General features: G+C 33.5%; 1 non-coding gene across 1 annotated transcript; it reads left to right on the forward strand.

Annotated features, from left to right (window-relative positions):
• Window positions 1–83: 83 nt before the first annotated feature.
• Window positions 84–144, forward strand: LOC126014590 (U7 small nuclear RNA). The gene has a single exon (XR_007497612.1). It is a non-coding gene; the product is annotated as a U7 small nuclear RNA (small nuclear RNA).
• Window positions 145–144,179: the final 144,035 nt, after the last annotated feature.

A 144,179-nucleotide genomic window follows, 5' to 3' on the forward strand; every position in this document is an offset into this window, starting at 1 on the left:
CAGTATCACCAGGAGTAATTCTTGAGGATAGAGCCAAGATCACAATTTCTAGTTGCTGTTATTGTTTTAAGAATGGCTCATATTAGTGTTACAGCTCTTTTAGAATTTGTCCAGCAGACCTTCTGGTCTTCACTGGAAGGCACCCCTACAAAAAAAAACAAAAACCAATGGCTCATAATTAAATGCTTTTTAATAAAACTTGTTTGCAGGAATGTTTATTATGTTTCAGGGAGATAATATAAACATCTTCAATAAGAAACAACATCCTTCAACATTGTTCACTGGTCTAAGAATTCATTTTTTAGTTTATTTTAGACATTTGGATTATACTGTTGTTAATATTAGGGTTTCATACTTAACAAAATTCAGTACCATATCTCCTGAGAATGTTCATTTCCCTTCTCATAATCCACTCTTTCAACAGTATTTTCTTCTAATTTTTGGAATAGTTGTTCTGTAGTTACTATCCAAGCGTTAGTAGAATTTTTTTTGACATTTGCTGAAAAGAATAGTCAAGCTTTATATCCAACATGTGAAAACTTTTTTTCTCTATCTTGCTTATTTCATTTTGTAGAAATGATGTAGTTCCATCTGTATCATCACAAAATCCAAGATTTTAACTGCTTATTTGAGCAAAATACCATTAACCTTTGATCTATTTCTTGACTACTGGAAATATGTTTTAATGAACATATTTGCATATATCTTTGAGATTTAAGACTGTATTAGATCAATGGCAGACAAATTTTTCTTATTTTAAAATATATTTTCATAATTTATTTTACTATGTGTCAATGATTTGGTTGTAAAAAATGTTTACATTTATGAATGGGCTAACAGAATTATTATATCCCATCAGGAACAACAGCTCATGATGCTTTATTATCCACTACACCTTCTCCCATTGCTTGATTCTTATAGAAGACTGTGGATCTGCATTGTTCAATCTTGTCTACTCCCTCTTTTATTCAACTGTACATCATCAAATTGAATTGGTTCCAGATCTTACTATACATACATAAATACTATTAACAAATTATCCTAGATGAATCACAATATTTTCTAATTTTAATGTTGTTTATTGCATTGTGGCTGAGAGACATTCTTATGAGCTTCTATAACTGATATAAACATCCATTTTAATTATGAATATGAAACCATGTCAGGTATAGTTTTATTCAGTCATGGATTTTTTATAATTTTTAGTAAGACACATGTACAAAGTGTTTTAAAATTAAGTTCTTTGTCATTAAATATACTTTTAGTTCTGATGGACCCATGTTTAGTTTAGGCACAATGTTTATATGTTATCTAACATTTGTGATTTCAGACATATTGGCCTGGTGTCTCTTGCTCTTTTGTAATCAATGGATATTTTCTAAGTTAGAAGCAGTTAGAAATTATGTACATTAGGTACAGTTTGGATGTTAGTCACTTAATAAATCAAAGAACACACTTTAATTTAATATAACACTAGGAAATATAAATAGCATCACAGTGAAAATAGATTAAGTTTTTGAATAATTTAGCATTTCATTCCATACTCAATTCAGCACAGATTCAGAAAACTGTATTTACGTAAAACTGAAAATTATTTAATACTCCCTGAGTGTAATCATCTATAAAAATTACTATAACAGTTTTAATTGCTTGCATAGAGAAATAACCAGAAAACTTAAGGATGTCTTGACAATTAAATGCTAGTTTATTCTTGATTAAAAATTCATATATAAATAAAAGTCATACCAAAAATTAAAGAGTGATACAATTTACTGTGGCACATATGATTTAAAAATAAATTTTAATAATTGGTATTTTGTATACAATGTATATTTTCTGACAGAAATTATACACCAATAAAAAATTTCTACATTACAGAATATATATTTTAAAAGGTTGCACTTTGCATTTGATTCATAATAAAAATTGAATGCAAATAAAAATACATATGTCAATCTCTTATTTCTTTTCTATATTTATATGTTTTATAGGTTGATCAAGTTTTAAAAGTAAGACAACTCTTTCAACAGTAGTATTTTGGGGCAACATTCTTTCATTGAATATATTACATCTTTAAAATGTTAGCTCTTAGCATTTTAGTGATATAATTATTTACGGAAGATGTTTGAAACTAAGTACTTCAACTGCTTTTTTTTTTTTTTTTTTTTTGATTTAGTGTTAAGAACACTGCGAAATTTGACAGATATTGGAGCATCACTCTTTTATTTTAAATTAAAGGAGACTGGGAAATTTTCTCAGAATTGTAGTTCTTAGGAAATTAACAGTGATAAAGGGGTTGTTTAGAATAGTCTTGGTCCCAGTGTATAATTAGGAGGAAAGGAACAGAGTGAAGGAGGAGAAAGATAAGAAATAAAGGGTCCAAATAAATTAAATAACCAAGACTTAAATATATTTGCTGATAGGGAGATTGTTTCTTATAAATATAAATAATAGTACAAAACAAAGCAATTATAGAATGAACCTGAGGAACAATGAGTTTGTTCTAAAATATTATGTGTTTCACAATTCATATTCTCTTATTCAAATCATTATTAACTCTATTTTAAAATTTATCTGCCTTACTTTGGGTTATTTTATAATCAAAGGACATATAAGCCTAGACTTTGGGATTTTTCTCTAAGATCACATTTTCTCTAATCTGGTTGCAAGAGAGGGATTGCCATAAATTAACTATGAAATCATACAAATGTCCTTTTGTATTTATACCTAATTATATCTACTTTATTTTACACAAATAGAATCTGTTGTTTTCCACAACAGTTGCTTCGTACCAAATATACTATTTTAGTCTGTTACTTTTATCTCAAAAACAGGGAACTTTCTTTTTTTGTTGTTGTTGTTTTGTTTTGTTTTGTTTTGGGGCCACACCTGATGACTCCTAGCAATGCACTCAGAAATCGCTACTGGCTTGGGGGACCATATAGGACACCAGGGTGTACAACTGCGGTCTGTCCTAGGTCAGCACGTGCAAGGCAAACGCCCAACTGGTTGAACAACCATCTGGCCTGGGTACTTTCGTTTTTTAAGTTAAGATCATTTGTGTTTATTATCACATGTTCTTAATGCCATATATATATATATATGTAATATATATATACATATATATATATGTAATACATTCCATTACATATATATATATATATATATATATGTAATACATTCCATTACAGGTATGCCATTCCATTATATATATATATATGCCATTACATTGAATGTATACATACCTATAATGGAATGTATGCTATAATAATTCTCAGTCATGCAACGTATACAAAAGGGGTGTTATTTGAAAATATTTTTAGTTTAGTCTCTTGAAAATTGCAGAAATTTTAGGATCAAGAAGATAGCACAGCGTACTTTGTATGCAGCTGACCTGAGTAAAACCCAGTTACTACTTAAGGTGCCTTATACACTATGAAGAGAGATCCCTAGCACAGAGCTAGGAGTTAGGCCTGAGCACCCATAGTTTTGTCCCAAAACACCCCCTACACTGGCTCACTGAAATGAGTCTATTATTTGTATTTGGGGGAACTGGTTATTACCGTTCTGCTTGGTGTCCTTAACCACCACCAGGATGAATCATTGAAAACAGTAATAAGTATCCTTAAATCACAGCCAGAAATGTGCTTCAATCAAACAAACAAGCTGCAATAAAAGTAACTTGCCAATGGGGAAGGGAAATCTGTGGCTTTAAGAAGTACTCAAAATAAATATTATAATTTCTAATTTTATGAATGCATTGTAAGAATAGAAACAAAAAATATAATAAAAGCTGTACAAACGCAGCTCATTAAAGAAAGCCTAATTGATAAAGATGCAAGTACAGTTGTAGAGGTATTAGTTTAATCATTTCTTAAAATGTGTTCTACTATTTATATCTGATAGTTAAATAATCTCTAATAAATTTAGGTGATAAAATTAGGGGAACTGTCTTTTTCATTATCCTCATTTCAATAAGTTTTTCAAGTCTGTAACATATTATTGGTACCATCTGAAATCATTTGTAATCATTGCCAAGTTGTAAAAAATGTTTAGAATTTTGTACTAATACAGGATTACTATAGCACACTTTCAATCACATATGTTTAAGCACATTTGAATGTTTGCACAATGTGTGTATAAAAAGGCTTTTTTGAGTTATGCCCTATCTTCTTTAACAGCATCCAGCTTTTTAATGGGAGAAATAGGTCATTAATAAAAGGAAAGGCAGAGCTTCTAAAATTTAAGGGATGTCTGGAGCCCGAGCAGTGGAACAGCAGTAGGGCATTTGCCTTGCATGTGGCTGACCTAGGACAAACGGTGGTTTGTCCTCTGGTGTGATCCTCAGGTGTCTCATATGTTCCTCAAGCCCAGAAATGAAAGAAAAAAAAAAAAGAATAAAAAACAATCAAACAAAAAAAAAGTAAGGGATGTGATGATTTTAAAATGTAGCAAAGAAATTTGGTCCATGTGATTTCTATACATGTTACGTAGTAGGGCTTATCAAAATCAAAATCCTACATCCTCACTGTGGCTTAAAGATGAGGGAGAAACTTTCAGTTTTGGCCTGGAACAAAGTGTGTGTTTATATTCATGGTAGCCTTGAGTATATTCAGTCACTTTCTCAGGGTCTTTTGTATCTCTTGGAGTGTTCCTGTTCCTGTTCAGGCACCATTATATTGAATAAAGTCCTCAGAATCAAGCATCAGAGCACTGGAGAGATGTGGATCTGGAATCAGATGGTAGTCTGGAAAATAAATTACACACATGCACACACACACACACACACACACACACTGAGAGAGAAAAAGATTTTGAGGAGTTTCCCTCTTTTTACCCTTAGCTCATAGAAAGCCACAACTCCAAGCTGCTAGCTCTCAGGAGATCTAGCGATTAAAGAGAGATATTTCCTCTGTTACTGAGTATTTAATATGAGGGAAATCATCACACCTGGAAGATAGGACCAGGTGATCTCAACACCAATCCAAGATGGTACATTCAAAGCTGATTCCTACCAGTAAGTAACAAGGCATACACTGAGTTACTGAGTGAGGTACTAACAGAATCAATCTCGTAAACCCATAGAAAACCATGTTAATGCCATTTGGGGGGGAGGGTTGGTTGATTGGTTTGTTGGTTGGTTTACATCTGACATGACACAGGATTTATTTCTGATTCTGCAGTAATGGATCACACAAGGCGATTCTCAGAGAACATGCTGTGGTTACAGGGATTAAGTCTAAATCAGCCTTGCAAAACAAAGGAAATAATTTCAGTAACATTAGTGTTTTTCCAAATCTATAAACTGAGATTTCTTTTTTGGGGAGGTTTGGGTCACACCAGGCAGCGCTCAGGGGTTACTCCTGGTTCTATGCTCAGAAATTGCTCCTGGCATGCTCAGGGGAACATATGGGATGCCGGATTCAAACCACTGTTCTTCTGATGCAAAACCAATGCCTACCTCCATGCTATCTCTCTGGCCCCATAAGCTGAAATATCAAAAAAGAGTACTAACAGGAGCTTCCATTTCTATATCCAAAACGCCTCTATGCACTTTATCCCTCCCTCAACATTTGGTAATATTTTTTTTATAACCAGGGTCAGAGTAATAGCATGGTTTTAGGGCATTTGCCTTGCACGCAGATTGCCTGGGACAGACTCAGATACAATTTCTGGTATCCCATATGGTACTCAGAGCCTGCCAGGAGTGACTTCTGAGTACATAGCAAGGAGTAACCTCTAGGCATCATCTTCCAAAGTGCAAAATCAGAGTCCGAGAAATAGTATAGCAGGTTAGGTCCTTGCCTTGCATAGATAGATCCAACATGTTTACATATTATTGACTTAATATTAAGTAAATATATTAACAGTAATAAGTTTACATATTAATGACTTCTCTAAGCATCTTCAATAATGATTTAGGACAGAGTCACAAACCCCAGAAATAGATAAATGTGGCCCCCAAACAATAAAAAACAAGCAAAACAAAATAATTTGTTAATATACATATACATAGTCCTATATTTATTGCAAATCTGAGTACATTAGACATAATTTGGAAATAATCTTAATGTATAATGACAGATAATAGATTAAAATTTTATGTTTAGTCCTATAGATAGTACAGAGAGAAAGGCACTTGCCTTGCATGTGATCAACCTGATTTTCATCTGCAGCACGACACATGGTGTCCTCAGCAACTCTAGGACAGATTCTTGAGTGCAAAGCCAAGGAATGCAATGTTGTTATTTGTACACTTTAAAATATTATTTGGGTAGAAGAAAGTAATTAAATAATGATGTTTACTGCAAAGTGGGTATAATTGTAGAGTATTATGTTAGACAAAATATCCACAAGTATAGACTGGAGAGAATAGAGGGGGGGGGGTAGGTTGGCCTTGCAGGTAGTTATGGTCCCCTGAGAAGTAATTTCTGAGCAATGAGGCAGAGATTGAGTCTAGGGCCTAGAGCATTGCTTACTGCAGAACAAAATCTTAAAAGAAAAAGGCACAGATAGGACAAATAGCTGATAATCTTATCAATCTAAGCTATATAAATATGCAAGAAAGGGAATCTTCATTACTGATGAAACTGAACAGATTATACCAGATGGTTGCTTTAATACAACTACATAATAATTTTTAATACAGAACTGAGAATGCCAAGTAAAACGGAGTTTGTGTATTGATGTAAATAATGATAATAGCCAGGTGTTTGTAATTGGAGTGACAATGTACATCTAACCATGTACACTGAAATAATAAACATTAGCGCTATTGCAAATGTGTAATTTAAAATATAATAATTAAAATTAACAACGATTAGTCTGCAAAAATGATGGAATGTGAGATTAGGCATTGGCGAAGGATGGCATCGTGATGGATACACAGTTGTAGCTTTTGCAGCATTGTCTGAATGAAATTTTATCACATAAATTATAACAAACATGATTCCTAAATAAAAATTAATATTAAATGTATACATTTTGTTCATGTTTTGTGTAATATTATTTTAAAATATATAATAATAAAATCATGTTTCTGATTTTTATAATACATTTTAAAACTTTTAGTTTAATTTACTATGACAATACATTGGTTCTTATATATATACTTGTACATATTGTACATTTGAATATGGAAACATGCATATTCCGACTAGAGTGTAACTTCTAAAAAGGCACAGAATCTCAACCTTTCTTGGAAAATACCATTCAAATACTTTATTTTACAGATGAAAGCTAAATAAAATAAAAATAAAGCCTATGGAATTTCATTTGGGTTGTAGAATAATTGCATAAAGATTTATTGCTGCAAACAGGTTATCTTTGCTAAGCAGAACCTTCGTGGGTTTCAGGAACCTTTTTACGGAAGAGAGAATCGTGAGCACGAGTGGACGAATATGAAATATGAAATAAATGAGACCACACAAAATACATTGTATGGGGACCCTCGCCCAAGGCACGAGAGACAAATTTACTTTTCAGGTGACTTTTTATAAGCACAAACTCTGATATGCAAGGTGTTCTCAAAGAGCAGGAGAGCAGTATAATGGAGAAACAAGCCTTAAATTAACATATTAAAAGACCATTCTTCAGGTGAGAAAGAACTCTGCTGGAAGGCAGGGAAACCAGAGCCAGAGATGTTTTTGGTTTAGCAAAAAGCAGGTTTTTCAAAAAACCAGGAGGAGAGAGACAGAGATATTTTTGATGTCTATGTAGTAGCCGCAAAATAGATTTTAGGGGGGACGGAAATAATTGTTGACCATCATAGAGCTAGACTTAGAAAAACAAGCTGTTGGCGCCAGGTTATATGAACTAGCCAGCAGGGAACTTTTGGCGGGCTTTGACATTTCTTTGTCTATAGAAGACATTTCTTTGTCTATAGAAGAGCTGAGGCTGAATTTCTATAGTAGCCAAATAAAGAGAAAAATGTAATGTTACAGCCATGTTGGAATTACCGCCAATGATCCATGCAAAGGGTCAAACAATTGACTTCGCTAAGCGGGCCTTTAAGCAAATTATTTTTTTTGGAGGAAGGCACTGCACCAGGGAAGGAAAAAAAAACACATCTGGTGCGTGCTTTCCTTAAATGGGAAGTAATTTATAACTTTATATAATTTATTAGAATAATATTAATTAGAAACATGTCTTAGAGAGATCAGCATGCAAATGATTACTGCTATTTATATTGATTGATATTTTATATTTTTATAAGCTATACGGATTCTATTTCTATAAATATATTTATTTTTAATAGAAGTTTTGAAAAACATCAGTCTACTTAAAAAAATTGATTTTACAGTTAGGATAGTGTAGCAATTGAAATAGCAAAAAATGAAAGAAAACTTTACTCAACCACTTCAAAAGTAAGTCAAGAATAATCCTTAAAACATTTAGTCAATCTTCAAAAACTTTTATTTAGAATCTGGGGAAAAAAAAAGTAAATGGGGATAAATAACTAATGGTGAATGTTGCTAATCCTGGTTTGATCCCAGGGACCAGACATGGTCCCTTGAACACTTTCAGGAATTATGCCTAAACACAGACCAGGAGTAAGCCCTGAGCACTGAGTGTAGTCTAAATAGAAAGCAGATGAGTGAGAGAGAATGTCCATTCTATAATAATAATGAACTTCTTTATTGGCACTTTATTGGCATCTTATCTATATTTAAAAATATAAAAATATATTACTTTCAATATTATATAATAGAATATATAATTCTATATTATTTTCAATTATTTAAAATAATGTACTAACTTATCAACTACTACAACACTTCTTATTTTTCACCATATAAGATTTTTTAAGATGAGCTATTTAAGAAAGACATTTTTTGACAAAATGTTTGATGTAAGAATAAGTATGTATGTGAAAGCATTTTAGATCTATTATTATTGAATGGTGAAGTTACTTTAAAAATACTTCGGGTCTCGGTCAGTTACTAATTTTAAAGCTCACAGTGTCCAGCCAAGAAAATGTTTCTTACTTATTTATAGACTGTTCCCAAAACATTTTATTTTACTGTATTTCTTCTGCATACACATAAATTAAAGTTCACAAAGTAACTGTTAATCACAAAGAACCATACTCACCTCAGTGACTTAAACTACCTTAACTTAAAAAAATGTTTAGCCAATTAACTTAGGGTTCCCTGTCATTTATAGTATCTAGTATATCTTCATTTATTTACACAGGGTCACTATATTTTCCATCCCTCTGTAGACAGATAAAATTTTCTCTAGGATTAAATTAATAAAATTATAGTGATGAGCTGGAGCGATGTTGCAGAGGTAGGGCATTTGTCTTGCATACATCTGACTCAGGATGGACTGTGGTTTGATCCCAGGTGTTCCATATGGTCCCCCAAGACAGGAGCAATTTCTGAGTGCAGAGTTAGGAATAACCTCTGAGCATCACTGGATATGGCCGCAAATAAAAACTAAACAATCAAAGAAACAAAATAAGTATAGAGATAAGGGATAATTATGTACAATTGATAACAGATAAACCTCTGCAATATATATATATACATATATATATGTATATATATATATATATATATAAAAGAATGTTTTCTTTTAAAAATATGCTCTCAGTTATTCTCTCACTCACCCCCCTGCTCTATGTTAAATGTTTTTCTCTCTGAGTGTGTCTCTTTATCTCTTTATCTCTCCATCTCGCTTTCCCTCTCTCATTGCATCTTAGTGGCATTTCAATTTACCTTTTTTCGACACCCTGGTCTTGGCTAGAGTGATGATTTCCAAGTATAATTGTCACAAGGGACCCTTCTACTCCTAAGTGCACTTCCCAAATCTTTGTGGCAAAGTTCTTACCATGGATCATGGATAATCTTCCTGGCCCACAGCTCTGTTGTCTTTTGGTATTATTGCCATATTATCTTTTTTTTCCTCATATTCCATTAATGAATGTGATCATTCTATTTCTATCTCTCTCCATTAGACTCATTTCACTCAGCATAATAATAATTCCTCCATAATAATCAAATTTCACGACAATTTCTTATAAGCACCTCATATTTTCATAACAGTCTTACATTTTGTAGATGGAAATAAATGGAAGAGAGGATGTTAGTATACAGCAGCTGATCATCTCAAAAAAAGCGAAATATACATTCTTCAATTCACATGGGACATTGTTCAAAGATAGACCTCATGCTGGGCCACAATTTTCCATTAAAGGTATGAAAGAGGACATATTTTGTATCAACTAAATTCTCTGACCAGGATGCAGTGAAAATTGAAATGAGCTATGAGAAAATATAATGAGAAATGTTAACACCTATACATTAAAATATTAAATTATCATCTACGAATTAAAAATATTACCACAGAAAGGAATCAAAAAAGAAATAAGAAGTTTTCCTAAAACACGAGGAGGAATATTTAGTTAAAAGCCTTAACTCATTCACATAACCTAAATAATAAGTAAATAAATAGTAAGTCCCTTTCAATTCTTTGCTTCCATTTTTCTCTTATTACCCAAATCAATTTCTTCTTCTCTGTCCTTCTCCTCCAAATATATATTTTTAACATCATATAGTTTACTCTCATATAAGTTTTTTTGGTGTAGCGCACACAAATTCGTACAATTTCCTGACTATGGTCCATTATATTTTGAGTTTCTGAAATAATTTCACTATAGTTTCATTAATATAATTTTAGTAGGAAATTGACAAATCCTGGTTGATTAAACCAATTGTTGGATTTTTTTCTATAAATCTTCCCTATTGTATTTTCAATGTCCCTGCTGTGCTGTTGGTAAATTTTGTAATTATCCTCCCTGGAGTCAATGAAGGATTCGCCCTTGGGTTGTTCTTTTATTTCTTTCCCCATTTTTAACTCAGCAATATGATGTATAACTGTGAGCAGTGTAAAATTTGATTAATATAGATGTACTATGGTCACAGATGCAGCCACTCACCTTAGAAAACATGAGGTTGGGCGATCTGATATGGCATCAGATGTTAATATGGAGGCCATGAATATATCAGTTAGAAGATTGACCACATTTCAGTTGGGAATCAAACTTAAGAATATCTCTAAAGTAATCTTATTATATAATTCTTAGAACTACAAAACATTTTGTTCAATTGTATTATTTAAGATTATCACTAAGCTTGATAAAAATACCATAAAAAGATACAAATAATCAAATATGCCAATCATTCTATTACGCGTGATCCTGGATATCTGCGTGTTTATTTTATTTGCTAAGCCTATAAAAATTCAAATGTAACCAAGTTCACCTCTATCATACAGAAAATAAGTGCTTAAACTTTTCTACTCTGACATAAGTAGATGGAGAGTTACACAATTTAAAATCTAATTAGTGTTTAATAAGCCATTTGAAAGAATGTCATTCAACTCTTACAAATTAATCCTGCAATTTCAACACCTGCTGGTATTTTTTCAGCACTAATACTTTCCTGACAAAAAGAATCTTGAATCAGTCCATATTAACATAAGCATCTCTTGACTACTCAAAGTATTTCACTTTAATTAGCATATAAGCTAATATGCTTATATGGGTTTAAGAGGAAAGACATTGTTACAATATTATATAAATTGCTGTTAGTAAAACACCTTTTGCTATTCTAATACAAATCCAAAGGTCAAGGTTGAATGGTATTAGTCACCAATTTATTAAAATAATCAATAGTTTTCTCAACAAAGCATTTACTATCAGAACTAAAAGCACAATGACAGGAAATTTTAATAAAGAATTAAAAGTTTATGAAGAGAACTGTAAATAAAGTGAAATATCTTCTTTAACATAATTAAACCCTGATATAACTAAAGAAATATTTACAATGACAACCAAATTGTAGTTGGCTTATATAAGCAAATGAGAGGACTAACTCCACATGTGAGCAAAATATTGAGTGATATTACAGGAATAACTTTTTGTCAAGTACTGTATCCAAAACATATCTTGTTCTCTATATTTGGTTAACAATAATGACAACATAGGTAAATTTCTCTTAATCTGTGGATTGTATTACATAAATTATTTTCAGTAAGATTAAGCAGTCAAGTAAGAATTAATTTAATATTAAAAACCCAATAGGCACTTCCTCATTATTTTCACTACTCTTTGTTAATCTAGTACAGATTATTAGAGAACTTTTATCTTAAAAACATAAAATATATGTTAAAATAAAGTCCAAACTCTATAACAGACTTATTGGCAAATAAAGAATTTTAGGGCATTGATACATCTTAAATTTCCTTATATATCAGGCCTATTAGTCTCTCAAATTACCAACACATCTGCTTCTATTTCTTGTCTAGTCATAAAATAAAACTAATATTTTTTAAAGCTACTCGGAGTAGTAATCCAAACACTAGAACTACATGTAATCAGGTGACACAATGACTTATAGAAGCACTCTCCGATATCTATATAACAGGTTAATTAATAACTATATAGCCAATTATTAAAGTCCAAAATATATACTGAAGCCCAGAAATACGTACAGAAATGTAAAGCTGTAGTTCAATGTCTTTCTTCAAGAAAAGATAAAATGGAGAGTAAAAGAGGATAGCAATGTTATTTCAATGAGACCATGAATTCTAGAAATCAACAAATTGAGAGAGCTCATGCTAAAATTGAAAAATTTAAAGTTTTTTTTCATTATAAAAACTGATCATAGAAACTTTTAAAAGATAAATGATATTAGATATAATTTATTATAACTATTATATATATTAGATATTAGATATAATTTTATTGTTAAATACCATAGACCAGACATGAGATATAAATGACACAAAACTATCTTGATTAAAAATAAAATATTTCTAATGTATTATGCATGAAAGTGACTATTTTCCATGTCAATAATTTATCTGTCTCTAGGATTTAATTAACATTTGGATTATACTATCCTCTATCTTTTTGTTATTATTATTTATTTATTAGTATCATAATCTTTCTAATATCAGTCCAGTACAGAAACATAACTATACTATTAATTACTTACTTGTAGAAATTAATTAATTTCTACATTCTTTCTGCATACTTGTGTGGCAAACCTTTCGATGACATTACTCTCAATATTATGAATATAGTTGGATACTTACACTAGTGTTTGAATATTAGCTTTGATCTATTAAATCAGTTTACAATTTGTGTGTATCAAACTTTACTCTGCTTTTGTTAAATGACATAATTTTTCACAAAATCAAAGAACCATGTGTTTCTATTATGATATCAATCATCCTAAAATAATCCTCTAGTGCTTGCTTTATTCAACTGTTATACCTTCATTTTGGAAAACACTAATATTAAATCAATGTGTAAATATAACCAAAATATTTGCACTATTATAATTATAGGTGGAATATGGCTTATTTCTTGGCATTATTATCATATTAGCTATGGGAATTAAAAAGATATATGTCATAATAACAACAAGGTGCTGAAGGAAACACAACAGATTCACTTGTTGGGGTCAAGGGGAAAAAGAGAAAGAAATTGGGTCCGATGGGGAAGGAAGGTGAGCACACTGGTGATAGGTGTGATGTTGTAAATATGTTCATGGCTAACCATAAATAGTTTTGTAAATAAAATAAATTCAAAAATAGAATTAAAAATATATATTATATTTTTGTAAGCTTCTGTCAGTTGTTAAAGGCAATATATGTCCCTTGTGCAGCTGAGAATTTTCTAATATGTTAATTTGTCAGGTATCAAGTGATTTTTCTGCTTTAAATAATTTTATATTTAATCAGTCTGTTTAAACTGTTGATATCAATAGAGTCATTTCAAACTACTGAAGCTACAAATTTGTATATTCTATTTGAGTGTGAAAAAATACTGTTTTAAATATTTTGTTGGATTTCAATTAAAAAGTTATGAATAAGTAGCTATCCTGAATTTGATTCTCCTACCACCAAACCAGAATCATCCAAAGAACTAATATGGTACAAAGCAGCATAATATTTTGGTGGTTTTGATATGGATTTGCTATTATGACAAAATATGTAAGAATAAAACCTATGGATACAGAGTTAGATATTGATGATTATAGATATTGTCATTTTAAATATTTTATTCTAACTCCTTTGCAGAGTTTCTGATGATGAGTCTACAATTCTTAACTATTTTTGCTTTTCTAGAAGCAAAATGTTTTTTTTTTCTCTGATTCTTGTTTCTTTCAAAACACTATCTGACTACATTTTTATGAAAAACAAGCATGTATATATAAATGCACAGTATTTATTATAATAAGTATTTCCTTATATTACAGAACAGGAACAAAATTTGACATTAACTTCACCTACCTAAACTTCAAATATAAATATATATATATATATATATATATGTATAACATATATATGTTACATATTTAAATGGCAATACAATTGTTATTATGAGTTAAATAATAAAATTGAAATATTGGATACATAAGTAATAAGTTATATATCATTTTGTAGAGTTATGCATATATTTGGTGTCATAATTAGTATAAAATAAACTGAACCAAGCCTCAGAATAGTTTTAAAAAAAAGAATCTGTGTAGGGCTAGAGTGATGGCCACATATAGGCCCTTTGCCTTGCACACAGCAGATCCAGAAGGGACCATGGCTGATCCTCCAGCATCCCATAGAGTCCCCCAAGCTAGGAATGATTTCTGAGCGCAGAACCAGGAGTAACCCCTGAGCCTCACTGGGTGTGGCCCAAAATCGAAAAAAAAAAAAAAAAGAGAAAGAGAAAGAAAAAAGAAGCTGTGATAGTAGATACACTTGGCATTCATTGTTATTGAGGAAGTAAAAAAATATACAATGAAACTATATTTTACATCTAAAAATATTACTTGCTTTTAGATATTTAGTTGTAGCATCAACTTTCTTCAATATAAAACGTATGATGTTATTATGCTATACTTTATATTTTAAAAAGAAATGGAAAATTAATAAATTGCATTACAATACCTGATTGGGAAATAAAAGGTTCACTGTGCAGATATTCAGGGACTAGAAGCTGTGGTACTTTGCCACTCAGTCAATTCTTGCAAATAAAGGGATCTCCGTGAGAAATAGTGTATGAGAACACATTATGCCCTCCAAGCTATGGGGAGAGCAGCAGGATTTGAAATCTGATTTCATAACACCAGGTTGAACAAAATCATCTCCTCCAAATACATATCTGATTGATTGAAAATAGTGAGTTAGAATAAAACCTGGAGTCCAAAAGTTCGTATTGAGTAAACACACACACACACACACACACACACACACACACACACACACACACACACACACACACACACACGAGCGCGCACACACCTCCCATCAATTCTGAACTTTTATTTAGCCTATTTTTGAACAACCTTATTCCTAGTCCTGCTTGCTGCCACAGGCTTGCCAAAAAGCACATCTTCACTTTACAAGATAATTGCCAGGTCTAGCTTGGGTCTTGCAATATATTTTCTGCCAGACACCAATAAATGTAAATAACCTGGTGAGGTTGCCAGGTTGTTTAGAGCTACAGTTTGCAAAAGTTAAGTAAAATTTGCCTTCCCACACGAGGAGTTGACTTCTATGAGGTCAGAAAACAGTAAATTATTAAGTTGATGGTCTAAAGAGAATTGACATCTGCAAACTCCTGGTCTTGCTTGTGTCTTACAGAAGTCTAGAAAGACAACTGGTATATAAAGAAATCTAAGATACAGAAGCAGAGATGCACCATAGGCTTCCAGAAATTTTCATTTGAGACTAATTTGTGATGGAGGGGGGGGGGGGTTCGGGGCATGTGGCAGAAAGCTGAATTAGAAGCTATAAAAGCAGATATATTTTCCTATTCTTCTGGAAAACAAACAAACAAACAAACAAAAACAGGTTTTGTAAAAATTTTCTATTAAAACTGGGCTCTTCAGTTTGCAAGTGAGAATTTTCTATCCAGGTCTGCTGAATTTTAACAAGTAACAATGTCAGGCACCAGGAAATGTGAACCGTGGAAAGCAGTGTGAAGCTGGGATTTGTTAAATCTGTTTTTTGTTTGTTTGTTTGTTTGTTTTTGGTTTTTGGTTTTTGAGCCACACCCGGCGGTGCTCAGGGGTGACTCCTGGCTGTCTGCTCAGAAATCGCTCCTGGCAGGCACGGGGGACCATATGGGACACCGGGATTCGAACCAACCACCTTTGGTCCTGGATCGGTTGCTTGCAAGGCAAACACCGCTGTGCTATCTCTCCGGGCCCGGATTTGTTAAATCTGGGACTGAAGACTGTTCTGAGCTGCTTGGGATATGTCCTCATGTTTGTTCCTTATCAATGAAGTTGAATTTCTCTGCTTTTTGATGCAATTTATGTTATCAGAGCTAGATGTGAGATTGTGCTTTCTGTACGCCAGTGACAAACAATTTAGGGTTTCTTCTCACTAACTCCAGGCAGAGACAGATTCCAAATTTGCATCTCTCTGGGCACTGACCGGCAACTTCTGGACAGAATTGTATAGCAGTAACTTCAGTCCCGGATTTGTTTGTCACTGGCGTACAGAAAGCACAATCTCACATCTAACTCTGATAACATAAATTGCATCAAAAAGCAGAGAAATTCAACTTCATTGATAAGGAACAAACATGAGGACATATCCCACGCAGCTCAGAACAGTCTTATATATCTTCAACGAAAACTTAAAAACAGCCATTACAGGGAGCCAGTCATAGTACAGCAGGTAGGCTTTTGACTTGTATGCAGCCGAACCCCAGTTAGATCCCTGACATCCTGTTTGGTCCCAGCAGAGAGCCAGAAATAACCCTTTAGTACCATGAGTGTGGCTCAAAACAAAAACAAACAAACAAAAATATCAATGATAAAGATGCCCACAGAACTCTTGAACATAGAAGTCAAGTTCTTTTATTCAGAGAAAGGATAAGAAAAACCAACCAAATAACATGAAGATAAAAGCACATTATCTGAGAAAGCAAATGAAACACTTGAATAGATTAGTAGCATAATATCAGAAGCTGACTAAGAAATAAGAGTGTTACTTCAATTTCCCCGAAAGTCATAGGTCTGTTCAGATAGTTTCGATCATCTTGGTTTAACTTTGAGACATAATAGTAATCCAATAATTTATTCATTTCTCTTTTTTCTGCCATAGAGATTCTCAGAGCTACCTCTGATTACTCTCACAATTTTATAGTGTCTATAATGACTTCATCTTTTTCATTCCCGTTCCAGATAACTAATTATAAGAGGGATACAAATCAAAACAACAAGGAGCCAACAAGAAAAATGAAGTCATGAAATATGTTTATGCATGGATGTACATGGTGATTATTACACAAACTCAATAAGTAAGAGAGAGGCATAGAATAAACTCACTACTTTATAAGAAAAGTATTACATTGCATGGTAATAATACCCAAAGATCAAAGAGATTAGGATCAGGAGAACTAGTTCATGATTGGAAGGAAGTTTGCCAAAAGAGATGTGAATAGAGTTAGAGTAGTCAACTCTGGACAAGAAATAAGTATTGAAAGGGAATAAAAATATGCATGACAGCTGTTAATTAGCAATAAAGCAATCCACAGAGTAAGAAGAGAGAGAGAGAGAGAGAGAGAGAGAGAGAGAGAGAGAGAGTTAGAGAGAGAGAGTTAAAATGCCTTCCCAAGAAGTAGGTGGGGGAGGAAAACTTGAGACATTTGTGGCAGGAAATGTCCAATGTAATGCAAACCAAAGTGTCTAGAAAGTTTTAAAAAAAGAAAGAAGGGGAAGAATAGCAAGAGAATAAAAATAAATGTCACAGAACAGGCAAGGGAAAGGTCATCATGGAAGGTGAGAGGTTAACTGGGGACATTACTGGTAAAAAAAAGTACACCGATATAGTGTGGTGTACATTGTATGATTAAAGCTCAAACATGAACAACTTTATTTATTGGGAAAAATAAACCAATGGGATTATAATAAACAACCTTGTATCCAAGACATTTAAGTTAAAATTTTTTTAATAAAGAGCTTAAAAATATTATAAAAGAAATAAGAGTACATGCAATAAGGTAGGAGAAACAAAATAATTATTTACAAATGAATACAGATTAATTTTCAATATAAAGACGCCATGTTCTTTCTTAAGCATATATCTCACTCTATCTCTGATCCTTATCTCTCTACATCTCTCTCATCTCTAAATCTATTTCAATATGACTCCTTTCTTCGCTAAGAAAAAGAAAATAAAATTATTAAAATTCAGAAACGTTATGCTTTCCATTGTATAGTATCAAGAATTAGCTTTTATATCATTGGGGTACAGAAAAAGATATGAAAGATAAAAAGGAGAACTATTACTGATAAAAATGAGCTGAGAATTTCTATAATCAGATAAAAGAGTCATCGACACAAATGCAGGAGACATAAGCAGTTCTAAACAGAAATTCAAAGTAAATGAAAATACGTATTTATTTAAAATTAAAAATTGAAAGTTAGACATGTAATCTTGAATACAACAAGATCAATGGCCTCATAATTTTCACAACAGATGTATTGCATTTGACACACCAAAAGTGAGTGGCTAATAAAGAAAGTGGCTAAAATGGAAAGGTAAATGGCTTCCAAACAGGAATACTCTCTGAAAAAGCAGTACAAGATCTGGGGAACTTCTTTGCACATGTTGACTCTGATTAGATTTATGGCACCATGTATGATTCCCCTAGCATATTAAAGACAGATAAGTGAGCATGGAGCCAGGAGCAATACTTATGAACCATCTACGACCAATTAAAAATGATCCATGACACTTAACTGCAAGTGATCTTTTCCAGCCTCAAAAAAATCCAAATTATATCAACACATTAAATGCATAGGGAAAGTACTGATACAACACAGTTTGGGGAATAGCAAAGGAATATCTTATGATAGACTTGAGGAATACTTGCTTTAAACTTAATTGAGGTAGAGCCTTGAGACTCTGATTACTGTTTTTTACCACACATTTCCACATCTTTCTATAAAAGTAAGAAGAAAGGAATAAAGATAGGCTGAGCAACAGATGCCAAGTGGCCTCGGATACATTGTCAGGGAAATAAAGACAGAACTAAATATCCAAGCCGAAGTCAATGGCAAAAAAGTCAGGGGACCTCAACTTTAACAATCTAAACTCAAAGAAATCTGATACACGGTTAGGCCAGGGGGCAAAGAGTGGTTGGTGATAGAGGATGCACACTAGGGCCCTTGGTAGAGGGAGATCGACACTGGTGGTGGGAAGGGCCCTGAATCACTATGTATCTAAAATTCAACTATGAAGGACTCTGTAGAGTCCTTATTTTATTTCAATAAAATAAAGTAAAAAAATAAAAAACCTTTAGTGAGTGTTGGATGCCCTCTACGATGCTGTTCCTGCACTGCAGAGATAGGGATGGATAAAACAATAAAGGTTGCCATGTCATCATAATTATTGATTCTTATTTATCTTGACCTTGGGTCATCCCTCCTCCCTCACAGGGATCTCTAGTTATAATACATATCAATACTGCCTTGCCCAATACACTCCTTAACTCCTTTGTTCATGCTGAGGCCCTCCTTCCTGCCTCACCTATTCACTGAATTATGTATGTCCTATTCCCTATCAGATAATCCTTCTTTCTTTAGTCATGATTTCCAGTAGGTAGGAATTTATCTCTTATATGCCTTTCTTCCCAAGTTGATTGTTCTTGAAAATTAAATAAAATATGTAGAGGAAAATTAGGGGTCTCAGTTGACCACTCAGTGAGCTCTATGACACCATGCTTTTTGTTTCATGACTGTCTTGTTTCCTTAGTTCACAATACATTTGTTTGGGTCCATTCCCCTGGGGCAGAATTCGGGCAAGTGGTACCCAAACAGACCTGGAACAGTAGGAAACGTTTCACTTCAAATGAAATCAGTGAAGATAAAAAACTTCAAGGGCCCAGAAGTGATGGAGGGGATCTTCAACCAGTGGGCAAAGCTCAAAGGATGACTATTGTGGAAGTTTATTAATTAGGTTAATTGTCAGGCAAAGTACTTCTAAAGAAGAGGAATACATTCACATCCTAAGATTGCTATTGAGCAAAATCAGGACTGAAAATGTAAAAGAAAGCCTTTAACAACTATTCCAGGCTATTAGGCAGCTTTATTATTTGCTGCTTTTGGAACAAAAGTTAGATTTGAAGCAATTAAAGAAAGTTATTTTAGAAGTAAGAAAAGCCCCCAGACAAGGGATATTTGTATCATTTACCATTGGTTTCTTTGTCATTTGATGTATTTAATTTTAGATAAATCACAGTCAGAAGAAAGAGTACCACAATAAAGGAAAGAAGGGGGAAGAGTCAATCTCTCTCTTGATTGCTCTACTAATCAGTATTCTCACAGAGGTCAGAGATATAAATAAATTAAGAATATTCTTCCTAAAGTATAGTTAAAGGAATAATAGTCAGTGATTTAAGGATTCTAGAATTAGTATGTTTTTACCATCAGAATAATGCTGGCTTTAGGCTTGGCCAACTCAACCCCTCTCAGTAATTTTATCTGGCCTAGGAGCAACACACAAGACAAGGCCTAGCCTGTAAATCCTTAAATGTGAAAAGCTAAAGTGAACAATTAGCTCCTTGGAATTATATGGTTGAAAAGCTATTCCTTTATAGGTGCAAGATTTGTTACAACAGTTAAGAGTGTCTATAAAATCCCCGGGTTCATTTCTATTAAAGCATGCTTAAGAAAATGAATACCTCTTAAGGCAAGATCCTAACTTCTAAAATTTCTAACTGGTCATTCTGGCTATCCCTCTTAAAACCATATACTTGGTATAAAACCCTCTCAGGGCATTGGCCCCTGATTTACCGGGTGATTTAAATGAGCTTACAAAAGATTTTAACCTATGGGACTCTTCCAGCCAAGTCACACTGAAAGTGATCACTCTAAACTGAAAATTTCAATAACTGATTTAAAGATTACTCACTATTCTTTTAACAAAGGCCACTAGTGTAATCTCTCCCTGTGCCCAAGAGAATATTTATTCCCTCTCTCAGGGAAGGAGGTAACATCTCACTGTCTTAGACTGACATACTACTCCATACTTGCCACCTTTATACCAATGAATTGCTTTGACCCATTTCCTTATAAAACAGCCTGGGATCAGAGTCTGGTATGTGAGTTTGGAAAACATGTGGAAAAGTTCCAATCAGCTGACAGGACTAATTTTTTGGGGAGATAGGGTCACACCTGGCGGTTCTCAGGGGTTAGTCCTGGTTCTGTCCTCAGAAATCGCTCCTGGCGGGCACATGAAACCACATGGGATGCTGGGATTCGAAACTACAGTCTGTCTTGGATGGGCTGCATGCAAGGCGAATGCCCTTCCACTGTGCTATCTCTCTGACCCGACATGACTAATTTTATGCTAGGAACTGTTCTTTTCTTTCTCAGCCCAATATCAATTTCATTCCTTCCACTGTAAATGGGTCAAAATAACAGCTGGGCAAATTGATTGATCAAATGTGTTCGCATGTGTGTATGTTTGGTGCCACCTTTATGTTTGTAGTCAATTCATACGCCTGCCTGTGTTATGATGAAATATTAAATCCAAGTTGGAATTAGAAATAGAAATTAGCAAGTACATATTTGGGCAAGCCTTAAAGTGAAAATAATTTTTTTAATTTTATCAAAAATTTATAGTTCAATCAATGTAAAGTAAAGTATACAATGTGTAAATGTGTGTTATGTTTTAAGGGAAAGAAAATATGGTTCACCTTAATTCTTATAAGACCTTTAAATTGTATTATAGTGGCAGAATTGCTTTAATATTCACATTATTATTAATTATTATTATTATTATTATTATTATTATTATTTGGTTTTTGAGCCACACCTAGTGACATTCAGGGGTTACTCCTGGCTCTGTGCTCAGAAATCACTCCTGGCTTGGCAGATCATATAGGACAGACTGTGGTCCATCCTGGGTCATGTATGCAAAGCAAACCCCCTATCATTTGCACCACTGCTCTGGACCCTTAATATTCTTTTTTTTTTTTTTTTTTGGTTTTTGGTTTTTGGGCCACACCCAGTGGTGCTCAGGGGTTACTCCTGGCTGTCTGCTCAGAAATAGCTCCTGGCAGGCACGGGGGACCATATGGGACACCGGATTCGAACCAACTACCTTTGGTCCTGGATCGGCTGCTTGCAAGGCAAACGCCACTGTGCTATCTCTCCGGGCCCTTAATATTCGTATTTTGATAAAAATTATAAAAAATCTTCAAAGAAACAACACAAAAAAAAGAAAAAAGAGAGAAAAAAGATAATAAAAGGAGAGCTGGAGTGACAAGGCTTTGTGGATTTTTTAATTGCTTTGTCTTTCTTTTTGTTTTTCTTTTTTCCCTTTCTTCTTTTAAATTGATATTTATAGCCTCTAGGTGGACTACTTCTTTTTTGTTTCTTTTCTTTTTCCAACAGAACCACGGGACTTGAATCATCTTGTTCTCCTTCAAGAATTGAGGGAATAAAATGGATGGTACCAGGAGCAACCAGTTGTCTGAACGTTGAGTGGAAATAAATAATGATCAAACTTAAACACCAAACACAAAGGTAATGACAGAATTGATACTCAATCTAAAACAAGCTATGCACAAAGGAGACCTGTTACACTTGCATTCCAGGGGGCAAATTGGAAGATATGGGATTCATGCTGGGAATGGGGTGGGGGAAGATAACACTGTATGACCCTAATCCATTGTCACTATATATCTTAATTATTACTTTGATAGATTTGTAATTAACTATGATAACAATAAAATATTTAAATAAAGAATATTAGATATTAGAATATTAGATATTTTAGAATCAGACTTTCTATGAAATTAAGAACAAAACCATAGCATTCTTAGAAAAAATGGTCAGGAAAATCATTACAAAATATCAAGGTCTTCCACATAGGAATAAGAGTATCATGAGGTTAGGAGACACCCCATTCCGGAGGCTTATTCCCTAGCTTGGGGGTTGCTGAGAGGCCCCCAGACGTTCCCCTATTTATCCCCTGGACTCTAGGTCTGGCCTGAGTGCTACCTCGAGTGGCCTGCTGTGGGTTCCAGGTGGGCTCTATTAGGGGTCCCCAGACCTACTCTAGAGGGGAGGGGCAGAAGGAGGGGCCGGGTAGATAGCTGGCTTCTGGTGGCTTGATCCTGGAGGCCAGCTCTTCCCAGGTATGGGGTTAGGGTCACCCCATTCTGGAGGAATTCTCCCTAGCTTGGGGGGTACTGGGAGGCTTAGCAGGCCCCCAGCCATTCCCCTATTTCACCCCTACTCCAGGCCTTCCCTGATTGCCTGCCCAGGTGGACTCTATCAAGGTCCTCAGGCTTTCCCCCCTTTCTCTCCTGATACTAAGGGGGGGTGGAGGGCGGGCCGATGCAGCACTGGTGTATGTTGGGACATTATGTCATGACATTCACTGGTATTTTATTTCTCATTGGTCTCCATTTCAAAAACCACACGGGAGTACCATATATATTTAATATAAAAATGGGAGGATGGACTCTCAGGTTGGGAAGAGACCAGTTCAGGTGGAAGTACTATATATTTTCAAAATAAAAATGAGAGGATGGACTCTCAGACTGGGAAGGGGCCAGTACTCTTTACCTACTTGTTTACTCTCAGCGGCCTCTTGGCCTCTTCCTTCTTTCATTGTGTAACTGTGGTTGCTACCATACTAGGTTTCTGATTAGTTCCCATGAACAGTGACAATTGAGTCCACTGTCTTAAGTTAGATTGTTTATTTTCCCCACTTTTTATCTTTTCTCCTCTTTGTGAACTTTTCAATAAAGTATTTTGGTGAAAGAGTCCCTCTATCTTTCCTTCCCTATGTTATTTGTTAAATAAGGAAGTGTATAGAAATGTCCTTCCATTTAACATTTATATAAGAACCAAATCAATTGGATTGTTGGACTTGTTCTAGCATTCCCATAGGCACCAATCTTGCCATGTGATACTGTTCTTCCTTTGCATAGGCACATTAAAATGGGAAATTATATACAAACACGTTCTTATCTTATAGAGATGGGAACACACAAATTTTCTTCAATGGTGACAATAATGTCCACTGTCTTAAGTTAGATTATTTTCCCCACTTTTTATCTCTTTTTCTCTTTGTGAACTGTTCAATAAGGAATTTTGGTGAAAGAGTCCCTCAGTTTAATGCTTATGTTGGAACCAGGTCACAGGGATTGTTGGACTTGTTCCTGCGGCCCCCTTATGCGCTGATAACGCCAGGTGGCATTATTCCTTGTTTGCATGGGCACATTAAAATGGAAAATACTATACATACAAATAAGTTCTTATCTAATAGAGATAGGAACACGCAAATCTTGTGGTGCAATGGAATCTTACACCCTGAACATTGACATGATGACCTGGCATAGGCCTCAGAAGTTTGGGCATTCTCCATTCACCCCTGATCCAGGGAAGCCATCTATGAAACATCTAAAGTTGTCTATGACATCACCTGGAAGCAATTCTGTACCAGGGAAGACCCTACTGCTGCTCTGACATCGATTTACTCAAAAGAGTCTTCTCTTAACACTGAGAAGATTTAAACAACAACAATGGCCTGCATACTGGACAGGACTTTCTGCATTGCCCTTTAATTGTGAGTTGAAATTAGACACCACTTCACACCATCCTGACTTCAATGTAGGATATACAGATTCCAGGATCTTCAATACAGAAACATGATACCAACAACAGAGACTGTGTGAAAAATAAAACTGTATGGGCACTACAGACAATGACCTGGATTGGAGAAACTAGTTTGCCTGGAGCCTAGAATTGGTCTTATGTCAGGAAACTTCAGGTGTAGGGTCTCCTTGTATTTAGGCCTTGTATTTAGTTTTTCCTTTCCATGTCCCCCAGACTTTGGTGGGCCCATGCAAATGGTAATTGCCACTCTAACATTGTTTGTACAGTGCTCCTTTGACTCTAAACCTTTAAGAAACCACTAGTAAAAAATATTTGGATTGGCAAAAAAATGGTTAACATTGGTGTTAACATATATGCTTCTAGTTACACTAACATTCTGGGTGATAAAGGAGGGAGATAAGGAATATATGCTTGGGAACAGGGATGAAGGGAGGACAACACTGCTGGTGGAAAGGCCCTCATTTATTGTCACTGTGTACCTTAAATATCACTGAGTAAGATTTGTAATTCACTTTGGCCACAATAAAAATAATAAAAAAAAAGTATCAAGCAACCATGATGTAGTTTAAAATGTATGATGACCTCCATATGTGTCAACTGTGCTCTCTCTGTGAGGGAGGCGGGATGGCACAAGCCCAAGCCCAATTAGGAATAATTAATTATGGGGAGTAACAGTCTGCTTTTTGATATCTTCCCCAATCTATGGTCAGGCAGAGGACATCTAACATATTTTCATTTTCTGATTGCAAATCGCAAGAAATTAAATAGGTTGTGCTCGTCAAGAGGACTACTTTTCTCTCAGGAGACATGGTCCAAAAGTCAGTAAAACAAACCTGTTAAGTTGGACAGTACCAGTGCTGCTGCCAACAGCATGCATGAAATGTTCAGACCAAGATCTTGGGTCGCGGCCATGCAATACATTTACATTCTCCTGAACTAAATTCTCCAACAATTTCATTCTTTACAGAAATGTAAATGAATGTCTAGAGAAATATTTTTTTCAAATCTTGCAGGTAGGAACTGATCATTCTCGGGTATGAGCAGACTCATTATATGTCACACCCCACTCAGGAGGGGCACACATCAGAAGCGCTTTTTCAGCCTTCTTAGGTGTAGTGCTCTCCTGAAAAGGAATTATTTGCCAAAAAGGCCCGCTTAGAGCAGTCAAAATCACTTGACCCTTCGCGTGGATTGTTTGTTTATAATTCCAAACATGACTGTAACTATCTCTCTCTTTATTTTTGACCATTATTGAAAATCAGGCCTCAATATTTCTTTTTTTTTTGTTTTGTTTTGTTTATTTTTTTTTATTTAAACACCTTGATTACATACATGATTGTGTTTGGGTTTCAGTCATAAAAGGAACACCACCCATCACCAGTGCAACATTCCCATCACCCAAGTCCCAAATCTCCCTCCAATATTTCTTTTTAACAAAGAAGCACAGTATCAAATCCCGCCAAAAATCTCCCACTGACCAGCTCCCTGTGATCTTTGCAACTTTGGCGCCAAGATCATGTTTTTTCCAAAAACTTAGCTCATGAGTAAAGCAATTTTTAGTTTTCTCCAAAACTCTAAAACATTTCTCTCTCTTCCCACTTCCCTGAAAATTACCTGGTTCCCCCTGCTTACCCAAAACAAAGCTAACCCATAACAGAAACTGCCTTTTCACCTTCAGTATCGGTTCTTTAATATGCAAATTTTAGCCATGGTCTTTCATTCTGTTTCCCTGACCATCTCCCACTCTCTTTGATGTGAAAAATTACACCCCGCATTCCAAACCTCAACCCTTAAAAGCTACCCAGCTCAAAAAAATATTTTTCTTCGTCTTTCTAGACGCAAGTCGCCATGCATTGTGTGTGGTAATTCATTTCTACAATATTGTTCCATCTTTTCACCATTCCGTGTACCCACTCTCTTTTCACCATTCCGTGTACCCACTCTCTCCCCGTGAAGGTTTCCCGGACTCCACGAAGAACCTGCTTAGAGGCGCTGGCATCTGCAGCAATTATACCTCTGAGTGAAGGAAAAACATGAAAGGTGGAACTATGCCAGTTACAAAACAGTTCCTTATTTTTTTCTAAGATACTGACCTGCTTCCATACTCAGAGCAGAGTTAAATGCAAAGTGTCCAATGATTGTTCAATATCTTGAATAATCATATCTAGAATTGCCCACAGATGGTGTGAGTCAAGAGCCATAATCTTACAATGTGTGATGTAAATTCCATGGCAATATCAAAACAAATATACATATATTTATGTATATAAATACATAAAAATATGTATTGAGGGTTGGAGTCACATCCAGTGGTATTCAGGGATTACTCCTGTCTGCTGAGGAATGAGTCTTGATGGAACTTATTGTGTATAGATTGGTTATATATAAGGCAAATGATCTACCTTCTGTACTAACCCTCTAACCTTAAGACAGACAGAAGATACAAACAGGAAGAGGGGATTGGGACCTAACCTTTTCAGAATAGCAAATGCATGTAAAAGAATAGATAAGGAAAGAAGGCTAAAGAAATATATACAGATTTCACAACATAAAAACTATGTACCAGTGATGTTTATTATTTAAAAGAAAAATCTGTGTGTTGATGGTCTTATTGTCACATTGAAAGAACATGCCATCAATGTTGTTTACAGTATAATACTCAACCTGTTTCTGTGTATGAGACATAGTTGAACTATCATGATAAACATGCACAAAAAAGTAAAAGAGGGAGGATATCAAGTAGATATTCAATTAGCTTAAGAAACTAGGAGGCTCATAGTGACAAAAACAAAGTAAATTCGCAATTAAATTATACTTATAAATTGCAGAGTGGGGATTCTATCATGATTAAAGGACTGATGCATCCAGAGGCTATAACATTTATTAATATACATACCACGACTGAGACTATTGAAATGAAAAAAACCAACAGATTTGAGTACAGAAATCAATAGTTGAACAAAATTAATTGATTCCTTTTTTATACTCCTCTCAACCTTAATTATATACAGCAGTCAAAAAAATAAATAAGTAAATACTAGCTTTAAATGAGTGTTGAAGGAACTGGGTTAAATGAGCCTTTTACAAAAGACTGTGCTCCTCACAGAAAGATGAATACAAAGTCTTGTCTGTAACACCTGGTCTATTGACAGGACAGACCACAGGTGCTTAATGTCATGACCATATAAGTCATACTAATAATTTTTATAGAACACATAAACATGAAGTAATTAGTCATAAAAAGAAAGAGGGTAAGCCTTAAATATCTAAGAGTTTTACAACCTTTGAAAAACTATTGTACCAAACAAGAAGCAACATAATTCCTGTAAACAAATAGTAAAGACAGGAATAAATATAAAATATGGAGCACACAAAGAGCTAAACTAAGAGATGCTTTATTTTGAGATAATAAAAATGTTGACAAGTATTAACATGACTCATGAATTAAAAATGACAATCTAGGAAATTAAAGGAAGTACAGATGGTAGAAACATAAAAGATCATGATATGAATTAATATATGCACTAAATTAGAGAGAATAGAAGAAACAAATGATTTTTTTCTAACACAATACTTTCCCAAGACTGAATTAGGAAGGTATAAAAAAACCTGAATCCATTGATTATTGTTTAAGATTAAAAGAGGAAACAATATATTTTCCCAAAATTAAAGCTTATTTCCTAATATTTTCAACTAACTTCCAAATAAGCAAAGAAGGCAAATTAACATCTTCAAAGTTTTTTCAAAATATCAGTAGCAGAATATTATTTATGAAATATTAACCAATATTAACATAATACCAACATCATATGTATTTCTAAAATTAAAATATATTTAAATCAACATTAATTCCCCCTCTCTCTTTTCCCACTTTGATGTTTCCCACAAGAGGTTATTGACACATGTATCATTCTACACACCAATTCTTCAAATTTACATTATCATAGTGAAATTCAGTTTTCAATAGTACCACTCAAATGTAACTTCAGCTGGGTTGATAAACAAATTCTGCAACAGATCATAGTATAAGCCCTTGCTCTACCTAGGCATAACCCGAACTGACCTATTTCCTCACTCACTAAAAATACTTTTTAGAATTTTATGTTTATACTCTCCAAAAATATTTTATTTTGGGAACCAAAGAGATATGGCGCTTTCTTTGCATGTTATTGACCTGAATTTGATGCCTGATATCTTATATGATTTCTCAGGACTGATAGATAAACGTACTTCCTGATTGCAAAGTCAGGAGTAACCTCTGAGTAGTATTGGCATGGCCCAAACAAACCAAGAAATTCATTATTACAATATAGTGCTTTAGCTATAATAATCAGATGTTATATATGAAATTCTTATTATATATTTAATTCATTATTGATAATTTTAGTTTTACGAATCTTTACTTTTTTTTACAAAAGCCCTCATCCAACCATAGTGTTCTGGATCCATAAAGTATCCATTAATATTCTATATAGTTATCAATATAATTAAACTATGAATTATATATAAAGAAAATTTAATAACCAAAAACATCCATAATCTTGAAATTTACATATCTTTTACTTTTTAAGTTTATTTAAAGAGAATGTATTATTTAATTAACATAATTGATCTTAAGTTATTTGTTTCCAGGTATATTGGAGAGAAGTTATTAAAAAAAAAAAAAACAGAGAAAAAGAAGAAAAGGAAAAATAGAGTACTACAAAGCATTCGTGAAAATTATTTTGTCTCAAGTGATGTTATTAAATACTTTTCATAAGGTTTAGTATGCTAGTTGACTATTTATTACTTCATTTCTTTCTGAAAATTAGATGGCTTAGGATACTCACTGGCATGAATATTATTGTGTTTTAGTGGAGATAAAATTATAATGGAGTTGTATTAAATTTTTGTTGGTCCCTCTTGGGCACATATATGTTTATGAATATGATTTTTTCATGATGCACTTATTCTTTGATTCTCAAGTGTCCATCTATGACCCTTAGAGACCTTTTAAGTGTAAAGTCTCTGCCATAGATATACGTATGGCCACACTAGCCTTTTAAAGGGAGTTTGCTTGAATGATTGCTCTCCTACCTTTGATTTTGACTCTATTTTTACTCTGACTATTCAAATTTGTTTCTTGGAGGTAGCAATGTGCTGAATTCAACACTTTTATTCATTTTGCCACTATTTATTTCTTAACCGGTGTATTTATTTTATTAACATTAAGAAAGAAGATTCTCAGAGGGTTTAGTGTCAGGGGTTACGGCTGACTATGTGCTCAGAAATACCTCGTGGCCCGGGAGACCATATGGGACACCTGGAAATCAAACCATGGTCTGTCCTAGGCTAGCTCAGGCAAGGCAGACACCATATCACTCTATGCTACCACTCCTGTTTCTGACTTTGATTTTTCATAAATATTTTCTTCCTAGACCTCTGGGACTCAAAAGATTCTTACATTGTTTCTATTTTTTTCAGACTTCTTTTTATATCTGGTCACTTTCTTTAAGGATTTTTTCCCCATCTGCTTGATAGCTTGATATCAAGCTTGATAGCTTGATAGCTGGAGCTCTTTTCCAGCTTCTACTGTTTATGGAGCTGTTATTCATCTCATCTTCCTGCTCACTGATTCTGGGTTCAGCTGCTGTTACTCTGTTGCTGAGGCTTTCCCCTGAGGTTTTCATTTAGGTTATCAAGTTTTTTAGCCATGATATTTCAAGCCCTGATATTTCAATTTGGAGGGTTTTTTTTATTTCTACTTTATTGTCTGCTTGGTTCTTATATGTAGTTCAGTTCATTCCATAGACTCTTTGCCTTCCTTGAACATCCTCCAAATTTCCTCTCTAAAGTCTTTCTGAATAAGGCTATGTAGGTGGCTGGTACCTTTTAGGTCTTCAGATGCATCATCTTCCTCCTCTAACCTGGTGGTGTTCTGCAATGCTTTCCTGTAGTTTCCTTTGCAATGTGTATTTTTTCTACTTGCTGATGAACATTGGTTAGCTGAGAAGCCTCTATTTCCTCAGTGCAGGAGGTGCTTTGCCTCTTAGCTTAAATTTGTCCTTCAGGGAAGGATCACTCACCCCCTTTGTTTCTCAGGGCTTCTGCCAGCCTCAGCATGAGCTGGGATTCCTGTTGCTTTTGTGCTGCTGCTTCGCTGTGCAGAAGAAACCTGTAGTTTCTTAGCTTCATTTTAAACTTTTTTTTTGTTTGTTTGTTTTTGGGCCACACCCTGTGACGCTCAGGGGTTACTCCTGGCTATGCGCTCAGAAGTTGCTCCTGGCTTCTGGGGGACCATATGGGACGCCGGGGGATCGAACCGCGGTCCGTCCTAGGCTAGCGCAGGCAAGGCACCTTACCTCCAGCGCCACCGCCCGGCCCCCATTTTAAACTTTTGAATATATTTCTTAAACTCTACATTTGCATAAATTATTTTATTTATTATCATATTCTATTTTATTTATTTTTATATTTTATTGTTAAATCTCTCAAAAAACTGAAGATTAAATATTACTTTGGCCTTTGGTTTATATGTTCTTATGATTTATTATCGGTTGTGATAATTTATGTGCTTTAATTTCCAGAAGCATTTTTATTTGATTATATCTCACAATTCTTATTTATTGTATTTTCATTTGTTATAAAAATTAAAATTATTGATTTAGTGCCAAGAAATAATATCAAAACTCTTTCAGTCTTATAAGATTTGAAGTGTTAAAAATCAAAATAATTGTATTATTAGTTATTAGTTGAAATCTTTTTTTTTTTATTTAAACACCTTGAATACATACATGATTGTGTTTGGGTTTCAGTCATAAAAGGAACACCACCCATCACCAGTGCAACATCCCCATCACCCAAGTCCCAAATCTTCCTCCTCCCCACCCAACCCCCGCCTGTACCCTAAACAAGCTCTACATTTCCCTCATACATTCTCAATATTAGGACAGTTCAAAATGTAGTTATTTCTCTAACTAAACTCATCACTCTTTGTGGTGAGCTTCCTGAGGTGAGCTGGAACTTCCAGCTCTTTTCTCTTTTGTGTCTGAAATTTATTATTGCAAGAATGTCTTTCATTTTTCTTAAAACCCATAGATGAGTGAGACCATTCTGCGTTTTTCTCTCTCTCTCTGACTTATTTCACTCAGCATAATAGATTTTGTGTACATCCATGTATAGGAAAATTTCATGACTTCATCCCTCCTGACAGCTGCATAATATTCCATTGTGTATATGTACCACAGTTTCTTTAGCCATTCGTCTGTTGAAGGGCATCTTGGTTGTTTACAGAGTCTTGCTATGGTAAATAGTGCTGCAATGAATATAGGTGTAAGGAAGGGATTTTTGTAATGTATTTTTGTGTTCTTAGGGTATATTCCTAGGAGTGGTATAGCTGGATAGTATGGGAGCTCGATTTCCAGTTTTTGGAGGAATCTCCATATTGCTTTCCATAAAGGTTGAACTAGATGGCATTCCCACCAGCAGTGGATAAGGGTTCCTTTCTCTCCACATCCCCGCCAGCACTGTTTGTTCTCATTCTTTGTGATGTGTGCCATTCTCTGTGGTGTTATTGCTTTAGCTATTCTAGGGTGTTTATTGTTCCAAACAAATTTCAAAAGTGCCTGATCTACCTCTTTGAAGAATGTCATAGGTATCTTTAGAGGGATAGCGTTGAATCTGTATAACGCCTTGGGGAGTATTGCCATTTTGATGATGTTAATCCTGCCAATCCATGAGCAGGGTATGTGTTTCCATTTCCGCGTGTCCTCTCTTATTTCTTGGAGCAGAGTTTTATTGTTTTCTTTGTATAGGTCTTTCACATTTTTAGTCAAGTTGATTCCAAGATATTTGAGTTTGTGTGACACTATTGTGAATGGGGTTGTTTTTTAATGTCTATTTCTTCCTTATTACTATTGGTGTATAGAAAGGCCATTGATTTTTGTGTGTTAATTTTGTAGCCTGCCACCTTGCTATATGAGTCTATTGTTTCTAGAAGCTTTTTGGTAGAGTCTTTAGGGTTTTCTAAGTAGAGCATCATGTCATCTGCAAACAGTGAGAGCTTGACTTCTTCCTTTCCTATCTGGATTCCCTTGATATCTTTTTCTTGCCTAATCGCTATAGCAAGTACTTCCAGTGCTATGTTGAATAGGAGTGGTGAGAGAGGACAGCCTTGTCTTGTGGCAGAATTTAGAGGGACGGCTTTTAGTTTTCCTCCATTGAGGATAATATTTGCCACTGGCTTGTGGTAGATGGCCTTAACTATATTGAGAAAGGTTCCTTCCATTCCCATCTTGCTGAGAGTTTTGATCAAGAATGGGTGTTGGACCTTGTCAAATGCTTTCTCTGCATCTATTGATATAATCATGTGGTTTTTATTTTTCTTGTTGTTGATGTTGTGTATTATGTTGATAGACTTACGGATGTTAAATCATCCTTGCATTCCTGGGATGAAACCTACTTGATCGTAGTGGATGGTCTTCTTAATGAGGTATTGAATCCTATTTGCCAGGGTTTTGTTGAGGATCTTTGCATCTGCATTCATCAGCGATATTGGTCTGTAATTTTCTTTTTTCGTAGCATCTCTGTCTGGTTTAGGTATCAAGGTGATGTTGGCTTTATAAAAGCTATTTGGAAGTGTTTCTGTTTGTTCAATTTCATGAAAGAGTCTTGCCAGGATTGGTAGTAGTTCCTCTTGGAAAGTTTGATAGAATTCATTAGTGAATCCATCTGGGCCTGGGCTTTTGTTTTTGGGCAGACTTTTGATTACCATTTTTATTTCATCAATGGTGATGGGGGTGTTTAGATATGCTACATCCTCTTCTTTCAACCGTGGAAGATTATAAGAGTCCAAGAATTTATCCATTTCTTCCAGGTTCTCATTTTTAGTGGCATAGAGTTTTTCAAAGTAGTTTCTGATTACCCTTTGAATCTCTGTAATATCAGTAGTGATCTCTCCTTTTTCATTCCTAATACGAGTTATCAAGTATCTCTCTCTCTCTCTTTCTTTGTTAGGTTTGCCAGTGGTCTATCAATCTTGTTTATTTTTTCGAAGAACCAACTTCTGCTTTCGTTGATCTTTCGGATTGTTTTTTGGGTTTCCACTTCGTTGATTTCTGCTCTCAGCTTTGTTATTTCCTTCTGTCTTCCTATTTTTGGGTCCTTTTGTTGAGTACTTTCTAGTTCTATTAGCTGTGTCATTAAGCTACTCAGGTAAGCTCCTTCTTCCTTCCTGATGTGTGCTTGCAAAGCTATAAATTTTCCTCTCAGTACTGCTTTTGCTGTGTCCCATAAGTTCTGAGAGTTTGTGTCTTTATTGTCATTTGTTTCCAGGAACCTTTTGATTTCCTTCTTGATTTCATCTCGGACCCACTGGTTATTGAGTATGAGGCTGTTTAACTTCCAGGTGTTAAAGTTTTTCTTCTGAGTCCCTTTGGAATTCACAAATAATTTCAGAGCCTTGTGGTCAGCAAAGGTAGTCTGCAAAATTTTTATCCTCTTGATATTATGGAGGTATGTTTTATGTGCCAGCATGTAGTCTATCCTGGAGAATGTCCCATGTACATTGGAGAAGAATGTGTATCCAGGTTTCTGGGGATGGAGTGTCCTATATATATCCACTAGGCCTCTTTCTTCCATTTCTCTCCTCAGGTCTAGTATATTCTTGTTGGGTTTCAGTCTGGTTGACCTATCCAGTGTTGACAAAGCAGTGTTGAGGTCCCCCACAATTATTGTGTTGTTATTGATATTGTTTTTCAGATTTGTCAACAGTTGTTTTAAATATTTTGCTGGCCCCTCATTTGGTGCATATATGTTTAGGAGAGTTATTTCTTCCTGCTCTACATACCCCTTGATTAATATAAAATATCCGTCTTTGTCGCTTACAACCTTCCTGAGTATAAAGTTTGCATTATCTGATATTAGTATGGCCACTCCAGCTTTTTTATGGGTGTTGTTTGCTTGGATAATTTTTCTCCAGCCTTTTATTTTGAGTCTATGTTTGTTCTGACTATTCAGGTGCGTTTCTTGTAGGCAGCAGAAGGTTGGATTGAGTTTTTTGATCCATTTAGCCACTCTGTGTCTCTTAACTGGTGCATTTAGTCCATTGACATTGAGAGAAAGAATTGTCCTGGGATTTAATGCCATCTTTATATCGAAATTTGGTGTGTCTTTTGGTCAGTCTTGTCTTAGATTAGGTCTTTCAGTTTTTCTCTTAAGACTGGTTTTGAGTCTGTAAAGTTTCTGAGCTGTTTTTTGTCTGTGAAACCATGTATTCTTCCGTCAAACCGGAAAGTGAGTTTTGCTGGGTACAGTATTCTAGGTGAAGCATTCATTTCATTCAGTCTTGTCACAATATCCCACCACTGCTTTCTGGCATTTAATGTTTCTGGTTACAGGTCTGCTGTAAATCTCAAGGATGCTTGCTTGAATGTAATTTCCCCTTTTGATCTTGCTGTTTTCAGAATTCTGTCTCTATCTGTGGGATTTGTCATTGTGACTAGGATGTGTCTTGGGGTGGTTTTTCTGGGGTCTCTTTTGGTTGGTACTCTTCGAGCATGCAGGATTTGATCACATATATTCTTTAGCTCTGGGAGTTTCTCTTTAATGATGTTCTTGACCGTTGATTCTTCCTGGAAATTTTCTTCCTGGGTCTCTGGGACTCCAATGATTCTTAAGTTGTTTCTGTTGATCTTATCATAGACCTCTATTTTCATCTGTTCCCATTCTTTGACTAATTTTTCCATTGTCTGTTCATTTGTTTTAAGTTTTTTTTCCAATCTCTCCTGTTGTATGGAATTGTTATGTATCTCATCTTCCACAGCACCAAGTCTATTCTCAGCTTCTGATACCCTGTCCCAGAGCTTATCCATTTTGTCATTCACTTCGTTTACTGATTTTTTCAGGCCTGTTATTTGACATGTTATTTCAGTTTGGAGTTCTGTGATTTCTGTCTTCATATTTTCTTGATTCTTATTAGTGTTCTGTTCTATTCTATTCATGGTTTCTTTGAGTTCTTTGAGTATATTCCATATTGCTACTCTAAAGTCCTTATCTGAGAGATTGATTAGTTGGTTGGTCATTAACTGGTCATCAGAATTGTCATCTTCATTCTCTATGTCTGATGCTGGCCTGCGTTGTTTTCCCATTGTCACACTTGTATTGTGGGTTTTTCTATGTGTTGTGGTGGTATTCATTGGTTATATTATGCAGGCAACACACTTCTCTGGCTCCGCCCTTTCTGGATGAGCCGACTTGCCTCCAAGGTAGGGGAGTCCTCCGTGGATGAAGCCTCACACAGGATCAAATCTTAGGCCCAAGCACGCAGCAGAGAAGACAGTCTGGAGAGAAATTCTTGCTTCTGTGATCCAGCACAGTTCTTAGTGTGGTTTTTTTCTTCTTGTGATGGTGTTCTTTTTTTAGAAAGAGCGCACGGCTGCGTAGCGAAGTGGAGCTAAGTGCCTTCTGGAGCCTCTTTTCAGCCCACTCTCAGGAGGTTCACGCAACAGGATAGCAGAGAGACACACACAGGCAGCACTCACAGTTTTTCACAGTCGGGCCCCACTGGTCAGGCGTAGTTTTCACTCGCTCGCTGGGCAGCTTCAGAATGCTGTATTTTTGGGGTTCACTTCCCAGGACTCTGAGGAGAGTCACTGGCTCGCTGGGTAGCTTCCGAATGTAGTTTCTTTGGGGTTCGCTTCCCAGGGCTCTGAGGAGAGCTTCCAGAGTTCAGGAAAGACAGAGAAGGGTAGGACAGGGCTCCCTTCTGGTGCTCAGTTTCCTCAGAAGAAGCACAGCCCAGTGGAGACTCTGCAGGTAGAGCAATCAGCACTCTGCCTGGAAACCCCCACATCCAGCCATTTCTTACTCACTCACTGGCTCGCTGGGTAGCTCCCGAATGTAGTTTCTTTGGGGTTCGCTTCCCAGGGCTCTGAGGAGAGCTTCCAGAGTTCAGGAAAGACAGAGAAGAGTAGGACAGGGCTCCCTTCTGGTGCTCAGTTTCTGGTTCGCTGGGTAGCTTCCAAATGTAGTTTCTTTGGGGTTCGCTTCCCAGGGCTCTGAGGAGAGCTTCCAGAGTTCAGGAAAGACAGAGAAGGGTAGGACAGGGCTCCCTTCCGGTGCTCAGTTCCTCAGAAGAAGCACAGCCCAGTGGAGACTCTGCAGGTAGAGCAATCAGCACTCTGCCTGGAAACCCCCACCTTCAGCCATTTCTCACTCACTCACTCACTCTATTAGTTGAAATCTTAAAAATCCAATTGGAATTTATTTTTGGTAGGTAATACAATAAAAATATGATTAATTTTACTTTGTACTTGTCAACATGTTTAATATCCCAAACTGAAAATTTTAGCCAAATTGGGTCTATGTCTGAAAATAATATCCTGTATATTTTTATAGAAATTTCATTAAATCGGCATAGTGCTCTTTACAAAATTTTCAAGTAACTAGAGGAGGATTTTGATTTTGACAATATTAATTTTCACAATCCAGAATTTTATATATTAAATATATTTTAATTAACTGTTTTTAATGCAATGAAAGAATGTGTAAAGTTATTGTTAATTTTTTGCAGGTCACAAACCAGTTTTACTATCATCATTTTCTTCCTTTTTCTACATCAGAAACATATATCCTTGTTATGAGATTACCTGCCTAAGGATTATATTTCTTTGATTGAGAGTTTGTTATTGCTTCACAATACCTAGCATTATTTATCATAGTTTTATACTGTTATCTAGAGTTTTGTTAACAAAACGTGCTCGAACATCTTTCTTTCCCTCCAGGTTTCCTTTGGCTACTCAGAGAGTTTTATTTCTCTATACAGATTTTAACAATGTATTGACCATGTCTGTGAAAAATACCATAATGAATTTTATGGGACTGAATTTAATCTGTACATCTATTTTAGCAGGATGTCATTTTGGCAATGTTAATCTTTCCTTTATACTTTATTTAAGGAAAATGCATCACATAGTTGATTTAGTTGATCATGATAAATTTGTTTTCAGATAAGTAAAGGCAAAGTTATTTAAAAGTGAATAGAAAGAAAAAAGTTAAAAGGAAGAGAAGTAAGAATATTTTAATAAAGTACAATAAAAAGCAAACATGTGAAATTATTTCATCTCCAATGATACCATCAAGAAATAATTCTTGTTTCTATACAAAAAGCAAAGATATTTTTAAAAGCATAGAAGGACAAAAGAAAAACAAGGAAGAGAAAGAAAAATTTTATAAAATACTGCTCCATGCATATATGTGAAAATTATTGTATCTCCAATAAAGACATTAAGACAAAGGGCAGACCATTTAGTACACTCTTTTGAAGCTGTTCGTTCTCTTTATTCATTTTTTTCTGACGAATAAGTGACCTAAGCTACACTTTGCAGCTAAATTGGTGTGTTCTCTCGGAATGATAGCATCAAGCAAACGAAGTGTTTTAGAAATTCAAAACACTATTGCTGATATTTTGGATTTTGTGGGGCATGTCCTCAGCTGCCATCTTTATTCAGGAAGGATGTGTGTGGGGGAGTGGGTGGGTATCAGCACTCCCTCTGAAAAAGCTCTGGTGATATCATCCCAAATACATACATACCTGAAGTTTGGTCAGATTGGTGTCTCTGAAGAAAATCATAGAGGTAGTGAGGCAGGGTCATACAAAAATGGTGATTATAGGTCAACAATGTTAATATTTGTAATCTATGAATATACATGGTGGACTTCTATTTCCTTTGGTATACATTCTTTCTTACGTTATTTTAAATTTCGGAGCACCCTCAAGCAATAATCAGGAGATATATGGGTCTCAACTGTGATGGTCAGTCAGATAAATAAAGGCTCCATAATGAATTCATGGTTTCTCTTGCTGCTTCGGCCAAAGATAGCAGCAACCTACCCAGCAATACTAGGTAGCCTCCACAGCTGTGCCTGTTTGAGCTCAGAGGATCTTGTGGAACCAGAAATCTGACTTAAATTGTACCCTAAGAATGCTTCACAGTTGCTATAATACTATTTGTTTTTAGGATGCCTATGTCTTTTTTAGTTTTCAATGTACTATATATGGCCTCATATTAAAGTATTTAGAAGAATTCATATCTTTCAAATTTCTGAAAGTGGTTAAAAAGGATTGGAAGTAGATCTTATTTGAATGATTTGAAGAAATCATCAATAGACTCATCTGGATCGCTGCAATTTTTCAATTCATTTTAAAAGAACAGAAGTCACATATCAGACATAGTTGATTACAATGCTTTTTTTTTGTCAGAAAAGTGAGAAGAACTTTATTTAAAAAATGAAAAGAGAAAAAAGAAATAAAAATACATCAAATAATTTTATTTCTAGATAAGTGAGACCACAATTACTAAAAAAAGTAAAAATTAATTTTAAAGCAGAAGGAATATAAGAGAGAAAAAAAGACATAAACTACATAAACTCAAAATTGTGAAAATTATTATATATACAGTGAGGTCCTTAAGCAAGTCATTGTCAGAAGGTTCAATAAATTCTTGTTGATAGCTTACCATTCATTTACTTCCTTTGTTTTTGAACATTAAATAAATTCCTATATAGATTGGCATCAAAATTCATGTGTCCATATAGGGATAATATTATTAAACAAAAATAAAGTTGTTGCAAGCTGCAAATGCTGCCACATGGTACAGAAATCCAAATTAATATTGCTGATACTGAAGACCAGTGGGGCATGATTTCGGCTACTATGTATTCTGGAAGTAAGAGAAGGCATGATGATATGCCCACACTTCCTTTTAAATGTCCTGGTGATATTAATCCTAATGGCAGTATACCTGGAGTTTTGGTTTGATTGATGTCTCTGTAGAGAGGCAAAGAGAAGTAAAGTAGGGCTATAGGCAAAATGGCGATCACAGTTGATGGATGGAGCAGAAGTGGCTTTAGCAGAGCAAGCACTTGGCCTACCCTCTCACCCCAGAGACTTTAAGCTCTCCACTACATGAATCTTCAAGACTTGGTTTACATAACGAGAACAGAGTCTATACTTTTGATTTTGGGTAGGCAATTGATTACTGTTTCCTGGTATGGGTATGTTTGGCTGTTCATTCTTCTGAATCCAAATGGGAAGTTCTTAGGATTAAATATTAAAACATTGATATATATTTTTTGAAGTTCTCCAGATTTCTAGCACAAAGTGTTTCATTGAATCATATGATGATTATTTAAATATACGTGATATATGTTGCAATAACTCCCATTTGGGGTGAAAAAAATAGTGTGTTTTAATTATTTTGTGAATTTAGTTAAAGATTTTCAACAGTTTATTATTTTTTTAAAGTACAAACAGTTCTAGGTTTTTAATCCTTTGTACTATTCTATTCATCTCTGTTTTTTTTTTTTTATTGTTCTCCTGGTTTTATTATTTACCTTACTCTTGCTTTCATTCCTCCCTTTCCTAGTAACTGAGGGTGTACATATCTGGGCATTTCCTTGAATCCTGGTAAATGCTTGAATTGCTATGAGTTTTCTTCTTATAATAGCTATTGCTACGTCCCATATCTTCTGTTAAATCTGTGACTTTATTCTCATTTATTCTCAAAATGTTTTTATTTTCTTTTTGATTCACTTATTACTAACTAGTAAATAGTTTAGTTCCACTGCCCTGCACATCTCCTGTTTCATCTTAATTTTTTTCAAAACACCAGAGTCTAAGAATATGGTTGTTAGGATTTATGTATTCATAATCTTATGCAGAAGTTTATATAGATATGTTTTGCATCTGAACTTGTGATCTCTCTTGGAAAATGTTCAATGTGAGTTGGAGGGGAATATTTAATCAATATTATTTTGTATAGAGTTCTCTATGCTATTAAGTCAATCTCTTACATTTCTTCTAAGTTCAGTGATACCTTCCCAATTATTTCTATAACTGAGCTACACATTAGTGATAAAAGGGTTTAAATATTTCTCAAAACTATTGTGTTCCTATTTTATAGTTCCTTAGCTTTATTTATTAGTGATTGCTTTATAAATGTTGATGCCAATATTAGGTGTAGATATCATCATGAATGTAATATATGTTTATGTTTATAACTTTAGTTAAATAAGACTATCTTCCATGTCTATTGTAGCCTCTTTTACTTTATTTTTTTACATTGAAATTTAAATTGTCTTCTTTAAGTATTGCTCCACAGTCTTTTATACATGATTATTTACCTGTAGGATCTTTTTAGCCTTTTATTTTAACCTGTCCTTCATTAGTTTGTTTCAGTCTCTTTTAACATCAGAAGAAATTTAGGTTATATTTTCTAATTTACCCTGTCTTTCAGTGTCTTTTGGACTTTCAATCAAGGCCATAGACAATGTAAAATGAGTGATGTGAGGAAATTTATGTCCTTGTTTTGGAAATTTTTTATTATAAATTACATTTTACATTTAAAAATAGGCCTATTTTTGCTGAAAAAGACTTGGATTTTTCTCTTAGTTTGAATAACTACCTACATAGAGAATTTCTTCCTGTTAAGATGCTTATTTTATTTAGAGGTTTTGTATTTGAGCTCCTTTTGTTACTTTTCTGTTCCCAAGGTATTTTCTCTACTTTTGTCATTTTAACTGTACTATGCCTGGAATTTTCTACTTGACTTTTGCATGAAATTCTTTGAGCTTCTTGTTGAAGCTCCTTTTCTTCTTGAAAAAATCTAAAGTTTTCATAACAGAAGATCTTGGTTATAATTCTATTTGCTTGGGAAGCACAAAAATTATGATCAGAGATGACTCTGCAGGCAGAAAATACTTCTGAAAGTCTCAGGGGGACTATATGAGGTACTAGACATCAAACTTGGGTTGGTCAACTACAACGTAATTTCTTAAAATATTATTTGACCCTAAAGTCCTAGGTTATAAATTTTAAAATATTTTTATTGAGACCAATGTGAATTACAAGTCTTTCACAGTTGTATTTTAGGCATATAGTGACAGTGAATTAGGGCCATTCCCAACATCAGTTTTGGCCTCCCTTCACCATAGTTCCCAGCAAGCATCCCAGACATCTACCCTTAGCCCCTTGGATTGCTAATGCAACAGGTCCATTTGTGGATAGCTTTTAATAATTTTTTTTTTTTTTTTGGTTTTTGGGCCACACCTGGTGACGCTCAGGGGTTACTCCTGGCTATGCGCTCAGAAGTCGCTCCTGGCTTGGGGGACCATATGGGACGCCAGGGGATCGAACCGCGGTCCATCCTAGGCTAGCGCAGGCAAGGCAGGCACCTTACCTCCAGCGCCACCGCCCGGCCCCTAATAATTTTTTTTACCAATAGTTCTAAATTACTTTTAATTAAAAACAGGTGATGAAGAGATTAAAAAATGGCCTGAGTGATAACAAAAAATAGGGCATTTAACTTGCATGCAGCCTACTAAGGTTCAATCTCTGCATTCCATAAGGTCCACTGAACCTGCCAGATATTATTTCTCAGTGCAGAGCAAGGAGTGATCCCTGAATGCTGCTGGGTGTGGGTCCCCCTAAAAATTAATACTAAGTAAACAAACAAGATTTGAAATAACATTATTTACTAATTATACTTTCTCTTATAGCCTAAGGAAGATAAGAGTTTAAATGCTTTCATTGCATCTTGCTGAATGTAGTTGAAGTATTTAAGCAACATCTGTTCTTCTAACGCCATTAGTACACATTTGTGGGCAAAACAAACAAACAAAAATAAAACCTTGATCACTGGCTCATCAATAAAGAGCAAATACTGAATGTAGAAAATTAACAAACAAAACTTGCCTTCTCTAGTTCATGCCTCCCATATTCACCTGCATGGTTCACTGACAATATAATATTTTAAAATTGGAATCCATCGCACAAGATTTTATAATTGAACTGTTTTATGGTAGAGTTTTGTTTGTGCCATGGAATTACTAATGCAACTTCTTCTTTATTAATAAATCTTAACACCACCTGAAAAATGTTTTGAATTTCTTCTATTATTTAAGATATAATTTTGTTATAACAAATGAGAGGAGAAATCCTATTTATTTATATACCTAGACCTGGCAGTACTTAGACCTCACACCTGCCTCTGCAATCAGGGATCACTGCTGGTGGACTCAGGGGAACACATGCCTTGCGAGGAATCAAACTTTGAAAGTCCATCTGCAAGACCAACATGCTGTATTTTCATCACAACCCTAAATTTCCTATTTATATTTTGCAAAATTTTCCAAACAGGCCAAAATAAACATAAATTTCAAATGCAACATAGTATCAGACTTTTTAAGCAACATATACAACATTCTACTTATAGTATAACTTACAAACAAAAATACATTACTGAAATATTCAGAAGAACATTCTTGTTTTAAAGGCATTCGTTTCCATTTTATGTTATGTTCATACCACAATTAAGGTCAGAGAAAGAGTTTGAATTTTTGTAGGTTGCATCATTTGAGATCACTAAAGGGCATTGGAGATGGGAATGTTGCAATGGTGAAAGGGGGAGTGTTCTTTTTATGACTGAAATACAACTATAAACATTTTTGTAATCACAGTGCTTAAAGATATTATTAAAAAAAGTAAAAATAGAAGGTAGACAGAAAATTAAAAGGTGATATATGTACAAAATAAACATAAAATAAATAATAAATAAAAATAACAAATATAAAAATAATTACAAAAATAAATTGTAATGGGGCCAGAGAGATAGCATGGAGGTAGGGTGTTTGCCTTGCATGCAGAAGTATGGTTGTTCGAATCCTGTCATCTCATGTGATCCCCCGAGCTTGCCAGGAGTAACACCAGAGAGCTGCCGGATCTGAACCAAAAACAAACAAAAAATTAAAATATGCGATACATTTCACAACTAAAAAAATTCACAACTTGAGAAAATTTTAAAATTAAAGAGAAAGCTATTCATTTTGGCCACCTTTTTACTTACTTCTGGATCTATTCATTAAAGAGATGTATTGAACTAAATTAAGATAGTAATGATTTTGCTTACATTCACATACTGTTTTACTAACATTTGCTTTATGTTTTTTGAGTTTTGTGAGCTTTTAAGCATTTATGATTTTTATGCTTTACTAAAAACTGAACCTTTTAATATTCTTTAATGCATTTTTACTATAGGTAATTTGTACATGTTTTAAACTTACATTTTGGTAATAAAACTGTAATCTTGTCATTTCTAACAAGAGAATGTGTTTGACCTTGATCCTATTTTTGGCACAGTATTCCATGTAATATTTGATATGTCCTAAGTGATGAGAACTGTAGATCAATTAATGTGCCTTTTTTGTGTTCATAAATTACTTTGAGGATGCAGCTAAGGATGTGACATGGTTACCAAGATGACCAACTATAACATTAGAGGAACTGGAAATTTCAGCTCCATCTTTAATCTTTCAGGGGCAAATAAGTGCTAAAAGCTGATTGCCTCATTAATAATGATTCAGTCATGCATGTCAAGTGTTGGTTAAAACATTGCCAGAAACAGAATGAGAGGACATCCAGGTTAACAAACACACGTGTTGCTACAGGGAGAGTAAACCTTTCTTCTTTTTTTCCTTTTCTTTTTTTAATATATTTTATTTTATTTAAACACCTTGATTACATATTTGATTTTGTTTGGGTTTCATGTAAAGAACACCATCCATCACCAGTGCAACATTCCCATCACCAATGTCCCAAATCTCCCTCCTCCCCAACCAACCCCCGCCTGTACTCCAGACAGGCTTTCCATATCCCGCATATATTCTCATTATTAGGACAGTTCAGAATTTAGTTATTTTTCTTTTTTTTTCTTTTTTTCTTTTTTCTTTTTTTTTGGTTTTTGGGCCACACCCGGCGGTGCTCAGGGGTTATTCCTGGCTGTCTGCTCAGAAATAGCTCCTGGCAGGCACGGGGGACCATATGGGACACCGGGATTCGAACCAACCACCTTGGGTCCTGGATCTGCTGCTTGCAAGGCAAACGCCAATGTGCTATCTCTCCGGGCCCAGAATTTAGTTATTTTTCTAACTAAACGCATCACTCTTTGTGGTGAGCTTCATGAAGTGAGCTGGAACTTCCAGCTCTTTTCTCTTTGTGTCTGAAAATTATTATTGCAAGAATGTCTTTCATTTTTCTTGAAACCCATAGATGAGTAAGACCATTCTGAATCTTTCTCTCTCTCTCTCTGACTTATTTCACTCAGTATAATAGATTCCATGTACATCCATGTATAGGAAAATTTCATGACTTCATCTCTTCTGACGGTTACATAATATTCCTTTCTATACAAGGTATAAAAAGTTAAATACTCCTAAGCATCACTGCCGGATTGCTTTTACAGAGTAAAAGGTTTTATACTAAACTGGCATTGTTTTGAGCAACTGTGTCTCCAAATTTTGTGGACCATATTAGAAAATTAATGGTATATGTGAAGAGATTTCTGATACTTTATACCTAATGATAATTTTGTTTGAGAACACAGAAATAATCTGAATTTTCAAGAGGTCCTGATGGTTGGTAAGAGTTTGTGGATGCATGGGCTATATGAAAAGGTTAAGTAATTAAATATATAAATTTGCACTATCCCCAAATAAGTAGTGTTGCAATTTAGTCAAATTAGAGGATCAAGAGCTGTTGCATAGGTATTCACACCTATATTTTATATTATATTAAAAACAAAGCTTAAGTGGACATATTTTAAATACTATTCAAGTAGTTCAAGTAATTTTTAATGTATTTAATATCCACCAGTGCAGAATCTTCAATTTAACAATTAGAAAAGAATTTTCAGAACTGTATATAAAAATATATACAAAAAGCTGCTATTATTATTATTATTATTATTGGAAGAAAAACACAATCCTATGATGGTCCACAATCAGAAAATAGTATGATCATTTTAAGGTAAGATTTAGTTAGCCATATTGTTATAGAAATTTATAAACAAGTAAAGTAGGATTAAAATGTTGAGTTTTGATAATTAGCTAAAATTTAAGTGACAAGTATAAGATTTCATTTCTATAAGTGACTAAAACTATCATTTTATCTTAGTATGGAAATGTCGAGTTTAGTAGCTACAGTTTTTGTTCTCTCTATCTTTTATTTAGTATTTTTTGTTTTATTATTATTATTATTGTTATTGTTGTTATTATTATTATTATTATTATTATTATTATTATTATTTGGTTTAGAGGCCATACCCGGTGATGCTCAGGTGTTACTCTTGACTATTTGCTCAGAAATTGCTTCAGACTCAGGGAGCCACATGTGATGCCAAGGATCAATCCAGGCCTATCCTGGGTCAGCTGCTTGCTAGGCAAACACCCTACTACTGCTCTATCATTCCTGCACCTTGTGTTTAGTTTTTTGTTTTGTTTTGTTTTGTGGTTACACCCCAGCAGCACTCAGGGGTTACTCCTGGCTCTATGCTCAGAAATCGCTCCTGGCAGGAACAGGGGACCATATGGGATGCCAGGATTCTAACCACCATCCTTCTGCTTGCGAAGCAAATGCCCTACCTCCATGCTATTTCTCCGGCCCCCTGTGTTTAGTTTTATTATCTTGCTTTTAATACTCTCTGAGTATTAATCTTTAATGGAGATTTAATCAGATATTTTGTAGTGTATATTTTTTAGTCATTGTGATTTACACTGTCAATGGCAAAACATCATGCATACATGAATACAACATACCAACATCACACCCATCACCACCTAAGTGTCCCGTGACATGACATTATTGTTACAGTCTCTTCACCACCTCACCATCAACCACCTCACCATCAACATACCTTGTACCCCTTGACTGACACTATACAAAGCTCGCTCTATAGATTATTTTCTAGATTTTGTTATTTTGGATCATTTACTATTTCCTTCTATTTCTTAACACACTTGACCATCTACATTTTTTCCTGTGTGTTTATACCAATTGTATTACCAGTTTAGTCACAGCTATGTCCCTGGGAATCACTCCTGGTGAAGCTCGGGGAACTGATCAGGAGCCTGGGTTGCATCCTGGTTGACGACAAACAAGGAACTTGGTGTATCCACTGCCCTCTCCCTTTGGCCCACTACAGTGATATTTATATTTTAGTTAATACCTGTGTGTAACTATATTTATACTGAAACTATTTTTTTCAATTATTGACAATTGACATTATCCGGAGAACATTCCATAATGTAGGCAGGTCTTTATAAATCAATCAGTTGAAAGCATTGAGAGCAAAAACTGCAACTTCACAATAAAAAGTATTTCTTTAAAATAGCAAAATAAACTGCTTGAATTTCTAGCTGCTTCTGTTGAATTTTGACTCAGTACTATAACATAAACTTTAACTTAATTTTCACCTGACAATTCTCTATAGAACTATGGATTTCAGATTTAACAGCCCACACAGTGATGTTAAGTCAAATCCTTAAAAAACATTTCTTTTCTCTCACTCTGTTTTTTTTATTTTGTTCTGGATATCTCCTGTTCTTTTTTTTTTTTTTTTTTGGTTTTTTGGGCCACACCCGTTTGATGCTCAGGGGTCAGTCCTGGCTAAGCGCTCAGAAATTGCCCCTGGCTTGGGGGGACCATATGGGACGCCGGGGGATCGAACCGTGGTCCTTCCTTGGCTAGCGTTTGCAAGGCAGACACCTTACCTCTAGCGCCACCTCGCTGGCCCCGTTATCTCGTGTTCTAACCTCAACCTTCTCTCTTCCATTTTTCTTTTTAAAGTCACATTATATTGCCTACTTCTTTTTTCTAGAGAGACCTGACTAGTATTTGTAATATATATTATACATATATCTGATATTTTGAAGATATAACTTGCTAATATTTAGCAGTGTACTCATATATTTTAGAGACCAATGCAATTTTAAATGAATTTGGATTGATGTGATAGTGACATTTGATTTTTTTCAAGTTTAAACAATTCCTTGTCTTTGGTCAATATTTAATCAATATGTGTAATAAAATACATAGAAGATCTTTATTAATTATAGTAATAATATTAAGAGCAGGATTTTATAGTTTTAAAAACATTGTTTTCACTGTTCAACATCATGGCTTTATTTTTTCCCTTATACTGTAGTATAGAGTAAGATGTTCCAGGGGTAATAACAGACTTCAGAGTTACTGAACCCCCTTAATCAATTTCATAATAACAGGGAGTCCTTTCACACGTTGCCTTTCTGGTTTCTACCCTCCATTCCTACATAGCCCAAGGAGGAAAGTGTCTTTCAAAGTTAAATGTCATTATACAATTTCTCCAGTAGAAAAATGCATTATAACTACTTGTTCTAATTTCTTCAATCTTCATTCCATCACTCATTAATTTTGCTGATTTATTTCACAGAAACATTTTAGTAACCATAATAAACTGTTATAGATAGTATACAGCATTTTATTTTACATAAAGATTAACAAACACATTTTATTCTATTCTTGATGTTATTTATGTAAATTGTGTAGTTAAATTGTTTACTATCTCCTAAGAAAATATCTCAGCATTTTTTGCAAGAATTAAAGAATTAAAGAATTATTTAAACTTTTATATATCTTTCAGAATTTTTTAAAATGTGGTAAATACATATTTATAACATCATATTAATTATTTTGTGTGCATACTACAAACAGTAAATTCATATTGATGTGCATTAATCACTGTTATATGCATACATTTTATCATCCTTTATAGAAATTCAGTATCAATAAATATTATCTTCCAATGTCTGCCATTTATTCGCCCCAAGTAAATATAAATTTATCCTTTTCTATGAATTTAACTATGCCTATTATATTAAATAGAATAGCACACTATTTAACCATTAGTTGCTCATTTTGCATTTTTATGTATCAGCTTTTTCATCACCTTATTGTTTAAATTTATTTTGAATAACCATGAGATACAGTTAATAGATGTCCATGATTGTTTAAGTTTTACAATGCCCCAAATTCATCCCTTTAAAAATTCACATTTCCCACCACCAATGTCCTAGTTTACTTCCTGAACCTCCACCTCAGCCTATATCAACCTGCATCTATGACAGACATTTTCTGCTTTCTCTCTCTTTTTCTCTGTCATTCCTTTTTAAACACTGGTTTACAATATAGTTACTGAAAGAGTATCACATACATTACTTTATTTTCTTTCAGCATGCAATTCTTGTCCAGTGATCATTCCCAATTATTATTCTCATAATGTAGCTTCTCTGTTTTAAATGCACTATCCCATTTTTTGAGGCAAGATTCCTACCAAGGATGAGTCCTCCTGGTTCCCATTTCTACTGTATCTGGTTATTATTAGTATACTATTTTTTGTATCCCATAATTAGTATGATAATTATTTTATTCTTCCCCCTCTTACTTATTTCACTTTCCATAATATTCTCCATATCATCTATGCATAAGTAAAATTTAAGTCTGCATTTTTCATAACAGTAGCATAATGTTGCATTGTGTAGATGTACAACACTTTCTTTAGTCATTCAGCTGTTCTTGGACACTTTAATTTTGGATAGAGAGAATAGATCTGTAATGAACAAACTGAAAAAAGGTGGGAAGAGGAATTTTCTTCATTGTTTTGGGTTCTTTAGAAGATAGACAGGAAGACAGAAATACAGACAGACAGACAGATGATAGATAGAAAGATAGAAAGAAAGAATGAATGAAAGATTTTTAGATGGATAAATAGATAAATGATAAACTGATAGCTAGATAGATGATAGATTGAAGGAAAATTAGATAGGTAGATGACATACAGGCAGGTGGACAGATAGATTGATAGATGATACATAGATGATAAAGAAAGATTGGTAGATGATTAGATGGACAGACAGGAAGACAGATAGATGATAGATAGAACGATACATAGATAGATGATAGATAGATAGATAGATAGATAGATAGATGATAGATGATAGATAGGTAGGTAGGTAGGTAGGAAGATAGGTAGATATACAGACAGACCCAGGAGCAGTATTAATCTATCATACAGAAGTTCAATTTATAGTATTTTGAGGAAGATCCATATTAAAGCATGTCCCTCTGATTTCTTTGAAGATCTAAACCACATTATTTCCTCTCTTCCACATTTTCCCTTCAAGACCCACTAATTTAGTTTTAGCTTAGTTGAGTTATTAAGCAGTTACAGACTTGCAATAAAGTCTTCTAATTTATTAATATTATTCCTATCACTTTTTTTAAGTGTTTGCAAGTTTATTAGCAGTTGTTAATATATTTTCCTGTTCTTTTATTGGTCGCATATGTTTAGGATCATAAATTTTTCTTAATATGTAAATCCCTGACTATTTGAAAATGACCTTTTCTTTCTCTACTAACAATTTTAAGCCTAAAATCTATTTTTGCTGATATTAGTATGGTTACCCCAGCAATTTCAATAGAGTGATTTTCTTGAAGGCTTGTCCTCCAGCCATTGAATTTGAATCTGTGTTTGCTATGACAATTAAAATATGCTCCTTTCAGGCAGAAGAATATTGGATTCTATTTTCTGATAGATTTTGATATTTAGTGTCTCTTAATTTGTGCATTGACATAAAGATATTATTGTTGTGGATTGTGTGCATGTTTTTCTAGAAGATTTAGTGTTTGTGTGGTTGTCTTTCCTTAAAATACACTTTTCAGTTCTATTGATACAGGTTGATTGAGTTCTATGTAATTCTTGAATTTTTCCCCCCATAAAATTGTGTTCTTTCTCCAAACCTGAAAAGATGCCTGGGTGAAGTATTCTTGGTGAGATATTCATTTCATTGAGTTTTTTCACCATATTCTACCTCTTCCATGAGCCTTTAGGTTTGCTTAAGATAAATCTGCTGTAATTCTTACCTATGCTTCTGTATATGTAATTTCTCTTTTTACCTTTTAGTATGTTTGCTTATAGTATTCTGTCTAAATGCTTTTAATTACTGTGAGTAGGGTGTGTTTTGGAGTGTTTTTCATTGGGTCACTTTAGCTCGTACTTTTGGGGCAGCCAAGTAATGAGTGCATGAACTCTTGAGATCTGAAAACTAAGCCATGCTGACTTGAACTACTTCTTCTTTATAGGGATTATCTTCCTAGTTCTTTAGGACCACAATGGTCCTAAATTCTGATATTTTGCTTAATGAATATATCCCAAAGTTTTATTTTTGTCTATTTAATTTAATGATTTATCTATGTTCAGTTTGTTTTTAGATTCTTTTCATCTTCCTTGTTGTCTCAAGATGTTCTGCACTCCATCTTAGAGGTCACTACTTTTTTTAACTCAGTATCTGTTACTTTACTGGTGAGAATTTCCAAGGAATTTTTTTATTTCACTAATAAATGTTTCAATTGTGACATTTCTCTTTGTGATTTTCTCAAATTGTCACCCATATTTTTTATGGTCTAATGGCAGTATATTTTATTTTTCCTTTCAGCCCATTGAACAACCTAATCATTTTCACACTCAAGTCCCTTTCACAAAGTTTTTATGGGGAATTTTATTGATTGAGTCTACGATATTGCAGCCCTCACCCGCATGGCATGATGGGGCTTTGGACTGATAGGCCATGATTCCTTGTGGCCTCAAGAAACTTGCTGCACTTCTATGAGACTGCCAGTCGTCCACAAATTAACTTTATGTGGGTGAGAAATTATCTGTGGTTTTGCTAGACCCAGTATGCTTGGCCTCTGGCCTGTGTGGGTGGGTAGTCTGAAATCACCATTGTTCTTGGGGCCACTCTTATAGGTAAGCAGGTGGTATACACTCACCACAAGCCCTTGTTTCTGTTTAGTTTTTTGCCAATATTTGGTGTGGTCTGCACTCACCACAGATCTGCACCACCCCCACAAACAAGCTCTGTCTTCATGATTGTCTAATCCTTATCAGATACAATTTTTAAAAGTTAGTATTGGTAAAAAATATGATGCCTATATTCCACAAATACTCTCTCTCTACATATATATATAAGTATATATACACTCTGAATTTAAAATGGATGATGGCATATATGTTAATATTGATAATTTTATAGATTTATTAATATTTTATAGTCTTTAATCTTCATAACTTTTATTGTTAAGTTTCATCTTAATTAAAATATTCCAGTTATCTTTTGTCACTCATTTGTCTTTTCATATAACCTGTGTGTATCCTTGTTTAAAAGCTATTTTATAGAAATCATGATTTGTACTTTAAATAGATATATTGAACTACCCAGTGGTTTTGTTTGGTAAATAGTAATAAATAGGAATGATAGATGATTTAATTTGTCCTTTTACATATATATTTTCCTGTATGATTTTTAACATTTTGTATGTACGACCTCCAGATTAAGCATATTTGGGAATAGAATTTACAATATATGCAGCACTATGAATGAAGCTTATGATAGAGATAGATAGAAGATAATTAGATAGATAAATAAATTGATAAATAGAAAATAGTTCATTTGAATGCCTTCTGTAAAACTTCAAATGGAACATCCACTGAGATTATTATAGATTATTCCTTAGACATAATAAAATAATTTTTATGTTTTCAAATTTTATCACTTTTGGTTTTTGTATTATTAAGTATCTTAATTTTTGCTTCTATAGATTTTATCTAAATAAAGTTGAATGGTATATTACTTGAGCATTCATAAATATTAATATTTGTAATTTTCTGAAATATAAATGCAAATTTTTAGCACTTTGAAATAATCTGTCTCCATTTTCTGTCAGTGGGGGTTACTTTTTTAATATATTGACTATCTACATTGTTCATAATTTTCCTTATTTCTTCTTTCATTCTTGATAGTTTCAAATATCTAGTCTTCAATTGTTTAGATCTTTTCACTGTCTAAAATCTGTTGTGAAAACCTTGTTTAATTTTCTTAAATTTAGTTATTGCATAATTTATTCTTTACTTCAGCAGAAATTGAAAAGACAGTGTGAGCATAATAATTTTGTTCTTGGGATTGCTTGTGGTACTCACACAACACTTGATGGTATGTGATCAAGGGTCCATCATTAAGGAGATCATACCCAGGATTCTTCCATGTAAAGTTTGTCCTCAAAAATTTTATTGCTATTTATTTTAATGACTTAATAGTATAATTGTCATTTTAAAATATTTTTTTCTCTAGTTAGAGTAATGTAGTTCCTTAGCAATTGTTTTAGGAAATTGTTTTTCTACCTTGATTTTAACCTACAGTTTTTTTTTAAACAAATCTTTACTAGTTTTTGCTGACTGGCTCATTTTAGCAAGCATTTTTTAAGTGTTATCAAAGTTTGTTTTAATAGTGAGAATTTGGAAGCAACACAAGTGTCAAGAACAGTTGTATGGAAAAAGAACTTGTGGTAGTTCTACACTATTTCATTTTGGGGGAAAATAAAGACATGGAATTTGCTTATACATGAATGGATATGTGGAACATTGTGGGAGCAAATTAGTCAGAGGGATAAGGGCAGACATAGAACAATTACACTCATTTGTGGGGTGCATATATAAAAAAGATAATAAGGTAATAATACCCAAAGTTAATAGAGATAAAGTCCAGAAAAACTATTCTATGGTAGGAAGTTTGCCACAAAGTGCAGGGAGATGCAATTGCAATAAGGACAGAGAAAAGACTACTATGACAATCATAGTTGATAGTGATAACTCTGGACAAGACCTGGGTGCTGAACTGAAATAAAGTAATATATAAGATATATAAGATATCACATCATAAAAAATATTTCAAACTATAGTCTAAAGGTAAAAAGAAAGAAAGGAGAAAAAGAAAGAAAGAGAGAGAAAGAAAGAAAGAAAAGAAAGAAAGAAAGAAAGAATGAAAGAAAGAAAGAAAGAAAGAAAGAAAGAAAGAAAGAAAGAAAGAAAGAAAAAAGAAAGAAAAAAGAAAGAAAAAAGAAAGAAAGAGGAAAGAAAGCAAAAGGAAGAAAAAAGGAAGGAAGGAAGAAAGAAAGAAAGAAAGAAAGAAAGAAAGAAAGAAAGAAAGAAAGAAAGAAAGAAAGAAAGAAAGAAAAAGAAAGAAAGAAGAAAGAAAGAAAGAAGAAAGAAAGCAAAAGGAAGAAAAAAGGAAGAAAGAAAGAAGAAAGAAAGCAAAAGGAAGAAAAAAGGAAGGAAGGAAGAGAAAAAAGATAAAAGAAAGAATAAAATAAGAAAAACATCTGTCATAGAAACAGGTATGTGAATTAGTTGTAAGGGTGACTGAGATAGAAAATGGGGACATTGGTGGCCAAAATGTGCACTGGTGGTAAAGGAATGGGTGTTAGATGTTTAATGACTGAACATCAAACATGGACAAGTTTTTATCTTTATCCCAAATGTCATCAATATCAAAAAATAGTGTTGAAGGTTTGTTGATAAAAAAAAAATTCTTTTTTTTTCCTGTAGGAAACTATGCTGGTTAAACCTCTTTGGAAAACATCATAGGCCCTTATTGAAAAATAAACAATTGAGCTTTCTTACAATTTAGCATTTCTGCTTCTTGTAATCTAGCCCAAGGACTCAAAAACTATTCAGAAACTCTACCCGAGATTCTATATTTGTTGCAGCATTATTCATAGTAGTTGAAATATTGGAAACAACCTAGGTCCAAAAATGCATCGTTGTATAGAGAATCTTTGATAAACACAATTGATAAATACCTATTCAAGAGATAGAATATATTATATATAAGATAAGATTTATTTTATGAAACTTAGAATATCATATTTGATATTTTAACATAATATGATGTGATATGAAAAATATGATATGATTATTATGATAAAATTAATACAATACAATAAATATAATATGATGTGATATATTTTATGGTATGATAAAATAAAGTTAATATACTTATAACATAATGTTATATGATATGTCATGACATGATGTGATATGATATAATTTCTAATATTATGTGATATGTAATATATAATTATATATTTTTATAATGTAGAATATCATATATTATGATTATAAAGCATGAAACCATGTGATTTATATTCTATAAAAATTATTATCATATTTAAATATATATCCTTATATATTTATACATTATTATAATATAGAATTTATATATTCTGATATATAAAGCATGGAACCATGTGATTTGTTGCCACATAGAAGGAACTGGAGTATCATGCTGATGAACTTGTGACAAGAGAGAGGGAGCCAAAGAATTGTCTCCTCAGGGCCTGGATCTACAGTACAGCTGTAACATGCGCACTATAGGACCCACTCAGAATCCATCTCTGGTATCCCATACATTTCTACACACCTGCTAGGAGTGATGAGCACAGAGCCAAGAGTAGCTTGTGAAAAGCCCAAAACCAAATAAAGTAAAATAAAGTAATAAAATAATATAAAAAAGAATGGTATCTTTCATATCTGAGACATATAGTATTCATAATAGAGAAAAGATAAGAAAGTCAATATCCAAATACAGAATCTTGGGAATCTGAAATGACAGACAGAATTGAGTTTATGGAGGATAAAATAGAAGATAATGTGAATAAAAGAAACTTAAAATATGGTAGAGAAGAAAGTTGAGATTATACATTGGGTATGGTGTTGTACTGTTTTATCCATAAAACCATACTAGTGAGGGAATTTTAAAGCATGATTTTATATAAATACATATATATGCATATATAATATGTATAACAAAATACCTGTTACTTTCTGATGGTTGGACTCTTCTTTGATGTGAAGTATAACTATTTCTCCTAGCTGAGACACAATTTAGGTAAAAATCAGAAAAGTGACAAGAAAGAGGAAAGGAGGGCATAATGAAAAAATAAGACTGGGAAGAAAAAATATCAGGAAAAATTATGAGAGGGAGAAAAAAAATTCAGAAACAAGTTTTTCCAGGAAGTTTTTCAAACTAATTAAAATATTGGGGTTTGATAATGAACATGTCTGGAGCCTATAACTGGTCTCATGACAGTATGCTTCAAAGGTAGAGACACCCTGTATCTCTGAGGCCAAGGGAATTTTCTTTCTAGCTTTCCCAATACTTAACATGTCTATGCAAAAAAAAAAAAAAGCCACATTACCTCAATCTTCTTTTTCTTTCTTTTTATTCTTTTAAATCTATATTTATAGCTTCTAGACAAGGGCTCCTGCCTGTTTTCTTTCTTGCTTTTTTTTTTTTTTTTTTTTTTTTTTTTGTGGGGGGAGGTCATATCTGTCAGCGCTCAGGGGTTACTCCTGGCTCTACGCTCAGAAATTGCTCCTGGAAGGCCCGGGGGACTATATGGGATGTCCGGATTTGAACTACCATCCTTCTACAGGCAAGGCAAACACCCTACCTCCATGCTATCTCTCCAGCCCCTCTTTCTTGCTTTTTTAATTAGAATCATAGAAGACATATCTTGTTCTGCCTCATATTTTCAAAGTTTCCTACAAATTGAGAAAAAAAATGTGGATGGTACCAAGGGCAAAATGGTCTCATAAACATTGAATAGAAATAATAAATGATCAGACTTACACACCCAACCAAAGTCAATACCATTAGAATCAAGAGAACCAAAGTATAACAGGCTAAGCACAAAATATACCTGTTATAATTGTAAACCATGGGGGTATGGGTTAAGGGATGGGATGCATGCTGGGAATTGTGGTGGACGGAGATCAACCCAGGTGATGGGAATGGCCCTAATTAGCTGTCACTATATTTTTTTAAATATAAACTAAATGTTGTTTAGGGGCTGGAGAATAGCACAGTAGTGTGCATTTGCCTTGCACTCAGCCAACTCAGGTTCAATCCTCTGCATCCCATATAATTCCCCGAGCCTGCCAGGAATGATTTCTGAGCTCAGAGCTAGGAATAACCCTGGAGCACCACTAGGTGATTCCAAAATTGAAAAAAAAATCGCTTAAACATTCCTTATGATTATGATTTGTCTATCCTTGTCAGGCTAAAAGCAATATATTTCTCAGGTCCACATATGAGAACATGCTGACGTCCTAGACATAAAATCAATAAACCATTTGTGCTCCATAAAAGACTGTCACCATGAAATGTTCATCTCATAAGGCTCTGTATTCATCCTCCAATACTTTTTTTGTATTGACACTAAAATGGAGATCTAACACTCCCACGCTGCGTATCTCTGCTGAAGAGATTAAAAGCATTTCCCGGAACAAGCTAGTAGAAGTCACTGCGCATCACCGACAGTCAATCCGCCCCCAAATCCAATAAGTAAATCAAACATTTCTTTTCACCTCATTAACTGTAATCCTGATGATGCTTCTAGGCTATGTGTCTGTCTTTGATTGACTTGCCAGTGTTCAGACTGACTGCCTCACAACTTTAGAAGAGTTGACCAAATATTGTTTCCAATACTCTGTATTAATTTATAAAAAAGCAAGTATGTCACTTCCTATACTATCCCATTTCTAGATGAAATATTTTGCATCAAGTATATTAATTTGAATTCCTACAATATTAAAATGTATGCATTCAAATTACCATGTCCAGAATTTTACAGCAGTTCTAAATTAATTGTGTTATATGTTGCCCAAACATTTGCTGATAATAATTCAAGCAATTCAGAATGGTACCCTGTTACCACATATGGTACCACATACGGTACCCTGGCATGCATGATCTCTGAGCAAAGATCTATGAGAAAATCCCAGTATTTCTGGGTGTGGTCCAAAAGTACATAAACATATAAACTATTTCATAATTGACCAGAAAAATGGTTCAGATGGCTGGAGCACATAATTGGCAAGTGAAGTTATAGATTCAAACCTCACCACCAAATGGTTCTCCGAGTCTTCTAGTTATGTTTAAAAAAAAAAACAAATAAAACTATTTTACATAATTGTTGTATTAATTGTTAAATATAAAGTCCTGGCAGTGCATGGATGGATGGATGAATGGATATGGATGGATGGATGAATGGATGGATGGATGGATGGTGAGGTCTTTCTAGGCCCAGCCCAGTGCCTGTAGCCCCTCCAGCCTGGTGGGTCTGGTATCAGGATGAGGACAAAGAAATGATTCATAGCGGCTGGAGAGATAGCATGGAGGTAGGGCACTTGCCTGGCATACAGAAGGATGGTGGTTCAAATCCCGGCATCCCATATGATCCCCCAAGACTGCCAGGAGTGAGTTCTGAGCTACACACACACACACACACACACACACACACACACACACACACACACCCTAAACCACCATGTGCATTTTTTTTCACATGGCATCTAAGCTAACCAGCCTCTTTGCACCCAACATGTCTTTTCTACCTGCTGTGACTCTCTGCTCCCTCTTCTCTCCTCTCCCCATGAAGCAAACCCTTTGTTACCAACCAGAGAACCCTCCCATCCAGATAAGATAGACAGGAAGTTGGAGGAGGGATAACACATAATTAAACAAGAATTATTAACCAAGTAACTTATGGCAAAATTTAATTTATTGATATTTAAACAATTGTATTAAATTTATTTTATATCACTTGTTTTATCTGTTGCACTAGGAAATATATAAAAAATGAATATATTTTTTTTACTACTGCCATAATGTTTCCTGCTTTTAATGCATTTTAATTAATTATTCCCAGAAATGATTATTTGATGAATATGAGAAGGCACTGATATTGTCTCTTTTTTCCCTACCACAATACTAGGTATTGAAATATTTTTCATTATACTTCTCTTGGAATGTGCTGTAGAACCAAAAGATAAATTTACTTTGTCCTGACAAAATTTATGCCAACACAAAATCAATGGATTCCCCTTTCTTGCTTTAACTCAATGCTACATCCCCTCTGGTTTTTTAGGAAAAAAAGAATAACCTTAGTATTAATATTATTTTATGGGGAATTTTATCTGAGTCAAGTCCTAGATGATGACCTTTTAAATAAATAAATAAATAAATAAATAAATAAATAAATAAATACCATTAGACTAGCATTAAGAATACCTAATATTGCTTGGTTTTTGGGAAGACAAAATTGATCAATATAAAGAAGTATAAGATTAACTTGAAATAAACCCATATACTAATTAAGGCAGAAAATAGCTTGTTATGACATTTATAATTGTAGGAGTATTTGGTATTCTTAACTTATTATGTTGCATATGATGTTATTTTTATTCAATAAACATCAATAGCAAATGAAAATAATTTTCTCTACCATAATGTCTATGGGCAAGGGAGCTAGAATAGAGGGTAAGGGACATGTTTGGCTTGTGGAAAACCAGTTATATCCCTGGTACCACTTATAGACCACTTACCACATCCAGAAGTGAGTCCTTAGTGGAGAGCCAGGAGTAGCCCTTGAGGAGAACTGGAATGTCCTCAAAATAAAAGAAAATAAATAAATAAATAAATAAATAAATAAATAAAATAACAATCAAATAACATTTTTACCTAACTAAATGATTTCACTGGCAGAGTCCTTAATTCTATAGAGGTGTTTCTTACCAAGCAAGATTTGGGACGGACACATGCCAGCCATTCCATTTATGAAAATAGCAACTTCACAGCTTTCACTCCTAGTCAAAATCCATTGTTCTGTTTACATTAAAATATATTTCAATCTCATGTTTGACAAGTTATTTGTGTGGTTTTGAGGTTATTTGTATTCACGTGGAACAGTTATATCCACACCTGGCTGATTAGAATAATACATCCTAATATTTTGTGGCAATAGATAAAACCACGAAAACAATAATATTTTTAAATTGTAGCTTTGTGGAATGAACTTGAATAAATTTTTGCAAAGCCACATAATCCCTGAATTTATTTTATAAAACAGAAAATTTATCCTATTAAAAACATATACAGGAGCTGGAGGGGTAGCACAGTGGTAGGGTATTTGCCTTGTAAGCGGGTGACCCAGGACGGACCTACGTTTGATATCTGGCGTCCCATATGGTCCTCCAGGCCAGAAGCAATTTCTGACTGCAGAGCCAGTAATAAACTTTGAGTGCTGCTGGGTGTGTTTTCCAAAAATATCACAGAAAAATCATATACAACTATTATTCTCATAATGGACTACATGATTTACTAAAATTTAAAGATTTAAAACTACTATAATTATTAAGGTTTATTTTTATATGAACTTAAATCAACTTTCTCATAGTATGTAGAATATTAAAATATATTTAAATTATCATAAGCATTTAATTTTATTTTCATATTGTAAAGCTGGACTCAATAGACATTTTACTCTGCAATCTTCAGTTGTATAAACAATGACATAATGGAACAATGTCAAATCCATTTAGAACATAAAATTTATATTGGCAAATGACATTCAATATTTAGTTGGCTTTTTTCCACCAAGTGCATAAATTATGTAAAACCTATAAATTATATGAAAGTAAATATATTAAATAATTCATCTTTAGGGTTCACCAGGATGTGAAATTACTTAACAAAAACATCTGTAAACTTAATTTACTTTAGATGTTTGTGAGTTTGACTGCAAGTGGCAATTTCAATCAGAGTCTACCAATTACAATATTGAAAATTCAGCAATGAAATATTCCTATCACTATTTTTATCCTGCTAGAGACAACCTTGTACAACCATCTATATCTAAGTTAAATTTAATTCTAGATATTTTCTCTGTTTTATTGGAAAGATAATTTTTTAAATAAATTGCTTTTTGCCTCAATAAATAAAATTTCAGGGAACCAGATATATAAGATATATATTACTGGAGGTAGGGCTCTTCTTACCTTGAACATGGCTGACCCAGGTTTAGTTCCCAGAATCCCAAAGGAGCCTTTGAGCCAATTAGAAGTGAACCATGGGTTAAAAGTAAATCCTGGGACCAGAGAGATAGCATGGAGTTTGAGCTTTTGCCTTGCATGCAGAAGAATGGTGGTTTCTGAACAGAGCCAAGAGTAACCATTGAGCGCTGCCAGGTGTGACCCCACCCCCTAAAAAGAGAATAAATCCTGAGTACAACTTGGTGTGCCATAAAACAACAAATGTTAGAAAGAACATACTATTGTGACTCATTGGAAATCCATATTATGCTATGCAAAGCAAAATCTTTAAAAAAATGTAACCAGAGGTATATGATCATAATTTGTTACTAATAACTTTAAGGAAATAATATAGACTATTTCTGATATGTGCATAGAAATTTTCAATTATTTTGATTTATATAAAGCATATACAATCAACAAATTGTTCCTCCGAAGTATTACATAGTCCTTCAAAACATACATAATTAAAATTTAATTTTACATTATATTATTCTTTTAAAATATAAAATGATAGTTTATACTTTACCCATTGCAAGTGATTTTAAATTTAGGACAAAATGTTTTCTAATGTCATTGTTTTCCAATTGAAAATAGATATATGTTTTTTCCAGTGTTTTTATCCAAGGTTAAGAAAATAAATAAATTCAGGTTTAGTGTTTTAAACTTTTGTGATTTTATTACAGCCATTTTTATGCTGTATACCATCACAGTGGTTTTTAAATGTCTTTTATATTACAATTTTGATTTGCTTTTCATATACTTTTTCATTACTAGAAATTTTATATATAAAGCTATATAATCAAGTATATTACATTTAAGATTAACCCATGTTGTTGTAAATGTACAGCTTTAATTCTTGTTTCTCTCCTGATACATATTCCATAAAACAAAAAATATGGCATATATGTGAAGAGACAGAACAACCTTATTTTTCTATCCATTTTTTGAAAGACTGAAAATAGGTTTGCTCATTTAAATTCAAAATTAGCATTTAATTTCCTATAGACTAGAAATGCTATTTCTTCACATATCTTCATTAGAATCCATAGAAATTCATGAGAAAATTTCCCCTAAAATAACAATGTCATATTATTCCTCATAGTATTATTCCTCATAGTATTTTGGCTCTTTATTACCAAAGTCTAATGATCTCCTAAACTTTTTTTCTTTGCTTTGCTTGTATAGTGTAATAATATTAGTATTGATATTTTGAGTTTCTACTAAGATTATGAGTAGAAATGGCCTTGCTTAATAATATATATGCAAAGATATATCTAACTTGTCAATCTTATTATTGATTTTGTTCATGCTGTTAGCTTCCAGAGCTCAACTTTAGTGCTCAAATTCTCTTTACATCACAACTATAATCAGAGCACTTATGATCTTAAAGTACAAAGAGAAAATTCTCCAAAGAGTGATTTCTTCTTTTCATTGAGAAAAAAAATGATGGAAGCAATAGATATTAAGAGAGCTTGGTCACATGAATTTCTCCTCTACAGAATCAGAACTATCCCTCCCCAAACTGAAAAAGAAATACCATAAATAAACCAGTTTTAATTCTATTTCTCTAGGTTAAGAGTATATAGAGTGGAACAAAAAAAAAGTCATTATTTTTTCAGATAATTTAACAGGCTCTATGAAATGTATCTGAAGAGTCAGACTTCAAAATATCCATCTTCAAGTTTGAGGGATGATTTTGATTCTTTACATGACCCTATTAAATTAAGGATGATTCTAGGAACAATAAAATATAAGTTTCCCCTTTTAGTGTCTCTTTCTGAATTGCAGGAAAATGCGGCCAGGAATTTAAGATTTTTTTTCTAATCCTCTGCTAAAAATAGCCTCTGGGACTAGGTAAAGAACTTGGTAAATAACTAGCTGAAAATAAAGTGACATGCATGTATCCTATCAGCAATGGTATGAACAACAGTGCATTAAAAACGAAGGTTAAAAAGGAAAATGGGGAGTGTCTGGAGGGAAATTGTAGGCATTTGTAGAGGGAAGTGCAACCCTTAGGTCTAAAACTCAATTATAAATAACCTTCTAAACTTTTAATATATATTATCAGAATACATGCTAAATGAAAGTAACTAGTAAAAGATCAAGGATAACAAACCATATGTGCAGCTAAGACATAATAGAAGAGCACCAACACTGGAAGAGCAATCCATGCTTTTGCACAACTTGCTGAAATGGAAAGATGATGAGGGGAATGGATGTCATGTGACAGGAAGAGTTACTGACTATCACTCTTGGGTCTATCCATGGGCCTAAAAGTAGACAGGAATGTTGCAGAAGACCAAGTCTTTGACTAAAAGTATGTAAAATAGATCATAAAAATCTGAGTGTGTGTATTTATTTATTTAATTTAGAGAGTCACATCAGCCGTTTTCCGGACTTACCCCTGCCTCTGCTCAGTGAATAATCCTGGCAAGATTGAAGGGTGGAGTGAATGGAATGTATAATCATGTCTTACCCAATTCATGTTACTCTTCCTGTGTGCAATATTAGTGGGCATGTTTCAATTATATAATACTATATTCAGATTTTATTCTGGTTTAACTGTTCAATTGTTACTCCTAAAGAAAACAGTAAAAAACTACAATTTTTAAATCAAAATTATTCCACTATAAGATTTTTTTTTTACTTATTCATCTTCCTTTTTTTTTTACTGTGAGGTCACACATAGAGAAATCAACTTGCTTTTGAACAAAAAGACAAAATAATTTCCCTAACTTTTTTCTTTGCTTAAATTTCTATATGAATTGATGTCCAATGTAATATTCATTGAACACTTTGAATGATCATATGGAATTTGTGGAGCAAAATATTTTTGGACTACTCTAATATATTAATTATTTTCATTTGAGTTATTTTATGAAATGACACAAAAATGACAACTAACTATGACTGAAAGGAGGAGATATATTCTCTAGAAAAATCCCTCCCTCCCCCGCGAAATTTAATGGAAGGACAGAAGGAATTCCAAGTAGGGAGCTTAATGCTTGGAAGATTGTGCAGGCAATTTGATAGAATGTGAAGAGACGGGCAATGCATTACTGAGAAGAGTATTTCTGAGATAAGAGTTATATTTTTAATCACTACTAACACTAGTCTTTAATTAGCAAAACATATTATGGCAGGATCCACTTTCTGGATAAAAATATTGAGCTATGATAGGAATAATTGGTACCAATACAGTCAAAGCTCAGTAGGAACACAGTTTGAGGGACATTATGGTGGATAACCAAAAGTTTCAAGGTCTCCTTCATTCCAGTGTCATAGGAGAGTCACTTTATCTATGTGGAAAGTCCATATGGTGACAATTTGGGACACACATCTAAAATTTATTTGGGAAAGGCAAGTGGAACTCTCCATTCTTAGTAGCTATGGGTGTACATCCCTTGTTCCTGAGTTACTTTCAGTCTTTTCCTCACATCTTCATATCTTAATGATTTAAGTTTCTGCCAGAAATCAAGGTTCATTTTCAATTTATATTACCCATAACCTGTATTTATTTTTTGTCTTTATATTGGTATCCACGTGTTTGTTTTTTATTAATATACATATGTAATTAATATATCACTTACACTTGATTTGCATCATATTAAACCAAAGATGAGAGAGACAATTTTGTATATGTCTTTCTGCTTTTGACTTCTTTCAATGACTATGACACTCTTCATTCTATCCTAGCGCCTTTGAATTGCAGACTTCATTTTCTACCTGAGACTGCATGGTATTTCATTGTTTGCTTTAACTTCTTTAGTCATTCATCTGTTGTATAATTGGATTGCTTTCATTTCCTGAATAACAGTATGTTTTTAAGAAATATGAACTAATATTCACACCAAGAACTACAATGGATACAGGTAACAGCATATGTATTAACAAATTAATGTTTTCCAGTTGATATACGTGTTCCACAGTTAGGAATATTTATCGTAGATACAATAAATTGTGAGCTACATTTATTCATTTTTTTCTCTTGGATCTCACCATTTGTTTCTTTTAGACAGGATAAGAGTATATAGTTACCAATATTGAACCATATGCATAACACATACAATGTGTTAGTTTCCATTTTTTTGATATGAGAATGTTTGAGGTAGTACCTCATTATTGATTTGGTCGTTGTATCTCTGGAGTTTGTAATAAAGGGAATACATAAAATTCTGATTGGCTTTCCAAATGGTGTCTTTATCAAAGATTTTATATTTCCCATATTATATAGAGTTATTATTTATTTGTTGCTCAAATTTATGGCTGTTATATGATTTTATCAGTTCTTTATTTAAAGTATTGTGTGCAAATATTTTCTACTAAAACTGTAAAATTTCCTATTTTTGGTAATAGTCTTAAGTTTTATCTTCAAGTCAGCTTTCTTGATAAAACATATAACTCAATTGTTTCTGTTTCCTTGCTGGCTTATATACACTTTTGAGGGGCCTTTTTCCTCTCTTGAATAAGTACTTATCACCTTCTCTGCCTTCACTTCCTTCTAAATAAGTTTTAACAAAACAATCTTGCTTCACACACAACAATTGAACAATCTTCCTTGGATATTATTGAATCAGATAGAATAATAACAGTGTTATCACTTTAAGCTGTTGTATTCTTATTGTGGGTTAACACACCTACTGAAAAACATATCATATGAAATGTAGTTATTTTTGGCAAGTATTACTTAGCTAGTTTAGGGAGGGCTTTTGTTATACTTACCAAAGTAATGCTAGGGTCCAAAGGTATTGCGCTGCTCAGATATTGTGGTTCCAGACATTGTCAGAAATACCTTAAGTTTTGGCATAATTTCTAGTGTTAGAGCAGGCAGTGGTCACAAGAACCACTTAAATCCTGAAGTAAGCCAAGTTTGGGCTCCTGTTTTCTAAACTTTTGTTATCTCCAGGCCATTGATTTTCATGCCATTAAGTATAATGTTTTAGGACAGGACAAACATAAACATTGATGTGTAACCATCCCTATCACCTATTTTCAAAACACTTCAAGTTGGGACTCTATACCCATTCACTGAAAATACCTTCTATTCTCCTCTTAACTCTGAAAACCCCTATTCTACTTCATTGTTCTATTTAATTTGCTATGTATTCAATCAGTCAACATATATTAAAATAATGATGAGAAATATTTATTTTTGAAACTCATTTGTTTAACTTAGTATAATATACATTATATTCAATGAATCCATATTATAGTATAAGGTATTATTTTATTTTTAATGATCATACCATTCTATTGATTGAATATTTCAGCTTTGTTCAGCCACTTATAAGCAGATAAATACATGATTTGTGTCCATGTTTTGTAATGAAATTACTCTGAAAATGTTTGAGGGACCAGAGATATAGAAGAATGGGTAGGGTGATTGCTTTACATGTGGCCAACTGAGGTGTGATCCTGGATTGGAAAACCTTGGATGGCCCCCATTTTATTTTTTAAAAATTTTTTGTTTGTTTGTTTGCTTGTTTGTTTTGGGGCCATACCGTTGACACTCACAGGGTTACTCCTGGTTATGCTCTCAGGAATCGCTCCTGGCTTGGGGAACCATATGTGACATCAGGGATTGAACCCAGGTCCGTCCTGGGTCAGCCCCATGCAAGGCGATCGCCCTACTGCTGTGCTATTGCTCCTGACCCTGCACATTTTTTAAAATTACCTCTTTAAATATTTTGTTTGAATAAACATGCATTTTCATCTTAATCCAGAATACTCCACACAGACAAGCACATATTGTAAAACGATAAATGTAGAGCTACCTCATTTAATTTCGAATTTCAAATTATATTAAAGTCATTGTGATAAAAATGCATGATACTGAAATAAAGATAGATTTTCTGATTTAAGGTTCAAATTCAAGTACCAATAGACAAAATCCCATATGTGCGTATATTTAATTTTTAATAAAAAAACTGAGAACATAAAATTGAGTAAAGACAGCCTCTTTAACAAATGGTGCTGAGAAAACTGAATGTGTGTAGAAAATTTACAAGTTAACTCTTGAGACCTGCTTTTCTAATTATTCAAAGCAAAAATTTAGAAGCAAAATTATTGGTTCACATAGTTCTATTTTTAATATTTTGATATTTTTAATGTTTCAAGTGAGTGACAACTTTTCAATGTTTTAATGCCCACAATAGACACAGTATTCTGGTTTCTCAACATCTTCACAACAAAATTGTCAAGAGTATATTATATAGAAAGAATAAATATCCATAAACATTTTCTAAAGCTTTTTAACATTATCCTGATTTTCTTCATTCTTGTTATAGGTACATTGGTGATGGAAGTGGTATAGCAATTTATCCTTTAAAGAGACATTAAAATGTATCCCTCACAAACACATACGCACATATCATGCATATATAACAATGCAAATTAATGTTACAGTTACATAAGTTAAATGTCAAAAATGAAAATAGTGATGGCAACAAAAAGTGGAGCAATTCAATTTAAAACATTTTGAAATCCTCTCTTGACTGGAAACTTGTGGAACAAATTTCACAATTCTACTGTTTGATAAAATCATGTATTTTCTCTATTAATTCTGCATTTAATTCTCTCCTATTTATTGCAGCCTTTGTAACTTTTCTTATCTATTCAATGGCAGCAGTTTCGTTCGAACTAACAAAGTCTGAAGTTTCAAAGAAGTGGAGAAATTTCTATTTGAATCATAAACACCCGTTTTCATGTTTCTTTCCACATTTTGAATGCAGCTAGTCAGTTCTTTTGAACTTCTTTTTAGAGAAACATAGCAGGAAGCAAAATCCCATCTTCACTGCTTTGAGTAATAGCTGACATGCTGCTTGAAAAGAATCCCAGCTGTGTTGTTTCATAACTAGTATGTTTGAAAGCTTCTGCTGATTTTTCTACATGTGGGAAATGGTTTTGCCTTATTTGCCATTCCAGCTTGTGTGATTTAAACATTCTATTGAAAGGAAATTTCAAGCACTAAGCCTTTCTCCGAAATCAGACATAACTTCTCTGCATTGAAAGAAGTAAGACCAGTCAGTAATTTTCTTGAATATGTTTACTTTTCACAACAAAATGTGCACAGTCCTTTTGTTCTTTCCTGGTTTGATCATTTGGTCCATTATTTACTATTGAGTACCTGAGATGTTTTCTGGTTACAGCCTAGAATCTTGTTCAGGAACTTGACTATGTCCAACAGATCTCACTGTCTTCAAAACCCGTTAACAGTGTCATACACAGTGACATTCATTGCTATATGTAGGGTTGAGATTTATGGTTTCACAATGCATCAAGTTTCTGAGGCTTCACTTTTCCGCCCCAGTAAAACAGGAGAATATTAATTTTGTGTGTTCAAAAACATTATACCTTCTATATTTTCAAACATTTCATTCTCACCATACACTACCAATTTTTACCAGATTATCAGTGAAGCTCACACTATATGAAGCTAATTTTTTCCAAAGAAATAAGCAATGTATTTAAATTTGGCTTGACAGTAACCTATTTAAAAATATAGTTTAAAGATCTGAGAGATAATAAAACAGTTGGGGTATATGACTAGTATATTTGTGACCTTGTTCATTACCTTGAACCGCATGTTCCCCATCACTTCTAAATGCAACTCTGAAGTCCTATAAGCACTGCTGGGAAGCAGGAATAATTCCCAGCTCTACAGGGCCCTGAGCACCATCGTAACCTTGGACCCTTGGATAGAACTGACTCAGCAGCCAAGAATAACTTGGGGACCCCAGAGGCATGCTGATCTCTGCTTCAGAGGCTCTTCAAAACTAGGTTGACTATGAAAGGAAATGTTGAGAAAGTTATGTATGCGAGAAAATGAATCTAAAAGTTCTTAATAAACTTTACTTTGAATAAAGATGACTGCTGTTTGAAATTTCTGTAAAGCAAAAGGATATACTTTAAATATTCTTTAGCATTTCTTCTCTGAGTGCAGAAACAGGACTATTACCTGAGCACCACCAGGTATAGCCCAACAAACAAACAAAAAAAAAACCAAACAAATAAAAAGAGATAAAGCTATATGCATGATATCTCTTCAGTAACAATATTGCAAACCACAGTATCTAAAAGAAAAAAAAACAGAATCCCGAGGCAGAGCTGTAGCACAGCCGTAGGCGCTTGCCTTGTATGTGGCTGACCAGGATGACCCAGACTTACACATTTGTCTCTAAACACCACCAGGAATGATCTCTGAGAGCAAATCCTGGAATAAGCCCTGAGCACAACTGAATGTAACATCCTGAAATAAAATGATATAAATAATTATCTCAAACAACACATGCAAGGAAGTCTTAATCTTCCAACACTAATGTTCTCAATCTTGCATCCAATTTCATCATGTCTTCTCATTTTCTGAGTGCAACACTATTTCTTTCAATGCAATATATCTAGTACCCATTTTCACTCTTGCTCCAATTACAAGAAATTTATAATGACCATTCTTCCCTTCCTCCATCTGTCCCTCTCTCATTCACTGTTTGAGACACAAAATTGGTTTCTACCACTTTTCCAAGCCCCCATGTTGGATATGTCATAATATATATTTGTATCATTTAGTGTATCGCTTGTTTCGAAATTTTCTTTAGAGAGGAACTTTGACTCACAATAATTCATAATAGGAGTTAAAGTTCTTCATTGGTGTGAAATAATATATGCCCCTCACCTCTCTCACTCTTTTTTATTTGTTTTCATGATAAATTAACTCTCCTGGAAATCCACTGAAAATATATAACTTTTTTTCTAAAGTGCCATCTTATTGTCTTTGAACGTTTTGTTTTTCAGCAAAAGTCATTTCACCAAAGAAATTTTATCCAGTTTCCTTTATTCCTACTTCAAATTTAAAATAAAATGCCATTTTCAAGATGAAACTCATAAGTAAAACTCTATGACAAGTATATTTTACATATTTTTGCTTTTTTTCTACACTCTGTCATTTCTAAGTTTTGTTATTATCAAGTATAATTGGCCTTTTTCTATTTACATTTTATGTAGATTGTCTAAATAATATACTATTACTAATACATTATATAAAATTGTTAATTTTATACTACTAGAATATTTATTTTCATACAATACTATTATAGGTGTCAATATATCATTAATGTAAATATTCTCCCATCATAGTATATGCAAAAATGATAAAAATATAAATTAAATCTAAAATAAGGATAAATTGCATTTTGTAATCCTTTCTAAAACAAGATGGTTTTAAAAAGCCATATACACTTGATCTTAGCCAAAAGACCGAGAAGCGATGAGGTAAAATGTCTGCCTTGCAAGTGCTAGCCAAGGAAGGATCGTGGTTCGATCCCCCAGCGTCCCATATGGTCCCCCCAAGCCAGGGGCAATTCCTGAGTGATTATCCAGGAGTAAGCCCTGAGCATCAAACGGGTGTGGCTTGAAAAACCAAAAATTATAATAATAAAAAGCTATATATAAATAATTATAATGAAAAGGCTTACATAAATAGATATAACATGAATGGGTTTGAAAGTCCAAATGCTGAGGGAAAAAATGACTGCATATCCAAAACAAATGATTTCATGTACAGTATTCAAGTACAGGAATAACTAATATTCAGCATTTTATTATTCATATAATTATGTATACATATCTATATTGTCTTTTTTTGAAATTTTTATTGCTCAATGATGAGCTCATGGATGGGTTTCATAAGTCTTTACTATGTTCTGTAAAACAGGTTTGTTTTTTCTTTTCTGGCAGACAATCTTAATCAAAGAAAGATTTTGCTAAAAACAAAAGCTTTTGAAAATGCATTTTTATATTCATATATCTGAGAAGGCAATATCCAAAAAAAATTTTCTTCTGTTCTTAGAAATGTTGGAATCTACCACTTTAACAAGGAAAATTTCTGAGAGACCGTATAAAACAGAGAAGGCACACATAGACAAACATTAAACAAATTTGTCTCCAGGAATACCATGTATGTTCATTTTCTGAAGCGCTTCATAGGTTGTGAAGTGCATTCCTTGACACTCATCTTGTTTATTTATGACTGTTAGGTCAAGAATCACCAGTTGGCCCCAGAACTCCTTGACATCACTTAAAAGTTCATATAAATAATGAAATTTATGGTTCCTTGCGTTAAAATTTCATGCCTCTGGCACAGGCAGATAAATGGAGACTCAGGCAGGAGAGACAGTACAATGGTGGACACTAACCTTGCACTCTGATGATCTGGGTTTTATCCTTTTATACTATGGTTACCATGGTATAGATAGGACTAATTTATGAATCAGCCATAAAAAACTCCTAAAAACAACACCACCATAAAAAACTGGGGACTGCATTCTCCATATTAGTATCCCCATCTCTCTCACCCCTACCAAGTCCCTTGGCCAGAAATCAGCAATATCAGAGTATCTTCTAGCCTCAAAAGCCAAAATTACATGGACTTTGGTATCTGCACAAATACACTATTGAATATATCTTTTATTTATAGTCAGAGGAGACATGGCACTCCATGACACACAAGATTCAAGATTTAGTGAACTCAGCTGAGTAACAAGTTGTCTATTTTTCTCAGCATACTCAAAATGCCTGTATGCTGACAAAAATAATTTGAAAAGCGGGTGTTTCATCAGTCCTCATCTGGTTAAAACACTGTAACAGACCAAGTCTAAATTGACTGGACATCTAAAACACCACGACTTTTTTGGGCAAAAGTCAAAGGACAATGGCAAAACTATGGAGCTGAATTGCACTTGTTCACTGGGAGAGAAACATAGACGATTTTACAATCTCATCAAAACACTAGAAAGTGGTTGATGAGGAACTAAAATCTACACTGCATACACAAACATGAAAAATTAAGGAAGCACTACCCAGATAAATTAAGCAATCAATAGAAAATAAATCCAACCAACTCAAAAAACTCATTCAGAGATAAAAGTCTTTATACAAATGCATTTGAAGGAACTAGCAAGAAACATGGTATGACATATTAAAATTATTGAATGAAAGAAACTTTCAACCACAGTGCACTCCCATGAAAACTCTCATGTAAATAGGAAGTAGAGATAAACACACTAAAAAACAAAAATGATCTGGTGATAGCGGGGTCAGGCCCACCCTGAGTTCACCATGACTGGTCCTTTAGTGAAGAGTCACAAGTAAGCCCTAGAAAGTCCGGGTGTTAACCTTCAAAACATTATATGTCTCCCTCTATATTACTATATAGATATAGTAATATATAACATATTACTATATTACATATTTGTACGGATATAGTCAAAGAGATAAATCAATGTCAGAGTACATTCATGTCCAAAGCTCTTAGTGTGATAAGCTGTATCAGAAGACACTATAAGACTACTGAATATAGTTATGCTGGATCCTAAAATGTTCCCAGTCTATATGTAGTATGGCTAAACATGAGCATTGAAATTACATGTGATCACCACATTGTAATTTTGATTTTAACTGCAAGGTTGAAAGAAGCTTTATAATGAGTTCACCTTATTAACATATATATTGATGCACATTAAAGATGTACAAATATTTTCATTCATCGAGCAAAAATCTCATGAAAATGTAATTCTGAATGAAATAATTTATTAAAATTAGAAATAAATGATCAAAAGATGACCTGTCCATTTTAACAGAATGTCATATAATTCTATTGATAGCAAAATGTAATTTGGAAATTTATTTATCAGAACAATGATTTTCTACATAAATTAGCTAAGAAATCTACATAAATAAGCATAAGATATGGCAAATAAAACAGGAATGGAAATTACTCAAAAATATCTAAAATGAGTTCTCAGATCTTTTCAAGGTGGTGAGCAATTATTAAAAATGAAATATATTTTTAACATTTCAACATTCTTGTTTCTCTTATTAAACTAAGTGATATATATTGCATTTGCAATTCTCTCCCCCTGGGTTTTTTCTTTGAAATATATTCAATCACTAAGTCAAATATTAAAGTTTCTGAATTATTAAAAGCAGAAATTTAAAATGAGTTCATGTAAATAAATTTAATTTCACTTAACTATTTTTTCTTTCACCTGGTTATAATCATTCTGATGTCTGCAATATGGGATGTCATCAACCCAACTGTTGATATTTTTTGTTTTGTTTTTTGGTTTTTGGGTCACACCCGGCAGTGCTCAGGGGTTACTCGTGGTTATCTGCTCAGAAATCACTCCTGGCAGGCTCAGGGGACAATATAGGATTCCGGGATTCAAAACACCAACCTTCTGCAAGCAAGGCAAACAACCTTAACTGCATCCTATCTATCCAGCCAAATGTTAATATCTTAAAATAGCCAACCTCTAACAAGTAAAAACAAAAAAAATATCACTCCTCATATCAAAATCTCCAATAATAAAATCCTGAGAACCAAAATGTAAGATAATTATAGGTGAAAATATAAAAAACCTCATTTAAAAAAAATTTTATCTTATCGATGTCTATGTTTTCACACGTAGTTTTATGTTTGCTTTCAAAATAGAGTTGTTGAAATAAAAAATAATTGATAATTCAAGCAAGAGTGAGCTTTCAGAATAAATGAAAATCCTGCTTATAGAGGTTCACCCTGCATTAATACATATTAATATATGCATATATATACAAGTTTACATGTATTTATACACAATTGTAATAAATTTATGATATTCATTATAGTTATATATGACACAATTAATTCCATATATAACTGTATATGAGTCTATATAAATATTTATCATATAATTATATTTATATACACACATACACACACACACATATATATATATAAATATATAAATATAAAGGGGCCCAGTGAGATATTTCAGCATGTAAGGCTTTCACTTTGGATGAGGCAATCAATAATCTGTGGCTCTCCACATGATCTCCAGACCCTCTCAATAACTATCCTGAGCTCAGAGCCAAGAGTAAGCGCATAAGAATCATGCTATGTCTCATAATGCAACCCCAATTCATTTCTACACAGGGGAAGAACATGATTTTTCTTGGATACATAAGTTTTTCTCTCTCCTTATACTTCTCTAAGTGAATTTCCTAAGAACCATTCTGCTCCACACATATTGAAAAAAATAAGAGCTACCTACCAAAACACAAAACTAATTAAAAAATTTACCATAGGAAAGTGATTTGGGAATTTTGAGCGTTTCGGTTTCAGCATTCAGGATTATAATACTAGGATTGTGGGAATATTTTTGGTTTTGGTTTTGTGATTGTAGCCCACATTTAATTTCACCATTATTTCAAACACCTTGGATTATTTCTTATACTTTCTCATACTCAAAAATAAAAATGTGGGGCTGGAAAGGTGGCGTTAGAGGTAAGGTGTCTGCCTTGCAAGCGCTAGCCAAGGAAGGACCATGGTTCGATCTCCCGGCATCCCATATGGTTCCCCCAAGCCAGGGGTGATTTCTGAGCGCATAGCCAGGAGTAACCCCTGATTGTCAAATGGGTGTGGCCCAAAAACAAAAAATAAATAAATAAAAATAAATCAATAAATAAAAATGCTATAGCTGATAATTTGCAAGTCTTGGTAATCACAACACAATTTCAGCAGAGAATGAAAGTTAAAAAAAAAAAATAAGAAATAGGGGCCAGAGCAGTGGCACAGCAGTAGGGTGTTTGCCTTGCACACAGCTGACCTGGGAAGGACCAAGGTTCAATTCCCCTCCGCCTCCAATATGTTCCTCCAAGCCAGGAACAATTTCTGAGCACACAGCCAGGAAGAACACCTGGGCGTCACTGAGTGTGGCCCAAACAAACAACAGCAAAAAAAAAGATAAAAAATAATATCAGCAATTCCAACTCAATTTGAAATAGTTTGAGATTATCATATCTAAATATCAGTAAACTATGACACAGTAAATTCCTGATTGTCTTTAAGATAATGTTGTTCTTTATCAGGAATCTCCTTTTTTTCAGGATCAATTCTGCAGGGATGTTGTTTGCTTGGAGGGGTGATCTACTCAGGCAACTCTAGCTACTTAAGCTTAGGTAGTCATTAGTTCTCATGCTGAGTTCTAGTTATGTGGCTTCATTAGTTCTGGGCTTCCTTTATTGACCATAATCTAAAGTCAAGGCTCATCACTATCAGTGTTCTTATTATTGAGAAATGGGATGGGGAGGTATTCTTTGGGCTTCACCGGATAGTTCTCAGTGCTTTTCTATGACTCTGGGTTCATAAATCCCTCTTACTGGTGTGCAAGAACAGTAGGAGGCACCAGGAATTGAACAAGGAAGGATATGATGTATGTGAGACAAGTACTTGATACTATTTTTCTCTCTCTATAGCCAACCAACTTATTTACTTATGATTTTTCTGTCTTCTTATTTATGACTTTTGTAGTCATCGTATGAAGCATGACTAAAGATTAGTAGGAGTTTTACTGATTCATTCTTTTGAAAATTTAATTGTGAATCCAGAGCAATAGTATAGTTTCCTGGGTCTTTTGCCTTGCACATGGTCTTTCCTGATTTAATATCCATCATACCATAAGATGTTCCAGGTACTACAAGGAGTAATATCTTTTCTTTTCCTTCTTTCTCTTTCTTTCTTTCTTTCTTTCTTTCTTTCTTTCTTTCTTTCTTTCTTTCTTTCTTTCTTTCTTTCTTTCTTTCTTTCTTTCTTTCTTTCTTTCTTTCTTTCTTTCTTTCTTTCTTTCTTTCTTTCTTTCTTTCATTCTTTCATTCTTTCTTTCCTTTCTTCTTCTTTCTTTCTTTTTTCTTTCTTTCTTTCTTTCTTTCTTCTTTCTTTCTTTCTTCTTTCTTTCTTTCTTTTTCTTTCTTTCTTTCTTTTCTTTCTTTCTTTCTTTCTTTCTTTCTTTCTTTCTTTCTTTCTTTCTTTCTTTCTTTCTTTCTTTCTTTCTTTCTTTCTTTCTTTCTTTCTTTCTCTCTCTCTCTCTTTCTTTCTTTCTTTCTCTCTTTCTCTCTTTCTCTTTCTTTCTTTCTTTCTTTCTTTCTTTCTTTCTTTCTTTCTTTCTTTCTTTCTTTCTTTCTTTCTTTCTTTCTTTCTTTCTTTCTTTCTTCTCTCTTCTCTCTCTCTCTCTTTCTTTCTCTCTTTCTCTCTTTCTCTCTTTCTTCTTTCTTTCTTTCTTTCTTTCTTTCTTTCTTTCTTTTCTTTCTTTCTTTCTTTCTTTCTTTCTTTCTTTCTTTCTTTCTTTCTTTCTTTCTTTCTTTCTTTCTTTCTTTCTTTCTTTCTTTCTTTCTCTTTCTTTCTTTCTCTCTCTCTTTTGAACCACCATCCCTCATGGATGGGCTGTGTTCAAGGCAAAATCCCTACCTTTGTGCTATTTCTCTGGCCCCTACCAGGAGTAATTTCTGAGTGCCATTTCCAGTTGTGACCTGAAACCAAAGCAATCAAAAAACATCAAATAAAAATGAACAAATAAAAAACCCCTCAATTCTCCTATAGTAAATTATATTTTTCACAAAATTATATATAAATGTATTACATAAATTGACATGTTACATAAAATCTATTACATAAATATATATGTAATATTATATTTATATTATAAAATATATTATTATGTTTTATAATTATGTATTATATAAATTTATATATAAATTATATATGTTTAAATTATATAAGTTATAAAATACCCCTATTATAAATTAGCTCTAACAAACAAACTAAAACTTATAATGAGATATTCAGATTCTCTCCTTTCCCCTTTCCAACACAGACACTTTCTCTTCCTCTAATCAGTACAATGCTATTTATTCAACATGTCAGCATATCATAATCTTTGCTTATTTCATCTTATGTGTTTATCTGTAAAAATGTGTTGGTTCATTGTTTTCTGTATTTTGATTTATGATTGTATGTGACAATTGAGAACTTAAATTCAAAGTACCTGTGTTGAACCAAAAAATACAAACATGGATGTTGATGTTCTGATTCCTAGTTATAAAACTGAGTTCTTAACTTTCAAAATATACTACAGTTTAATGACAGTCTTCTAACCCTATCAGTGACAGATTAATTATTTATCTTAATAAATACTTATCACAAAATAAATTTTTCAACTACTTATCTGCATGAACCTCAACTAGTGAAAATATCCAGGGAAAACAATTAAATTATGCCTTTTCTTTGGCAAGATTCATTTAATTGAAAGTTACTTACATAAGTGAACCATCAACTACTCTTTTACTTTTGATTTTTCAATGATGAGATCCTGTAAATCACTGGAAAGGCTTATTAAACATTGATGGTCATGAATCACCCCCTGGCTATCTGGTTTGCTTTGTTTAGGAGACTTTAAAATATGTTTGACTAACAAGTGAGCAGGTTCGCTCCTACTGTTTAAGATCAGGACCTTTCTGGAAGTAGAATACTCAGGGCTTATTTGTTTGTGCCAGTTTGACTGGCCATGGCTTGCTAAGATATTTGTTAAACATTAATCTGGATGTTTTTGTGCCACTGTTTTTGCACGATGTTAACATTTGAATCTCTTAGCTGAGAATAAAATGTCATCTTCTTTCACACAGCATGTCTCACCCAATCACTTGAGAGTCTGACTAGAACAAAAAAGGTAACCCTTGCTAAATCTGAAATAATTTTCTGCTCATCTTCAAACTGCCATATTATCTTGTTCCTGTCTTTAGATATGGAATACACTACATGGAATCTCCGGGGCCTCAGCTTGCTAACTTACTCAGAAAAATCTTAAAAACTGTCAATATTTGTGATATTCCATATGCACATTTTTTCTCTGGAAAAAATATTGCCTACTGCATTGCCTCTATCAACAATTGGTCCTGATTATAATAAATAGTGAAAGAATGTAAGAAAACCAGATTGAATGGAGGATGACACACTGAAAAAAATTGATGGAGACGAATAATCAGCAAAGCCGGCAAAGGCAAGGTTAGGAAATCCACAGTCTTTCAGTTTCTGTGCAAACATTCCTTTTCTCCCCTCCAGCTCTTGGTAAAGATATTAAAGTGACCATTCACAGAATGTTTTTGTCAAGCCAGCTGTATTTGAGTGATTTTTTTTTTCTTCAAAGAAATGAATTGCTCTCTTTAAACAAGCCCCTTCACCGCTCCAAACCAAGAATCTTTCAAAAGCATATTGATTATAGAGAATGCAGCTGCAAGCTGGTAAATTTTTCCCATCCTCCTTTAAAAAGGCTTTTCCTTTAGTGGGAACCTTACCTTATTCTAAATTGGTCCATCATCTCTCCAACCCTCACTTATATCTCCATGCTCATTGATATTTTTGAACTTTTAAAAACAGAACTCTGATCTTTACATTCTACTCTGCTTTATTTTTTCTACTAGCAAACACTTGATGCTGAAAGACTTCTCCTTTAAAGGAGTATACATAAAAAACTAAGGACAGATCAGCATCGTATATAAAAGATAGTACAGATGCTCAATTTTATTAAAGTCATCGGCTAAAAAGCAGGCAGGTAAAGGCGTAAACTAGTCTAAAAGGAAACAAGGAGATGGTGTGATTGTTTGCATTTAAAAATTGAGCATAATAATTAGAATAAAACAGTGATAATGATGATGTACTTTATATTTGATAATTTTAAAGTATTGCTGGAATGTCTGAAACCACACAATTTTCAAGTAGGAAAGACAAGTCATAATTGTGCTTCCCTCATAGGAATATTGTATATGACAAGGAAAAATATCAATTCTAAGACCAGAATTTTGCTAATATTTATACATTGGCATATTATTCTATCATTCATTTACCTTTGTCACAGAAAATTTTTTTATATGCACTTTATAGTATTTTATGAAATTGAGTATCAAATTGTATAACAAGGTAGAGATTACCTTGCTAAACTGAATAATGTAAGCCCCAGACTAGTTTTATTTCAAAGATAAATAAATTTGTCATGTTACATATTTTAAGTGGCAAGTGCTCTGTTTCTACATAAAATCCCAAGAGTGAGGCAACAATATATAGGAGTAATTATTAGAAAAATATGAAAAAATAGGTAACAATACATACAGATGATTTATTAAATTGGTGCATATGGTATCAAATATATGCTTCTTTAAACTCTTGAAAATTTTAATATAAAACTATTTATATGAGTACATTCTGGATTTATACCCAATTATTGGCAGTTTTGTGTCTAAAATCACAGTACCAGTTATACATACCCCTTGATTGTTAAAAGATGTTCATATTTGTCCCTTGTAACTTTTCTAAGCCTAAAGTTGTGTCATATATGATATTAATATGGCCACTTCAGTCTTATTAAGGGAGTTATTTGCTTGGATGATTGTCCACCAAACTTTGAATTTAAATTTATTTTCTTTTGACTATCCAGTTGTGTTTCTTGTAGGCCACAGAATGTTGGTGTTGGGACAACTTGTCAGCTACATGCCAAAAAGCAAGCTCAGAACTCCATCAAATACCATGCAAAAAGGTCAAATCCAAATAGATTAAAGACCTTAATATCAGACCCAAAACCATAAGATATATAGAAGAACATAGGTGAAACAATCAATGACATTGAGACTAAAGACATCTTCAAGGCGGAGACATCATTGTTCAAACAAGTGAAAGCAAGAGATAAACAAATCAGACTATATTAGGCTGACTAGTATCTTTACCTCAAAGAAAGAGTGATGAGGATACAAAGGCCACACACAGCATGAGAGAAACTATTCACCCAATACCCATCAGACAAGGGGCTAATATAGAAAATACACAAGTTACTGATAGAACTTAATAACAAAAAAACATAGCCCCAACCAAAAAAAAAAAAATGGTGAGAAGAAATGAACAGACAGTTCTTTAAAGAAAAAATACAAATGGCCAAAAGAGACATGAAAAAATGCTCCACATCACTGTATTTGTATAAGAGAGATACAAGTCAGAACAATTATGGTCCATCTCATGCCACAAAAGCTGGCAAACATCACAAAGAACAGAACAATCAGTTCTGGCAGGGATGTAGGGAGAAAAGCATTCTCATTCACTTGTCATTGAGCTCCAATATGATCCAGCTATACCATTCCTAGGAATATATTCTAGGAACACAAAAAACAATAAAAAATACCTTCCTCATACCTATATTTTTTGCAGTGCTATTTACAATATCCAGAATCTGGAAACAAACCAGATGCCTAACAACAGATGAGTGGCTAAAGAAACTGTGGTCCATAGACACAGTGGAATCAGATGCAGCCATCAGGAAAATGAAGTCATGAAATTTTTCTATACAGGAAACAATTTTTTGAGTAAAGTAAGTCAGAGAGAGAGAAATATACACAGAATAGCCTAACTCATCTAAGTTATTTAAGAAAAATAAAAGACATTATTTTATAACACCCAGATAGATGAGGGCTGGAAGAACTGGCCACAATTGAAGCTTACCACAAAGACTGGTGAGTGCAGTTAGAAAAATAACTGCACTAACAATTATCATGACAATGATAGTGTGAGAGAAATAGATTGTCTGTTTCAAATACAAGCAGGGTTGTGGAAGAAAAGAGATGGGAGGCATTGATGGTGGAAAGGTTGCACTGGTGAAGGGGATTGTTCTTTTGTTATAACTGAAACCTAACTACAAACATATTTGAAATCATGCTGCTTAAAAGGATATTATTTTTAAAGTATATTTAAAAAAATAAAAAATATAATACAGGACCAGAGATCAGAATTGGATATTTCTGTAGGGCATACAAGCTCATCTTCTGTGTATTTTCTTGGTAGGAAGCCATTTATATTTTTTCTGATGAAAAATTTTTCATGATCATTGAAATACCCTATGATCATTTTTATATGTTTGTGTCAACTGCACATTTAAATTTAGTCAATATTCCTTAGTATGCTTATGATAAGATGATTCATAGGAATAAAGTTGATCTGGTATTTCTGTCACATTTCTTAAATTAAAAGACGAAGGGCTCATACTTAGATGTAAAGTTTTATATTTATGAGTATATTTTAGACATTTATTGGCAAATGACAGATTTCTTCTGCTTGAGTAGGATTTGAAAAATTTAGGAAAATGGTTATGAAAATAGTCTGAATAATAGAGGCATAGGCTGCAGCTCACTGGTGTGATCTACTAAGCAGATAAACATTCAGGTAACTAAGAAACTAGATCTCTAGTGTTAGTGCCAATAAAACTCAAAAACCTATCGGGAAACATAGGTAATAAGCCGCAGGGACAAATGCAAGTAAGTTCTCAAGTAGACCAAGTTACCCAATTCTGGGAACAGAATTATAATACAGAAGGAAGGGTGGTGATTTGCGTGCAGCCTTGAATGATCTATTTTCCGCATCCAATATGGTCTCAACAACACCAGGAGTATTTTCTGAGTATAGAGTCAGAAGTAAACCCTTAGCAGCATCAAGTGTGAATCCCAATACAAACAAACAAACTAAATAATAAATCCTCAGCCTGACCGTGAAAGAGTCAATATCTCTTTGCATGGCAGTTAAATTAAGCAATCAGAGGAGATGGAAATTAACAACCATTGGTAGAAAAATACAATCAACTTACAGATGAATTGATTCAGAGTATGAAATTTTCACACAAATTGAATTTAAAGCAGGTAAAGAATACAAAACAATGTCATATTGACAGAATTCCACATGAATAAATAGAGTGTAAACAAACTTGAAGATAAAATATAAGGCAGTATCAAAAAGAAGTGTCAAAAGCAAAAGATAATTAAAAGAATGAAAGTGAATGTAAGGCATTTAACAGAAAACATCAATAGGAGTAATCTCCAAATTATAGGAATATCAGAAAGAGAGGGACCTAAAGAAGGGAATTAATGATGTTTGGGATAGTACATGAGAGTTTCCCTAGTCTAACTTAAATAAAAAAAAAGATTTAAAACAGAACAGCAGCAATATTCATTGCAATCAAAATGGCAAAAATAAAAATTAGACAATATAAAGGATCAATAAAGAAGAAAAAATTTTAAATATAAGTAAAACAACAGGAGTCCCATATGACACATTACAAGCAAGAAAGAGTGAAATAATACATTCAGAATGCTAAATGAAAGAAAAATAATAATAAATTTAGAGTTTACTGACCTGCAAAACCTTGTCATTTAATTTGAGGGAGATATAATAAGTTCTGAAAGGCCACATATAAAATGCAACGATCAATTCAGAAACAATTACACAAGGTAACAGGTCTTTTTCTATAAACATTCAGGTCAATGTACTTAACTCTTTTATCAGAAATAGAGTGGCTATTGGATGAAAGCAAAACGAAACATATATTTATTGCTTATAGAAACACTTCTAAATAGAGTCAAGGATGAAAAAAAGACAGAATCAAAGGATGAAAAAAAATCCTACAAGCTAGTAGTAGGCTTGTATTCTATATTCAGACGAATAAAAAATATACCTGAAAATACAATTATATTTATACCAAAACAAAGAACATTCACTTTAAGTAGAGTAATTAGAGATAGAAATGAACACTTCTAATTGGTCACAATAACTTGATCTAGAATTCCTAAGTGGATAAAAAAATTAAGGAAAAATATGTTATCAAAAAACTTATAAAGCTTTTAATTACAATACTAAATGAACACTCTAAAGAAAGGAGCACTGGAGAAAGTTTCAACATTGCATTTCCCCACTAGATAAGCCAAACAGACTTATCTAGTAACAGGCTTTTCTTATATCAATAGAGATATAAAATCCATGAAAGAGGGACTGAAATAACTAATATTAATAAATATGTATAGCACCTTTAATCTAACTGTTCATTTTGAATAGATTAACCATAAGACTCAGCATTTCCATTATTTGGAACTACCTCAAGAATACAAAATTATTTGCTCAAAGAACAAATGCACACCATTATTTCTCACAGTACTTAACAGTATAGTGAGGATATCGAATTAACTTGTGTCCAATACATGTTAGTAGATAATAAAATTATGGAAAACTATATAGCTACAAGGAAGAATGAAGCCATCATAGCTCAGAACAAAAAAGACACAATCACGTTCCTTTACCTGTGGTATACAGAATAATAGAATAAAGGAATGCAATATGTCAAAGGTGGATGCCATGATTACACTGGTTCTTTGCTATATAAATGAGAATATGGAAGGGAAGTAGTCATAACTTCTTTCTCACTCCCAAATACTAAAGAGAAAATGGAAAAAAATAACAGAAGTGCGCTGGGGCACTGCATATTTTAGCAGCAGCTAGAGGTATTGTTTACATATATATGAACCACATTACCAAGAAATGTGAAAGTACAGGATCCAAACTCAGCAACTGTTGAATGGTTGGTTGTGCGTTCCTCAGTCCTCAGTGGGGGAAGGGGAATCCCATACGCACTATCCAGGTAGGATACGAGAAGCTGACCAGGTAGTAATTTTCCACAATATATAATCCACACAGATACGATGGTTTTAGCGGCAGGAATCTCATACTGCAAGCTGTTCACCCACGAGCCAGTTGCTCTTACACATGAAACCACAAGCCTAGATGGTGGATCTCAGCTAAAACAAAACCCCACTGCCAAGGGGAGGGGAAAAAACAACTGAGAAGGCAATGGGGAGACAAAACCAAAGGAAACCAATTTTATATTCAGATGAGGACTAATTCAAAGGCCATTATCTATGAACAAAGACATTTAAAATTTATCTTTCAAAGAGTGGATTACTAGTGCAGTGCATTGGGGTGCTTGATTTGCATGAGGCTGGTCCTGGTTTGACCTTCAGCATTTCAGATGGTTTTCCAAAATTTCAACAGGAGAGTGGTCCCTCGTGCACCATACTAGCAGTAGGCCAAGACCCATATATGGATGTAGTCCAGAAAAAAATATATCACTCAGCAAATTTGACTTTCAATAAGGTAAGCTAAGTGTTTGGAGGAAAACAATTATATCAATGGAAGGAAATCAGAACTGATGATGGGACAACTATTATATAACTGTAACTTCACCATGAAAAATTTTGCAAATCATGCTGCCTCAAAGAATTTAAAAATAATAAAAATATAAGTCCAGAAATAAATAAATAAAATAGCACTTAGATGTAGTCTAGCTTGATTTTCATATCTATGTTTCATTGATGCATAAATACAGGGCATAATGAAAAAGAATGCCTAACATTATAATATCATTTAGTAACATTTGTCATCTCTCTCAAAACTAAAAAATCTAAGCATGCCCATATTCATATTGTTCATTGTTGGGTTTTAGTCACACAATGCATACCACAAAGTGCAACCTTCTCATCACCAATTTCCTTCTGCCACCAACCCCACTACCCACACCCCTCCTTCCACTAGGGCAGGCAATTTACAATTTTCTTTTCTCTCTATTTCTCTCTTACTCTCTCTTCATTTTTGATGATGTGGTTTGTACCACAGTTGTAGGGATGCCTTTCCTGTTAGTTTCTCCACTTTTCTTCTCAAAGATTCTTTTCCAGAGTGTTCAGTTCCAACTCTCATTGTCCTAGTAGATCTTTCTCTACTCTAGCTAGACTTACAGCTCTCTGTGGCCAAGCTTTCTATCCTGGGCCTGGACCTCCTGAACTTTGCCTCTATTGTTTCTGGGTATTATTAACATCTTTTATAGGTAGCATTTTGGTGTATTCTTCAGATTCTTGAGCTCACTACTGAAAGAAATAAGATGAATAATTTCCCAGGGATGATGTAAAGAGGACGATGTCAGCAACATTTCCCAAAGCTATTAATCAGGGAATCATTTAAAAATTCCCAGAAAATCAGTAAGTTGTGTAAATTAGCTGAACTAGATTAAGACTACCCAAAGAAAAGGATTCATTGAAATATCACAAGGTTGGATTTAGCAAACACCTAATAATCGAATGCAATAAGCTCTTCCTATACCTTACATGAATAAATAATCTTGATGAATGCACACCAAAAGTTAATCATATCAAATATTAAAGGAATTTACTGGTCCACCTACTTTAAATTCAATAAAGAGAAATTTCTATGTTCTCAGCAGCAGTGAATGTGAATCTTCTTTATGTTCTCATGCCAACATAGTTTATTTGGTTCTTTTTGATGCATGCCAGTCTCACACTTTTTTAAAATAATCTCACACTTGTTTTAAATACTAAATACTAAGCTTTCATATGACCCAGCAATTCCAGTTCTGGGCACCTACTCAAAAGGCATCTCCCCAAAATCTCTATTCAGAAAAACACAGCTTCACTCCAATATTCATTGTGGCACCATTAACAGTAGCTTATCTATAAAATTTATCTTAGTATCCATGAACTGATGACTTTATAAAGTAACTACAGTGCATTGGACCAAAAAATATATGGCAGATAGAGTCCTTGTCTTACATGGCATTGACCAGGGTTTGCTTACATACAGTGCATATGGTTTCTGAGCACTTTCTGGTGCGATTCCTGTGCACACAAGTTGGTGTTAAGACAAGAGTTTCATAGGGTGTGAAACAAAACAAACAAACACAAACAAACAAAACAAACCAATAAACAAAGAATAAGTGCTACATAGACACAATGGAATGCTACGTGGCAGTAAGAAAAATGAAATGTGTTTCTATGTATATGTCTAGAGAATATCTTGCTGAGTGAAGTTAATTAGAAGGAATTGGAAAAGCATACAGTTATGCAGATATAAAGAATCATAGTAGGAGAATAACAGATGACTAAAGGCAATGGAAAGTGAGAACATATTTTCAATAAGAAACTTACTATAAAGAGCGAAGCGAGGAAGGAAAATTGAAATGGTAGAGGAAAGCAGACATTTAGAGTTTATGATATTGGAATATTTTGTATATGAAGCCCTGTGAATTATAGTTTGTAAATGACAGTGCCTAAGATAAAATTAAAATTAAAATAACAAAAATCAATAAAATAATGATCACTCACTTTCTTTTGTTATAAAGGTATAAAAGATGAAAAAATTCTTCCTTTCTTTAGAATGTTTCCTAAAAAAATCCCCTATTTTGGGACATTCCCTGCCTTCATTTCTCTTCCTTTTATTTCCCTTAAATAATATTTTAGTTGTAGTTTTTTTCCACCCAAATTCAGCCATTCAATGTTCTATCCCTTGGTTTCAATTCTGACTGCTTGAAGACAAGAATTTTAGAGTCTTCTCTTGCTATAGCATTATAACTTTTGTCACAGAAAAGAAAAGTTGCTTGTTATTATATAATTCTTAACACCAACCATCGCTAGACTTCACTCTCTGGTGTCCCTCATGTGCTGGAACTATTCTTTTTTCCAAATAACCTTTATACTTGCTTTGTATCATCAAGTCCTACATATTTATTCCCACGTATTCAATCTTGAAACCACCAGGAATCCAAGTCCCATAGCCCTTAATACAGAGCCAAGAGTGATACCTGAGCACCTCTAGCTATTTATTTCTTTAGCCTCAGAAAACAAAGTTTGAATTCAATACAATCTTTCAAAGTCATCTGTGCAGAAGACAAAATTTTTAACCTTTATTTCTCACTATACTGATTTTTTTCTGGGTAAATAAGACATCTTGGACATGATTTTGGAAGATGTTTGGGAGGGATATTGCGAACACAAAGAGGATAATAATAGATATTAATAGTTGTTGTTTTTTTACAAATTTTAGACATTCTCCAGACTAACAAAGGATGTAAGTGTAAATATTTTTGAGAAATATATCATCTTGCCTTTTTTTTGGGGGGGGCACACCCATTTGATGCTCAGGGTTACTCCTGGCTAAGTGCTCAGAAATTGCCCCTGGCTTGGGGGGACCATATGGGACACTGGAGGAATGAACCGTGGTCCTTCCTTGGCTAGCGCTTGCAAGGCAGACACCTTTCCTCTAGCGCCACCTCTCCGGCCCCTCATCTTGCCTTTTATTTAAATAGTTCGTATCACACAGTTGACATAGTAGATCATAAAACATTTGTTTGCAGATAGGGCTTAGAGAAATTATTAAAAAGAAAATAATAAAAGAGAAATAAAGATAGAAGAGAAAAAGTGTATAGTAACAAATATGTGAAAATTATTTCGTTTCAAATAAAATCATTATGTCAATCTACAAGTGTTTAGTAAACTCTTGTTGCCAGTTGATCATTCTGTTATATCATTTGTTTCTAGAGATTAGATGGCTTCAGAAACAAACTAGCATCTAAATGGTACTTTTATGGGGATGACAAGTATTAAACAAACAAAAAATGGGCTTTTGGCATGGCCACAGATGTGGCAGAGCTGTAGAGGTATTCCAAGCACAATTGCCTATACAGAAGCATTTGTGGGACATGTATTCAGCTACGGGTCTTCTGGGAGCATAATTTGAGGGAAGGGTCAACCCACTCGCTTCAAAAATGTCTTGGTTATGACAATTCAGATACCAGCATTCGTGGAATTTTGGTCATGTGATAACTCTGCAGAGAGCTCTAGAGGGGTGGTGAGCCAAGACCATATATATGTGAAGCACTGCATTGGCTGATGGGTGTAGCTGGTGGGGCTTCAACAAGAGGGGGACCTGGCCCACTCTCTCCTCCTAAGACTTCTAGCTTTCAGCTGAATGACCCTTGTACCAATAAAATTTTTCACTGGTTACTTTACATCTCTTTTGTGAACAGAGTAAGTCTGTGGAGCTGGCTGGGTACAAACATGGTAATTGTATCTTTGATTCATCTTGCCTTTCAGGAAAATCATTTAGTGGGCATAAAAAATACTTTAATATTATCGTAAATACATACTTTATTAGTAGTAGTAGTTCAATTACCATATTATTTATTAGAATAAATACTTATTTTTAGTTATTTTATAAAATAATAATTGACAACTTTAAAGTTAGCATGCTAAAATATTCTTTTACTTATTGCTAGTCTACTAATGTTGTAACATACGTAACATTTTTGTACTTGCTGTATTTTCCTAAATGTAAATCATCCTTCCAGGGAAGAAAATCTCAAGGCCAAAATCAGTTAAGAAACAAAAATATGTATTTTTAATATTTTGGTTTAATAACTTTATTTAAAGATTTGTACAACAGTAAGGCAATAATGGTGAAATATCTTTAAATATATATAAAATAATTTAATATATGTGTAGCATATATTATACTTTCCCAAAAAGTATATAAATTATCGAACTTGAGCAATAGTACCAAGGGTAAGATATTTGCATTGAATGCAGTTTACCTCAGTTCTATTTCAGGCTTCCCTATGGTAATCCTGATCCTGCAAGTATTAATTTCTGAGTGCAGAACCAGGAGGAACCTCTGAATAAATGAATAAATTACTTGATTTCTAAACTATATCTAGTTCATCTCACTTAAATAATTCTGATATTTGACATTTTGAAAATAAATATCAGTAAGACAATGATTTGGTAAAATATATCTTCCAATGAAATGGTATAATACATTTTAATTAAATTGCAGAATGGCACACATGTATAAACAGAAATAAAATATAAATTATAGGGAATGTTACTCATCTGGTTAGTTTAGCAGATAAATACATTCATATATGTGAAGGTGTATGTTTGTGATATGGAATTTAATTGGAGGGGGATATCCAGTTAGTTCAAAACAAAAGTACCTCAATTGGAAGATTTAGAGCTCCTCTGGAGAGTGTGGAAAGACATGAGAGAGCCAAAGGTTAAGACTTCACCTTTAGGGCAAAGGTAAAATGCTTAAGTTATGAATCCAAAATTTGATACAAAACGAAAACAGTAAACTGAGCCTTTGCATTTTCTTTTATCATTTTTTTCCTTCTTTGGGTCACACGCACAGCAGTGACCAGAGATTGCTCTGACTCTGCTCTCAGAAATCACTGCTGGCAGATTCAGAGGACCACATGGCATCAAACCATGGTCTGTCCTGGGTCGGCCTCGTGCAAAGCAAATGTCCTTCCCATTGAGCTATGACTCCAGCCCTTTTCTTTTCTTTTCTTTTTTTCTTTCTTTTCTTTTCTTTTTTAGATTTTCAATTAGTACTCGCTAGACATACTCTTACATTAAGAAATATAGAGCAATAAAGTCAAGGCCTAGAGAAAGAGAATGTAGACTAGACTCTAAGCAAAAAAAGGACATAAAATGATTACAGAAGCACAAGAGAAGCTTCGAGCTTTCTTTTCTGCTGTGCTTAACCACTGTTTTTTTTTAATCTTTTCTCTTCATTCCCACTGCATATTCAACTTATCAACACAGAAGTAAATAAATTCAATACTGAAAAAATAAAAGAATACAATTAACAAAAAGGTGAAAGAAATTCAGAACCATAAATAGAAAAAAACCTGCAGGAATCAGGAAAAATAATTAAGTATTAAATTCCTCAAAATAGTTATTCATTAAGTTCTTCAATCATTAATTTCCTCAAAGAAAACATCTTTAAATTGCAAGGAAAAGTAAAGAACAAAATAAAAACAAAAGACAATGTCATAAATCTGAAGTAGGGGACAATAAAGATCGCAAAATAGCTATCATAACAAATAAACTAATTTTTAAGCCATGTCTAAATCCAGAAGTCCAAATGATTTAAAAAGAAGCTTATCCATGTCTTAAAAAAAATGAATGGGACCCAGGGACAAGTGGTCTGAGGAGCATTGGGTTGGGGGGGAAAAAGACACAATCTAAACATCCAAGTCAATGGCAATAGAATCAAGAGATCCAAACTACAACAAGCTAGACACAAAAGGGATCTGATACACTGGCAGTCCAGGGGGCTAAGGGTGGTGGTAAGGGCTGCATGTGGGAACTAGGGTGTAAGGGAAGTCAACACTGGTGATGGGAAAGATCCTAAATCAGTGTCACTACATGTCTGAAATACAAATGTGAAAGACTTGTAATCTCAATAAAAAATATCAAATTAAAAAATATTAAACCAGAATTTAAATATAAAAATCATTTTGTATTAATATTTTTCTTTTTTTTTTGTTTTTCAGGCCACACCTGATGCTCACTCCTGGCTCAAAAATTTCCCCTGGCTTGGGGGGACCATATGGGACGCTGGAGGAATGAACCACAGTCCTTCCTTGGCTAGCGCTTGCAAGGCAGACACCTTACCTCTAGCGCCATCTCGCCAGCCCTGTATTAATATTTTTCTAATATGGAAAATATAACTAATAGACTCAATGCCTAATTATAAATATATGTGATAGATAATACATGTATATTATGCATGCTACATATATGTACTTTTATATCATGTATGTATAAATCAAAAATTAATTTACAGAAATGACTTACATATAATAAAGGTAATAAAATAAATATAAAGGAAATTTAAGAGAAATATTGGACTCCATTATAAAGGTCTATATTTACAATTTATAATAGTAATGTGAAGTCAGAAAAGTCACCAAAAATTTACCTCAAATATTTTATACAAAAATCATATCTTCACAGATATCAAAAATCAGTCCGTTTTTGAAAACAAACATATTGAACTCTGTGAAGAAAAAGAAAATAAATATAATTATAATCTAGGAAGACTTATTAGACTTCTTAGAAGAAAATAGTAAGGGCTAGAAGACAATGAAATGGCAGAATTATATAACAAAAAGCTTGGAGCCTGAGAGATAGGATGGAGGTAAGACATTTGCCTTGCATGCAGAAGGACAGTGATTTGAATCCCACCTGCTGGGAGTGATTTCTAGTTTAGAGCCAGGAGTGACCCCTGAGCACTGTCGGGTGTGATCCAAAAAAAAAAAAAACCCAAAAAGCTAAAAAACAAAGAAAATAAGAATTATATAACAAAAAGCAAAGATTGGTGACTAAATACTTGTACACCTGAAAAAATTATTTAACAATGGCACTAAAATTATTTTTTATTAAGTCTAAACTATTGCATCTGAATTGAACTGTCCTACACTTACTGACTGAAATATTTTTATTTATTTATTTATTTATTTATTTATTTATTTATTTATTTATATATTTTGGTTTTTGAATTTCACCCAGCAGTGCTCAGGGCTTACTCCTGGCTCAACACTCAGAAATCGCTCTTGGCAGACTCAGGGGACCATATGGGCTGCCTGATTTGAACCACCGACCTCCATGCTATCTCTTCGGCCTCTAAATATTCTTTTTTAATTGTATCTGGTAGCTATTTATGTTTCTTAAATTTCACTTTCATCAGTTAGGATTAAGCCATCATTATGCCTGTTGCAAAATTATATAGGATGTATTTCTTCCTCTTATTTTATTCAATGGATACCCTACCATGGTTAGGATATTTCATAGTTATCAAATCAATTGAGGGTTCTCATTCTACTAAGAATAAAGTTGAATAAACATAGAAAGTGGGTTCTGGGAGTTCCCATTGGGCTTGCCTTTTTTTAAAATAATTTTTATTGTGACCAAAGTGAATTACTAATCTTTCACACTAATATTTAAGGCCCATAGTGGCAATGAATCAGGGCCATTCCCACCACCAGTGTTGTCCTCCCTCCATCCCTGTGCCCAGCATGCCTCCCAGACCTCCCGCATTTGTTCCCGGACTGCTAGTGTAACTGACATTAGAGGGTTTATAAGATCATAGAATCTTGAACCTGGGATAAATAAAAATAGTAAAATAATCATGAGATTAAAGCCACAATGCATAAAAAGAAAGGGGGGGATGCAGATGGTTATAAAATTATTTCAAAAGACCTTTGCTACATACAGAAATTTTGATAAAATTCCAATGGTAATAAAAAATGAAATACCATGCATGCATTTAAATAAAAAAGACATGGTAAGCATTACTATTTTACATCTGAGAAAAATACATAAAAACTTAGAAAACAAAACAATAGATTTACATTCTATTACCACTAAATATCCATAGTCACATAAATAGGAACAATTCCGATTAGTAAATGTATAAAAACACATGGGCCCTATTTATACTACAAATTAAAAAGTTTTAAATAAGTTGTAATGAAAAGCCTATGCTCAGAGGTTGAAGTAAGATTTCCTAAGCCAAGAGGTTATAAGAGACCAGAATCTGCAAGTCTAAGGCATATCAAAACATGCTTTCAAGTAAACTATTTAATAAGAAAGATATGAAAAAATATTGAGTTAAATCTAACAAGAAATATACTCATCATCAATATATATGCACACACCATAGCACACACATTTTAATATTATCAGATATTACTTATATCTGATATTGACTATAGTTGACTATTAACAATAAAACAGGAATTATGGATTAATGCTTTATACTCTGTACTATCACTCTGACCTTCAACCCAAGGTTTGTGTTTGGGGTAGGTGTAGATGACAATGCTGAGTGAAATAAGTCAGAGAGAGAGAAAAAAACACAGAATGGTCTCACTCATCTACGGGTTTTAAGAAAAATGAAAGACATTCTTGCAATAATAATTTTCAGACACAAAAGAGAAAAGAGCTGGAAGTTCCAGCTCAGCTCAGGAAGCTCACCACAAAGAGTGATGAGTTTAGTTAGAGAAAATAACTACATATTGAACTGTCCTAATAATGAGAATGTATGAGGGAAATGGAGAGCCTGTTTAGAGTACAGGCGGGGGTCGGGTGGGAAGGAGGGAGACTTGGGACATTGGTGATGGGAATGTTGCACTGGTGATGGGTGGTGTTCTTTACATGACTGAAACCCAAACAAAATCATGTATGTAATTAAGGTGTTTAAATAAAATTAAAAAAAAGTGGAACTATTGAGTCTTATGTGGTTATGCTTTTGCTTTTGAACAGTACAAACATTATTGTCCACATAAGTACCAAAGGACATTGTATGCTTCTTCCACATTATAAGAAAAACTAAATATTAGTCAATATAAAAACAGCTTTTTGTTCATATTTCAAATTATCTCAGGTGATAATTATAATCTAGTGTTAGCTCCTGATTGCATATATTTAAAATCATCTAAGATTCTCTGTTGAATATCTTGTTATGTAAGGTGATCAGAAACTTTGAACTTATTATAATTTTTTAACTCATGGCTTAATCTACTACAGAACCCATAGAGACTCATGTAATGAAATCCCAAAAGTTATACTAAATATTCAGATTCATATATTCCTAATAGTTCATATTAATTCCATAAGATTGTAGCATTTCAATTTGCTATTATATTGCATGATCTAATGTAAAAATAACAACCAAAAGCGCAATGATTTTGTGGAATAAACAATGCTATTTTTCATAGCATATTTATCTATCTTATAATATCATAGCAAAATATAAGAAAGACATTTAATATGACTGGGAAGGAATTTTTGTCGAGTAACTGATATCACATAGAAAGTTCCTGTCAAATAAATTATCATTTGTTCCCCATTTGGATTTCTCTGAAGTACTCATTATACGCATGCTTTTTGCAGAGCTCTGAAAAAATTTCATTTTCTATCTTTTGAGGATAAATGCTAAAGACTAGTTACTTCAATCTTAAATAAGCAAAGACTTTTAGTCAATCTGTTGCTATCTTCAATTTGTCAGAATAAGTATGTCCATATACACAAAAATATTTTGTGAAGTCATCACAGTTCACGCCTATCTTCATTGCTTTTGATTTTAGTTCCAATCTATGAATATGTTATTATGTTATATTGAACTCACAATCTCATTCTCTATTAGCTATTTTAACTTCTCTTCTTTACCAATTTGATTATTTTTGTCTCCCATTACACATCTTGTCTCTTTTTCTTTCCCTTGTTCTGTTTTAATTTCTTTCTCTTCTCTTTTTTTAATTTTTTCTAGTGTCTATCTTTATTTTATTCTCTGCCTTCTCTTTGTAGCTCCCCTCCTATTACTTTATACTTATAATATATATATATTTTATAAATAAATATATATATTTTATAAGTTATACTTATTTATAACATTTATAGTCCTACTGCCTTTGGTTTTTGCCTGAAAGACTATTACATAGCTGTTCTATCTATCATCTTCCAAATAGAAACACAAGATTTTCCAAGGTAGAAAATAAATCTTCAGATATTCAGACAAGTTTTTTCTTTTGTCTTAGCATACTATTCAATCAATTAAAAAATGTCTAGTATTTGACATGGTTTTGTATGCCACACAATGTGAATGATTGGAAATTACAATATTGAATTTAAAATTGGAGAAGCTAAAGGTTCAGGTTATCTTTATAAGGTAAAAACTTCTTTAAATTTTTTTTAAAATTTCTTTAATTTTTTTTGTTTGTTTGTTTTTGAGCCACACCCGTTTAAAGCTCAGGGGTTACTCCTGGCTATGCGCTCAGAAATCACCCCTGGCTTGAGGAGACCATATGGGACGCCAGGGGATCGAACCAAGGTCCGTCCTATGCTAGAGCTTGCAAGGCAGATACATTACCTCTAGAGCCACCTTCCCGGCCCCAAATTTCTTTAAATTTTTAATTCACAGCCATTATTTAAAAAAAGAAGGAAAGAAGAGAAATATGCTAATTAATCACTTATATAATAAAATTAAAGTAAAAAAGTGTTATTCATCATATTGTGTCTTAAATTTGACAGCAAGCAATGTATTTTCTCACTTCTTATTAAACAAACTTATGCTACATGTATGCATAATGAATTTTTTTATTAATGGATAAAATATATTTTAGATTAAGAACTCAGGTTATATACTTATATACTGGTTCTATTTTTTTCTAAGCTTTTTTTTTTGTTTTGTTTTTGTTTTGTTTCGTTTTTGTTTTGTTTTTGTTTTTGGGCCACACCCATTTGATGCTCAAGGGTTACTCCTGGCTAAGCAGCGCTCAGAGATTGCCCCTGGCTTGGGGGGACCATATGGGACGCCGGGGGATCGAACCACAGTCCTTCCTTGGCTAGCGCTAGCAATGCAGACACCTTAACTCTAGCACCACCTTGCTGGCCCCTATGCTTTTCTTTTAACACATTTAAATCCCTTTGATTATCACAAGCTGCTGCTAATTTAATTTGGAAATTTGATAGGCAGCATTTTGACATGAAGCAGCTTTGGGTTATTTGTACTATGCACTTTTTTTTGTTCCCTCCTCCTTCCTTCCCCCTCTTCCTTTCTTCCTTTGATTTAACATCATGGAAAATTGATGAGTGGGGATCGATTGGCCTTCCCAGTGAACTCATTCCAAGTAGTAATATACCACTGGCTGAGAAAATGGTTTTATATAAAATCAGACAATCTATTTCCCTGAGTAAACCATTATTTCTTTGCTCTAATTACTCCAAGGTTTAAAGACCTTGCTATAGTGCAGAACTGGCTAGAATTATCAAAACGACCAATTCAAAACTCATTAAGATATTTAACCAGATTATTTTTTAACGATTTCACAATTTTTAGCAAAACCACCAGTAAATAATAAAAATGGAACCACAGTTATGGAGAAATAAATAAATCTAAAATGGTAGAATAATTTATAGAAAATGTTAATATAGAAATTTAAAATAATATAAAATACAATGGCCAAGCAAGTAGTCAAAGGATTATCATTAAATAAACAAAAATGGAGGCTGGAGCTATAGAATAAAGGAATGGCATTTGCCTTGCATGCAGGTCCTCTGTTTGATCTCTGGCAACCCAGATGTCCCTCAAGCCAGGATCAATTTCTGAGTGCAAAGCCAGGAGTAACCCTGAGCATCACTCGGTGTGGCCCCAAAACCAAAATAAGTAAATAAATAAAATAAGCAAAAATGAAACGAAGATAACTCATACATTTAAAATAATTATTAGTTCTCTGAAACAAATTATAGTTAAAGTTTAGGCTGATATTCAAAAAATAACTTTCAAAGAAAAAATATTAATCAATGAAAAGTCACAGTTTATGGCTATAAATTAAAATGCAAAATAAAACTGTATTAAAGAAATACATATTTTGATAATGTTTATGCAATTTTTAAATTATTTTTATTATAGGAATATGACAATAACTGCATATCTAATCATATTACACAGAAAAATACTATCAAGTACCTTGATTTATGTGTATATAATATGTAGATATAATAGTCATGACTAAGGAAATTGTATCAATGAGAAATTTAAATATAATATAAAATTGTTAAAGCAAGAATAAATAAATATTAGAAGTTATAGAAAGTAACCAGTCAAAAATTTTAGGAAGTTTTAGAGAATAGTTTCAGAATTCCTTACTTTGTGTGTGCATGTGGAGAGAAAACAAAGAACTAAATTTGATCCTTAATGTAAGTTATGTAGTTATTTAATCATCATTCTAAACTTTTTAAGACAGTTTGATATTTTTGTGTCTTTAAAAACCCATCTTCATTGAGTGTGGTCTCTAATGGAACATGAGTTTAGATAGAAATGCACGCTAGCAGAGACAGAGTATTGCTGTCAGTGTCTTTCATAATGCTCACCATTAAATTGAACAAAAACTATTTTAGCTATTGGTTAACCAATTTTTATTTCTTGAAGTAATTAAAGAGAGCCCACTGAGTCTTCTGGGCTATTAATATAACTATTTAATATGCAGTTCAGTTAAAGATATTTAAAATGTTAATTTTTTTAAAATGGGTAATTTCTCTTCACCAAAGGAAGCTTTCCATATCGTACTATGCTCTGTGGGGAGCTGGAAAGATAGAACAGAGGGAAGAGTGCTTGCCTATTACACACTGACCCAGATTAAATCACCTGTATCCAGATATTTTCCCTGAGAATTACTCTCCAGGAGTAATTTCTGAGCACAAAAGCAGAATTAACCCTCCACAATACTAGATGTGTCACACACTTCCCAATACTATGTTTTCAGGGACATAAGTCATTTATTTTTTAATTTACTTCAACTAAATTACCATCCCCCTGGATCTAAATTGAAAGTACTTGTATTGAAAATATGTTTTTGTACTATTAAATAAACGTAACTCCAAATCCAGTGATATTCCAATTTGTTAAAATATCTCTTATAGGGGCCGGACGGTGGCGCTAGAGGTAAGGTGCCTGCCTTACCTGCGCTAGCCTTGGACGGACCGCGGTTCGATCCCCGGCATCCCATATGGTCCCCCAACCAGGAGCGACTTCTGACACATAGCCAGGAGTAACCTCTGAGCGTCACGGGTGTGGCCCAAAAAACAAACAAACAAAAAAAAAAATCTCTTATAAGCCAGAACTAGTATAGAGCTTCCAATATATGCCTTCTATTAGGCAACGTTCAATTCAAGGCATTGATTATGGTCCTCTGAGCACTACCTGATAAGATTGCCAAGTACAGGGTCAAGAGTAAGAATTAGAGAGATGACAGATATAAACTTTAGCACCCCCATAAATCTTTTCACAGCTAGATCTACTACTGAAAAATCCATAAACAGATAGTGATGAAACATTTTTATTTCTAAATGAAGATGTGTTCTATATAAGAAATAAATGTTTGACTCTTTTATTGAGATAAATTACTATGAACTAATATTTTTTGCATATATAGAGAGGCAGACTTGTGTTGGATATATAAAATAGACTTAAGTTCAAAATAATAGATTTTGGAAAATTCTTTCTAAATAAATAGTTATAATTTAATACCCATGCACTGATTAATACTTTACTACCTAGAGAAATATGTTCTTAAGCAATTTTATTCTTTTATAAATGCCATTCATATCCTTTAAATTTGTTATAGGTTTTATTTTCTTTAATCGACTACATTTAATCGGAAACAAAATTTATTTTTACAGATGTACAAAACTATTTTATGTCATTATTATATAAATGTGATTATTATATAAATTATGACATTTACAGTTTCATTTATTTAATTTTTAGAAATCTTGTAAAAAACAAAAGACACTAGCTTGATAGATCACTATTATTATCATTCTATTGAGATCAACTCTCATTTTATTTCAGAAATGCTGAAGCTGTATCTCCTAAATAACACGTACCATTTGTATTGAGCAACTGAGCAATGAACTTTTGCACATGTCAGGTGTTCCTTGAGTTGAGAATATCTATATGCTATTTGCCTTTTCTTTACTTTCTTTTTTTTAGATGGTGAGAGTGTTTTCTTTTTTTCTTATCTTTCTTTTTTTCTTTCTTTCATTTGGTTAATATTTCATTTGGTTAAGTATTTTCTTACAGATGCTTCTCAGAACTCCTTATTGAAATCAGCCACCCAACCCAAGCAGTTGATGATATCATACACGATTAGTCTACAAGAATCACACTGATACCTTTTCAGTATCTTCCTACATTGTATCAACATCTTGGGCAAAAATATTCACTGATAAAAGGACTTAAGGATTTTATAACAATTTTTAATGTGGAGTGATGTTGATAAAGATGTGTTGAGGGTTTACTACAGATTATGTGCTCAGAAACCATTCCTTAGTGGTTCTTTGTGAATTGTTTGTGATGCCACTGATTAAAGCACATGTAATTCAAATATGTTACCCACATTTACAATATTTCCTGCCTGTTATAATCTCTTGGCTGTTTTGTTCAATAAGATAAATAATGTGGGAAAAAATGAAATGAAGAAGAAACATAGACCAAAAAAAAAGAAAAAAGAATGAAAGAAAGATGGAAGGAAGGAAGGAGGAAGGAAGGAGGGATGGAAGGAAGGAAGAAAGGAGAAAGGAAGAAGGGAAGGAAGAAGGAAAGAAGAAAGAAGGAGGGGAGGAAGGAAGAAGGAAGGAAGGAGGGAGAGGGAAGGAAGGAAGAAGGAGAAAGAAAAGAAAAGAAGGAAGAAAGAAAAGAGAGAAAGAAAAAGAAAGAGAAAGAAAGAAAGAAAGGAAAGAAAGAAAGAAAGAAGAAAGAAAAAGAAGAAAGAAAGAAAAGAAAGAAAGAAGAAAAAGAAGAAGAAAGAAAGAAAGAAAGAAAGAAGAAAGGAAGAAAGAGAAGAAAAAAAAAAAGAAAGAAAGGAAAGAAAGAGGAAAGAAAGAGAAGAAAGAAAAAAGAAAGAAAGAAAGAAAGAAAGAAAGAGAGAAAGAAAGAGAGAAGAAAGAAAAAGAAGAGATAAATAAAGAAAGAAAGAGAAAGAAAGAAAGAAAAAGAAAAAAAAGAAGAAAAAAGAAAGAAAGAGAAGAAAGAAAGAAAGAAAAGAAAGAAAGAAAGAAAGAAAGAAAAGAAAGAGAAAAGAAAGAAGAAAGGAAGAAAATATATCCTATTTGAATCAATCCAAAAATAGAAGATCAAATTTTGGGGTATTATTAGAAAACGAGTGAATTCTTTAAAATTATTAGTCATATTCTCCAAAATGAACTTCTAAATTTTTCTGACATAGAAATTCAGAGTTCTTTTTTAGAAAGTAATTAAATCGTTCATAATTTCTGGGAGACATTGTCTAATCAATCAGTTTACTCCCTATTTGACTAGAGTTTTTAAAAATTAGTTACTGTTACATTCGCATTGGCAAACTATTCTCTTCTTTCTCTATTATCTTTATGAGCCAAATCATTTAAGCCTAGAATCTCAATAAGTTCTATATCCTAATTTGGTGCAGCTTTTATTTAAACATTGAAATAAAGAGTTAACTTTTATAGTGATTTTTATGGTATAAAGAAGGGTACATTTCTGCCTCTGACCTACACACAGTACAGGCGTTTAGAAGCTTATCAAGATCTAGCAAATTCACTCTGCGCATCTTGTTAGCTTTGTTGCTTTCAATTGAGCATATAGTGAATTTCATCATTTTGGTTTTGTTTTTGTAGATCATGAAAATGAAAGAGTAGAACATGCCTGACTAGAGAACAATAACCATCCCTGACTTTCCACTCCCATGGCCTTGGATCTCATTTAATTTAATTATCAGGAAAAACACTGCACATGAACTCTATTAACAATGGGTTGTGTATAGTTAGGGGTCATGATGATGCAAAACATTAAATTAAATAAGAAAATAAAAAAAGAAAACATAACCAGAGATAAGGAATATATGAGACTGCTGTGTACAAAATAACATTATGAGAAAACTCAATGTAAGTAGGCAATAAAATCTGGGGGCTAAGTCTTTGTTGACTGCAATATTAGTATTTACAACAGTTCTGTATTTGTCCATGTTTGACAGAGTCCATGTTTCCTTTTCCATTTAACTTTTATAAACTGACAAAGAAAGTAATATTAGATAGATTTACAAGGGCGGGGGAAATGTACTTTAACAAGACTCAGTAAAAATGAAGCAATTTTCCGGGTGGTATAATGCAGTTTCTTAAATAACCCCAGAAAAGGATGTGAAGGCCAAGGAAAAATCTGTCACCAAGATAGAAATGAGGGCATGCCTGAAAATAATATTTAAATCATTTCCTTATCTTTTTGCACGGTTTAAATGGTTTAGGTTTACCAGGCATAAGAGAAATCAACTTACATGGGAATATTTTTCTTTATGTTTGTAAATCTATCTTATAAAATAAACCTCCATGCAGCCACAGAGCTCCTCCTAAGAAGAAATCCTGAAGCCCAAACACATATTTTAAGCTAGAAAACTTGACTTTATTGGGTGCGTCTGGTAAGAAAAATACTTTAAAATATGTTAGAACATTAAAAACAGGGTGGTTGTCATTAAATTGATTTTTCCATTTTTGTTTTTTCATAATTGGTTCTTCAAATGGACTAATTAATAATACACTAAATAAAGATAATAGACTATCTTTAAAAATTGACTTAAGATGAAATTTACCATTCGCACTGCCCATATATGGATCTATTAGTGAAAAATCACTTTATATACAACATGAGTATATTAAAAAGAACAATTGAAAGTCGATATTTCCTTAGACTTTAATAGTATTTCTTTATTTAAACCTATTCTAAGTTAATAAATGAAGATATATTTATCATGAGTCTAAATAAACATCCTAGTTATGATTAAAAAAGTGTATTTTTTGTGAGTTCAGTGATGAACGATTGTCTAGCTATAGACCTAATGATGCCACTTTAATCTGTGTATAAATATTTTTTTTTTAATTTTTTTTTTTTTGTGGTTTTTGGGTCACTCCCGGCAGTGCTCAGGGGTTACTCCTGGCTCCGTGCTCAGAAATTGCTCCTGGCAGGCACAGGGGACCATATGGGACGCTGGGATTCGAACCGATGACCTCTTGCATGAAAGGCAAACGCCTTACCTCCATGCTATCTCTCCAGCCCCTAAATATTGAAGATAATATGTAAGGTAGAGCTGTTCAAAAGCTTTGGCAGCAAATATGAGAGAGCTTATTTATTTTCATTATTGGTTGAGATATTATCCAGTCACTCAAATGTAGTAGCCTTTCTGTGAATCATTCATAGTTGAAGGAGAAAGACTAATGAAAGGGCAAAAATAGTATGTATCTCCGAAATTTGTAATCTGTCTGTCCAGCTGGCATATTTGGAGAATGGGGCTGGAACTGGGGGAATAGAGCAATGAAGGGTGGGAGTTGATACTAATGGTGGGATTAGTGTAAAAATACCATATGCCTAAAAGTCAGATATCAATAACTATGACAATCACACTTCTTTAAAAAAAATCAAAATATTGAAAATATATGATTACTCGGCCTGGTCCAAAAACTAAATACATACAAAAACAATGCTATAATAAAATAAATTTTCACAATTTTTAATAGATGAACACTGAATATTCCATGATGTTTGTTATTTATAAAATACATTTACATGTGCAAGGAAAATCTACTTCATTTATAATGTCTTCCTAACCCTCTTGTGTAGACTTACTAGTTTTCTTCTGGATGAAGAAGACAATTGAATTTGCATGACTTTTTAACTGCTGACTGTACTTTCTCAGAGACACATTTTTACCATTTCTTTACAATTTCATTATAAGTTATCATATTTAAACTTATAAGTGGAATCACTAAGCCACTTTGGTGAATATTTCAATTCAATTTATTATAAGAAGAAAACATAATTAATATATTATTTTTAAATATATGAGAAAAACTTAATACACATATTATTTCTTTGATTATGTACCCAACTAGAAGATTATAGAGTTGTAGTAAAATTGTCCCCTGAGCTATGACAATTAATTACTAAAGATTTCTCATCATTTGCAAATTTATTAATTTACATTTGAATAACTGGCCAAGTCCTGAAAGCAATGCCACATTGTCCTCTTTTTTCCAAAGGCATACATAGTTACATTAATTTGTTTTCCAATCCTGGTTTGAGCAGGGTTTATTTTATTAATATTAACAAGATATTTTTTATCATGACTTATTACTGAAATATGTTTACACAGTAAAGAGATTGTATTAAACGTTCTGCTTCTTTTGTTAAGTAAGACATCAGTCCACATAAGCTTGTCACCAGTGTGTTAGCCAGAGAAACAGTCAGCAGAGCCAAGTTTGCCAAAACATTGATAGTGACTGCCCGGTCTGTCACCTGGGCATTGACTAATAACTAAACTAACAACTAGCATGACAATGTTAATGAGTGAGAGAAGTAGAATGACTGTCTCGAATATTAGCGGGAGTGGGGGAGGTAGGAGAGAGGGGGGCATTCGCGGTGGGAATGTTGCACTGGTGAAGGCGGATATCCTGTTTATGAGTAAAACCCAACTACAATCATGGTGCTTAAATAAAGATTTTATTAAAAAATAAAGCCTGTTATTTCTTCTACATATAATGTACAATTAAGGTGATGCTATAGATATGCATCTAAGATGTATAATCTATATGACTCATAAGATGGGTCTCACCATACAATTCATAAACTTTTAACTGTCCCCCTTAGGAAAAGCAGAAAGACCAAATCTACCAATGCTTATACATTGAATAGTGTGACATCAATTTAAGTCTACAATAGGCTTGAGCTTTAGAAACATTTCTAAATATATGTCAAGACATCTACTCTTACCTTGGGAAAAATATGAGGTTTGCTCTGCTGTTGCTTTTTTTTTTTTAATTTTATTCTATTTATAAGCTTTACTCTATTATGTTTCTGTAGTCCACAATGTATTCATTGGAAGTGTGTTTACTGGCCATTTATGGTAATGAAAAGCTTTTAAGATGACTTTATATTTTATTTCAGATAGCATACCTCTATAAAACTTAGTTTATTTGTGTTTTTATGAGGTACACTCAGCAGGGTTTACAGTTTACATGCAGTTTTTCAATCAGGAATCACTCCTGTCAGAGCATAGAAACGATATGAGGTGTTCGGATCTATTCTGGGATGCATTACAGGTTTGAATTATGTAAATCAAGCACTCTACCCACTGCACTGCCTCTGCAGCCCCTTCTGCAAAAAATTTATACTTACTTAAGAAGCTGTAGTGGGTCCAGAGCAACAGCCCCTAACTTACAGAGTTAAATCTTAGCACAATGGGTAGGTATGTTGTTTGCCATGTATGAAGCTAACCGAGATTCTATCCCCAGCATCCCATATAATCCACCCAGCCTGAAAGAAACAATTTTTAATTTCAGAACTAGGAGCAACCCCTGGACATACTCTGGCAAAATAACCAAAACAAACAAACAAACAAAAAAAAAAACAAAAAAAACCCAGAAACTAAAACAAAACAGAAGAGAAGCTGTAATAGTAGTATATTTTTCTGCAGGAATTTTCACTTTTGCAAAAGTTAAATTTTGTAATGAATGCATTATTCTCTTTATCATTAGTTAATTTTTAATTATGATAGTTTCCAGATTTGTTAATTTATGATAAGTTAATTGTTGATTAGTTAATTCTGCAATAATTAAATCTTGTAATTAATGTATTATTCTCCTTCCGATTAACTAAATGGAATTTAACAGTTATATTTTCCTATAAATATTCTCTTGCACATATATAATTTACTATTTCTAAGAAAGTCTAGATCTTTGATTATTTTTAACAGTGATATTACACTTGTACAAGCATTTAAAGCAGTTAGCCATGAACTCTTTTGCTTTCAAAAGTTTTAATTCATATAACAATGTCAGAATGGTAAATAAGTGGCCTACCAAATTTTGCTACTACCAGAAATATATTTTTAATTTCTTATCTACATAATATGTCAATATTTACATTAGAAGGTCTCTAGAATTAAGACCTCTACATTTTATTTTATTTGGGGGGGGGCTACACACATTTGGGTTTAAAAAACATTGTTTATAAGATTTGTGGATCCTAGGCATCAAACCAAGGTCTGCTGCTTGTAAGACAATCATTCAATGAAATATCTAACAGGTACTGAAATATTCATTTGTGTTTCTCCGATTCATAATATTTTAATGGAAAAATGAATTTAAAAACTTTATTTGAGCCATATTCATTAGGATCAAAGTGTTGGCTTCACAATCAATTATTATTTATTGCACCTTTTGAGGTAAGTGGGAGAGTATTATGTATTATGCATACATGTATTATGGCCACTGAATATTTTCTGAGACCTGTATCCTATTTGACTATGCATAAATACACTAAATACAGCTTTATCTTCTGTTGTGTTTTGTGTTGAGTCCACACACAACAATGCTTAGGGGTTACCCCAGTTCTGAAATCAGGAATCAATCCTGGTGGACTTAGGGATGTTAGGGATGAAACAGGGTCAGTTTTATTCAAGGAATCTTCTATATCATCTCTGCTATTTCTCCAGACACTAATCTACAGCTTTAAATATTGAATATAGTTTAAATAATGGGCGCGTGGCTTGCCTGACCCTAATTTGATCTATGACACTGTATACAGTCCTCTGACAGCAACAGTAGTGATGCTCGTGAATAGAGCAAGGTCTAAGACTTAAGTATTTCTCCTGTGGTTCAATAATTCTGAACCAATAGGAAATATAGTTCTGGGGAGTATCATAGATATGAAAAGAAAAATCCAACAGAAGATAGTTGACTTTTGTACATCTAAAATTGTATCCACACTGTACTTTACCATTGGAGAAAATATTGATATCAAACAAAGTAAGTGGGAAAAGCATACTAAAGGTTATAATTTTAAGTCTTCTATACAAATGTATATGTATATATAGGAGTTTTATGTCAAAGTGAGGATGAAAAGTATGTATGTGTTTATTTTTATAAATCAAGTGTTAAAGGTACAAATAGGTAGACAAACCATCAACACACATATATATGAGTGACCTGCAGATTTAGATCTTGAAAAATGACAATAAAGCTTTGATAGGATATACTATACTTTGCTAAACAGCACTAGTGAACAGAGCACGAGTTACCAAATCATTCTTTTTAAAAAATGATGGAATAACCATATTGCTTCAGGCAAGTGAGCCATCTCTATGTGATTAAAACTGTAGAAGACATATTTGTTTTCAGTTACATGCGTTTGCTAATCATACCAGCATATAGAAGAACCCATGCATAAAAATGAGGTCATGTATAGAGATACAAGCAAAAGGAGATTCCATAGGAAAATAAAAGCTTACAAAAGCATAGCATATTCAAGTATGTTTTTGTTTGGTAGCTACTGCTACACATTCCTAAAGGATTTTGAAAAAGTTAAAGCAAGGTTGTGATTCTACAACTTGAATCGTTTTGTTTATATAATTTTTATTCTTATATTTCGCTTTTAGCCTTATATTTGTGTGGGTATCTACATTCGTTTTTTATTTCTTTCTGACACTCTTCTAAACAGGAACCTGGACATCATTTAGAAAAGATGTCATTCTATGTAATAAATATAAAAACAATAATAATTTAAGATTTGGAGGTTGTAGAAGTGTACAAGGAAAAAAAATTTATTGCAGTTTTGACTAAAGATGCTTCAAGGAGGAATTGATTTTCAACATCTCAAGGCAAAAGTAATGTTCCAGATTGCTGACGGTTTGTCCTTGCTACTCTGTGTGGGTTTCTAGAGGCCATGGAAAAATCACCAGTTGAAATATGGGTAATAGTTTTATCCCTTTTATAAAAGTATAATAAAACCACTTTAGAATGATATTGATCATACTTGTAAATATAGCAACTTTAGTAGTATTTTCAGTTATAACCTTTCAAAATGTTGCATATGAATATTACATATTAAAATATTTAATATAAAGATGAATTATTGAACACAGTATAATTATTTTCTTATATTTTTCTCTTTCGATTTTGAACAAATTATTCAAGTTTATAGGAGCCATACCTAGGGCCCTGGAGATATCTAGGATATCGTCCAATATGCTTAGTTTGGGGCGAGCAGTATTGGGAATCAAGCATAGGCCCTTGAGAGAGAAAATATATAGCTGATAAGTTTTATATTTATAAAATATGTAAGTACATTATTTAATTGAATCATAATTAATATACAGCTACAAAGTTATTCATGATTAAATTTCATTCATACAATGCCCAACACCCTTCAGCAACGCAAATTTCCTCCTAATGTTCCCAGTTTTCTTACTACCTTCCCAGCTGCCATTTCCCCTACCTACAGACATTTCACTCTATTTCTCTCTTTCTTCCTGTCTCTCTCCCTCTCTCTCTTTTTCTCTCCAATCTCCACTCTCTTGTTCTTTCCCAAACTCTTTTCCTTTTTATTTTCTTTTAGACATTGTGGTTTGCAATATCATCACAGAAGGGGTGTCATGAATATCACTGAATCTCCTTTCAAAACTCAGTTCTTGTCCAGAGTGATCATTTCCTACTCTGATTGTTATATAGCTTCACTGATAGGGTTTTTGTTCATATGTGGTCAACCTGGGTTAGATTCCCTGATCCCATATGATCTTCAGCTTGCCAGGAGTGAGTGCTAATTGCAGAGCCAATAGTTACTTCTAATATTGCTAAATGGAGTTAAAACAAAAACAAAACAAACAAATTAAGAGTAAAAATAAAGAAAAAACAGAAAAATACTAAAACCAAAACTTAAGACATTGTACATGCTAGTTATATGCTCTGCTATTTGATTTATGTCTCAGTCCTCAGAAACTATTTTTTTAAATGATGTTCCTTGAGTTATACATCCAATTCTTCAGGATAATATAAATAACAATCATTATTTTTTATCTTTGAAATGTAATTGAGATTTAGAGAGGCTCTTCATCACAGACTGAACTAGATACTTGGATGCTGTATTGCTTACATTCATATCACTTATCATTTGAAGGTGACGTCTCAATTCCAAATCGTTAGAAATAAAATACTGCAATATCAAATATGCTAAGAAATTCTGTGCTCTACGAAGTCTTTCTCAAAGTCAAAATCTTGAATTGAGGCAATTTTCCAAATAGGAGGACATTTTAAAAAGGGAGAAAAACAACATATTGAAAAAATTTAGTCATTTTCCTTAAAATATCCAGAATAATTTTTTCAACTTACTTTCAAAATTTCTACCGAATGTTGCCTCCAAGATGATGCATTTAATATGTGTTTGCTTTCTCTCAGCAAAGAAAATACTCAGTCAAAAATAGCTTATCTTATCTGCTAGTTTGAAATAAAGAAAACCAAACAAACATTTATAATTTCTATATCAATTAGTTTCATTCAAGGTTCAGATATGTTTTAAGTTGAAATACTTTAAATAATACATTTATTCTCTTTGATAATGCATCTTTAATATGCTGATTTGCATAATATTATATATTAATTATTTGGTAAAATTTTAAAGTGGATTTTTGTATAAACAAAGATTTTAGAATGATTCATTCTATTTGTAATTGATTCAATTATTTTATTTAAAAATAAAATGAATTTCTTTATAAATTTACTCTCCCCTAATTATTTCTTTTGAAACAAAATATGAGAAAACTAAATTAAATTAATTTTAATACTGCTAACTTTAACTACCATATAAGAGAAAAAACTATCAGCAGTTTTTTTTTTCCTTTTCTAAACTAAGTCTATGCTTTTTTAAATAACTCATAGCATCATGTTTGGATGCAACAAAACTGTATATAATTGTATTTTATCACTTTAAATCATAAAAATGGAATCACAATAAGAACCCTTAGTTCTGATATCAATAATGTATGCCACATTTATTTTCAAACTCCTTAAGCAAACTTTAGAAACATACAAATAAAAGTTAAAGTCAAAGAGAGTAAGGAGAAATTTTATAAGACTGACTCATTACTTGTAAAATATAAATTATATCAGTTTAGTGAATTAATGAATTTTATATTAAGCTATAATAAGACATGAAGAGTATCACAACACTTGTTTTGCATATAGCCAACCAGGTTCTATCCCAGGTATCCCATACGGTTCTTTATACAGGATAGGAGCCAGAAGTAAACCTTGAGAATTGCTGAGTGTTGACTCAAAACACAAACTAAAACAAAAATGACAACCTAGAGGCAAGTATATTTTCAAAATTGTTAAAATAGTGACTAATTTCTAATTCACAATTTTTCTAAAACTATAGACCCCCTAACATAGTACTCTCCTAATTGTTGCTTATAATAGTGACATTTACATATCATTGTAATTTTTTAAAAATACTACTTAAATTTCTACAATTCAGAATAAAATGATAAAATAATAAACATTTATTACTTGTAACTATAACATAATTATTCCTAATATAAATATGATGTACAATTTTATTAGTAAATAAATCTCAAATTGGAAAAGTTACAAGTGGTTATTACACATCTGAAGTAGGTTTAAAAATAACATTTTATATATGTTTTTGTTATTCCATTTTTAATTATAGAAGTTACATTAAAGAAAATTTTAAATTACACTTATGGAGGTTATCAAAATAAAATATTAAGCATTAATAATATAGCTTTCATAAATAAAATATAAACTTTAAAAATATTTTCAGATGAAATGCATGAATAACATAAAATGGCAGCTGTAAGACCAAGGTCTCTGCAGAAGTTTCTGACAAAAAGTTCTCTCGCAGACTTACCTTTGACAAATTGTGTAAAGTTTCAAACTACCATTCACCTGCAGGAGAAACTTGTACAGCCTGATTGTATTTCTTGGCTCTTCTGTCATCAATAGTTTGTGGTTGATACTGGCCAACAAATCACCAGGAAAGGTTTAGTAGCAACTGTGAAATCACTGTCCACCTGCCTTTATATCTAACAAGGCCTTGTAGATAAGTCCAAGAAAATAGTAAATCAGGTATTATTTAACTAGCCCTGCATTCCAAACTGAACTTCTGGAAATAGAAACTTAGATTGAATATTTTAATTAGAGGGCTGAAACTTGTGATCTCCCTATACATTAATTACATACACTCAAACTTGATCTTAAACATTTATTTTAGAATGATGAATTACTGACAACATGAGTTTAAGTAAATTTAAAGGGTTAATCCTCTTATTCATTGTTCATTGCTAAGAAAAGAACTACAAAACTATTATATTGTCATTTTATTATACATTAACTATCATTATAGTCACAGTGATAATTGTCAAAATACAATAACTACCATATTTGGTCATTCTCTAAAAACTATCAAAGTCAAAGTCAAAGTTTAGCCAATAATTTGATACTTTCCATTATGAAGGTTGACTAGGTCATTTAGAATTAAGATTCTAAATACATCTCCTTTCTTTGATTCTTTATATTCTGCTTATCAGTGGAACTCTACAGTATTTGTCTTTTTCTTTCTAACATAGATTGCTTTGAAGGAAATGGCTCAATTCCATTAAACTTTATAAGAAAGATGAATTTATCTTTAAACCTCAGCAAATAAACTGTTCGTTTAAACAAGGTACAATTTTAAATTGTGTGTGAAGCCAAGTTGTATGAAATTACAATATTTTATCTTTTTCATGCTTAAATAGTATTGTAGTATATATACATAAATATTCCTGTCACAATTTCTGGCCATGTGTGTTGTTTTCATATCTTGAAAACTATCAATTATGCTGTTATAACTATATGTGTGCTTGTATCATTTTGAATTGATGATTTTAGAACTGATCATTAATAGTCAAATCAGACATTAATACGAAAGTGTTGTTCTTATATTTTTTAGTAGAAAAAATGCTGTGAACTGAAGAGCTTAGGTGGAACATAGGAGAAACCTTGAGCTAAAATTAAAGATATTTTGACACTGTCATTAGGTTGATGTATATTCAAGTATACTTCAAGTATAAAATAATAGTATTCCCACCACCAATGCCCCCCACCCCCTGCCTGTATTGCAACAGGCATTCTACTTCTCTATTCTTTAACATTGTCATGCTAGTTGCTAGTGTAGTTATTTCCCTAATAGCGTTCCCCACTCTTTGTGGTGAGTTTCAAACTGTGAACTGGTCCTTCTGATCCTCCAAGCCCTTAACTCTATTGTTTCTGGCCTTATTAAAATAATGTCTTTAATTTTTCTTAAAATCCACAAATGGGAATGTTGCACTAGTGAAGGGGGTTTATGACTGAATCCCAACTACAAACATGCTTGTATCATAGTGCTTAAATAAAGATTTATTAAGAAAAAAATAACAATTACTAATATATTATTCCATAAACCAGTGGTCCTCAAACTATGACCCGTGGGCCACATATTGTATTTGTATCTGTTTTGTTTCTTCATTGCAAAATAAGATACATGCAGTGTGCATAAGAATTCGTTCATAAGTTTTGTTTTTACTATAGTCAGACCCTCCAAAGATCTGAGGGACAGTGAACTGGTCCCCTGTTTAAAAAGTTTGAGGACCCCTGCAACAATATATTATACTATGATACATAAAATGATTATACACAATAAAATTATTTGAAGAAAAAAAATTAAAGGGGCAGCCGCAGTGGTGTAGCAGTAGGGTATTTGCCTAGCAAGTTGATGACCTAGGACGGACTACAGTTTGATCCTCAACATCCCATATGGTCCCCCAAGCCAGAAGTGATTTCTGAGTGCATAGCCAGGAGTAACCCCTGAGTGTTACTGGGTGTGGCACAAAAAAAAACAAAAATAGTTAAAATTATTTGAAGGAAAATAAAATAAAATCTAACTAAAATTTTAATAATAAATTATCATCCTCAAGTTCATGATGTTTTGTCTTGTTTCACAAATTATATTGATTCTACTTAGATTAATTTTCATAAAAATGGTTAACTGTGATTCAGAACATACATTCTGGAAAAAGTGAATCTTTATGCTGGTTTACAGTGCTATCATCCATTCTTATTAGATAGTGACTCTGATAAAACTGTTTATCTTACGATCGTATAAATTAGCATATAGAACTTCTAGGGCATGAATTAAGCTTACTGAAGACCCAAATTCAACTCAACTGTACCAAACTATACAGAAGAGTTTTATTTTTTTAATCACACCATTGTTGCTACTCTAATTGCAACCTCCAGGAAAATAAAAATCACTGGGCCAGAAAGAAAAGAGTTAATTCCATCTTTCTCCTTTGGGAAGGTACATACACATATATAATACACACACTCACTAGGAGTATAAACAAAGAGTAATTTTTACACTAGGCAGTGGTCAACTTCCTTGTTAACAGATCACTTTGTGAAACTATCTGTAAACTATTGAGGAATACCTATAAAAGGAACCCTGATCTGATTTTTTTTCTCCTCAACAAATTGTATGTACCATAACTGTGCAACTAGTTGCTAATGGTACATACAATGAATAAGCAAGTATGAACTTACTATTTAGGTGTAAATTGATCACCACCCATATTTCTGTGTCCTCCTTCATTTCCATTTCTGTAGACAATTCCCTTACTGTGTAAAAACTAGCTCCCAAATCCCATGCACAACTATCTCTTGAGAGCAAATCTTATGTATATAATATTTAGTAAATATTTTAGAAAAAAAATTTAGTAAATAGTTCTACTATTATCTACATTGCATTGACTTATTTCTTTCATTAAGATGTCGAATCTGGGGAAAGAGAGAAAGTACAGTATTTAAAGCACTGAAGTGCTTTAAGCACATGAAGACAACTTGGATTTGTTCCCTGGCATGGAAGGATTTCATCCTGAGAATTGCTAGGAGTAAATCTTGAACACTTATCAAAGATTAATCCCTAAGCATTGCGAGCATTGTCCGAAAATCCATAGAAACAAAGGAGACTAACAATCCATAATGCTGAATTGAGGACACTTTCACATCGCTTGCTAGAACTGGAAGTCCTAAATCTCATTTGCAGTTCCATAGCGCCCTGAAATTGAGGGCAATGGGGATTAATTTCTGATTTAGCAGGTCAAGTGGACAATAGGTTCCTTGATGGCCTTGTGTGCAAATGCGAGGAGAATCACCTACACTGAACAGGAACTCATTCTGCTTCTCTCTCTCTCTCTCTCTCTCTCTCTCTCTCTCTCTCTCTCTCTCTCTCTCTCTCTCTCTCTCTCTCTCTCTCTCTCTCTCTCTCTCTCTCTCTCTCTTCTCTCTCTCTCTCTCTCTCTCTCTCTCTCTCTCTCTCTCTCTCTCTCTCTCTCTCTCTCTAGTGGACAATAGGTTCCTTGATGGCCTTGTGTGCAAATGCCAGGAAAATCGCCTACACTGAACAGGAACTCATTCTGCTTTTCTTTCTCTCTCTCTCTCCCCCCCCTCCCCCATCCTCTCTCCTCTCTCTCTCTCTCAAGATTCAATTGTAAGCCGGGACCCCTATGATCCTTCTTTATATCAGCAACAACCCAAATCTTTTCATTTTACATCTACCAAAACACTATATGAAAATTCCTGACTCAATGGTAAACTTTGTTGTCATTATAAGAATTAAAGTAGAAAACTCAGGAACATATTTATGTTACTTAATACTCTAAAAAAAATGAGCAAAGAATAAAGGACCAATTTCATAGGCTACTATGAAACAGAAAGGGGATCTATGTAAGGAGTATTTCGCTTAGAATAGAACAAGAGATTACAATATATTATTTGCAAGGACAGTGAAATTCAAACCAGAGTTTGGATACAGTAGACTGGTTTATTAAAATTAGCATCTCTGATGCTTTTAATTTTGTATTTTCATTACCCTTTATATATTCAGGACATAAAAATCAGCCAATTGATCTTGTTTTGTCTCAGCAATTCACTCTAGTTAGCTTATGAACATGACCAGAAGAATATTATCTATAGAACTCATATTTTATCATATTACTGTGGGTTGAAACTATATACACTTGGAAAGCACAAACTATTTTTATTCAGTCAGTATCTCTGTTTCTATAACCAACATATGGATACTTAATAATTAACTAAAAACCAAATAAAATTCCATGTCACAGAAAAAGGAAGATGAAAAAAATTGTTTCATATATATGAAAAAGGCCTAATCTAAGGCCTATTCTTTGAAAATTAAAATTATCTTATTAGTGATTTTCAAAATTTTCTACTTGCAAATTGGTACCAGTTTAAAAATTAATATTTATTAGGAACAACTCTTTTAGAAAACCTACAGAAAACTACAATTATTATTAAGCCACAGTAGAGATTGTTTTTTGTTGTTCAACAATGTAAACATTTATTTTTTCCTTAAATTTGTGAATATTTCATTCTTTTTCTTAATCTAAATAATATCTACTTATAAATTTGAAGATTCCTTAATCAAAGTATCAGTGAAATTTAAATGCTGACCCTTTTAAAAATATACTCATCTACTAATACTTTTTGATAATCAGCAATGATTTGCCTTGATGTGGGTTTTATAAATTTTGAAAATTGGGTTTTTTACAATTCCCTGGCCTTCTTGTGACTCATTGTTTAAACTTGTTTGGGAAATTATCAGCTATTTAAACTTTTATAGACATTGTGTTTCTTTCTCTTTACTTTTTATCTTTTCCTACAGTTTATCTTTTATTTCTGAAGAAAGATTTTCATTTTTCAGAAATACTTTTCTCCTTTTTTCCACTGTGTAACTACTTAAATTCTACCTTTAATTGTGACAATCCCTCTTCATTGAAGATGACATAATTGCCTGAAATTATTTCCATGTAAGTTCTTAAAATGTATTTTTATGGTATAAAATAACTAGTATTTTTTATCGTATGAATTCACTCTCAGTAAATAATTTCTTTGCTTACAAAATTACACTTAGAAATTTGAAGGACTAATCCCTGACACTATGCTCCAGGTGCACTCTTGGTGTAGCTTGGAATAATTTAAGTGGTTCCATAATTCAAACCTGAGCTAAGCTCTTGCGAAGTAAGATTCTTAAACTCTTTGTTATCACCCTCCTTCTGAAAAAAACTTTACCTGCACTGTTTATATTACTTCTCTAAATGTTTTATTTTAAAGTAATCTAATTCATCTTATTGATTTTCCTCATAATAGTTATTGTAGAGAAATGCCTATTGAAACCTTTATTTCTGTGTTAAGATCTGTACAAATGAGTCAGAGATAATTCAAGGTAATTGTCTGCATGGAAGTTACAGAGGTTCTTTCCTTAAATCACATATGAGCCTCACCAGATTGAGTCCTAAACATGAAGCCAGGAGTAAGCCTGAGCATTGTTATGTGTGGTTCTAAAACAATACACACAGATATTATATGGGAATATCTATGGTATATTATATGTAGGTTAATGACATTTTAACTTTACTTGCAACTGTTATGTCTTTTAGAGTAGATTTTAGGACTCATATTTAATTAGTAAAATTTTTTCTAGAATCTTCAGTTTTGGAAAAGATGGGCTCTTATATGGAGTATCTTCATTAACCTTTCATAGTAAGTAGAATAAGGGTTAGACAGAATATAAAATCTCAAGGGATTTTTCTCTTGTGACCAAATACCTTCTCAATATAAGTTTAAAGTTGTGGCTGCAATGGTGATGGGGAGATGCCCTCTTATATGACTGAAACTCAACCACAATAATGTTTGTAACCAAGGTGTTTAAATAAAAATATTATTTAAAAAACATGAGAAGGAAACTATAGGCTATGAGAAAAAATAATTTTGAGAACTGGACCAGGAATGATATAGTATCCATATTTCAGAAAGAATATAGAAAAGATACTATTTTAAAACATGATGCTCTCCCCATACCCTTCATTTACCATCCTAAATATGTCCAAAACAAATGACAAAAGTATTCATCTATCACCACAAATAATCATATACAAAATTTTCTGTATACCTCAGACATGCTTCTTAAGGAGACCCCTTAATCCCACTTTCCTATGTTTCTTGCTTTCTCTACATGGTTTCTATAGAATGTAACAATCTCATCTCCAGTCCTCGGCTTTCAGCCCTGATTGCCTAAGGCCAAGGACAAGGGACTGAGTACTCACTCTTCTTTAGGGACAGGTCTCATAATTTTTTAAAAATTTTGTTGAGAACACTGTGAATTACAAATCCTTCATAGTTGGTTTTCAGGCATAGAGAGTGACACTGTGTTAGGGCCATTCCACCACCAAAGTTGACCTCCCTCTACTATTGTTCCCAGAATGCTTCCCAGACCTCCACCCATAGCCCCATGGACAACTAGTGTATCAGGTCCGTTTGTGTGTAGCTTGTTGTAATTTAGATCACTTGATTCTATTGTCATTGACTTTATCTTGAATATTTATTTCTCAACTTTTTTTCCCCATGCATGCACCTGAGACCACTTTGCCACTGGCCCCCATCCTCTTTTTTCTCCCAATATAAAAAAAAAATTACAGAAACATGAGGTAAAACAACAGCCAATTCATGTCACAGTTTATATGTAAAAAGTGGAACCCTCTACCTAGAAGATTCAAAAACATTTTAAAAAGAGGTATGGTGCCATTTTTTTTATAAGTACACTAAAAGGTTAGAAATGGAAGGAAGGAAGGAAGGAAGGAAGGAAGGAAGGAAGGAAGGAAGGAAGGAAGGAAGGAAGGAAGGAAGGAAGGAAGGAAGGAAGGAAGAGAGGGAGGGAGAGAAGGAAGGAAGAGAGGGAGGGAGAGAAGGAAAAAAGAAAGGAAGAAGGAAGAGATCAGGGAGAGGGAGGTAGAAGGAAGGAAAGAAGGAAGAGAGGGAGGAAGGAAGGAAGGAAGGAAGGAAGAAAGGAAGATAGAAGGAAGAGATGGAAGGAGGGAGAAAGAAGGAAGGAGAGCAGGAAAGAAGGAAGAGACTGAGGGAGGGAGGAAGAAGAAAGGAAGGAAGGAGGGAGAGAGGGAGGGAGGGCGGGAGAATGGGAGTAAAGGAGAGTTGGAAGGAAGAAGGGAGGGAAGTAAGGAAAGTGAGTAAGGAATGAGTAAGTGAGTAAGCAAAAGAAAGATAAAAAGAAAGAAAGGACAAGACAAAATCAGGACAATGTAAAGAGAAAAGAGTTTTAGTAGACATTGAAAAAAATTGCAGCAAACATGATTGATGTCTCATGATTATCTAGGTGACAGTGACAATAGACACTTTGGGCATGTTAATCTTCTTATTTAACAACCATATCAAACCTAATGTTACTTAGAATATTCTTAGATTCAGTCTGATATTGTCTTGTATTGTATGAAATTAAAAATACCAATAACAACTTCATTAAAGTTCTAATTGTATTTCCATTACTTTTATTTCCATTTCCCCTAGCATATACATTTTTATCCTCCAAAAACTCCAGAAGACTTCATATGCTTTAAAAATAATATTTAACTTTTTAAATAGTAGTCACTTGCACGTATAATACAAATATGTGTGTATACTTATGCTATGTTCAGAGTATTGATTATTTGACTTACGTAATTATATTGCATAGTGGTCAGTTTTGCTCCATTTCTCTTCCCAGATGATTATCAGATATGTTTTATTTTAGGAAAACCCCAATATAAAAATCATATTTAAGAGCTTGCTTCTGTGGTGATATTTAGTATTTATTACTGTACAAAATGAATCCAATCAATTTAGAGTGATAACTCATAATTATTTTATTATGTCATAAAATATAATTATAAAAATAAAAACAGTAAGGAAATTGCAGTACAGGAATATTAGAAATAGTGTTCTATAAATATTTCTACAAACAAATTTAAGACATGCAGCAGTATTTGTAAACTAGAAGAGAAGAATAATATCAGAGTCTTCTGATTACAAAGTTGTGATCTTGGGGCCGGAGAAATAGCATGGAGGTAGGGTGTTTGTTGTAAATCAACCCTTGATGAGGTTGACTGATAGAGGAATGGAGGATGAGGCCTTTCTCCTCCAGCTCGGACCACACGTGTTAACCTGTTCAGCCAGCGATTCTGAGGTGAAGCGGCGGGTAAACAGCTTGCAGACAGTCAGGCTTGTGGAAATATTAGCTTTACTCAGAGGACAAGACTGAAGCCCAACGCCTCAGCATCAGTTCCATCCAAAAGCCCCTGGCCTTCCACAAACCCTTGCTTTTATCCCCCAGAATCAGATATCACCCAATGGTGGGATCAGGTACCACCCTAGAGTGGGAGCAGAATGCCAGGTCACACCCTAGGATAGGGCACAATCACCGATCAGGGTAGGGTCAGTAACATAATAATCCCATTGAAATGTTTACATACACAACAGGTGTTTGCCTTGCAAGTAGAAGGACGGTGGTTCCAATCCTGCTATTCCATATGGTCCCCCAAGCCCTGCAGGAGCCAATTTCTGAGCAGAGAACCAAGAGTAGCCACTGAGCACTGCTGGTTGTGACTCAAAAAACCAAATAAATAAATAAATAAGTTGTGAACTTTATAAATAGGCACTAAAAGCCTATGATAATCCAAACTGCTCAGAAGCAGAACTAATAAATAATTATAATTTGCCTCTATGTCCTCTTACACTTCTCATGCTATATCTCTGATTTACTTTTATAAGAAGGGGTAAAGGCACAGATTAAAGTAAAGAGGATAGAGTTAATTTTTATTTTACCATTGTGTAAATATACAACAGTTTCTTAGACATTCATCTGTTGAAGGGCATCTTCGTTGTTTCCAGAGTCTGGCTATGGTAATGAATATAGGTGTGAGGAAGGGATTTTTGCTTTTTGTATTTTGCATTCCTAGGGTATATCCTTATGAGTGGTTTAGCTGGATTATATGAGAGCTCAATTTCAGTTTTTGGAGGAATCTCCATATTGCTTTATATAAAGGTTGGACTAGAAGGCATTCCCACTAGCAGTGAATAACAGTTCCTTTCTCTCCACATCCCCACCAACAATGTTTGTTTTCATTCTTTGTGATGTGTGCCATTTTCTGTGGTGTAAGGTGGTACTCTTAGTTGTTTTGATTTGCATCTCCCTGATGATCAGTGATCTGGAGCATTTCAAATGCCTTTTTGGCCATTTGTATTTCTTCTTTGACTAATTGTCTATTCATTTTTTCTCCTCATTTTTGATGGGATTAGATGTTTTTTTTCTTGTACAGTTTTGTCAGTGTCTTGTATATTTTGGATATTTACCCCTTATCTGATGGGTATTGGGTGAATAGTTTCTTCCACTCAGTGGGTGGCTCTTGTATCCTAGGCTTTATTTCCTTTGAGGTGCAGGAGCTTCTCAGCTTAATATATTTCCATCTGTTTATCTCATCTTTCACTGTTTTGGAAAGTGCTGTTTCTTCCTTGAATATGCGTTAGTCTCAATGTCATGGAGTGTTTTACCTACTTGTTCTAAATACCTTATGGTTTCAGGTATGATATCAAGGTCTTTAAACCATTTGCGATTTACATCTGTACATGGTGTTAGCTAGGGGTCTGGTTCATTTTTGTGCAAGTGGCTAACGAGTTGTGCCAACACTGCTTTTAAAAAGGCTTTCCTTGCTCCATTTAAGAGTTCTTTTTTTTTGGGGGGGGGCACACCCGGCGGTGTTCAGGGGTTACTCCTGGCTGTCTGCTCAGAAATAGCTCCTGGCAGGCATGGGGGACCATATGGGACACCGGGATTTGAACCAACCACCTTGGGTCCTGGATAGGCTGCTTGCAAGGCTATTTAAGATTTCTTGACCCTTTATCAAAGAGTAAGTGATTGTAAGTCTGGGGAACATTCTCTGATACTAAAGCCTATTCCCACAGATCAGAGGATCTGTCTTTATTCCAATACCATGCTGCTTTGATAACTATTGCTTTGAATACAGTTTAAAATTGGGGCAAGTTATGCTTCCATATTATTTTTCCTAAGAATAGCCTCATCTATTCGTGGGTGTTTATTTTTTCAAATGAGTTTCAGAAGTGTTTGATCCACTTCTTTGAAGAATGTCATGTGGAATCTTTAGAGAGATCACATTAAATCTGTACAATGCTTTGGGGAGTATTGCCATTTTAATGATGTTAATTCTGCCAATCCATGAGCAAGGTTTGTGTTTCCATTTATGCATGACCTCTCTTAATTTCTTGGAGCAAGGTTTTATAGTTTTCTTTGTATATGTTCTTCACATCTTTGGTCAAGCTGCCTCCAAGATATTTGAGTTTGTGTGACACTAATGTGAATGGGGTAGTTTTCTTAATGTCCATTTCTTCTCTTTCTTTATTGGTGTATAAGAATGTCATTCATTTTTTGTGTTAACTTTGTAGCCTATAACAACACTATATGAATCTATTGTTTCTAGAAACTTTTTGGTAGTCTGTAGGGTTTTCTAAGTAGAGTATCATGTCTTCTGCAAAGAATGAGAGCTTGACTTCCTTTCCTCTCTGGATGCATTTGATATATTTTTCTTGCTTAATCAGTATAGCAAGGACTTTCAGTACTATGTTGAATAGGGGTGGTGAGAGAGGACAGTCTTTTTTTTCTAACATAATTTTGAGGACAATCTTTTAGTTTTCTTGATTGAGGATAATATTTGCCATTGTTTTTGTGGTAGATTGCCTTAACTATATTGGAAAGGTTCCTTTCATTCCATTTTGCTGAAAGTTTTTTTTATCAAAAATGGGTATTGGACTTTATTAAATGCTCTCTCTGTCTCTATTGATATGAACATTTGCTTTTTATATCTCTTGTTTTTGATATTTTGTATCATGTTGATAGGTTTATGGATATTAAACCATCCTTGCATTCCTGGGTTGCTGAGTGAAATAAGTGAGAGAGAGAGAGAGAGATAGAAATGCAGAATATTATCACTGCTCTTATGGGTTTTAAGAAAAATAAAAGACATTTTTGTAAAAATTCTCAGAGACAATAACGTTTGGTCTGAAAGGTCCAGCTCATGATATGAAGCACACCTCAAAGAGTGTTGAGTGCAGTTTAAGAAATAACTACACAGTCAACTAACATAACAATGTGAATGAATGAGGAAAGTAGAAAGCCTGTCTTTAAAGGAGTAGGGAGGTGGCAGATTTGGGCATTGGAATTGGGAATGTTGCTCTGGTGAAGAAGGGTGGTCTTTGTATGACTGAAACACAAGTACAAACATGTTTGTAATCAAACTGTATATATAAATATATCAAATACAAAAACATTAATTTTGAGGCAGTTAAACATTGTCTAGTAAATGCCATATGCGATGGCTGTTAAATATAAATGATTATCAGACACTACTTAAATGTGTAAAAGAAGATTTATTTGGAAACTCTTACTGTAACTTAAAGGAATCCTCGGTATTCAATTTGACTTAAATTCCCAATAAAATTTGGGCAAGCAAAAAAATAATTAGGAGTTAGTAGTTGGAAAATTCCTGAGAGCACTTAAGGGTTAAGGGAATTCTGGCTAATTAGAATTGGCAAAAATTAAAGCTGGATACAAGTCAATATGATCAAAATTTATCTTGCATATAAGGAATAAAACAATTTATTAAAGATTATCAGTTTTGAGAATTTTCTATGAACTTTACGATGTAAAATTCTTGATAAAAATAGGTGATCTAGAGGAAGTTCCAGAGGGGTTAGAGCAACATTTTATCATAGAATAACCTATCTTCATTTTCCCTTTTATTTCATTAAGTATGCGCAATAGCAAAAAACAATTACTACAAAATAATAACTAGAATCATTTCCAATAACATAATACTAAATTAAATGAGATGTGAAAGAAAGGATAAGATCATAAAATTTTGAGATCGCGGAAACTTCTCTGAGCACTGGGACCAGACCAGGCGCATCTGAGCCCAAACCCTACCCCAGACCAAGGGATCTCTAAGCACCGGAACGAAGCCAGGTGCATCTGTGCCCCAATTCCTAATCAAGACCAAGTGTACCTCTCCTTCAGGCACAAGGACTAACCACACACCAGTACAGCAGACCACTTTATCAAACAACAGAAATTTTAAAATTAAAAACCACTAAATGCAAATATGGACAAACTATGGAAGACATCAGCAGCTGGGCAATTAGAGATAAATCCTAGCAAGTTTCCAAGTCCAACAAAATTCAGTAACCCAATAGATGAGGATCTAAAAGAGGCAATCAAATTTCTAGTTATAGAAATCAAGGAATCAAGGGTCTCAAACTCGTGGCCCATGGCCTCAAACGGTCTTCTGTACAACATTTTGTGGCCCTGCCCTAGAGGAATCTTTTTTTGTTTTGCTTTGTTTTAGTTGTTTGGTCACACCCCCAATGTTCAAGGCTTACTACTGACTTTGCACTCAAGGATCACCCCGACTTTGCCTCCTGCGGCCCCCAGTAAATTGAGTTTGAGACCCCTGCGTGAACAATTCAACCAACTCAAAGAAGAAGTTTTACAGAAGACTCACTACTCTTTGAGGTGTGCTTCATATCTACTGTCTCTGAGAATTTTTACAAAAATCCATACAAATGAATTTAAGGGAAATTTAAAACATGGTAGCAGGCATAATAGCAGAATCACACAGTTGGAATCGCCATATAGAAACTTGAAGAAAAACTACAAACCAACAATTACAAGAAAGATATGGAACATATGCTGGGTAAAGGGGTGAAGGGAGGCTAAGCCTGGTGGTGGAAATGGTCCTGATTCATTGTCACTATATACCTTAAATATTACTGTCAAAGATTTGTTATTCACTTTGGTCAGAAAAATATTAACAATATTTTATATTAATCATGTAAGCTAAATCATCTGATGTTATGTATTTCCCCTTGGACTCGATGTATCTAACATAGCTTCTCAAACAATAGAAGTAGCACAAAACTATATTTCTTCATTTAACATTACTGAGTAGAATTTCATTCTCTGTGTGCACAAATATGGTTTTATAAATAAATATATATACACAAACATGTCATATTTTTTTATTCATTTATACGTTGTTGGTCACCTTGGTTTTTTTTTTAAATTATTATCTTTAAGCACCATGATTACAAACATGTTTGTAGTTGGGTTTCAGTACCATCCTGACTGCAATATGGGATATGCAGACTCCAGGATCTTTAATACAGAAGCATGATACCAACAACAGAGACTATGTGAGGAATGGAGATGTATTGCCACTACAGACGATGACTTGGATTGGATAAACTAGTTTGCCTGGTGCCTAGAGTCAGTCCTGTGCCAGGAAACTTCAGGGGTAGGGTTTCCTTGTATTTAGACCATAATTTTTCTTTCCATGTCCCTTATATTTTGGTGGGCCTATGCAAACAAATGCCACTCTTAACACCATTTTTTACTATGTCCCCTTGACTCCAATCCTTAAGAAAAACAACCCACTAAAACTTTTGAGGTTAACTTAAACTAGTAAGCATGTGCATGGAACTAGATAAATGTACTTTGCCCTCAATGTTTAAGGAGTTTCATAAGTCTAATGTCTTTAGATTATATTGTGTGCTGCTAAGAAATAGTATGTACTACAACTGGGGATTTGATGGACAAAGTAATTGTATTGTACATGGGTTCAGTTTTGTTTTTCTCAATGTTCTTTGGCTGAAAGTTCAAGGCTGGGATATCATGGATGGGACTACCGAGAATTCTGTTTAGGGGTGATTGTGCTTCCACTGGAACTTTACCCTGTCCTCTTTCTTTGCATCTTTGTTGTCATAATTAAAATTAAAAATAAATAAAAATAAATAAAAATAGAACACCCCCGTCACCAATGCAACCTTCCCACCTCCAAAGCCCCCCATATCCCTCCTCCCTCACCTCTGCCTGTATTTGAGACTGGCTTTCTACTTCTCTCACTCACTACCATTGTCATGAGAATTGATAGTGTAGTGATTTCTCTAACTGCACTCACCACTCTGTGGGAAGCTTCATCTCCTGTGCCAGTCCTTCCAGCCTTCATATTTTTTCTTAACTAACACAAGAATAAAAGCAGAACCAATTGTAAAACACCCTATTTTATACTTTTTTATTTTTAGAGTAGTGATGCATTACATCTTAAAGAAATAGCACATAAGAGCAAATATTTCAGGGCAGAAAATAGTATAGTATGTAAGGCACTCACCTTGCACTCAAACCACCTGACTTCAATCCAGAGCACAGTGTGCAGCATCCTATAAAATACCCAGGGCCCACCGAGAACGATCACTGAACACTTCTGTATCTGACCTGAAATAAACAACAAAAAAAGAAGAAATTTGCAGCATCCTGAAATTTTTATATATGTGCCTACAGGCACATATTGTGATTTTACAACCACCTTAAATATTATTGTGAAAATAAAATTAGTTTTTGGTTTCTATTCTTATTTTGTCTCATATTGTTAAAATGTTTTTTCTTAACAAAAAACTCAAATATGAAAAGAAGTTTATATAAAAATATGTCACGATAATATTCATTAAAATAACTTATACAAGTGATCATCTTTGTTTGCCTTAGTAATATGCTATGCATAAAATCCCTACAGCAGTATAAAGTAGAACAATCATAATTTTTTAATTATTTCAAAATAAATATTCATGAACTGTTAGTAATTACATAATTTCTTCATATAGCCATAGAAAATAGTGACTATAAAACAAGACATAAATCGATTTTACAAGTATACATTCAGCTTCATTGCATAATAATCTGAATTTTTTACTATGAATATTATTGAATATTGAACAAATTAAAATAAGTTAATTTTTAATTCAAAAGAAGTTTTAATTATGAAAAGTGACTTTACGTTTTAATTTGACACTTACCCACCTAAGGCATAAATATTTTTTTCATTTTTAACTAAATATATAACAAAACCTAGTATGGTTGCTCTTTGAATTTAAATACAAAATGTCTCGGAAGGTTAGAAGATAATAATTTTAGCCAAATTTGAATTATTCAAGCATGAAGAAGTGACATTTCATTGACATTTAAAATATTTTAAAAAAAGATTCTCCCTATGAATTCCAAGTTCTAAAACATCTTATTCTAAACCACTAAAATAAAAAGAGAATATATTGGCTAGTTCAAATAAAATGAAGGCTTTTCTGAAAACATTATTTTCTAAAACAATAATGATCACCTCATATGTAAGCATTACACTTGCTGGAGGTGAAATATGTGAAGTGTAAGGAGAGAAGAATAATCAAGAAGTATAACTCCTTCCTATTTGACTCACCTTCACCACCTGGTGATAAAATACTTCAGATGGTTAGACTTGCAAAATCTTCCAAAACACACTGCCTAGTGTGGATTCCAGACTCAACAGAGGTACCCCTGGAAATTATGAGATTGTACCCCATTTCCAATTGATCTAATATCATGTGAAGTGTCTCTTTACATACAAATTCTTGGGAGACTCTGAGCAGAAGACTGGAACAAAAAAAAAAAAATCACGCTTTGTAGAAAAATCAAAATCAGCCTTAATATCTGTGTGCTTTCAAGTTCTCTACCCTCCCAGAAAAGAATTTCAGATGAAGAAATTTGAAATGAAGTGATTTTTATCTCGAGAAATAAGAGGCAGGTTTAGGAGTTCCATTTTGAGCAAGGACTGAATAATGAATTTAGGCTTCTTGGAAAGGGAGGGAAAGCCAAAAAAATATTTCTCAGGTTAAGAAGTGGGTGGATTTGCAACATGGATAATGTGGGATGTTTGTCTTTGCACAATTTAATTTATATTACTTTTTTTTAAAAAAAAATTACCTTTGGGAATTTCTATGTAGCCCTTGTATAAGACAAGAATCTTAGACTCTTCAAGGGTATTCTTCCTATTAGTGTAATATGCTATACATGTTAAATCCAAAACCTTTATTTTGCTAGAAATAGCACCTTTTCTGAGATTCTACCCTTCTAATTGCCTTAAATACTATGCTACCATTCCTAATTGGTGCATTTAGCTTTTCCAGTTCATCAAACATATAACTTTATATTTCTCACATAGTAAAATTATACATGTTTCTTTCATTCTAATTCATATCCTTGACATAAATCCTCAAATTTCTACACTTTTCTATTTTTATATTTAATAGCATTACAACTTTATAAGCTTCAAACATTTTTATCCAATCATCTATTAAGAAACACTTCAGTTATTTTAGTAATATAATTATTGTAAGTGATAATTGTATTGGATATATTTTTTAAATAATTTCAATCTTCATAGAACTAAAAATAAAATTGTTAAATTATAAAGTGTATCTGTTATTCAAAATATTTTTTATTTAACAAGTTTATTTATAATTTTAATGAAGTTAAACAGTTGAAACTTGTTCACAAATATTTTGACTTGTATTGTTGATTTATGTCTTTACACTATTAAAAAGTCACATGCAGGGGTTGGAGTGGTGGCGTAAGCTGTAAGGTATCTATCTGCCTTGCAAGCCCTAACTTAGGATGAACCTCGGTTCCATCTCCCGGCATCCACTATGGTGCCCAATACCAGGAACGATTTCTGAGCACGTAGCCAAGAGTAACACTGGGTGTGCCCCCAAAACCAAAAAAAGTCACATGCAAGTGAAAATGAAAAAATTGCCAATATCTGATTGTTTCCCATGTTTTCACTTAAGATCCTTTACTTATCTTTGACTCCACTGTATACTTTAACATCCGTAACTATGAAAAAAGAAAGCAAATATATTTTTATAATGAAACATTTATCTTTTTTAAAACAGTCATGACTATGAAGAAAGCAAATATATTTTACAGTGAAACATTTCCCTTCTTAGTATATTTTTAAGCATGATATTCTATGTTTTATGCTATCTGGATGTCATTTAACATGATTGTTATATTTTTGGCATGGTATGTTCACAAAGACCAGAGAGGCCTCACTTGCATCGCTCACATAACCTATATCTGAGTTCTGGAAATAAATGTGTTTTGAAATATATACTGAACAATATTTTGTACAAGGTAATAGAAAGGTATATGTGAATCAGTCAATCAGTTGACTTCTGTTAGTGCCTAATTTCACAGAGGTTCACAGTACCAGGCTTGTAATTGTAAATTAGCAGTATATAATATTTTATCGAAAAATATTGGGTTTTATTCAATAATAACAGTACCTTGTTTGGTGAAAGTTTGGCTGCCTTTGAGGCAGCTAGATCTGGGGTGATTAGAGAAATCTCAAAATGAAAATGAATCTGAGAGGCTATATCGGGAAACTGTGTCTTTTAAAGATGAGACTGGTGAAAGATTGGGTAAATTGATTAAGAAAATGCTAAATAAGTTCAAATAGTCATATGAACAGAATGAGATTTTTTAACCTGACACTAAAAAACAGAGTATTATAGGAAAGCACAACACCATTACAGTCTATGACTATGAATTATTTTTCACTCTACAAGATCAAAAGTTAATAAAACAAAATTTTATATTATGCAAATTAATCTATAGACTCTGTGAAGATCTTATGAATATCTCATTTGATTCCTCTAAGAAACTTTTATTGATTTACAATGATCCTAAAGTTCATTTGAAATTACAAAAAGGATAGCCAAACCAGTAGGGAGCTAAGTTAGCTAACTCTTGTTTTTCCATTTCATAATTTGATATTTTCATTGAAATATAAATACCGTATTTATACAAAAAGAAGTCAACCGAAAATCAGGGGTCATCTTAAATGCCGAGTATATCCCGAAAAATGTTTCAATATGCCGCTAAACGAGAATTGTCTGAATATTGCCACAAAACGAATTTTCCAACTCGATCCTGCACCAATCGCTGCCGGGCTGCTCGAACCGCCTCTCTGACTCAGCCCATCCAAGCGGGCTTTTATGCATGCAAATGAGACGATGTTCTGAACCAATCGCTGCAAGGCTACTTGGACCGCCTTTCAGACTCAGCCAATCCAAGCAGGCTTTTGATGCATGCAAATGAGACAATATTCTGCACCAATCACTGCAAGGCTGCGCGGACCGCCTCTATGACTCAGCCAATAAAGCAGGCTTTTGATGTATGCAAATGAGACAATATTCTGCACCAATCACTGCAAGGCTGCGCGGACCGCCTCTCTGACTCAGCCAATCCAAGCAGGCTTTTGATGCATGGAAATGAGACGATGTTCTGGACCGAGTCTACACTGTCAAAAGCTGCTCAGATGGGCCAGAGTCAGAGGAAGTCTATGACAGTAGAACCTTTGGACCTTTGCTTGTTGTGGTCCATTCAGTTGCAGCACAGGAACCTTCCGTCTGATACAGCGAATATAGGCCTAAACCTATGTTTTAACTGCAAAATGAGGGGGTCGTCTTATACCCCGACAAATACAGTAATCTAGCTGAATTGTAGCTGTTGCTAAACATTAAATATATAACCAGGTTTTATGATCAATGAATAGATTACATAATTACTCAACAATTTTTATGTCACATTTCAAGAATCATAAAGAAGGATAAATTTTGATCCTTACCCTATCCCTTACAAATAGAAAACATAAAACAAAGTAATCCATAATAATGAATATATAGAATCTTTAAAATAAACACTTAGGGTCACTCTTTTAGATTCCTACATGACTATTAACATGAAAAATGCATAAAAACAATTCCAACTATTAAAAATGTGTTTAAAGATATCACTGATCAATAAAAATTAAATGTTAACTTTTATAATATTTATGCATTATGAATGTATAAATGGCTCTCAAAATAACAAAAAAGCAAGACTAATTAAATTATTGCAATATTTGAATAGAATGTACTATTGTATAGAGTACAGTGAATTTACACCTTTATAATAAGAGGAATGCAAAAAAATTACAATTAGACACCATTTTATATTCTGCAATAACAAGAATCTGTCACAATTAAAATCGTAGAGATTTATAAATAGGTTCAACAGAATAAATCTATGCCTAGATTTAAACATTGAAACCAAGTGTTCTTATAATTAAATATTAAGAATACAATGGTTTAATATTTTATTTTAAATATATTAAGAAGAATAAATATTTTATAATACTTAATGTAACATTAATAATTAATATAATCAAATATCAACAGTATAATTAACAAAATTAAGACATAGACACAATTGAAATTTCAATGAAATTTACAGATCCATATGAAGAAGATATTTCATTCCTAACAATCAGTTGATTTTTGACTCAGGATTTTGAACAAAGACCTTTGGACTAGTACGTTAAGAAGAAAATCTATCAAAAATTAAGATTGCATATGTACAAATTGGTTTAATCTACAGATTATAACTATGAAAAATGTTTTCTTTCTGTCTTAATATTTGAAATGCCTGGTATATTATTGTAACTCAAGAAATCATTTATTTATTTATTTATTTATTTATTTATTTATTTATTTATTTATTTATTTATTTATTTATTTATTTTTGGTTTTTAGTTTTTTGGGCCACATAGGTGATGCTCAAGGGCTACTCCAGGCTATGCCCTCAGAAATTGCTCCTGGCTTGGGGGACCATATGGGACTCTGGGAGATCAAATCCAGGTCCATCCTGGGTCAGCCCATGCAGGGCCAATGCCCTACCACTTATGCCACCGCTTTAGCCCCATCAAGTCATTTGTTAACCAGTTTGTTTGCAATATGGTGTACATTTTTACATGTGCAAAAAAAAAGGAAGACAATGCTATAAGCGGCTTCTGTCCTACGACATCAATGAGGTTTTGGTGAATCCACTTTAGGGAGAGTGGGTTGCATGGGAGGCAAATATGAAATATGAAATAATGAAACCACACACAGAGTATGTGGGGTCAACACGTCTTCTGGCAGGATTGCCAAACAGGGGGTTTATTTTCCAAACAGGGGGTTTTACAGAGAATGCCAGTCACAGGTGCAGAGAAGGATTTTTACAATGACAAAGCAAAGTTAATTCTGAGTTGCAAAAGAAAAGGTAACACTTAGGGCAGCTTTTAACAACCAACCTCAAATGCAAAACAAGCATCAGGAGGAAGTAGGAAATACCTAGAAAATTGATATTCACTGGGCTGGGCACTATTAATTTAGAGGTCAAGTAAAGGAAGAAGCCAAATCCCTTAAAATGTGTTTTCCTATTTTTTTTTTTTTTGGTTTTTGGGCCACACCCGGTGTTGCTCAGGGGTTACTCCCGGCTGTCTGCTCAGAAATAGCTCCTGGCAGGCACAGGGGACCATATGGGACACCGGGATTCGAACCAACCACCTTTGGTCCTGGATCGGCTGCTTGCAAGGCAAACGCTGCTGTGCTATCTCTCCGGGCCCCCTATTTTCAAAGAAGTCAGTAGACCAGGATCTGCATTCGCCCTTGAAGCCCAGAGACTGCAGCTACAAGGAAATATTGGAAAAAGAGAAAAAACATTGTCTTTGCTTTTAGGTTTAAATATATATTAGTAATCTTTGGTGCTGGAATTTCTGAGTCAAGTTATTTGATAGAGGCCACAATTTTGCCTGAGATTTATAAAGGATAGATAGCCAAATGATGACCATAAATGTAATGCCAAGCATCTTTTTGGAAATTCCTCAACCATCCACGCAGGGGAAAAAGGCATCCACAGCAGGCCTTTTGAGGAACCCTGTGATGGTTATTTCAGTTATCCCTACCAGGAAAATCTGAGGATACATCTGGTGGGCTGAGCTCCCCTAAAAGTTTATGTATGCCGTGGCAAGACAAGATGATTTGATCATATTGTTGCTGGCAGAATATGTAATCCTCACCAGAACAATATAGTACTACAGGAAATTTCTATGAAGTGAGTAGGAGTAAGAAAATAGGCTCAAAAGGAAGTCAACAGCTTACCTTCTCTATACAAGAGTGAGGGTCACCATGATAAGTGTTGGGGGAAATGTAGGACTGATGAAAGTCTGTTCTGAGCATCTGTATGAAACAGACTGTTTTGCCTCACCAGCCACTGGAGATGGTCTCCAAACCACATCTGTCTTGCATTCATTCTTCTCACTATAAATTTTGCAAAATAATTCGTGGTGCCAAAGTTCTCAGGGAATCATATAACACAGGTTCTAGTAAAATAACATTTCTTTGAAAGAAAGCTAATTCCAGGACATTGAGACTACAGGCATCTTCAAGGAGGAAACTGCACTCTCCAAGCAAGTAAAAGCAGAGATTAACAGATGGGAATATATTAAACTGAGAAGCTTCTGCACCTCAAAAGAAATAGCGTCCAGGATACAAGAGCCCCCCACGGAGTGGGAGAAACTATTCACCCAGTACCCATCAGATAAGGGGCTAATCTCCAAAATATACAAGGCACTGACAGAACTTTACAAGAAAAAAACATCTAATCCCATCAAAAAATGGGGAGAAGAAACGGACAGACTCTTCAACAAAGAAGAAATACAAATGGCCAAAAGACACATGAAAAAATGCTCCACATCACTAATCATCAGGGACATGCAAATCAAAACAGCTATGAGGTACCACCTCACACCCCAGAGATTGGCACACATCACAAAGAATGACAACAAGCAGTGTTGGAGGGGATGTGGAGAGAAAGGAACTCTTATCCACTGCTGGTGGGAATGCCATCTAGTTCAACCTTTATGGAAAGCAATATGGAGATTCCTCCAAAAATTGGAAATCGAGCTCCCATACGATCCAGCTATACCACTCCTAGGAATATACCCTAGGAACACAAAAACACAATACAAAAATCCCTTCTTTACATCTATATTCATTGCAGTACTATTTAGCAAGACTCTGGAAACAGCCAAGATACCCTTCAACAGACGAATGGCTAAAGAAACTGTGGTACATATACACAATGGAATATTATGCAGCTGTCAGGAGAGATGAAGTCATGAAATTTTCCTATACATGGATGTACATGGAATCTATTATGCTGAGTGAAATAAGTCAGAGAGAGAGAGAGAAAAATGCAGAATGGTCTCACTCATCTATGGGTTTTAAGAAAAATGAAAGACAGTCTTGCAATAATAACTTTCAGATACAAAAGAGAAAAGAGCTGAAAGTTACAGCTCACCTCATGAAGCTCACCACAAACAGGGATGAGTTTAGTTAGAGAAATAACTACGTTTTGAACTATCCTAATAATGAGAATGTACGAGGGAAATAGAAAGCCTGTCTATAGTACAGGCAGGGGTTGGGTGGGGAGGAGGGAGATTTGGGACATTGGTGATGGGAATGCTGCACTGGTGATGGGTGGTGTTCTTTACATGACTGAAATCCAAACACAATCATGTATGTAATAAAGTTGTTTAAATAAAATAAAAAAAAGAAAAAAAAGAAAGCTAATTCAAATTCTTCCTGAATCCTTCAAGGTTTCTCATTTCCCTCACAAAAACTAGTTTTAGGAGAAGGTGAGTAGTGAAATTAAGTAAGTTTATTAATAAAAAATCAAAAAGGAAAGTTTGATTTTCTCAAGAAAGCTGAAAATTTTTCATAGTGTGAAAATCCAAGTGCAAATTCCATGTGCATGTATGTCCCCAGAAAGAAAAAATACAACCTAAATTTAAAAAGTACACATCTCAGGCAACTTTGAGCTAATGAGAGCATAGGATTAGAAAGTTCTTAGCCAACAAAAGACTCAGGCAAAGGTACATCTTTTCCTACACTAAGTTTGTAATTATATAGTTTTCTCAAACTAAAGTCAGTTTTTAGAGTAGTTTTGAAGCAGATGAGCTTGGAGTCAAAGGTTTCTTTTGATATTCTTAGCTTGGCCTTTGTTCCAGTGGAGGACCCTCTCCTCTCAAGTGTTTCATTCATGCACTGGATTGGAATTTCTCTACCGCTTTGGTTTCCTGGGCTCCTGAGCTAGAGCTTGTATCTCAAAGACTTTTATAACTTTAGAAAGATCTAGGTTCCAAACAATTATTTTTGTACTGTATTGTCTCATTACATCATCTTTCTATACTTCAACATCATGTGATATCTAATACTTTATTTAAACCTAAAACAAAACCTAAGATTTTCAAAGTCAATTTATAATTTAGCAATATATTTATGATTTTACATTACATTTATGTATAAAGTATAAGCATAAATGTATTTTTTCAAGAATTATTAAATCTAGCAGATATAACCAAGCATCACAACAAACACAAGTATTCAAATATTCTTTTATTATTACTATCAGTAGCTTTGACTACAGCACTAAAATTTACAATAAACTCCTAACACAACTTCTCCACTTACATGTTCTATTCATCTCCACACAGCCTCCAAATATCAATCTATAAATTCAGCAGAATTGTGGGATTCTAATCAATACTGTTAATCCATGTTGAACGTTTCTTGGGTTTTGCAGAATTGGCAAACCATTTTAGCAGTTTCCTAGTAGCTCTCAGCCCAATATGTCATGGAACATATGCTGCCTTCTGCACTAAACCCACAGACTCTGGAGTGCTCTTAGCTGCCACCAAGTCACACCATGCTAGCAACAATTTTTCCCTAGCTTCATCCATCTTGCATACACAAAATCGCACAATAGTAGTGAAGTTAGTTAGAAATAAAAAAATCTAATTTACAGCCAGAGGAGAAGAAAAACCATTGGCTTTAAAAATCTCCCAAAAATTCTCACAGGGAACTCAAAACAAATATCCTGAAACAAGCAAACCATGAGGTTTTGGAAGAACTTCATTCATACAGGAAAATATACATCTAAATAACTTAGAGAAAAAATTCTTCCTTACAGCAACAAATCCTATAGAAAAGTAGTTAAAAACACACCAAGTATAATGAGGTATAATAAGTGCCCAAGGGGCTCAAATATATCAAGTACGAATTATAATGATGAGAATGTTTTATTTTTGTTGTTTTTTTCTTTTGTTTTGTTTTTGGGCCACACATGGTGATGCTCAGGGGTTACTCCTGGCTCAAAAATTTTTCCTGGCTCGGGGGCCATATGGGACACCAGGGATCAAACCCAGGTCTGTCCTGGGTTGGACGTGCGCAAGGCAAACGCCCTACATTTGTGCTATGGCGCAGGCCCCAAAGATGAGAAAGTTTAATGAATTCAAAAGACTGGTTGTGTAAAGAAAAGATAGAAAATGAGAAATTATAGTCAGAAGTGACAAAAGTGAGAAAACTGAGGAGTTTGAAAGATTAAATAAAACAATACTCAATAATATGTATCAAAGTACAAGCAGCTAAGAATAAAATTAGTGACCACCAAGATAAAATGAAGGAAACTTATAGAAAAAGTAAACAGTATGTTTCTGTTTTCTATGCTTCTATTAAATGAAGACTAAACAATCTACCTAAATATATAAATTTTAAATTTACTTACTTCTAGTCCATTGTGTTCTCTAAAATATTTAAATTTTAGATGATGAAACTAATGATTAGATACATGAAGATGATGGAAGCTAAGATGATAGATTTTAATACAAATTATGCCTATAAGTTTTAGTCAATATTTATTTCAATTTTTTACATTTTAATTCTCCCCCATTAATTCTTATTATCCCTCCTGGTGAGTAAGAACCCTCAAGAGAAAGATTTACACTACTAGGAAGGTGTACAAATCAGAAAGAAAGATGGCTATTTTCCTAGCTAGTAATGGTTTCAAAAGTCACTAATGCTCTATTCAATACCTGACAAAATCTTTCAAGAATATTCTGTTTTTCTTACAAATGCCTTCAAGTGTGAATAGCCCTCACTAAACTTTTCTTTGTTATAATAACAAAAATCTATGTGATTATTTCATATCAATGTTTCAAAGCCCTTTCTTAAAAATGAGTTGACTTTATAAGTTTCTGAACAACCTACAGAAAAAGGACCAACTCTGGTAAATTTTTTGATTCATTTTTATTTCAACTTGTATTATAAATAGAAAACAAACTCCCTTGGTGGAGACTACAGCTCATTTCTATTTTTTTCCTCCCTATTGCTAAAGTAAAGGTTTATTTCTATTCTAAAACATGATACAGAATCCAAGATCTAACAGCTTTATTTTTGAAAATTCATGACACATTATGTCCCTTTCCCTAGAAGCATTCTGTGTATAATATAGTATAATTGAAACATGGGTTATGAAGACGTGGTACATGCATACATAGTCGAATGCTGTGCAACTGTAAAATAGTTATGAAATAATGCAATTTACTGAATCATGTATGGAATTGGAAGCTATGTTGAGCAAAGTAAGCAAAAAGAGGAGAAGGGCAAATATAGGATGATCTAAATGATGTGAGGCATTTAGAATAAATGGGTGAAAGAGAGCAATGGTTTAATAGAAATATTTACAAATGTTGGTCTTAATTAGGTGCCAAACTGAAAAGAAGGCAGTTAATGTCTAGGATAGGTCAATTAAATGTGAACCTGTGATTGCTTTTTTGACTTTGAATTTATTTTACTAATTCTAGTTGTTCCTCTGTGTTGTCCATGATATCAAGCAAAAATTTTCATCTTATATTCAAAAATATATTTTTCTGACAGGTCATGGTCAATACTTATATACACAGTACATTTTAGCAGTCTTATAAAACTTTAAATCATTTAACTAGATTGTCTTTAACATAATAAAATATAAAAATTTAAGAGTTGGTTGTTAACTGGGTTCAAAGGTTGCCATCTCCACTTCTAGAACTAGTTAATGACATGCAACTAATTATTGAGTCCTGGCCTTACATACACACACAGGCATAGAGACAATTACTCTAACGTATATCTCAAGTCTATTTTTTGTTCTTTGATTACATTGAGTAATAAAAAAATAAAACAGATTGTAAACCCAATATATAAATGCATGTGCAGGGTCCAGACATATAACTTGTCTTGATTTTGGCTAAATTGAATTAGATCCCAAATTACACATATAGTTTGCTAGACCCTATCAGGAGTGATACTTGAGTAAAGCACCAGGAATAAGCCCTGATTACCACCAGGTATGACCCCAAAACACCACAGCAACAACAAAAATGAATATTTATCTATAATGCCATATTTTCAATGGGTTAGAATGCTTAATGTTTACCGTTGAAATTCTATATATTGGGAAATAGATAATATTTTACTACAATAATATTTCCATCAAGTGTTAATATTTTGTTATAAATATTTAGGAATATATAACATTGATACTAGGTATACTATCAAATAATGACTCAGAAAATCATTTTTCAGATGTTCTATACACATCTTTTCATTTACAACACAAGTTTCTGCCTATCTCCACCATGGCAGATTTTTTTTCTTTTGTTCTCAGAAAAAAATATGTGAATATGGGTTTTCCCCACTTCCAGGCCAGCTCCAGAGATTGGCCTAGGGTGGGGCTTGAACTCCTGTCCTTCAGGCCTGGGAGGGTCTTCCTCCCTTCCTGGAGCAGGATTTTCAGCCTGCACGGGCTGGCCTTTGGCAGACCTCCGTATGTGCCAGAGGCCTCTTGTCCCAGCCTAGGGTAGGGGGGCCCAGACCTGGGTCACCCGACCCCCCTCTCCCTCTTTCCTCCAGATCTCCAGGTGGGTTCCTGGGAGGACCTGATGGGGCACGCTGGGTTTTCCCCACTTCCAGGCCAGCTCCGGAGATTGTCCTAGGGGGTGGAGTCTGATCTGGGGGGTGACAGATAGCTGGCAGCTATACTCAGGCTCTCACTGGCAATTTCATACCAGTCTACATGTTGCAACATATACTCCTCCCAACCATCAGTACCCCAGATTTACCCTTCTTAACTTCAGAAACACACAGTTCTAATCTCAGACCAAAGACATACAGTGGATCTAACATTCCCAGAACTATTTAGGACATAAATTGAACACATATATCTTTTGAATATTTTATGTGTATTTTCTTTAACAGCTATAACTCTCTCTATATATTCTTCTACCATGATGTTTCTATCCACTTTTCATCTTGTCTCTTCTTTGTAAGCTGTTCAGTAAGGATTGTTGGTGGAACTGTCCCTCAGTTTAATGCCTATGATTGAACTATGTCATGGAAATTGCTGGTCTTGTTCCTATTGCCTCCAGATGCACCAATAACGCTTCATGGCATTGATCCTTCTTTGCATAGACACATTAAAATAGGAAAACACTATACCTACAGATAAGTTCTTATCTAATAAATCTCAGTACAATGTACCTTACACCCTGAACATTGATATAATGACCTGGCACAGGCCTCAGAAGAATGGGCATCCTCCATTCACGCCAGAACCAGGCAAGCTATCTACGAAACATCCAAGGTCTTTTATAGCAACAGCTGGAAGCAGTCCTCTACCAGGAAAGACACTACCAAGGGTCTGACATCGACCTCCTAAAAAGAGACTTCCGTTTACACTGAGAAGACTTGACAACAACAATGACCTGCTCTACAGGACATGGTTCTCTCTAGTGCCCCTTAAGTGTGAGGTGAAACGAGAGGATGCTCTGCACCATCCTGACTGCAATATGGGATATGCAGACTCCAGGACCTTTAATACAGAAGCATGATACCAACAACAGAGACTATGTGAGGAATGGAGGTGTATTGCCACTACAGACGATGACTTGAATTGGACAAACTAGTTTGCCTGGAGCCTAGAGTCAGTCCCGTGCCAGGAGACTTCAGGGGTAGGGTCTCCTTGTATTTAGGCCATAATTTTTCTTTCCATGTCCCTTATATTTTGGTGGGCCTATTCAAACAAATGCCACTCTAACACCGTTTTTTACTATGTTCCCTTGACTCCAATCCTTAAGAAAAACAACCCACTAAAATTTTTGAAGTTAACTTAAACTAGTATGCATGTGTATGGAACTAGATAAATGTACTTTGCCCTCAATGTTTAAGGAGTTACATAAGTCTAATGTCTTTAGATTATATTGTGTGCTGCTAAGAAATAGTATGTACTGCAACTGGGGATTTGAGGGACAAAGTAATTGTATTGTACATGGGTTCAGTTTTGTTTTTCTTAATGTTCTTTGGCTGAAAGTTCAAGGCTGGGATATCATCGATGGGACTACCGAGAATTCTGCTTATGGGTGATTGGGCTTCCACTGTAACTTTACCCTGTCCTCTTTCTTTGCATCTTTATTGTCATAATTAAACTAAAAAATATGTGAATATTAGTTGAGGGAACTTGACAAAAGTGAATAGAAAGATATTTGAATACTGTACACTAGGAAGTCAATCATAAAATTTTTTGTAACTCTGTGTTTTATGGTGATTCAGTAATTTTAAGTGTAGCAGTTATGGAAACTGATATTTAGAATATTAAAAGATTTAATGATACCTGCAAATTATTGTCATTCTTAGATGTAAGCAGCAAACTTATTTTGGATCATTTAAAGGTAGACTTTATAACATTTTTCTTTTTAAATGTTTTTATTTAATGTATATTGTATATATACAGAGTGTATATATTGTACTAAATTTATATAATAAAACTACAAATTTATAAATTTACTGATATTTGAGTTTTAGGCATATAGTATTTCAATCCTTATCCCACTACCAGTGCCATGGTACATCACCAGTGTTCTCGTTCTCCATCATGCTCCCTGCCTAACAGCTCAATACCCACTTTACATCTTTTGGTCATTGTAGCTTAGTATTAATATTTTCAGTCTATTAAATCTGTGCTTTGAATTTATATCTATCCTACTCTCTCAAGTCACCAAAATAATGAAATCCCTGATCTCTATTATCATTACTTTGTCTTTTAACCTTCTTCCTCCAAGCCTTGAGTTCATTTCTCCACATAATTTGGCATTGAGTGTTGCACTATCTAATGTTACATATGGTACTCTACTAAATTAAGAAATGTTATGAAAACATAGCAATTAACCACAACAATTTGATTTTTATTGGGGCCAGAACAATAGTACAGCAATAAGTGTGTTTGTCTTGCTTTTTAGCCAAGCTGGGTGTAATCCTTGGTGCTCCATACAGTTCCTGGGAATTGCCAGGAGAATTCCCTGAATGAATAATCAAAAGAAAACCCTAAGAAAAGCCAGGTATAAAAATTCAACCACATATTTTTATTGATTTATTTTCTAATAATTTTATTTGTTATTCCTTTAAGTTTCTTTTTTATATTTTTATTTAAACACCTTGATTACATATATTTTTCAAGGTGTTTAAATATATTAAAATTATTAGAAAATAAATCAGTAAAAATATTGGACTCATTATATGAAATAAATTGGCTTTGTATCTTCCAGGGGTCAGGCTGTGTGTGAGACCTTGTGAGTCACTGATACTTTTAAGGTCCCACTATGCTTTCCCCAGAGTTCATGAATATTAAATATTTCTGCACATTCAAAAAGCATTTAATTTAGTGATGGGAAACGGGCATTAGTTGTTGTATTGGTGCTGGAAAATTGTGTACCTGAAACAACACTACTGTGAATGAATTTGTAAATTATAACATCTTAATAAATATACCTAGAAAAAATTTTGAAAAATTTTCCAAATATCAAGATGACAATGGTCAACATTTAAGAAGTAAGTGGTTGGCTAATATTATGTATAGTTGACAGCATAAAATTTTAATTAAAAACTATATCGATTACTTAGTTAATATTATATGCTAAAATAAGTACCATCTGTGTGCAACATTTAAATTTTTCAGTTGTCAGATAAGATCACTCTGAGCTGCTTGGGATTTTTGTTTGGTAGAAAAATAATATGACATTTTTTTTGTTGGTGTGGAGATGGAAGTATTTCTCAGATGCTATCCCTCGGTATGTGCTGAAAGGACCCCTACTGAAGCTCTGGGGAACATCTATGTTACTGAGGCTTATGAATAAGCTTGACACAAGCACAAGATTCCATATCTAGTAATAAATTATTATACTGAAATAAAGACCATATAAGGACTGAAGCGACGGTGCATGGTAGGGAGTTTGCCTTGCACATGGCTGACCCAAGACAATCCACGGTTCGATCCCTGGCATCCCATATGGTCCACCAAGCCAGCAGAGTTTTCTGAGTGCACTGCCAGGAGTAAAATTTGAGCATCACGGGGTATGGGCCGAAATAAAAATAAAAAAACAAACATATAATCTCTATATTCACATATATACTCTGAAAATATAAGGAAGATATATGTTTTATCTGTAAATATTTTAAAGAGAAAAACTGGAAATTAAGTGGTAAAATTCATTAACTATATATTGCATTAAGTACATTTTTATCCCCTAAATAAATTGCACACAACGGTACTTTATCTTTCTTTTATTCAGACTTGCATATGAATGCAAACAGGACTCATACAACCTAGGGAAGATAGTGAACATTTGTATAACTTCATAAGCACTTATTTTATTCTTTTTGGGGGAGACATACCTGATAGTGCCCATTACTGATTCTTGAATTTTTTCTCTGTGATAACTTGTGGCACCAGATGAGGTTACAGAGATTAAACCCATGAGAGCACTTACAAGACAAATGATATAACTGCTTTACTATCACTCTATGTAACACTTAAATATTTTGGTAACCCAAAAAACATTTAAATACTTGGATATGCATATATTATTAATTATTTTTAAAGATATAATAAATATAAGAAATACAAATTGGAGGTGATAAAATCAAATTATCAATATTTGCTGTGACATGATATTATGCATAAGAAATCCTAAATATTCCTTTAAATGTCTCCTGAAAACAAGAAACCAATATAAAAAGCTGGCTGCAAAGTCAAAAGAAAAATTTGACACATCCTAATAAGCAAAGGATAAGTTAGTAGAGAAAGAGAAAAAATATTGGGCTAGAGCAAAATCATGGTGGGTCAAACATTTGATTGTGCATGGCAAATCTGGGTCTAATCCCTGCCTTCCATATGTTCCCTTGAGCCTGCCAAGTGTAATGTCTAAGTGTAGAACCGGGAGTAACCCTTGAGTACCACCATATGTGACCCCAAAACAAACAAACAACAAAATAATCAAGTATTTAGGAATCAGTTAAAAATACATGCGAGATGCATTCATTAAAATTATTTAACTTAAGATGGAAGTTCAAGATGATCTTAGGATAGTTAAAAATATTCATATTTATGGATTAGAATAATCAGTACTGTTAAAATTGTCATATTATTTGAGTTATTAGATAGATAAATTCAATTAAACAGCCATTTAAATTCTGACAACATTCTTCAGAACTTATGGGTCAGTCTATATAATAAAGTTTATATGGTATTAAAAAATACCAGAAAGAGATAATGACATACAGAGAAACTAGAAATTCAGAGGCACCACATTAACTAAGGTTTAATAATACTTGAAAAGTATAGTGATAAAAATCATGACATTGTAATAAGAAAAGACTCTCTTGTCAATGAGTTAGAATTAAGTACCCTAAGATAAATCACCAGATCTATTTTGCAACAAGGGAGAGCTCTGGTTCCATGACATTAGTAAAGATAACCTTTTAATAAATGGTGTTGGGGAAACTGGACAACTGCATATTACCTTCTTCAACACATGAGATAAATGTCCTATATTCAAAATATATAAACACTTCACAAAAATGAGCAAACAAAAGATCGAAAAATGTAAAAAATAGTGGAAGAAATGAACAGACATTTCTCTGAACACGACAGAAAAATGGGTATTAGGCACACGAAAAAGTGCAAAGTTTGCATCATAACATATTGTCTAGGAAAATCAAATCAAGAAATGATTCATCATTCCATACCAGTGAGAATGACGTTAAGAAAACCTTATGAACTATGTGTGTTTGCAGGAGATGTGGAGATAATGAACTTTTCATTTACTGTTGATACCCTCAGAACACAAAAACATTCACTACAACAGATATACACACACACACAATTATTCATTGTGGTTCTTAGCACAATAGCTAGAAGAAACTAACTTAAGTAGATATCTAAGACCAAGAGCCAAGACTTCAGATGTACTGGTGGTGAATGGATTTTAGGTAAGCATATATCTGAATCATAGAATTCACACTAGCCGTATTTGATATAAACTGCAATAATAAAATATAAAAAATAAAAAAAACTGTCAAGGAATTAGGCTGGGGATTGAGAATGAAGATGAATGGGAACATTGGAGGAGAGAAGCTAACACTTGACAGGTAGACCACATTTGGTAAAGATGAAGGAATTTCTCTTGGTACTTTCAGAACTTAAAGTAAGATGCAGATAGCTTCCATTTTAAAAATAGGAAATCTAGGTAAAGCATCATAAACATTAAAAATGTTTCTCTAGTCTCTATTTTTGTTGCATTTTTTTTCTGAAGACATGGTAGTTAAGGTAGTTTACAAAGACAGATACCTTGATCATTTATACCTCGTTCATTCTAGCATCACCAACAATATACTTTGGCAATCACGGATTTAGAGGATCCAATTTTGATTTATACATAACAATATGTTTCAGCCAACCATGCTGAACAAACTCATATTTCAAGCAAAGGGCACCTTTGTCTCTGGAGTGGTATTTGTTTAGCAGTATACAATTACAGCAGAGGCAAAGAAGAATTCAATATACAAAGCTCCTTTACTATAGAACCTAAACTTTGTAGTACTATGGATTATGGAAGATAAATAATTACTATTTCGCATTTAAGCAAAGTGGACAGTTTTAGAATTGGTGTGTATGTGCATGTATGTTTATTAGAAAAGCAATCTATGAAAAATGATCATATGAGCAAAGCAGAACATGAAGTACTGTAGCTAATCACCTTCAGCACACACCCTGTTTTTCAGAACCCTTTTAATGTCTTCCCTAAATCAGTAGCACCTCCCTGTGTTAATCCCCTCTCACTTCCCAACTGATTGGCTGACAGAGTCCACATCTATTTTCCCTTAATATAAATATCCATTTCCCACTACAGTAAACTGAGTTAATCCTTTGAAGTGGTTGATGATGCTTCTTTCTGATCACTTGACTTGCCCAGAATTAATACAACTTAGTGAAAAGGAAAACTCTTATGGAAAAAGAATCTAGACTTCAATCATTAACTCTTCTGTGATCCAATGGCTTCGACTTAGCATTATATCAGATGATGCAAATAGCCATCTTATTCTGTCATTTGAATTTCAGAGAACCACTAGTCAATTGAGAAATTAACATAGTACATTTTCCACTAACATAGAGCTACACAGATTTCCATTAGTTTCAAAATATCAATGAAGTTAAAATGTTTTTCAATAACTGTCTTATATGAATAGAATATACTAATTATTTCTCCCTGTGTAAAACATATATTTTTCTGTAAGATAATATTTCTCAGAAACAAAATGATCAATTACCTATAAGACAGAAACAAATAAAATAAGTTTGATTTATTGTCTTCGGTGGAAATAAAACAAGTTAATTATAGAAAAATACAGTTTTAAGTTACTTAAGCAGATGGAGACAACTGTAGATTTTTGTAAATGTTGATAAGACTTTTTTTGCTTAAGTTGAAAATACATATATTGATGGTATTTTAAGGCATATAATGAGCAATTATATCACAAAATAGATTCAGCAGAGAAATATTATCAGTTAACAGCTGGAACTCATAATATGATAGCACAGTATGGACATAAAATTTGCTAGAATAAACCATCTGTCAAAAAACTATTCTACTATTCTGCAAAATTAAATATAAAGCTACAATGTCATTGTTCTTATTTAATAAACTTTTAGAACAATGATGAAATACTGAAAGTAAATGAGATAATCTTGTTATTCAACACATAATACCCGGTGTGCCACTATACATCGTGACCTTAAATATTCACTGTTTTCTGAATAGAACCACAGTGTTTTAATTTCAAGATGTCTGATTTTTCTATGTATATAAAATTCTCATATACTTTTGGTCTGTATGAAATTGTATTTGTTTGTGTAGAGTTCACTCACTCAGAACAGTTATTCTTGGGGTGGAAGCAATAGAGCAATTTTAGGGTGTTTTCTTTGCACGCGACTGACCCAGGACAGACCTAGGTTAGATCCCAGGCATCCAATATGATCACCCAAGAAGCCAGGAACAATTTTGAGCGCAGAGCTACTGAGCATCATAGGGTATGCCCCCCACAAAAAAGAACAGATATTATTACTTAATGATTATGAAATACTATTGGTTTCCAATAGTGCTACATAAAAGTTTTGATGTAATTACCAATGTTATATGTTTTAGTTATTTATGTGCCCATGTTATATTTAATCATAACATTAAATTTTTGATCTCTAATTTTTAATTTTTATTTAATTTAAAATTATACTAGAAAATATGATGTGTTACCTACATTTTAAGTGGGCTTTTATTTACTATTTAATCATAAAAATAAAATATTACACTAGCTATTATGATATGAATAATTTAAGAATCAGAATTCTTATGTTTACTTTCATTATACTAAATAAAATTATTAGAATAACATACAATAAATATTTTAAGTAATTAGGTTTAACCAGCAAGATAGTTATATCTGGATATTTTAATATACCTAATACTCTGACTGGCCTAAAATTTAAGAATTTAGTGGGTTGTAAAAGTATTTTATATAGAAAAAATTGAATATAATGTAATTATATATGTGTCAGAAAATATATAAGTAAACTAGTCTTATAAAGTAATAAAATATAATCCTAAATTGAAATTCAAATATAGATGTGACAGTACGTGACATGTAAAAAATACAAACTAAATATATATCAAATACATTGCTTTAGTGAAAGAGAAAATCATGGAGTCATGGAGTTATTTATAATTATTAGAATAATAAGCTTAATAATGCTGTTAGTAGACAAATTCTTATTTAGAGCTCCAAAATTGATTTTGTCTGCCAATAAGCATTGTACATAGTTAGAAACAAATGTAAAATCTATTAAGTTGGTCAAGTATTAGTTCATCAAAAGATCATTGCTCTTTTGCCAACTATGAACACATAACTTCTTTTTCTCTTCTTATTGCAACTGTCCATGTGGAAGTGTCTCAAACCCAACCAAGTTTATTTGCTTGGGTCACACTTGTCTTTATGTTTGTGATATGGCATGATACAGGCCGTATCACAAATATTGACTCAAACATTCTATAGACTCACACATGCAAGGTAGGGTCTTTAACACAAAACCACATGTATGGACCTGGCATCTTTGTTTATTAAAATTAATTTAGAAATTAAAGTAAATAATAAACATATATATTTAAAAACTAGAATCCCTTTAAGATAGTCTAAGGATGTCTACATTTTTTTCAAATATAAACTATCGTCCTCAGCAGAGTTTTCATATCTCACAAACCCCCCTAAAAATGTATCTATCTGAAGATTTTCTGAGACGTCCAGAATTAAGGATTGAAATCTAAACTATCAGCTTCTTTGGACAAATATGCCCCATTACACAAAAGGTCCCTCACTCTGCAACAAAGATACACCACATATTATATTAAAATAATAGAAAGGAGAATGAAATGTAATCTTTTTGTTTGTTTGTTTGTTTTTTTGGGCCACACCCAGTGAAGCTCAGGGGTTACTTCTGGCTATGAGCTCAGAAATTGTTCCTGGCTTGGGGGACCATATGGGACTCCAGGGGATCGAACCGAGGTCCGTCCTAGCTAGCTTGTGCCACCTCTCCATCCGATGAAAAGTAATCTTGTAAATAAAATAAATTTTAACTGATCAAAATGCTTAAAATAGGCATCATTGCCCAAATAAAATAAAAAATAACACTGTATATAGTTTCACTAAAAGTAACAATACATATGGACAGGGAGAGTTACTGATATAGACATTGTGAAAACAAAGAGAAAAAAAGAGAAAAGGGGCAGGAAGGAAGGATAGAGGAAATCATAAAAGACCAGAAGTCATTTAAAAAATAAGTATGTGATAAAATATATATCTAAAACATACTCAAATAATTCATATAAAAATTTTAATCATCAAGTATCAAGATTGTGGAGGATTTTATGCTTCCAGAGTTACAATATAAAATATATCCAGTTACTAAAAATCCAAAAATTTTATTAAGTATAATATTTCACAGAGATTTTTTAAAAAGGGACATGTATGTGGAACCAGAAAATAGTACAGAGTAATGGGCACTTGCTTTGCATGAAGCTGACCCAAATTCAAACCATGGCCCTTCCCTTCATTTGTTCTCCAATCCAATAATAATTCTTGAAAACTGAAAAAGACGTTAGCCCTGAGCACTACTGAATGTGGTCCCTTGAACAAATAATAATAATAATAAGTAAGATAAATATGGACAGCATAAATAAAAAATATGTACACAAATATTTCAAACACAATAATAATCCACAAATAGAAATAAAGACATGAGGATATACCAGTTGATCAAATA

This window comes from Suncus etruscus, chromosome 7 (assembly GCF_024139225.1).
Source record: "Suncus etruscus isolate mSunEtr1 chromosome 7, mSunEtr1.pri.cur, whole genome shotgun sequence".
Classification (NCBI taxonomy): Eukaryota; Metazoa; Chordata; class Mammalia; order Eulipotyphla; family Soricidae; genus Suncus; species Suncus etruscus.